The sequence below is a fragment of the Phyllobates terribilis genome, unplaced genomic scaffold, assembly GCF_046119375.1.
Source record: "Phyllobates terribilis strain yellow unplaced genomic scaffold, ASM4611937v1 Scaffold_13__5_contigs__length_258822181, whole genome shotgun sequence".
Lineage (NCBI taxonomy): Eukaryota > Metazoa > Chordata > Amphibia > Anura > Dendrobatidae > Phyllobates > Phyllobates terribilis.
In genome coordinates, this window is record NW_027362773.1 from 125925950 (window position 1) to 126070128 (window position 144179).

At 45.5% G+C, this 144179-nt stretch overlaps 2 protein-coding genes across 6 annotated transcripts; one reads left to right on the plus strand and one right to left on the minus strand.

Moving 5' to 3' along the window:
* Positions 1 to 7253: 7253 nt before the first annotated feature.
* Positions 7254 to 76106, minus strand: LOC141174026 (sulfotransferase 1 family member D1-like). Of its 4 annotated transcripts, none has more exons than XM_073658609.1 (9): positions 75952 to 76106; positions 71639 to 71800; positions 53071 to 53219; positions 51710 to 51835; positions 32854 to 32951; positions 15541 to 15667; positions 15361 to 15455; positions 13944 to 14124; positions 7254 to 9404 (listed from the first exon to the last, which is right to left on the minus strand). In XM_073658609.1, exons 3-9 carry the CDS (start codon positions 53207 to 53209, stop codon positions 9292 to 9294), a joined length of 879 nt encoding a protein of 292 aa, XP_073514710.1. In that variant the 5' UTR covers positions 53210 to 53219; positions 71639 to 71800; positions 75952 to 76106; the 3' UTR covers positions 7254 to 9291. The 4 variants fall into 4 exon arrangements, with proteins under 4 accessions (XP_073514710.1, XP_073514712.1, XP_073514711.1 ...); XM_073658611.1 differs by having other exon boundaries at positions 71639 to 71782; positions 75952 to 76097; XM_073658610.1 differs by having other exon boundaries at positions 71639 to 71797; positions 75952 to 76082.
* On the plus strand, positions 75602 to 120387 carry SLC25A45 (solute carrier family 25 member 45). 2 transcript variants are annotated; one of them, XM_073658612.1, is made up of 8 exons: positions 75602 to 75637; positions 78776 to 78847; positions 79841 to 79909; positions 98279 to 98322; positions 100212 to 100283; positions 100501 to 100683; positions 117730 to 117994; positions 119451 to 120387. In XM_073658612.1, exons 3-8 carry the CDS (start codon positions 79873 to 79875, stop codon positions 119717 to 119719), a joined length of 870 nt encoding a protein of 289 aa, XP_073514713.1. In that variant the 5' UTR covers positions 75602 to 75637; positions 78776 to 78847; positions 79841 to 79872; the 3' UTR covers positions 119720 to 120387. The 2 variants fall into 2 exon arrangements, with proteins under 2 accessions (XP_073514713.1, XP_073514714.1); XM_073658613.1 differs by lacking the exons at positions 75602 to 75637; positions 78776 to 78847 and having other exon boundaries at positions 79784 to 79861.
* The last annotated feature ends 23792 nt before the right edge of the window (positions 120388 to 144179 follow it).

A 144179-nucleotide genomic window follows, 5' to 3' on the forward strand; every position in this document is an offset into this window, starting at 1 on the left:
CAGAGGATAATAATGATAAAAATAATTGGGATGTTAGCCCAGTCTTTTACTTGCTTTGGATCTATATTATATTGAGGGTCAATATGGCCTCATTCAGATGTCTGTTTTTCATGTACGTGATCTTTCCATATTTTTCATGGATTGAACATGTACTCATTATAGTCTATGGGGCTATTCAGATTTCTTTGTTTTTTTGTGGCCCATGTGTCCGCAAAAAATCACTGAGATTTGTCCGATTTTGATCTGAATCACTGATCAAATTCACCCAAACAAGGCTACAGGTCTGTAAAAACCATAGACAGCGCACAAAATCCATTTGCTTGCTATCCATGTGCTGTCCTTTTTTTTAGCATTGCAATGAGGTGGGTGTTACTCACCTGTCTTGTGTTCAGCTCTGACTTCTGATCCATTCATCTGTGGCCACCTTTCTTGCTGGGGTTCACCTGCACCGAGTTTCACAAATTGCCCCCGAACTACAGTGACATCATCACCCAATACCTATTTAATGTCAATAAAAATAACACAGTGTCTGAACGGCAAAGTGAATTTCCCATTCACTTTGCTGGCAGACACAAAGCACATTGCGTATTTTGAAAAAGCGCACGCAAAAAAGCGTGCGAAAATACGGAATGTGTGAACTCAGCCTAAGGCTGACTTTCTCACCCGTTTGTATCTGAGTATTAAGTTAGTATTCAGTTACCCTGTGTGTAGGGGGTAGCCTTGTTGGCTCTCCCAGCTGGCTTTCTTCTCTGTAGATACCTGTGGTTTCTACAACCTGCATCTACTTACTGACTTCACTGTTGATTAACCCTTCACCTTCTATAAGCATAACAAACTGTCCTCTGCACTTGTTCAAACTTCAACTGTTCCTTCATCAGAGATTATCTTCTCTATAATTAAGTTTGCCTCTTCATCTATGCTGCCAGAAGCTATCCCTTTGATTGCTAATTAACCCTTTGTCTGCTGTAAGCATAATGAACTCTCCTGTGGCCTTAACAAGAAGGTGGGCACTGCTATGAAATAATAAATGTTATGGGGTGCTATAGTAACCTGATATAGTTACATAATATAAGAAAGAAGAGAAAAGACTCAGGATATACAACCATGCACACCCAATATTAGAAAAATGAAAAAATCTTTATTACATGATTACAGACTGACAACACAGAAAAATAAAAACAATTAAAAACAGACAAAGCATAGCAATATTCATAGGGGAGGAATAATGTAGTGTTCCAAAGTAATAAATCCCCCTAAAGCCACAGGTATCATTTAATATAATATATTTACCATCTCATAATACAATAAGGCTTATTGACCAAGCTATGTCACCCTAATGAAGGGTGGCACAGTACCACTAGACCAAATATGGATAATAAACCACGTACTCCCAAATAATCGGACCATACATAATAATAAATAGATCAAAGAATAGAGGAATGAGTGGAAGTAGTAGTCTGCTTAAACTAGGGGCCCTTGTAATATCAGCGTATGTCAAAACATATCATCCCACCTGGTATACGATATGGGATCATAAATGAAGGCCCTATATATAACCAAGCAGACACTCTAAAGTGGTCAAAGGAAAAGGTCAAAAATAATAAAGTGACATAGTTACCTGTTGGCACCAACTCTCCTGTGGCCTTCACATTACAAATACTGATCCAATTCCTAGACTTACTATACATCTTCAGCTCCAGTCTTTGTCTTATCTTCTTGTTCTGTGTCTTCTGTTGTGTCCTGCTTCGTTTGTCTACCTGTTCAAGGTGCCATCCGGCAAGTTCTGCCTACTGAGCCATCACCTTCGGTCCGTGTGTTCATCCTGATCTGCAGTTAAGTGAATCCAGCTCACAAGTTGAATCCAAATATTGAAGACGCCGTGCCAATTTTTTTTTTCAAATGAGAAAATCACTGATGAAACACTGATGATAAAAACTGAAACACTGACCGAACACTGATGAAAATTGGACCGTTTTCTTTTACGTCTGAATGATGCCTAAGACTGAGCTCTTTCTGAAGACTTGATGCTGTCTATTTCCTTATTTCTACCACATAGGAAAAAGTTTAGATTTGATGCAAGTATAGTATTGGCAAACTGTACAGCTAGAACACATGAGGTAATTGGTTAATTAGATGGACATTGCCTAATGAACTCAGGGAGAATCAGCAAGAGCCTTAATGTTGAATATCCTTTTATGAAGTCAGTATTTGAGTAATAAATTACAAGTTTTATACAGTACATTATAAAATTTCTCTGCTTGTCAGGAAATGATTGGATATCCTAGCATATGCCACTTCTTCTACGGTCACACAACTGTATTTTTAGTCCAAGTGCTGTCCGTGGAAAAAAAACGAACAGCACTCAGACCAATGTTATTCAATGGGGCGATTCAAATGAGCATTTTTTTTTCACTGACCGAATCTGTGTGTGAGAAAAATTGCAGCACACACTAGTTTCTTCCTTAAATCCAATGAGACTCACCGATTTACGGTAAGTCTATGGCTGTGCAAAAAAAATGGATTGCATAACACAAGTGAGAAAAAAAATGTCCCACTTTTCTGGATAAAACTCGGAACGATTTTTTTATACACTTGTGTGAAACTACCCTAATAATGGGAAAACCTCTTAAAGATAGATTTCTGTCCCTCTATCAACTCAGAATGTGCTATTTGGGTGCTTGAATCCAAGTATCTTATTTGAATAATACAATATGTTACAGAACAAAAATATCCATGTACCATAGCTTGTAGATAGAAAAAAATACATGCTAAGAGTCCTCAGTGGTTGATACCTTTTAATGGCTAACTGAGAGGTGATGACAAATAGTTAGCTTTCAAGCCTACTTAGGTCTGTTCATCAGGCATTATATAACAATATTTGAAAAGTCACATAATTATACACAAAGGACATAAGAGTAGTGCAATAAATAAGACTAGGGATTTGAAGTAAAAGTGTCATTCATTAAGACGCAATGAAGTTGGCGCATCTTTCAACTGCCTTGTGCCGTCGCCTGAAATGTTGCTCCATTCAGGGTCTGGAGTACATTGCTATCATAATTTATGCCATTTTTGCGACTTAAAGTGCACCTGTCAGCAGGATTGTGCTCAGTAAACCACATACACTGTCAGGTGGGTGCCGTAACACTGATTAAAATGATACCTTTGTTGATGTAATCCATGCTGTGGTTCTTGTTTAATCTGTACTTACAGCTTGGAGATAATGATAAGCTCACTGTGCCTTCACTGACGTGCCATCTATTTTACCTAGCCCCGCACTACTAGATGCATTAGGTAATAGGAGGCAGGTCAGTAAACAATCAGCAAGCTGTCATAAGAGCATACAGATGAATATGTAAGCAGGGCACCAGATAGAGTGCCCCCCACAGGCCCTCCCTGAAGCACGAGCATATCATTATCTCCAAACTGAAAAGATTACACAAGAACCACAGGATGGATTTCATCAACAAAGGTATCATTTTATTCAGTGTAATGTCGCCCACCTGACAGTGTATGTAATTTACTGAGCACAATCCTGCTGACAGGTGCGCTTTAAATTAGCTCTTAAATGTTACACTACTTTCCTGGGTTTCTCAGTCTCTACTCCCTTCACCTCAGTCCGCTGCCCTCTGTTGGGGTTTTTCAGGTTGTAAAGCATGTATCTTTAACACCACCTTCCTAGACTTATTTAAGACTCACTTTGGATTGTGTTTCAGAACTCTTGTTTTGTGTACTCCACCTTCTGTTAACACCATACTAACCTTCTTAACTAATTCTTTCTTTGCCAATTTCACTGTATCCGTTCAGCCGCTCCCTAGATTCCTGAGCGTACCACGTCTTGGTTCCCCACATGGCATCCTGCCAGCTGCACCGATGCCTGGAGACCATGTGCCCACCCGAATCTGGGCTTAGTGGGTCCACTTCAGAAAGTGAGCCTGACATTAAACCTTGAGCAGTCATCGCAACCATGGACCAGATTCAATCAGTGGGCAATAAAACTTCCCCACTCCTTATTTAACTGCTCCAATATTTAGTGCGCCATCTGTTAAATTTACTCCTCATATTAATAGTTCCCATCACTTATGTCTTATTTTCTGCACTGTTCCTTTGTCCTATTGAGTGTAAATATTTGACTTTTCAGATATAAAGTTAAACCATGCCGATGAAGAAACCCTAGTAGTCTTTAAACTTTATCAACCACCGAGGACTCTAAATTTTTAATACATTATGTTACAGATAAAAACAAATATTATGTATATTTGAAATGGAAAATAATTGCACAAGTCCTTAAATATGATGAATATCAACTTCCAAATATTCTGTTTTAATTGAAAATGAGAAATATGTAAAAAATGTCAGAACCAGTTTCAAAAAAACAAATAATTTTTCTGAAGAACTTGTCCTTAAATCCCTTGTTTTTCAGTTTCCTTTTTTTTTCATTTTGCCCTAGGTCAGTCTCAAAGTAGAAACATTTTTAGTCACAAATCAAGAGCAGAAAGAGAATGAAAACTTCAATGAGAACCTTGAGGCGCAAGCACTACTCCTACATAAACATATAACTTGTAGCATCAGCGTCTCTGCCTCCTGCCGGGCAGAGACGCCTTTCCCCTCACCGCCGTGGTCCTGGTCCGGCATCTTCCTGCTCCCCTGACTCTGTGGCCCGCATCTCTCGCAGCTTCCCGGGCACTGTGCTTAGGGCGCGCGCGCGCTCCCTCCCTGTTAAAGGGGCCGTGCGTGCTGTCCTTAAAAGTACCCGGCCAATGGCCGGAGGACTTCTCCTATATAAGGCACCTCCTCCAAAATGGAGGTGCCTGTGCAAGGTTGTTGTTCCGTGTGCTAACACTTGCTTCAGCCCTCAGGTCCCACTGCCTGTCAGTCCTGCCCGCCAATCTGTCTAACAGTCCAGCCCGCCAGTCTGTCTAATAGTTCTGCCCACCAGTCTGCCAGTTACCTGCCGTGCCCGTCAGCATGCCTACCTAAAGCACCTGTCAGTTACCTGCCAGCCACGTGTCGTGCCTGCCAGCCTGTCTACCTGGGGCACCTGCCAGTTACCTGCCGTGCCCGCCAGCCTGCCAACCCGGAGCACCTGCCAAGTAACCTGTCATGCCCGCCAGCTTGCCTACCCGGAGCACCTGCCAAGTAACGTGTCGTGCCCGCCTGCTTGTCTACTCGGAGCTCCTGTCTGGCTATCAGCCGTATCTGCCTGCTTATCTACCTGGACCATCCGCCAGCCTGCCTGCCGTGCTCATCCGCTGTACCGGTCAGCTCCTGTCATCTAACCCGTGGGAGTCGCCTGCTCTCACACAAGGTCGGTCCCAGAGTGGCACCTGGTTCACCTGCCCGGTCCCTCCCTGGTTCATGGAGTTGACTAAGCCGCCGTGTGACCTGGGTGAGGCCGAGTAGGCACTTAGTCACGCCCCTCTGGTCCCTCATTGCACCGAAACACAGAGGTTCCACCACCCGGACCCGTAACATAACTTCTGAATACAGAAACTTCAACAGAACAGAATCTGAAAGTTAATAGTTATAAAAGCAATAATGCAAACTGCTATACCATGTTCAGTTTTCTAGTTTAGTATATTGAAAAATGTGGTCTACCGGCCTGAATGGAAAACATTTTAGTGCATGTAGAGTAAACAAATAAGCCTAAATGACCAACCTATCTGGTACAGAAATGAAGAAACAAAAAAATAATCAAATTTTAAGGTCCATGTATTATGCACTTATAGGTCAAGAAAACTGAGAAATAATGCTAGAAGAAATAAAGGAAACTACAGGAAAAAGGGACCCATTTGCCAATGGTTTCTGTAATCTCATGAAACAGTCTTGTAGGAATTTGACAGAAGAAACTGAAATCCATTTTGGGCGAGACCACTCCCTATTTAAACCTCTCGCCTCTATCCTCTGGTTACCAGTTATAACTTACACTTACATTGATTCACATTCCTGTTACTCTGTTACAGTCTATTTGATTTCTGCAACTGATCTCGACATCCTTCTGACCATGTCCCTATCCTTTGATTTTGTCCCTGACTTTGACCTCCTGGATATGATCCAGCTTTACAACCCTTCTATCTTCCAGCTTGCTCCACTGGCCAGCAACTACTCGATAGACGTAACCCAGGGGCCCCTACGTAAGTCCAGATCCCTGCACAAGGGTTAAAGTGTGAAGGATAGGATTCCCTTTTAACCTGCTAAACTAAGTGACTTATGCAAATCCGGTCTGTTGTAGTCCTATTAAGAGCCAGCCTTTAAGTTAACTTAATTAACTTAATTTTATTATTACATTTTATTTTTGTAATTAAATTTGTTCCTCATTGTAGTAATTTTAGTAATAAATCAAGCTGAATGATTGGCGAACTGTTTAGAGTTTATAATGTTTATTAATTGTTAAATAAAATGACCCACTCCATCTGTTGCTTTCTTTGTATTATAAGAAATACAGAACAATTTACTAGGTGCTAACACTCATTTAACTTTTTTCTGCCAGTGAACAACAGTTAAAGGGACGTTATTGTCAGAAAATGACCTATTGTTTAAATCAAACTATTTTGTGAAATATTTTTTTTTTCATATCCCAATCTTTATGAAATATAAAAAATAGATATTTTTCAATTTTTTGGGGGGCTTTTTTTAGAATCTAATTTCCTGTTGTTTCAGATAACTAACATTTGCCGCAATGAACAGACTCTGACCCTATCTATTGTATTAAAGAACCTAATGAGAGGTGCAAAGTTCATTGTGAAGGGAAGGGAACAGGGGCAGCTGTGACACTGTCTATTGGGATTGGTGTCATTGTAATCCTGCCACTGATGATAAGGAGACTGCTGAAAACTCTTCCTGAAAGGACTAGAAGTATGAGTCTTAAAAAAGCCCCAGTGGCCAGTATGAAGATTGCATATTATTGGAAGCTATGCGAAGAACAGGGATGCTGTGAAGAAGACTGTACTAACAAGTGCAGGAAGAGAAATTGTAATACTTATATATTAATATGTGCCACTGGCGGACACAGACAGCCCCTGTGCAAGAACAGTATATGGCCCTTCGCAGTCCAATAGCTCATCATAATGCACAATTCCACCTGCTTTTGAGATGGAAATGAGCCCCTTTACCTTTTGGGCCCCTGTGGTTGCACCAATGATAAGTCCACCACTGGTAAGTACTATCAAATCATGTCACGAATATATATTTTTTTAAATAAAGATAAAATAACTAATTCCTTTAATATGACTGTGTATCATATCATTACTTCTACATCACAAGCAATATGACAAACTTTTATTATATTTTTTTGAGGCAACAATGAACAACAATAGAGGGCTCATATAACGCTGGAACAATTAAAAATGTATCCTAATACATGTAAAGATATTCAATAACACGTTTAGATTTTGTATATAAGGAATTACAACATTTTAATTTAAACAAAATGCATGTTAGATCTGAACATTGATTACTTGTGCATGAATTTAAGAAATAGAATTAAAATATTATGTAGGTTAATATACTGATTGGTGATGTATTGATACAAGGTAAAAGCTTTAGCAAAATCTCAGTGCAAGTTCAGTGTAAAATGCGCTTTGTTACAGAAGTGATTCGTGGTTTGGGGAGACCTCAGTTAATCAATATAATGCATAATATTAGGAGCTTGTGAGGAGTCAAAATTCTCCAAAGAAATAGCACCACGATAAAACAGCCTTGATTAGATGCCTTAAAGTGCCTCAAACTCTTGACCTATCTTTATGATAGACCATCCATTTAAGATTGGAGATGGTCTGACTTTCAGTAACTCCCAGTGATTAGCTGCTGGAAGGGTCTGCAGTGCTCCAGTGGGCGCCACATCCCCTCCATTGTGTACGCCGATCTATTGTTTAATTATTTGGTACATTTAGCAGCAGCTGTGCTTGGTATTACAGCTTAGTTCAAGTAATTTGAATTGTACAAATCTGTAGTATAAGGCACAGCCAAAACTTAAAAGTACATATCTATGCCTGGCAAACAGTTAAGGTGGTGGCCCCTTTAAACAACTTATTAAATGGGATTGGGTGCCAAAAGTTGAACTCCCACTTATCTAATATTAATGGCCTATCCTAAGGAGCTGTAATTTTTTTTCTCTCGTTAGCCAAGAAAGGTATCACTCCGAGAATACATTTGTCATTTTTGGGCATAAAAGAATTTCCCAGACAAAAGAATGTAGCCTGCTTACCAGCCCGAATCTAACTGCAATTTAGACACTCTTGTGGGATGTGCACAAGAAGTCTTTTCAAGGCAGATTCTGAGCGATAAGTGAATTGATTCTAAACTAACCAAAATAATTTAGAATTTTTCCAAAATTCCCATATTCTATCGTCAGAATTTTTACATTTTCTATTTGTGCAAATCCAGAAAATTGGCTGCTATTTTGCTGGATTCATATGGGTCAGGACACTGGCGGACACAGACAGAAGGGGGTCCCTGTTCAAGAACAATATATGGGCCCTTTTTCAGCGAACTAGCTCATCGTAATGCACAATTCTGCCTGGTTTGGAGATAAAAATGGTCTCTCTTACCTATTGGGCCTCTGGTTGCACCAATGATATGTCCGCTCCCGGGTCAGAAAGAGGTTAAAAAACAGCAAAATATCATGTTCATCCAGTCCTGTGTTTTGCTCGGTAGTACATTAGCACCAGCAGCGGTCTTTTCTTCACTCTTCAATAGCACCTCAGGTGCCGACTAGGCCTCGACTTATGTTATGACTTGCATTGCCCCATGTGGTCAAGACACCCCAAGTGACTGGTGTCATGAGGTCATAACGTGCATCGAGGTTAGTCGGTGCCAGAAGCACTGATGAGCAGGAGACCAAAGCTGGTGTTTTAGGGAGAGGAGCTGTCATTTTTTATTTACGGCAAGTAGGGCACATTCGATTCGTTATGAATAATTTTGATGCAAATTGATGTTTTTGGCTGAATTCTAGCGAATCTGAAAAATTAAAATTTTGGCAGATTCACTTATCCTTAGCCAGCAGTCAAGTGAGAAGCCCCACAACCGCTAAGCCCAGAATGAGCAAAGGAATTCAAAGAATAAAGTTTACGCTATATTGAATCTTTTCCCACAAACTATATATTAAATGTATTAAACTGTTCATCTTCCCCTGCTCTGTAACATGCTGCACATAGTGGCTGCTTATTTCAATGATATTTAGATTTCAGACCATTTACAACATTAATACCTATTATTAATAATGATTGTTTGCCCCAGTTTAAGTTATAACTGTTATATATACTAAACCATGAAAAAGGAATTGTAAGCTAATCTTTAAATCTCAGTCCTGAAGTGAAGCTCTGTGTCTGTCATCTTCCTCTTGTAGTCTTCATCAAATTTTTCATTCTGAGCAACAGTGAAATGGTTCTTCCAGTCCCCGGCAATACCTTATTTAGAACAAAATATATTTCACAATTTTATTTTCTTTATTTTAAAGAGAAACGGTGAACAGATTCATATAGTCCTAACCAAAGCAGTTCCAAATAGAGACATCCTACACCCTTACCATTACATTGAACTATGTAACTTTTTGTCATTATACTTGTGCTGCCGGGCTCTACACAAATGTATCAAAATAGGCATACGATGTTTGATGATACGATACTTATTTTATGGCTCTTTTGAATTTTTTGCTCATTTTTAGAGTTAAAAAGTCATATCCTTTCAATAAGGGTGCAAAAGTACAATTGCGCAAAAAGTTTATGACATTTTGAAAATTTGCAAATGATGAATTAGCCAAAAGCGTTTGGAAGATAGAAACTATGCCTATAATGCCGAACAAAAAAAAAAAGAAGACAAAACTAAGCAAAGTTAACTTTAAAAAAAAGGGTTGTAAATTTAATTCTGAATAAGGTGGAAATAAAAAAGTCACGATTAGAACCATTTGTACACCAGAAGCCATGGAATTAAACTGAAAGGGAGAAGACACGGATTAGATATTAGAAAAAACTTATTGACAGTGAGGGTGATCAATGAGCGGAACAGGCTGCCACGAGAGGTGGTGAGTTCTCCTTCTATGGAAGTCTTCAACCATAGGCTGGACAGACACCTGTCTGAGATGGTTTAGTAAGTCCTGCATTGAGCAGGGGGTTGGACACGATGACCCCAGAGGTCCCTTCCAACTCTAACATTCTATAATTCTATGATACTCCAGAAAAAAAGGTGCAAAAGCAATGGTGAATCAGCCCCATATGTTGGCCATACACATAAAACTTCTATTGGCCGAATCTGCCGATATTGACTGGTTTGATACTGGTCTAATGTGTATGGGGGTGCCGGATAAAGTATGGTTGGGAGTGTTGTCGATCAGGCATGTATAATTTCGGACTGCCGATCGTATTGTTCTCCCTGAGATAAGCTGCTGGCTGTGTTAGTCGGCGGCTTTCTCATAGAGAACACAGGAACGCTCTTCCAAACGAGCGCTCCTGTGTATGGGATATTTGGCTGAGATGGCCGTTACCCAAACAATCTTTCAGCCATCAGCCGTCTAATGTGTATGGCTGGCCTTAGTTTTAAAAAGTGTCAGGCTTGTTTCTGCTGGGTAGCTCCCCTCCGGCTTCACTCCACTCAGCTCAAATATTTGCATTTAGGGGAACACCTGTCACTGAAGCTTGGATGGCGGTGAGAAGTCGTAAGAGAGCCACCCAATGGAGACTTCCAGCATGCTGCAAGGTATAAGTGTAAAACATTGTTCACTGTAATGAGGGTCGGTCTATGATCTTGTACATTGATGCTGGCTTCTTCTACTTCTTGGATAAGAGTCCTCAGCTGTGCAGCCTTTGTGTGCTACTATACCATACTCCCCTGTATGCTTAATGTACAGAACTACTCTTCCCTAAAAGCAATGCTTTTAAGGGAGAAAACATGGGTACATAAATAATCTGATGGGGATGTTACATTTTTATTTCTGATTCATACAGATTCCGACAGAAAATACCCTCTATAAGAAATCGAAGGAATAGAGAGATACTTACAAGGCATTTTCGATTAACCCTTTTTTGGCTTTTTTTTTTTTTAAAGAATTGATCATGGTGAATCATTCATTTAATCCCATCCTTTTCATTTGGACTTAAACTGGTACCACAGGGCATTGATTTTCATGAGTCTTAAGGGTTCTCTCACAATGATTTTTCACAGGATCAGTGATGTTTTACTATTTAGCTCAGAGGGTCATAGTGATGCAAATGGTTATCGGTGTTTCAATCAGTTTAGACTAGATGTAAGACAAAGAAACTTTCTACTAAAATGTACTCGTAGCCGAGAAACCCTAAAAACCTGTTTGTTTTACCTGGGTTAAGTTAAACATGTCACCAGGTTTTTGCTACCCTATCTTATAGCAGTATGATGCAGGAGAGGAGACAACCCTGATTCTAGTGATGTGTCACTTACTTTGTTGGTTGCTGCGGTTTTGATTAAAAACTTTTATCTGCTGCAGATCTAGCAGTTCTCTGAATGCTGAGCTATGTATAACTCCGCCCACACGACTGATTGACAGCTGTCTGTGTACACTCTGCAAAGACAGGAAGCTGCCAATCAGTAGTGGGGGCAGGGTTGGACTACCTGGCAGAAGAACATGTAGTCCCATATTCATAATCTCCTGCTGATAAAACCGTGATTTTATGAAAACTACACTAAGCTGCCCTGTAAGGTACACATAGCTGGTATCAGGGTCTCTGTTTCTATATTATGTGCTCTCAGATTACAAAGCAAAACATGGGCAGAGATTCCATTTAAAGAGGTTTATGGGACTTTAGCATTGATGGCCTATCCTTAGGATAGGTCATTAATGTCTGATTGGTGGGGGTGCAGCACCCACCCGGCAAAAACTGATCAGTATTGCACAGGCGAGAGAACATGTAGCAATTTCTGATGCTTTGATAATAATTCCATCAGCTGCAAAATTCTAAGGAAATCCTGAAAACATGACCTGTTGATGGGCCTTGAAGGTTGGAGTTTGGAAAACACTGTGATAGGCCAAGGCTTTTCTGGCAGAGAACCATAATGATAGATAGATCTAAGCCATACATGTCAAACTCTGGCCTGTGGGCCAAATCTGGCCCGCAGGGTGGTTTTATTTGGCCCACAAAACCAGAACCACCACCCCTATGTGGGGCCATTATTCCGTATGGAGGACTATGTGGGGCCATTATTCTGTATGGGGGACTATGTGGGGCCCATTATTCTGTATGGGGGACTATGTGGGGCCCATTATTCTGTATGGAGGACCATGTGGCGCCCATTATTCTGTATGGAGGACTATGTGGGGCCCATTATTCTGTATGGAGGACTATGTGGGGCCCATTATTCTGTATAGAGGACTATGTGGGGCCCATTATTCTGTATGGAGGACTATGTGGGGCCCATTATTCTGTATGGAGGACTATGTGGGGCCCATTATTCTGTATGGAGGACTATGTGGGGCCCATTATTCTGTATGGAGGACTATGTGGGGACATTATTCTGTATGGAGGACTATGTGAGGCCCATTATTCTGTAGTATGGATGACTATGTGGGGCCCATTATTCTGTATGGAGGACCATGTGGGGCCCATTATTCTGTATGGAGGACTATGTAGGGCCCATTATTCTGTATGGAGGACTATGTGGGACCCATAGTTCTGTATGGAGGACTATGTGGGGCCCATTATTCTGTATCAAGGAGTATATGGGGAACATTATTATGTATGGAGGACTGTGGGGCCCATTATTCTGTATGGAGGACTTTGTATAGCCCATTATGCTGTATGGAGGACTATGTGGGGTCCATTATCCTGTATGAAGGACCATGTGGGGCCCATTATTCTGTATGGAGGACTATGTAGGGCCCATAATTCTGTATGGAGGACTATGTGGGGCCCATTATTCTGTATCAAGGAGTATATGGGGAACATTATTATGTACGGAGGACTATGGGGACCATTATTCTGTATAGAGGACTTTGTATGGCCCATTATACTGTATACTGGTTGACCCGTGACTTTTTTCAAGTCTTTCACTTTGACCCTCTGTGTATTTGAGTTTAACATCCCTGATCTAAGCCAAACGGATAGTCATAAAGCTTAAAGAGTATTACTATCTGAGACATTTATGGCATATGAAAAATTTATGTCATAAGTGTCTGATAGGAGGCAGTTTCACTTCCCCTTCTCCCCTGTTTACACTGTAGAAAAAATGAGGCCATGCATGTGTATCTTTATCTAATGTAATTTATATGAGCTGCTGAAACAGCCAAGAGTTTCACTACGTCCATATAATAGCAAAAACGATAGCTTCACCCCTGTATGGCCATTTAATCTACAGTACAGACCAAAAGTTTGGACACATCTTCTCATTTAAAGATTTTTCTGTATTTTCATGACTATGAAAATTGTGCATTCACACTGAAGGCATCAAAACTATGAATTAACACATGTGGAATTATATACTTAACAAAAAAGTGTGAAACAACTGAAAATATGTCTTATATTCTAGGTTCTTCAAAGTAGCCACCTTTTGCTTTGATGACTGCTTTGCACACTCTTGGCATTCTCTTGATGAGCTTCAAGAGGTAGTCACCAGAAATGGTTTTCATTTCACAGGTGTGCCCTGTCAGGTTTAATAAGTGGGATTTCTTGCCTTATAAATGGGGTTGGGACCATCAGTTGTGTTATGCAGAAGTCTGGTGGATACACAGCTGATAGTCCTACTGAATAGACTGTTAGAATTTGTATTATGGCAAGAAAAAAGCAGCTAAGTAAAGAAAAATGAGTGGCCATCATTACTTTAAGAAATGAAGGTTAGTCAGTCCGAAAAATCGCTGGGGGGCCACACAGAATGACATTGTGGGCCACAACTGGTAGTACACCCTTGCCTTGGCCAGCCACGTACAAAACTACTTTATAGTTATAATTATTGTATTGTGTTATATATTTGATGTCAGTTTTTACCTTTTCTCATGAAGGAAGTCGTAGACTGGTCTAGAAGATCATTAGGAATGGTTTTGTAATTCACCATGTCATTGGTTTTCATGACATCAAAGGATGTGTGGTAAACAATCTTATCCAGAGTTTCATCACTCATCTCTTTTTGCAAGAAATTCAGCATCTTCCTAATTTCTCTTTTTGGATCCTATAAAATACAGCACATTCAACTGACATTTTGTGTCCAGAATTAAAATATTGATTAATTGGTAAGCAGTCATTAATTGGGTTTCCTAAAAAATATTTAACACTTAGCATGCTTGCAAAATGATTCTTTTACGACATATCGACATCCTAGCCCTTCACTTGAATGTTGTCATGTAATGCTGGCCAGCGATAACAGCCCATTATTAGTAAAGCTAAATATCAGGCTCTATACTGCTTGCCAGGCAGGTTTCTGTATTAAATGAGATTGTCTTCATGAAACAACCCCTTTAATTTCTTCCTGACTTCTGCGGTGCATTTACTGCGAAAGTCAGGTGCAGGTGTATGGAGCAGGCTCAGAAGCTGAGCCTGCTCCACACTTTGCCGGTGTCAGCTGCGACCCGAAATAGCTCCAATTGTTGCTGTTTAACCCTTTGAACGCTACTGAGAAACTAAAAGGGAATCTGTAACCAGGTTTTTACTACCCTATCTGAGAGCAGCATGACCTAAGGGCAGAGACCCTGATTCCAACAATGTGTCACTTACTTTACTGGGTGCTGCAGTATTTGATAAAATTCCTGTTCTATCTTCTGAGTTCTCTGAATGCTGAGCTGTGTATAACCACATCCACACCACTGATTGACAGCTTTCTGTGTACACTATGCATAGGCAAGAAGCTCTCAATCAGTAGTGGGGGAGTGGTTGGACTACCTGGCAGCAGGTTTACTAGTCCTGCACTGATAATCTCCTTCTGATAAAACTGTGATTTTATAAAAACTGCAGCAAGTAGACCAGTAAGTGACAAATTGCTGGAATCAGGGTCTCTACCCTTACATTATGCTGTATTTAGATTAAGTAGCAAAAACCTGGTGATAGATTCCTTTTAACATGTTTTGCAATCTGTCATTATATTATGCTGCCCTGTCTAAGTGTTGTATATTAAAATGACAGATCCAAAAAGTGATTATTGCAAAAAAAACAAAATTAAATATTATGTGGCTCGGCTAATAACCCTGTTCAAAGAACATACTACAGCCCCAGTACGTTCGCCTTTATCTGACCTCACGAGGGGCTGCAGCTGGGCTCATATAGCAGTTGCAATTATTCACAGATATTAGAAATTCTGGGAAAGGCAGGCGCATTGTTCTCGCCTCATGAATGCATAAACTGTAATTTATAACAATTGCATCTACAATGGTAACAATCCCTTTGCATGTATTTTTTATGTTGCTTTAGTTACCTCTTTCATATCTTCATAGAATAAATAAAGGATATTGTAGTCATGTCTCTTTTCCCACCAGCCTTTTACATGGTCATGCCATGAACCATAGCTCACTAAGGTAAAATAACAGCTGTTAGGCTGGATATACTAATACATGTTATGATGTCTTGCTGTTTTCAATCAGTATCTTTATCTTACCATTTCCATTCATGTAGTTATCTAAGAACGTATTCCAGGGTCCTGGATCAGGCAACGCTTTCACTATTTTATGGAAGAAAAAATATGATACTGCCACATCTTTTGCATTTCTTGCAACGTAAATAACCTGTTTGGAAAAAAACAAAAAAATAGATCTGTTCTTCTAGTATGGAATCCCTTTCTCAATACTGACACTCTGCTTTAAAGCCTTTTTTAATTACGATTATCCATATAAACTGACAAGCAAAAGGGTAATAATGTTTTGAACTTTTGACTTTCAGGCTCTGTATCTCACCATCCACTAGTGCTTCGAACGTGAGACTACCATCATTTCATAGATAATCATCTTATCTATTTCATAGATAAATTTGACTTGCAACTATTTAGCATATGACAAGTTATTCAGATTCTTGTCATGTCACTGCATTGTTACTGTTTTGCTCCTAAAAGTCTAAATTTTAATTTTTATTTTGTCAGTATTTTGTAAATCCACCTTTTGGCTTTCTACATTGCCTGAATCCTGCTGGGCATGCTCCCGATCAGATTCTCAACCGAAATCTAATTCCAGGTTTCTTCTATATGTTTCCAAATTTGGTGCACATTGGTTGACTCACTTGGGTATATATACAGCTTTTTCTTCAACTCTATGTTACTCGCACGCCGCTTAAGTTTAGATAAAGGCGAGACAGGTTTCATAAATTCTTTGGAATCCTGGGGGAATCGTTACTCAGGGCGACCATAAGCTGCAGCTTCTCTCAGGCACACAATAGATTCAATTGCTGACCAGACACATCTGACAAGAGTCTTTTTCAACAGTTTAACAGTGGAATTTAATCTGAAGCACGGCCAGTGCAATTCAGAGATATTACAGCAACAATCTTCATAACAGTACAGTCTTGAGCAACTAGTCCCAGTAACAATACAGTAGTTTCTTCACAAGGCACAGTATTACAGTCTCTTCAGTAGCATAATTCAGCATAGATTAGATCTCTTAGCAGCACACTTCTATGCATACACAACCATAGACTTTTCCTTCACAAGGACACAATAGTACACAGCATTCTTTATCCTGCATGGAGATGGAGGAGTGGAGGGAGATGATCCCTGTGACACAATTCCTTCCTGTCCTTATCTTCCTGCACTGTTAGTTCAGGGAGTCTATCTGACCTGTGTTTAGTTTCTCTCCTGATCTGAATCCTGTTTAGTTGCCTTCCGTCAGATCCAGATAACACACCATCTTTCTCTTCAGCTTCAGCAGACTACAAAAACAAGTTCCCCACAACCCCCCTGGGGCTCTGCTAAAACACTCCCTGTCTCCTGTGACTGTGTTAACCCCTCTAGTTGCTGTATGCTTCTGAAGCACAACACTTCCTGTCTCCTGTGCTTGTGTTATTTGTAACAGTTGCTGGATGCTTTTCAAGCAACAGAGCTATTTCTGCATGTCACACTCTTCCCTCCTTGTTGAATGTCGTACTCGACATTCGTCTTAATTGGTCAATCTGACCAATTCTGAGACAGTGGTGAAAGTTGAGTAACTTTATATACAAATTGGCATAACATTTATAACAACCTATTCTACGACCTTTTTCTTGTTGTACTCCTGTAAGAAATAAACAATTAACACAAAACAATCAGCGTCTCTCAGCTGGAACTTTTCGTGCATCTTCAACCAATCCTCTCTCTCACTAGGCCTTAACAGTTCTTTGTTTCTACAAAGTCTTTTAAGGAAAATCAAAGCATGAAAACAAGTCTTTCCACCAGGCAACATCTTCCATAATGCCTCTTGGTGGTGAATACCACTCCAGTGGGCTTACCTGGTCCATAGGCAGAGATACCTGTTTCCAGTCGACAGTCCTTGGCGCTTGACTCGGTTCACCAAGTGTCTCATAGATCAGCATCACGGGCCTCCTCACTTCTCTAGTCGACATCCTCCTGGTGGGTTGTTCCTCAGATACCACGTGTTCTTCGGTCACAGGAGTTTCTTCCGCCGCACTCATTTCCCGTGCCTCCTCAGATGCTCCTGTAACTGCCTCTGTAAGTTCCTGTACTTCTCCGGAATTGCCTGGTTCCACATGGTCTGGTAATTCCGCTTTTCTTGAGCGTCAATCAGTCTCTCTAGTGACCGGTGTTCGATCATCAGATCTGAATTGGACTTCATCTGTACTCCTTGGTACAAACTCTGGAGCCTCGGGACTTAGTTCACTCTCCTGAGGATGGTACATCCCTCTCCTCGCCGGTCTGAGAAATACAACGGTGTGCTCTTCTTCATCGGAACTTTCAAGGTCACTATCCACCACTGGAGCTTCAATCTGTGGTGGTCTCTTAGTCGATCTCGGTCGATGTCGGTCTGCTTCTGGGAAGTCTTGTTGTGATGGGAGATAATCACAGGGTAGTAAAAAATTCCGATGGACAGTTCTGGTTTTCTTGTCCCCTCTTTCCAGTCGGATTTCATACACTGGATCTGTCATTGGCTTTAATCTTTACGACCACGTACACCTTGTCTTCCCAGTACGAACAAAGTTTTCCTGGATCTCCTTTCACACGTATGTTCTCGACTAGCACCCGACTTCCCAGTGCCAATTCTGCTCCATAACATTTTCGATCATAGTATTCCTTACTCTTGCTCTGTCCTTGCGTAACCACTTTGGATGCCATGTTGTATGCCTCTGCCATCCGTTCCTTCCATTTCCGAACGTACTCTGGATACGTTCTGTAAGTCTCTGACACCGGAGTATCGAACATGATGTCAATTGGCAGTCTTGGCGATCGTCCATACAATAGGAAGATAGGTGAGCAACCTGTTGCATCGCTCTTTGTACAGCTATAGGCATGTATCACTTTTGACAGAGAACTCTTCCAGTCTTTCTTTTCGTCAGCTGTTAAAGTGTGCAACATCGACAATGTCCGGTTAAATCGTTCCACTTGTCCATTACCCTCTGGGTGATAGGGCGTTGTGTGGGATCTCTGACTTCTACAGTACTTTCCTAGCTTGGCAAAGAGCTGGTTCTCAAATTCTCTTCCTTGGTCGTGATGTAACCTCGTAGGGAACCCAAACCTCAAAGCAAAATCATTGAAGATCTTCTCTGCCGCTGTTCGACCAGCTTTATTGGTGGTGGCATATGCTTGGGCAAATCAAATAAAATGGTCCATCACCACCAATATGTATTCGTAAGCACCCCTGCACGTCTCGAGATGTAGAAAGTCTATTGAGACCATCTCAAACAGATACGCAGTTTGGATGTTGCCTATACAGTACAGACCAAAAGTTTGGACACACCTTTTCATTTAAAGATTTTTCTGTATTTTCATGACTATGAAAATTGTACATTCACACTGAAGGCATCAAAACTATGAATTAACACATGTGGAATTATATACTTAACAAAAAAGTGTGAAACAACTGAAAATATGTCTTATATTCTAGGTTCTTCAAAGTAGCCACCTTTTGCTTTGATGACTACTTTGCACACTCTTGGCATTCTCTTGATGAGCTTCAAGAGGTAGTCACTGAAAATAGTTTTCACTTCACAGGTATGCCCTGTCAGATTTAATAAGTGGGATTTCTTGCCTTATAAATGGGGTTGGGACCATCAGTTGTGTTGTGCAGAAGTCTGGTGGATACACAGCTGATAGTCCTACTGAATAGACTGTTAGAATTTGTATTATGGCAAGAAAAAAGCAGCTAAGTAAAGAAAAACGAGTGGCCATCATTACTTTAAGAAATGAAGGTCAGTCTGTCCGAAAAATTGGGCAAACTTTGAAAGTGTCCCCAAGTGCAGTTGCAAAAACCATCAAGCGCTACAAAGAAACTGGCTCACATGAGGACAGCCCCAAGAAAGGAAGACCAAGAGTCACCTCTGCTTCTGAGGATAAGTTTATCCGAGTCACCAGCCTTAGAAATCGCAGGTTAACAGCAGCTCAGATTAGAGACCAGGTCAATGCCACACAGAGTTCTAACAGCAGACACATCTCTTCAACAACTGTTAAGAGGAGACTTTGTGCAGCAGGCCTTCATGGTAAAATAGCTGCTAGGAAACCACTGCTAAGGACAGGCAACAAGCAGAAGAGACTTGTTTGGGCTTAAGAACACAAGGAATGAACATTATACCAGTGGAAATCTGTGCTTTGGTCTGATGAGTCCAAATTTGAGATCTTTGGTTCCAACCACCGTGTCTTTGTGCGACGCAGAAAAGGTGAACGGATGGACTCTACATGCCTGGTCCCACCATGAAGCATGGAGGAGGAGGTGTGATGTGTGGGGGTGCTTTGCTGGTGACACTGTTGGGGATTTATTGAAAATTGAAGGCATACTGAACCAGCATGGCTAGCACAACATCTTGCAGTCTTGCAGCTGCATGCTATTCCATCCGGTTTGCGTTTAGTTGGACCATCATTTATTTTTCAACAGGACAATGACCCCAAACACGCCTCCAGGCTGTGTAAGGGCTATTTGACCAAGAAGGAGAGTGATGGGGTGCTACGCCAGATGACCTGGCCTCCACAGTCACCAGACCTGAACCCAATCGAGATGGTTTGGGGTGAGCTGGACTGCAGAGTGAAGGCAAAAGGGCCAACAAGTGCTAAGCATCTCTGGGAACTCCTTCAAGATTGTTGGAAGACCATTTCCGGTGACTACCTCTTGAAGCTCATCAAGAGAATCCCAAGAGTGTGCAAAGTAGTCATCAAAGCAAAAGGTGGCTACTTTGAAGAACGTAGAATATAAGACATATTTTCAGTTGTTTCACACTTTTTTGTTAAGTATATAATTCCACATGTGTTAATTCATAGTCTTGATGCCTTCAGTGTGAATGTACGATTTTCATAGTCAAGAAAATACAGAAAAATCTTTAAATGAGAAGGTGTGTCCAAACTTTTGGTCTGTACGATACCTCAAACTCTTTGCTGTAGTAGAGATAATCTCTAAATCGTTCACAGATAGCCCATTTCAATGCCAGGAACTCCAATTTTCCAGAATGTAGATGGCAATTCTTCTCGGCGTCTGTCAACCTTCTAGAACCATAACCGATGACTCTCAGTTTTCCAGTACCGGAGCGATTTCTGCTGGGTCCATGGTATATCCTTCTCCGGACACAATTTTCCCTAGAAATCGGACTTGCCTTTTGAACAGTTCACACTTCTTTGGGGTCAACTTAACTCTGTGTTGTTGATACCGCTGTAATACGGTCCTCACGTGTTCAATATGCTCCCGTAAGGTTTTGCTGTGTACCACATTGTCATCCAAGTACGGCTGGCAGATATCGCCCCTCAATCCTTCCAAAAAGGTCTCCATGCTCCTCTGAAATTCTGCTGGAGCTGAACTGAGCCCATCGGTATGCAGATCCACTCATATAACCCCCACGGTGTGATGAATGCTGTCAAGGGTTTACTTGACTCTTCAACAAACCCTTGATGGTATGCTTTACCCTGATCGAGGACAGAGAACCAGGTGCTTCCTGATAGGCTATCCAGCATATCTTGAATCTTTGGTATCGGATGCCGATCAGGTACTGACTTTCGGTTTAGTTCCCAGTAATCACAGCAGAGTCTCAACGTACCGTCCTTCTTCCTAACACAAACAATAGGAGAGGAATAAGACGACTTTGACTTTTGGACCCAACCCCTGTTGATTAGATTTTGTAAATACTCTTTCTTTCACTTCACGGTGTAATGGTTTCGGCACAGACATGTAACTTGTGGTTACTGGGGTCGTGTCTTTTAAATTGATTTTCAATTGCAACAACGGGATGCAGTCTATATCAGAGTCATCTTTAGAAAATGCATGACACTCTTCTCTCAGCATCTATCTTGCTATCGCTATATCTTCAGCACACAAGTGTTCCAGGGATACTGGGGGATCCCAGGACCCTGAGGTGGGTCGTGCAATTTCCGCCCATGGGCAACTCTTGTTCCTTGGTGGGGAGATGGAATTCACAGTAGACCCCTGGGCCTTGCACTGGCTGGATATACTGTTTTAATGGTTTCAATGTGACCTAACACAGTCTTTGGATCCAGTCTAATTTCGTGTTTCGTAGTATTCATCACCGGTACTGTCACTCGAGCAAAACCACCAGTAGGAATCGTAAGCACAGTCTCACCTTCAACTAGGCCTTCCGGAAGTTCTGAGGAGTCTTTTGGCACGAACAGTCTTTTCTGGACTTTTCTTCCTGGTTCTACCCGGACTCCACACCTCACCCCCACCATTTGGTTTGCAGGGATGATAGTTGGGTGCCAGCCTACCTTGACTTCTTTTAGGTTCATTGTATTCTGTGCTTTCTTTACTCTATGAATCAAATGTTCTGCCATGGCGTTGGGTATGGCAAGCGATGTGGCAATTGCATCCACCACCATCGTCCCTGACTTGTGTTTTGTGATGACCTCACTGATTACATTATGTAACGGGTCTGGGAGGTGGAACCTCTGAGCAACTATACAAGGGGGCAGTCCTTGTAAGGAAGCGGGTGGCTCCCAGGGAAGACGGGCAGGTAGTCATGGCAAGTGACAGGGACAGTCTCTGGGTAGAGGGGCAGGTAGTCACGGCAAGTGACAGGGACAGTCTCTGGGTAGAAGGGCAGGTAGTCAAGGCAAGTGACAGGGACAGTCTCTGGGTAGAAGGACAGCGGGCTGGTGGCTGGTGAGCGCTCCCAGGTGAGCAGGCGAGAGTCTCTGGACAGGCAGGTGGTCACGGCAAGTGACGGCAGAACCTCCAGGTAGACTAGCAGACAGGTAGTGGGTGGACGCTCCCAGGTGAGCGGGCAAGAGTCTCTGGACAGGCAAGTGGTCACGGCAAGTGACGGCAGAGCCTCCAGGTAGGCTAGCAGGCAGGTAGCAGGTGAGCGCTCCCAGGTGAGCGGGCAAGAGTCTCTGGACAGGCAGGTGGTCACGGCAAGTGACGGCAGAGCCTCCAGGTAGGCTAGCAGGCAGGTAACAGGTGAGCGCTCCCAGGTGAGCGGGCAGGCTGGTCCATAGACAGACTGACAGGTGTCGGAGAGCAGACCGTCGGACCGCAGGCTTGCAAGCTGGTAAGCGGATATCAGGCAGGTATCAAGCAGGAATCTGGCAGATGACTGGCAGGTAACAGGCAGGAATCAGGCAGGTGACTGGCAGGTAACAAGCAGGAATCTGGCAGGTGACTGGCAGGTAACTGGTAACGGGACCTGAGGGCTGAAGCAGAGTGAAGGCTTTGCAACAACATTGCTCGGGCACCTCCATTTTGGAGGAGGTGCCTTATAAATGGGACGTCCTCTGGCAATTGGCCGGGGACTCCTTAGGACGGCGCGCGCGGTCCCTTTAAGAGAGGGGGAGCGCGCGCGCCCTAAGCACACTGCCGGGGAAGGAGCGCGTGCCGGAAGCAGCGGGGAGAGAAGCGCTGGAGGACGCCGCGCCGGAAGCGGGGAGGTGAGAGGGACGGCGTCTCTGCCTAGTACGGGGCAGAGACGCCGATGCTACAGAACCCCCCCCTTTAGGCCCCCTCTTTTTTTGGCCAGAAAGAAATTTTTCAAGGAGAAGCGGGGCGTTGATGTTCTCCCTGGGTTCCCAAGTTCTCTCCTCAGGACCAAACCCCTTCCAATCTACCAGAAAAAAGGTCTTTCCTCTTACCCTCTTGGAGGCCAGAATACTCTCTACCTCAAAGACGTCATCAGCGGAAACCGGAGCAGGAGGGGCACCTGGATTATTGGAAAAAGAGTTAAAGACAACGGGTTTGAGGAGAGATACGTGGAAGGAGTTGGGAATCCGTAGGGTGGCCGGGAGTTTTAATTTGTAGGCCACAGGGTTAATTTGCCTGAGGACTTCGAAGGGACCGATGAATCGAGGGCCCAACTTGAAGGAGGGTACTTTGAGCCGCACATGTTTGGACGAGAGCCAAACCTTGTCTCCCGGACGGAATTGAGGCGGATCCAGACGTCTCTTATCAGCATATCTCTTCATCCGCTCAGAGGACAGAAGAAGAGCGGACCTGGTACTCTCCCAAATAGTAGAAAATTCGCTGACAAGAGACTCCGCAGCAGGGTTGTCCACAGAAACGGAGACAGGAAGTGGAATCCGGGGATATTGGCCACCGACTATAAAGAACGGGGATTTGGAAGAGGATTCGCTCTCATGGTTATTGTAAGAGAACTCGGCCCATGGTAGGAGATTCACCCAGTCCGAATGGTGTGCATTAACGAAGTGCCGGAGGTAACTGGTCAGGATCTGATTGATCCGCTCCACTTGACCATTGGACTGAGGGTGGTAAGCGGAGGAGAAGTCCAGGGTGATGTCTAGCAGCTTACATGTGGCTCTCCGGAAGCGTGAGGTGAACTGAACCCCACGATCCGACACGATGTGGAGGGGCAGGCCATGGAGACGGAAGATGTGGCGGATAAAGTCTTTAGCCAGCTCGGGTGCAGATGGGAGACCAGGCAGGGGAATGATGTGGGCCATCTTAGAAAAGCGGTCAGCGACAACCCAAATGACTGTACAACCGGCAGAAATAGGAAGATCGGTGATAAAGTCCATAGCAATGTGCTGCCAAGGAGCAGCAGGTACGGGAAGGGGCAGGAGATGGCCGGCTGGTAGATGTCTGGGAACTTTGTTACGGGCACAGGATGAGCAGGTCGCGACGAAGTCTACCACGTCCTTACGCAGGGTAGGCCACCAGTAATGCCGGGTAATGAGTTGGAAGGTCTTCTTTTGGCCAGCATGGCCAGCTAGCTTAGAAGAATGTCCCCAGCGAAGAACCCTTTCCCGATCTGGTACAGCTACAAACGTCTTACCGGGTGGGAGACGAGTCAGATCCAAGGGGGCCACATTCATCACCTTGGAGGAGTCGATGATGTGCGTAGGCTCCTCCTCTTGATCGGAGGACAGGAAGGACCGGGACAAGGCATCAGCTTTGACGTTCTTGTCCGCCGGACGGAAATGAAGAATGAAGTCGAAGCGGGCAAAAAACAACGACCACCGGGCCTGGCGAGGATTGAGTCTCTGGGCATTTTGGAGATATGCCAGGTTTTTGTGATCCGTGTAGATAATTACCGGGTAGAGAGCCCCTTCAAGCAGATAGCGCCACTCCCCCAGTGCCAATTTGATGGCTAACAATTCACGGTCTCCTATGGAGTAGTTGCGCTCAGACGAGGAGAAGATTTTGAAGAAGAAGCCGCAGGTTACCATTCTCCCGGTAGAAGATTTTTGGGTGAGTACCGCTCCGGCTCCGGAGGAGGAGGCATCAACCTCCAGGTAGAATTGTTTATTACAGTCCGGACAGTGCAGGACGGGAGCAGAGGCGAAGGCTTTCTTTAAGGAAAGGAAGGCCTCCTCGGCTTCAGGCGACCATGTCCTGGGATTAGCCCCCTTAGGGGTAAGTGCAGATATGGGAGCAGTCCGAGACGAGAAGTGTGGGATGAAAAGACGATAGTAATTAGCGAAGCCCAGGAATCGCTGTATCGCCTTCAAACCTTCAGGACGAGGCCATTTTAGAACGGAAGAGAGCTTCTCGGGATCCATTTGCAGACCTGTCTGGGAGATGACATAGCCCAAGAACGGTAGGGAGGTCTGGTTGAAGAGGCACTTCTCGTATTTGGCATAGAGGTGGTTCTGCCGAAGCCTAAGCAGGACCTGACGAACATCCCTTCGGTGTGTGGGGAGATCCGGAGAGAAGACCAAGATATCGTCCAGGTATACCACTACGCAGGAGTACAGGAGGTCGCGGAAGATGTCGTTGACTAGTTCTTTAAAGACAGCGGGAGCATTACAGAGACCGAAGGGCATCACAAGGTACTCATAGTGACCGTCCCGGTTATTGAATGCCGTCTTCCACTCGTCTCCTTGACGGATACGGACCAGGTTATATGCTCCTCGTAGATCCAGCTTGGAGAAGATCCTGGCGCCCTTGAGACGGTCAAACAATTCGGAGATGAGCGGCAGGGGGTATTTGTTTTTTACTGTGATGAGATTGAGTCCTCTGTAGTCAATACAGGGACGTAGCGAGCCGTCTTTCTTTTTGACAAAGAAGAATCCGGCTCCAGCTGGGGAGATAGATTTTCGGATAAATCCCCTAGCCAGATTCTCTTCAATGTACTCAGACATGGCCCGGGTCTCGGCTGCAGACAACGGGTAGATACGCCCAGTGGTGCCAGGTACCAGGTCGATCGGGCAGTCATATGGCCTATGGGGTGGCAACGTCTCTGCTTCCTTCTTACCGAAGACGTCCGCATAGGGCCAGTAAGGAGCCGGGAGACCTGGTAAATTAGCTGGAGTAGGCAGAGGGCGAGCTGGGCGGACCGGAACCAGGCAGGTCCTATGGCAGTCTGGACCCCATCGGAGTACTTCACCGGATCGCCAGTTCAATACGGGTTCGTGCGTCTGGAGCCAAGGTAGACCTAGCAACAGGGAGTGAGACAGTCCGGACAGCACATGGAATGAGATTTCCTCAGAGTGCAGCATTCCCACCTGCAGGGTTATGGGTTCAGTGACGAGCAGGATGGTCTCCGAGAGAAGTCTTCCATCCACGGAGGCGACTGATAATGGTTCAGCCAGGGACTTGGTGGGAATACGGTATCTCTCTACCAGAGACTGGGAGATGAGGTTTCCAGCAGCTCCAGAATCCAGGTGGGCGAGTTCAAAGTGACGGTTTTCTCCCCAAGCAATAGAGACCGGTAAAGTCAGAGACGGAGAGGGCTTACTTTTGTCTAGGACGACCTCTCCGAGCGGTCCTAGACACTGGCGTTTCCCGGCTTTTCCGGGCAGGAACGGATGAAGTGCTCCATACTGCCACAATAGAAACAGCTTCCCTCGGCTCGGCGAGACTCTTGGCGAGATCTGACCATCTTGGTCTGGTCGATCTGCATAGGTTCAGGCGAGAGCGCCCGCGGAGTGACTGGTTGAGAGGCAGGTCTCAGGGAAGTAGGAGCAGAGCAAGAAAAGTCTTTCTCCCAGGTAGTCTCTTTGGCACGTTCTTGGAACCGGATGCCAATCCGGGTAGCTAGTGACACCAGGTCATCCAGAGTGGTAGGAATGTCCCGACCAGCTAACTCGTCCTTAATCCGACCGGAAAGACCCTCCCAGAAGACGGACACCAGAGCCTCATTTTCCCAGGCAAGCTCAGAAGCGAGGGTGCGGAACCCTATGGCATATTGGCCCACGGTGAGACTCCCTTGGCGGAGACGTAGCAGAGAGGAGGCAGAAGAGGTTTTCCGTCCAGGTTCATCGAAGACTTTCCGGAAAGCAGCGAGGAAAGACGGCAGGTCGGACACCAAGGGATCCCCTCTCTCCCACAGGGGATTTAGCCATGCCAGTGCCTCCCCAGTGAGATGGGACATGATGAAGGCCACCTTGGCCCGGTCGGAGATGAACTGGTATGCCAATAGCTCAAAGTGCAGGGTGCACTGGTTTATGAAACCCCGAGCTAAAGTAGGTTTGCCGGCAAAGCGTGGAGGTGACAGAAGCCGAGGTCCATAGTCGGGTACCATGAAGGGACTGGATTGCGGTACCGCAGGAATGGGCACGGCTGGACCAGAGGTAGACATAGACGAGTCACACAATGCGCCTAGACGAGAGTTAACGGACCGTAGATAGGACAGTACCACCTCCTGCTGAGTTTTCTGACGTAAGACTTCCTGGTGCAGATCGGAGATCTGGGGGCCACCGGGTTCCATGGCCCGAGCAAATTGTAACGGGTCTGGGAGGTGGAACCTCTGAGCAACTATACAAGGGGGCAGTCCTTGTAAGGAAGCGGGTGGCTCCCAGGGAAGACGGGCAGGTAGTCACGGCAAGTGACAGGGACAGTCTCTGGGTAGAGGGGCAGGTAGTCACGGCAAGTGACAGGGACAGTCTCTGGGTAGAAGGGCAGGTAGTCAAGGCAAGTGACAGGGACAGTCTCTGGGTAGAAGGGCAGCGGGCTGGTGGCTGGTGAGCGCTCCCAGGTGAGCAGGCGAGAGTCTCTGGACAGGCAGGTGGTCACGGCAAGTGACGGCAGAACCTCCAGGTAGACTAGCAGACAGGTAGCGGGTGGACGCTCCCAGGTGAGCGGGCAAGAGTCTCTGGACAGGCAGGTGGTCACGGCAAGTGACGGCAGAGCCTCCAGGTAGGCTAGCAGGCAGGTAGCAGGTGAGCGCTCCCAGGTGAGCGGGCAAGAGTCTCTGGACAGGCAGGTGGTCACGGCAAGTGACGGCAGAGCCTCCAGGTAGGCTAGCAGGCAGGTAACAGGTGAGCGCTCCCAGGTGAGCGGGCAGGCTGGTCCATAGACAGACTGACAGGTGTCGGAGAGCAGACCGTCGGACCACAGGCTTGCAAGCTGGTAAGCGGATATCAGGCAGGTATCAAGCAGGAATCTGGCAGATGACTGGCAGGTAACAGGCAGGAATCAGGCAGGTGACTGGCAGGTAACAAGCAGGAATCTGGCAGGTGACTGGCAGGTAACTGGTAACGGGACCTGAGGGCTGAAGCAGAGTGAAGGCATTGCAACAACATTGCTCGGGCACCTCCATTTTGGAAGAGGTGCCTTATAAATGGGAGGTCTTCCGGCAATTGGCCGGGGACTCCTTAGGATGGCGTGCGCGGTCCCTTTAAGAGAGGGGGAGCGCGCGCCCTAAGCACACTGCCGGGGAAGGAGCGCGTGCCGGAAGCAGCGGGGAGAGAAGAGCTGGAGGACACTGCGCCGGGAGCGGGGAGGTGAGAGGGACGGCGTCTCTGCCTAGTACGGGGCAGAGACGCCGATGCTACACATTATAACCCAGGATAGGATCCTTTGCCACGTTCTGATCACTGGTCACGAGAAAAGGTACCAAAACCTCAATGGTGTTGCTGTTCTTCATGGCCCTCAGTTGGAAAGTCACTTCCAAGCCTATGAAAGGGATTTCGGTCTGGTTGACAGCTTTGATGTGGAGTTCCACTGGTCCTAAGAGTTCTTTTAGCGACCGAAGGCAGGTATGTGGCAGCTAGCGCCTTCTCCATTATTCATTTAAAAGGCTCACTTGGGCTTATGTGTCCTACAGTGCTTTTAGCAGGAGTCCATCTAGCTGGCACTGTATAAAGCACCTTTCACCAATTAGGCTGATGAGACTGAGCGAGGAATCCTCCTCCCAGGAGTACATCGTTTGACCTCCGCAATGAGCATTAAGTAACTGATGCACCTGTCTCTCTTGCAGCTGTTGTAGACAGGAACACACTTGGGGATAGTACTGACGCAGACGTTTTACCTCATGCGCCATTCTGGGGTTTGGAGAGATTTGGATTTGCTTCTGGGGCCTCCTCCGTGTCGTGGTTACCAGTCGCCCCGCATTGGCAACCTCCTGTCTTTTAACCCAAACGACCATTACCATTGGCATTCCTTGGCATAATGTCCTTCCTCACCACATCTTAGATAGTGGACACACACCGTACTCTGATTTGATGAACGGCACGCTTCACAAACCGGGTATTTTCTGTTTTGGAACCCACTCCTGGGTCTGAGGAATACAGGTTCTGGCCTGGAACAAATCAACTTTTTCACCTCAATCAACTCGGCTCTCAGTTCTCCTATTACTTCCTCCCAGTCAGCGCTGGCGATCCTCTCTTCTGTTGATGATTTAAGGTTCCCTCTTGGAGGTGGCACTGGAGGGTCTCCATGATGATCTTCGGACTGGCCACCGGGGGTCTCCAACTTCAGCTTACTCATTTTGGTGATTTTAGGAGCAGAGCCTTTCTTTAACTTCTGTTCGCTCTCTGACTCCAAACTAGCTGCCTCATTCATTTTTTTAATTAGGACTTCATCCAGAATGCCAGGTTCTTCTAGGTACTGTTTCAGCTGCAGCTTGATGTCTTTGCTGATTAACCCTGTTCCCAATGATCTCAAGAACTTATTCTGGACTAGTCCAGCATCAAACTTCTCCTCCGCTTCCACATCTCTGGATGCAAACAACAGTCTATCCTTCAGTTCAGTTGCTCGAAACAAGAAACTCTGGGGTGATTCATTATTTTTCTGTGAGAGGTTAATGAGTCGATGGAACAATTCTGAAGTACTCTCTTCTTTATAGTGCCCTTTTAAAATCATCTTCAGCTGTTGCAAGGTCAATTGACTCTTCATTTCTAGCATACTACGGAGGTTCAGTCCTGGGCTGATCGCTTTCACCACCCCCTCAACGATCTCATCTGGCTGGTAGCCTTTCTGTAAGCCTGTATTGATCTGGTGCAACAAGTTCATATAAGACAGTTTCTCTTTCTGTTCACACTCTCCAATCTGTCCCAGGATCTTGAATTCTTTCCTTATGGTGATTTCTGGTGTTAGAGAGGACTGTCTTCCTGACTTATCTAACCCGAGCAGAGTAAAGGTTCTGTCTGAGTCTGTCACCCGTTCAGAGGTTTTGGTCGATTCCTGCAGGGCTGTTGTTAGGGCTTTGAATTGTTCTTTCAATTCCTGTACTTCTGTCTGCGGACGGAGATTCCCGCTTTTGGTAATTGGTGCCGCCCCTCCATCCTCCAACTTCAACCTGGTTAGAAACTGGGTTAGCTCCTGGAGGAACATCCCCATGACGTCTTCAGCTTCTTTCTCCCCCAGCTCATACATTTTTGTATTAATGGCAGCTAACAGTTGCCTGCGGTTGTGTGCTTTAGAAATCTGTTCTTCTGACATCTTTATATGTTCTGCTACTGTTCTCAATTCTTCACAGGTTAACTGAAGAAGCAGCTTACTAATTCTGTCCATTTGTATTTCCGCATCCATTGCTGCTAGTGAGTTTTCTTTAGGGCTGGTCCCCTTTAATTGGTGTAGCAGGTTGAATTGAGGTGCTGTGCTGCTGTGTTTTTCCAGACACTTTTCCTCTTCTCCCTCTACATGCTAATTGCCTCACAGGATTCCACGTACGAGCCACCAATGTTATGCGCACGCCGCCTAAGTTTAGATAGGGGCGAGACAGGTTTCATGAATTCTTTGGAAATCTTTGGGAACCGTTACTCAGGGCGACCATAGGCTGCAGCTTCTCTCAGACACATGATAGATTCAATTGCTGACCAGACACATCTGACAAGAGTCTTTTTCAACACTTTAACAGTGGAATTTAATCTGAAACACGGGCAGTGCAATTCAGGGATATTACAGCAACAATCTTCATTACAGTGCAGTCTGAGTTTCTTGAGCAACCGGCTCCAGTAACAATAAAGTAGTTTCTTCACAAGGCACAGTATTACAGTCTCTTCAGTAGCATAATTCAGCATAGATTAGATCTCATAGCAGCACACTTCTATGCATACACAACCACAGACTTTTCCTTCACAAGGACACAATAGTACACAGCATTCTTTATCCTGTATGGAGTTGGAGGGGGGACGGTTTGATGAAGGAGATGATCCCTGTGACACAATTCCTTCCTGTCCTTATCTTCCTGCCCGATAATACTCTGCACTGTTCAGAAAGTTTATCTGACCTGTATTTAGTTTCTCTCCTGATCTGAATCCTGTTCAGTTGCATTCTGTCAGATCCAGATAACACACCATCTTTCTCTTCAGCTTCAGCCAGACTACAAAAACAAGTTCCCCACGATCCACCTGGGACTCTGCTAAAACACTTCCTGTCTCATGTGACTGTGTTAACCCCTATAATTGCTGTATGCTTCTGAAGCACAACACTTCCTGTCTCCTTTGCTTGTGTTATTTGTAACAGTTGCTGGATGCTTTTGAAGCAACATCACTCCTTCTGCATGTCACATCTACCCACAAGTCTTAGATTGGGTTGAGGTCTGGGGCTGTGGGGGCCAATCCAGCGCCTCTACTTCATTGTCATCGACCCATTTCTTTGTCAATCTCGACATGCTTTGGATCGTTGTCCTGCTGGAACACTATGTGTACTCAAGTGTACGAAGTAACTCGTCTTGTTGGATACTCACATATAGCTCAGCATTGAGACCACCATCAATCCTGGTCAAGTATCCATTGTCTTTGACTGTGAAACATCCCCATATCATCAGGTTTCCTCCACCGAACTTTCATGTCATTGCTCCAAATCACCCATTTCCAATCTTCTACTGTCAACTTTTCATACTCTTTTGCAAACTCGAGCCGACACGTCTTATGACAATACTGAAGTCGAGGCTTCTTCACCTTTTTTTGAACCACCATTCCAGACTTGTGTAACATGCATCGCACGGTGCTTGCATGGACATCTGTGATCTCACTATTATGAAGCATATGAGTCACCTCCATTGTCGTCTTTGTCGCGCCAGAACTGATAGATTTTGTGATGAGCCGACTTGTTGACTCCGATATTTTGCCTAGACGTTCACCTCTTGGTTTTTGAATGGATGGATGAACTTCATCTTTCAACTGTCATGACACTCACATAATGCAGTTTGACAATTTTCTTGGCCGAGAGATCGCTATTGATAAGCTGGATGATGCTGTTTCTCTTTTCTTGGGAAATCTTCGTCATGGCTGTTTCTCAATTCGAACCAGTGACCTTTCGCTTGGGAATCAACCTATAACACACTGAGCTATTAGGGAATGTGAGAAAAGGTTGTATTTTGTAGTATACAGGAAGAAAAACAATGCAGTGACATGACAAGAATCTGCAGAACTAATTATATGCTAAATAGTTGCAAGTCAAATGTATATATGAGATAGCCAAGGTAGTGCATGTTTTTCATAGTTGATATGTCAGATGGTTGTGCATGTGCACACAATGAGTAAAATTTGTCAAGCTAAATTTGGGAAAAAGAAAACTGTCTAGCTCTTGCACCTTGTTTATTAAATATTTTTTTTGTGCCTTAAACAAGGGGGTGTGGTTTTGCGGAAAGCAGGTGTGGTTTAAAGGTCATATACTATCTAACATGCGATACCATGCGCCCCCAAAAATGCACCAAAATTTTGCCGCAAATTTCATCCACATTGTAAGTCAGTTAATAGGTGGCGTAAAGTTATACTAGACAATGTAAAGACATACCAAATTTATCAAACAGCATGAGCCGCCATACTCTGTAACTAAATTAAACCACCTATAGCTTCCTTGGAAGCATCTTTCTGGAATTAAAGAGGTTGTCCACTATTTTTTTAATGATGATCTATCCTATTCAAATCAATAGGAGGCGGATGTGTAATACCCTGCAGCGGACACTATCAGAAGAATGCCAGCTCCGCAAGTGAGTACTTCCTGCTGGTGGTCGCCGCCACCATTAACAGCTTATCGACGGGGGTGCCGGGTGTTGGACCCCGGGCCGATCACACATTGACGGATAGGTCATCAATGAAAATGTAGGTGACAACCTCTTTAATCTTACATCCACGCAGTGTAGTCCTAAATTATTAGATGCAACATCAATTAATCATTATCAGATTTATAACACTATGACTAATCTTGAAAATTTTATCTACCTTCGAATTTTTTTTCCAAAAAGAATCTGGCATCAGTTGAATGGGAACATGTGTTTTCACTAGTCGTGGGGATGGTGTGCCATTAAGTTGTTCTACACCTATTAGAGTAAAAAAGATATACGGTAATACTGATTTGTGCATTCTGATGTATCTTAATGATACAGACATTGGGATATATTATTTTAAATCTAGCACAAAAGAAAGAAAATTGGAGGACAGTCAGGTATATTTTTCTGTTTTAAAAAATACAGCAGTAAAGTTAGACTGTTCACATAAGCGGTTGTAGGAATGCGTCAGAGGTTTAAGTATTTTTGATGGCAAGCATAGAATTGCTCTGTGTCGCCATTCTTTCCATTAACATTACTGATGCCCAACCCCAACAAATATATCATATGTGTCATGGGTATGTTAAGAATGGAAGCCATGACACTCATGAGAACTGAGCCTTCTTGGTCACTTTTCTTTGTACCAGTGGAATTCTCTGTACATTTTTTTTTAAATAAATAAATACATCTGTCAGTTATATTTTTTCTTTGGGAACCATGACTCGTGTGTGTTGTTAATACAACATGATGTACATATACAGTACTGTGCAAAAGTTTTAGGTAGGTACAGAAAAAATGCTTCAAAGTAAACATAATGCTGGTAGGTGTGGACCCACTGCGCCACAGGCCGGGCTTACCCTGGAGGGGCATGACTAAGTGTCTACCGAGTCTTCACTAGTTCCTCTGATGGTGAGAATAGGCTGGGCTGCAGATAGACACCAGGTACCACTCCAGGGAAGTCCCAGGGACTTCAGTAGCTGACAGGAGGGTCAGAGACACGTGTATGAGGTAAAGAAATAAGAAAAAAGAGGATAGCACTCACCGGTCCATAAAACGTACTCCTTTATTGTATCACTTTAAAAGCAACATACGGGCTAGATAGCGGAACACTATTCCTGGACGACAGCTGTTTCGCACGTGTCAGCGCTTCTACAGGTCGGACCTAGCCCACATGTTGCTTTTAAAGTGATACAATAAAGGAGTACGTTTTATGGACCGGTGAGTGCTATCCTCTTTTTTCTTATTTGTTTACATGATGTCATTGAGTACTTTTTCTGGATAAGCACCCGGTACCAAAGGGAGAGGTGTCGCATGTCTCTTTGCAATTTTCTGCCCCGTACAAAGGTGCCGGTTTTCTGTTTTCTCTTGGTGTTTGAGTATAGGGTAAAGGATGGCGAGACTTAAGCGTAGTCAGATGGTCTGAGGTCAAGGCAGGCAGCACAGGTTCACTATTCAAAGCCAGAGTCTGGAATGCAGATGTCTAGTAAAGCGGATAAAAAGGGCCGAGTCGATAACGAGAGACAGAATACGAACGTACACATAAACCAAGTACCACCCGGCTAAGAAACACCGTACGGGCGAGGAATGTGGGATGTAGTCGCCTGATAAATCACCTGCTAGCTGGTGTTAGGCTGGGGAAGAAAATCTCTGCAGGACAGAATGGATACAAATTCCTGCAGAGTTTGGCCATGTCTCCTATGACTCACAACCAGCACAAGGCAACACAGGGCAATTGTAGGGGATCAGCCCTTACCGGACATTGAATGCACTGTGGCTTTAAGAAACCATGTTCCCCTCTGGGTTTTCTGCTTTTGGACTAGTCACCTCCCCCCTCAGGTTGCGTGGTGTGTGCTGGGAAAGATGAAGAACCAGGAAGCAGGGAGACCTCGTGTGTGTCTGACTTAACAGAGAGACTCCTGCGGGTTCCCTGATAAGGATAGGTTATAAAAATAAACTGTTAATCTGTGAGAGATAAGAGTATGGACTTTAGAAAGATTTGTTGCCAGGACTGTCAAAGAGTAGAGAAATTCATCCCTTGTTGAAGAACAGTTTCCCTGAAGACTTGTGATCTGATGCAACAGACAACATAGAGTGTCATCCATTCCTCAATAGTGAAAGTGAAACAAGATTTGCCTGCCTGCAGAGGACAGAGATCCAATATACAGGAGAAAGATATTGAACTGTGCTAGGGTTTAGTGTGGTTTTCTTTAGTTAGGATGCTGTAGCAAAGTGGCCCGAATAGCGGGAAGCCAGATAGAGAATTAGCTTAGAGTAGTTTGTGAAACTTGATGTGTACTGTTTGTATTGGGCTTTCATTGCCATAGCTGGAGCATAGTTTTGTGACTTACTTCAGTTATTTCTTCCTATGTTCATGTTATTAATATTGTCATTGTAAATACTGTTATTCTCATTTCCCGGCATATAACCCCTTTGTACATAATAAAGCCGGAGTTTTGTTTCAGCCTTCTCGTCTACTGTGCCATACTTGAATCCTGCCTTGCGGTGTTCTTTGGACATCGCTACACAATGGTCAAGTACTAGATGAAGCAGAGCGAAACACACGGTGAGTAGGGTGGCTCTAAGAAGGCGTGTGAGTGGCCAGTGTAAGAGTAAGAATGCTTTAAAAAATAGAAGTGTTAATAGTTTAATTTTGTCAAACAACAAAATGCAAAGTAGGGTTGTTCCAAACATCTTGGAGAACTAACCACAGATCTTCTGTGAATTTAATTTGCACAAATCCTTCGGTCTCTTCATGTAATCCCAGACAGACTAGATGATATTGAGATCAGAGCTCTGTGGCAGCCATATGATTACTTCCAAGACTCCTTATTCTTTATGTTAAAGATAATTTTTAATGACATTGACTGTATTTTTGGGGTCGTCCTGCAGTAGATAGGTTTGGAGCCAATTAGGTGCCTCCCTCATGGTATTACAATGTGTATACAGTACAGACCAAAAGTTTGGACACACCTTCTCATTTAAAGATTTTTCTGTATTTTCATGACTTTGAAAATTGTACATTCACACTGTAGGCATCAAAACTATGAATTAACACATGTGGAATTATATACTTAATAAAAAAGTGTGAAACAACTGAAAATATGTCTTATATTCTAGGTTCTTCAAAGTAGCCACCTTTTGCTTTGATGACTGCTTTGCACACTCTTGGCATTCTCTTGATGAGCTTCAAGAGGTAGTCACCGGAAATGGTCTTCCAACAATCTTGAAGGAGTTCCCAGAGATGCTTAGCACTTGTTGGCCCTTTTGCCTTCACTCTGCGGTCCAGCTCACCCCAAACCATCTTGATTGGGTTCAGGTCTGGTGAATATGGAGGCCAGGTGATCTGGCGTAGCACCCCATCACTCTCCTTCTTGGTCAAATAGCCTTTACACAGCCTGGAGGTGTGTTTGGGGTCATTGTCCTGTTGAAAAATAAATGATGGTCCAACTAAACGCAAACCGGATGGAATAGCATGCCGCTGCAAGATGCTGTGCTAGCCATGCTGGTCCAGTATGCTTTCAATTTTGAATAAATCCCAACCAGTGTCACCAGCAAAGCACCCCCACACCATCACACCTCCTCCTCTATGCTTCACGGTGGGAACCAGTCATGTAGAGTCCATCCGTTCACCTTTTCTGCGTCGCACAAAGACACGGTGGTTGGAGCCAAAGATCTCAAATTTGGACTCATCAGACCAAAGCATAGATTTCCACTGGTCTAATGTCCATTCCTTGTGTTCTTTAGCCCAAACAAGTGTCTTCTGCTTGTTGCCTGTCCTTAGCAGTGGTTTCCTAGCAGCTATTTTACCATGAAGGCCTGTTGCACAAAGTCTCCTCTTAACAGTTGTTGTAGAGATGTGTCTGCTGGTAGAACTCTGTGTGGCATTGACCTGGTCTCTAATCTGAGCTGCTGTTAACCTGCGATTTCTGAGGCTGGTGACTTGGATAAACTTATCCTCAGAAGCAAAGGTGACTCTTGGTCTTCATTTCCTGGGGCGGTCCTCATGTGAGCCAGTTTCTTTGTAGCGCTTGATGGTTTTTGCAACTGCACTTGGGGACACTTTCAAAGTTTGCCCAATTTTTCGGACCGACTGACCTTCATTTCTTAAAGTAATGAGCGCGACTCGTTTTTCTTTACTTAGCTGCTTTTTTCTTGCCATAATACGAATTCTAACAGTCTATTCAGTAGGACTATCAGCTGTGTATCCACCTGAATTCTGCACAACACAACTGATGGTCCCAACCCCATTTATAAGGCAAGAAATCCCACTTATTAAACCTGACAGGGCACACCTGTGAAGTGAAAACCATTTCCGGTGACTACCTCTTGAAGCTCATCAAGAGAATGCCAAGAGTGTGCAAAGCAGTCATCAAAGCAAAAGGTGGCAACTTTGAAGAACGTAGAATATAAGACATATTTTAAGTTGTTTCACACTTTTTTGTTAAGTATATAATTCCACATGTGTTAATTCATAGTTTTGATGCCTTCAGTGTGAATGTACAATTTTCATAGTCATAAAAACGCAGAAAAATCTTTAAATGAGAAGGTGTGTCCAAACTTTTGGTCTGTACTGTACGTATTTGCCTGTATTTATTAGCATTAAAGGGAATCTGTCAGTAAGATCAACCCTCCTGAACCGTCTTTATGAGCATGTAGGTCATAGGAAGCTGAACAAAATGATACCTTGATATCTGCGAACCAATGTCTTATTTCAGAGAAATCCACATTTTTCTTAATAGGTAAATGAACAGTTAAGATCTGTGGGTCAGATCTCCCTGAGAATCTGCCTCCTGACTCTATTTTAAATGAAAGGAGGTGTTACCAGTGTGAGACATGTAATGACTGACAGTCTGCTCTTCTGTTCTACATGTCTCACACTAGTAACACCTTCTTTCATTTAAGATAAGCTCTGGAGGCAAATTGTCATGGAGATCTATGTCCATGTTACATATTAAGAAAAACGTGGATTTTTCTGGAATAAAACAGTGGATTGCATATATTAATATATAATTTTATTCAACTTTCTATTACCTGCATGCCCATATAGATAAATCTCTAAAGAGGGTCGATCCTACTGACAGATTCCCTTTAAGGACACCAAAGAATGATCAACAGCGACATTGAGGACCATAGACGCTGCACACAGAAAAGGCTTCTATAAGGTGCTAGTCACATAGTTACATGAAGTGCACAATATTGGCTAACAGCTTATTGGTCACTCCTATACTTTTAGATAAGGCAGGCTGTCCAACACATCTATAAGTACACCCCATTGTCACTTTATGTAAGCCTTATCTGTGTGCTTTTAACCCCTTCACGACCTTAGACGTATCCATATGTCCAGGTTGGGAAGTACTTCCAACCTTGGACATATGGATACGTCATGGTAATATTGTGCGCACAGTAGCTGTGTGTGCGCGATCGCCACCGGGTGTTTAGCTGACATGACAGCTGACACACAGAACTCACTGCCAGGAACGGTGCCCGCAACGATCCCGGCATTTTAACCCCTTAAATGTTGCGATTGATATCGATCGCAGCATTTGAAAGGCAGGGAGAGGGAAGAGGCTCCCTCTACCCTCCGATTGGCGCCCCCGCGATGTCATCGCGAGGGGCTGATCGTTGCCATGATGACCCGATGTCATCATAACGACATCCGGGTCACCAGTGCTAGCAAGCTAGTTAGATCATGTGCAGTGCCATCAGCGGAAAAATAAAAAAGTTATAGCTCTCAGAATAAATCAATGCAAAAATAAGTATTTTTTCTTTAAAATAGTTTTTATTGTGTAAAAGCGCCAAAACATAAAAAAACTAAATAAATGGGGTATTGCTGTAATCGTACTGACACAAAGAATAAAGCTGCCTTATAAATTTTACCACACCCGGAACGGCATGAAAACCGCCCACCAAAAAACTATTCCTGAATTGCTGTGTTTTTAGTCTATTCTGCCTCCCAAAAATCAGAATAGAAAGTGATTAAAAAATGTAATGTGCCAGAAATGGTACCAATAAAAGCGGCAGCTTGTCCCTCAAAAAGCAAGCTCTCACATGACTCTATTGGCAGAAATATGGAAAACTTATAGCTCTCAAATTATGACGATGCAAAAACTAGTTTGTGCAAAAAAAAAAACATCTTTTTTTAGGCCCCCTTCACCCGTCCGTTTTTTATGTCCATATGTGGACATACAACGACCATTGCCGGGGGCGACTGCACCGCTGTTTCACTCCAAGGTGTGTCAGAAACTTGGCAGTCCTGAACTCTGTTTTCCTTTCACACAGTCCTCTATAGCACAGAGCCTCCTGCTCTGCAGTTTGCAAAACCAAAGACTGATACACCCAAACCTTTGCTGCAGGTTTTAAACAGGAATCTGTGGCTATTAGCCACCTGTAAGACCCGGGCTGGAGGGAGTGGACCGCCCCACTTCCATTCCTGTAGTCCACTCCAAGAATAAAAGCCCATGCCGGGTTTTACCAAATCTGCCTTGGACAACTAGTTTGACCAAGTCCAAACTTACTTTTATTCTGCACTGCAATCACAGCTATCTCTGTGACTGCAATGCACTCCAGTAGGTTTAATATGCTTCTATGCACATTCTAGGAGAAATATACCGTTCCTCGCATATGATTCCCGCCACTGACTCACATATCCCCCTCCTCTGTTCAAACTTGTGGGGTTGAACACTTGTCACCATACAGGGTGCCCGTGGCAGGGCATCTGCATTTCCCTGCGACTTCCCAGCCCGATGTTCCACCGAAAAACTAAAATTTTGTAGGGACAGGAACCATCTGGTGACCCGAGCATTCCTCTCCTTTGCGTTTCTCATCTAGACGAGGGGCGAATGGTCTGTAACTAAGCAAAACTGTCGCCCAAGAAAATAATAGCGTAGGGACTCCAAGGCCCACTTAATTGCCACAGATGATACGACCGGAGTCGCCTCCGTAATCATACAACTCCCGGTCTTTCCAGGCCAAAAGAACCGCTGCAAGATACGCTCTTGTGTCTTTTTAACCTCTAGATGCCCCCCAGCAGCTGTGTGTGGGCCATCTCGACGGTGTGACTGTGGCACTACTAGTTGTTCCACGACCTCGTCCCGGATCTTGTCAACCCTAAAGAGTAAATCTTGGTTGACCACCATGCGTGGAAAGACAGTCTCTGCACCCGGTTGCTGACCCACCCCATTTACCTCTATTACCCTTTCCTGTGCCCGGGTCAGGGTAGGATCCTGCAGCTGAGCTGTCCCAAATGCTCCCGGGGACACTTCCAGCTCTGGGATCAATAGGGTCTCCTCAACCTCTCCTGCCAATACCTCTAGGGGAAACCTATCTGGTTCACACTCTGTCCCTAGGTTGGTGACCCCTATGGCAGGTATACCTGACTCGGGATCTTTGGGTTCCGCACCCGGACACACTTTTATTCTGGGAGGGTTAATCTTACTCTCCCACAAGGACCAAAACAGTGGCAAATCTCTTCCCAGCACAGTCCCGTAAGGAAGAGTCTTTACCACTCTGACCACGTTTAACCTCTCCGCACGGAGTGGAAAAGGTAACCTCCGCCGTCGGATACTCGCGAAGTTCACCATAAATGCTTATGACTCCCACTTTCCCCCCAGTGGGTTCCAACCTAGAGATCAATGACCCATGGATGAGTGTACCATATTTTTCGGACTATAAGACACACCGGACCATAAGACACACCCCAAATTTTAGGGTGGAAAATAGGAAAAAAATATTTTTTATAAGATAGGGGTCCGTCTTATAGTCTGAATAGGTATCTTACCTGGGGGGGCGGTGGAGCTGGGGTCACAGGAGGCAGGGTCCTTCAGGAAGCCGGCGGAAGTGGAGGCATGCTGGTACCTGGTGGCTGGGGGCCTGGTGCCCTGGTACCTGGGGTGCTGGGGGCCGGGGGTGCTGGGGGCCTGGGGTGCTGGTGCTGGGGGCCTGGGGTGCTGGTGTGGGGGCCTGACCTGGGGTGCTGGTGCCTGGCCTGGGGTGCTGGGGGCCTGGGGTACTGGTGCTGGGGTGCTGGTGCTGGGGGCCTGGGGTGCTGGTGCCTGGCCTGGGGTGCTGGGGTGCTGGTGCCTGGCCTGGGGTGCTGGTGCCTGGCCTGGGGTGCTGGTGCGGGGGCCTGGGGTGCTAGTGCCTGGTCTGGGGTGCTGGTGCCTGGCCTGGGGTGCTGGTGCTGGGGGCCTGGGGTGCTTGTGCGGGGGCCTGGCGTGCTGGTTCTGGCGCCTGGCCTGGGGTGCTGGTGGAGCGGGATCGCAGGGCGACGGCGGAACAAGAGGTGAGGCGGGCCGGTATCTGGCTGGGGGCCAGGCCTGGCCGGGTACCGGGGCCAGTGTATTGCTGTGAGCGGAGTTTGCAGAGCAGAGTGAGTGGCTTCCGATGGCCGCGGCCATGTTCCTGAAGCTGTGCTCTACAGGAAAATGGCCGCCGGAGCCGGCGCATGCGCTCTTCCGAGTCGGCGGCCATTTTCCTGTAGAGCACAGCTTCAGGAACATGGCCGCGGCCACCGGAAGCCACTCACTCTGCTCTGCAAACTGCGCTCACAGCAATACTACACCGGCCCCGGTACCCGGCCAGGCCCGGCCCCCAGCCAGATACCGGCCCACCTCACCTCTTCTTCCACCGCCGCCCTGTGATCCCGCTCCACCACCACTGGTAAGTTGCGTTCGGACCATAAGACGCACCCCCCATTTTCCTCCCAAATTTGGGGGAAAAAAAGTGCGTCTTATGGTCCGAAAAATACGGTAACTAGGCTCCCTGACTCCAAGAGAGCCTCTGCTCGAGCACTTGGCACAGATGGAGTTTCCCTGTTGGTCCGACAGGGTCCGCAGCGCAGACAGTCCGAGCATACATAGACAACCTGCGGTTAAACCCGCAGTCCATGGGTTCAACAATTAGGGGGCAGTTGGCAGCCATATATCCTGGCCCTTGGCGATGCCAGCACCTAATAGCAGTGGCACCGCCAGTTCTCGAGACCAATTTAGGGGAAACTGGTCTCCTGCCCCCTCAGTGTGGGCTTGGTTCTTACTGTCCCCATCAGAGGGACGTGACCCTTTCCCAGACTCCGGGGCTTGCAGGGGCCGGCATGCCATTCGCATTGGGGCAGAGTCCCGTACAAAGTCCTGGGTGGCTGTATACCACTCAATCAGGCTAACCACCTGGTCGAGATTACCTGGGTCCCCCTGCCCCACCCAATGCTGTATGGCTGCTGGCAGAGTTCGCATCAGCCGGTCCATCACCACCCTCTCTACCATTTGGGCAGGGCTCAAGGTCTCAGGCTGGAGCCACTTTTTGTCCAACTGTAACAAGTCATATGCTTGAGACCTAGCGGGTCGGGACTCCGCAAAGGACCACTGGTACACGCGTTGGGCTCGCACATAAGTATTAACCCCCAGTCGGGCAAGGATCTCACCTTTCAGCTTCTCATAGTCCTGGGCATCCTCCCGACTGAGGTCAAAGTAGGCCTTCTGAGCATCGCCCATCAGAAACGGAGCCACCACTTCAGCCCACTGATCCGATGGCAGGCACTCCCGCTCCGCTGAGCATTCAAAGACTGTGAGGAAGGCTTCCATGTCGTCCTCAGGACCCATATTCCTCAACGCTGCTCTTACTTTGTCCCGGGCCTCACGATGGATCGGGACCGGCGTTGGGGCCGTTTCTCGAAGGGCAGCAATCTGTTGCAGAATCAGTTCATTAGTCTTTTGCTGCTGCTGGTACAGTAGCTGCTGCTGCTGATTGTGCTGCTGATCCCGCTTCTGCTGTTGCCGCTGGAGATTGTGGTGCTGGTGTTGCTGCTCCTGCTGTTGCCACTGGAGACTCTAGTGCTGCTCCTGCTGTAGCCGCTGGAGACTCTGGTGCTGCTCCTGCTGTTGCCGCTGAAACTGCAGCTGCTGCTGCTGGGTGAGTACCAACTGCTTTAGTAGCTCCTCCACTTTGTCTGTGGGCCTGGGCTGCAAGGTGGCAGGCCTAATAACAGACATGCAGCTGGCGTCGGGGTATGCCTCAGTTCACACTGCCCGCATTCTCCACCATACTGTAGTGCGGCAGTGTTCACACTGTGCAGTAATGAGGCAGTGGCCCAAGAAAAGTCCAGCTTAAATGGCATTATTCAGCAAAAACTCACACAGTGAAGGCTGCTTTATCCTCCGGATCGCAGCCAGGTTGTCCACAATAGTCCATACAACAACCGTTGCCGGGGGCAACTGCACCGCTGTTTCAGTCCAAGGTGTGTCAGAAGCTTGGCCGTCCTGGGCTCTGTGTTCCTTTCACACAGGCCTCTATAGCACAGAGCCTCCTGCTCTGCAGTTTGCAAAACCAAAGACTGATACACCCAAACCTTTGCTGCAGGTTTTAAACAGGAATCTGTGGCCATGAGCCACCTGTAAGACCCGGGCTGGAGGGAGTGGACCGTCCCACTGCCATTCCTGTAGTCCATTCCAAGAATAAAAGCCCATGCCGGGTTTTACCAAATCTGCCTTGGTCAACTAGTTTGACCAAGTCCAAACTTACTTTTATTCTGCACTGCAATCACAGCTATCTCTGTGACTGCAATGCACTCCAGCGGGTTTAATATGCTTCTATGCACATTCTAGGAGAAACATACCTTCCCTCGCATATGATTCCCATCACTGCCTCACACTGCAGACATGCCCTTTCTTTCCGGCAGCACGTAGGAAATGCATGCAGCACACGTGCACACTGATGACACACAGATGACATCTGTGTCTCATTAGTGTGACAAGTACTGGAGTCTGGGAAATTTTTTTACAGTTATCGCTGTTCCCAGACGCCGGGTGCTGAATCCAACTCTCATCTTTGTCGCCTGGTCTCCCTGCGATCAGCAAGACCAGGCGACGCTGCTGAGACTTGTAGCCAGCACCCGTTGTGTATCGCGCATATTAAATAAATAGGTTCCTCCTATATTTGCTAACCCGCAAAGGCTAAACAGACAGCTGTGGGCTGATATTAATAGGCTGGGAAGGGGCCATGGATATTGGCCCCCTCCCAGACTAAGAACATCAGCCCTCAGCTGCCCCAGAAATGGTGCATCCATTAGAAGCACCAAATCTGGAGCTTAGCCTCGGCTCTTCCCACTTGCCCTGATACTGTGGCAAGTGGGGTAATAGTTTTGGGGTTGATGTCAGCTATTTTATGAACGCTGACATCAAGCCCAGGGGTTAGTAATGGAGAAGCATCTATCAGACTTCCCCATCACTAACCCCATAGTACCCCATAGTCAAAATGAATAAAGAGACCGCTCACCACACGAGCCGGAAAACACTGAGCTGAGCTACCTGTGACCGGCGGTAACCTTAATAACATCACCGCTCATCACTGCAGTCGCGTCCTAACGCTCAGCTCAGTGTGTTCCAGCTGGCATGGTGAGCAGTGGCATTACTGATGTGACCACTCAACCAAACCATCCGGATCGACGTACGACATCAACATTATCGTCAGACAGGTGAGAATTACTTTTATTTTTTATTTTTATTTTTTGGTTATTAAATGGGTAAAAGAGGGTTATTGTGGGGGGAGTGTTTTTTCAATTAAAGGAAACGTCATCAGGATTTTGCTAAGTATACTACAGGCATTGACAGGTTGGTGCTGTTACACTGTTTAAAATGATACCTGGGTTGAAGAAATACGTCTTGCCAGTAGATGCTACTGAGCATGCGCCATTTTGTTGGAGCCAAATTATTATTTTTTTTAAGACCACAATATTAAATGCGCAGGCGCAGTATTTAAAACAGGAGGCAAGTCACTGAACGTTTAATGACCTGTCATTTAAGCCCAGAATGATGACGATGAGGACAGAGCACTAAATAAAACCCGCCCACAGCACCACCCCCGAGCACGAGCATCTCATTAACTCAGAACTGCAAACACAGATTAAACAAGAACCACAAGACGGATTTCTTCAACCCAGGTATCATTTTAATCAGTGTAACAGCGCCAACCTGACAATGCCTGTAGTTTACTTAGCAAACTCCTGATGACAGCTTTCCTTTAAAGGACTTTTCTCTGTGTGTGTCTTTATTACTTTTGACTATGGGGTCAGTAATGGTGAACGGTCTCTTTATTAATTTAGACTATGGGGTACTATGGGGTTAATGATGGGGAAGTCTGATAGACGCCTCTCCATTACTAACCCCTGGGCTTGATATCAATGGATATAAAACAGCTGATATCAACCCCAAAACTATTACCCCACTTGCCACCATATCAGGGCAAGTGGGAAAAGCCGAGGCTAAGCGTCAGATTTGGCGCATCTTATGGATGCGCCATTTCTGGGGTAGCTGAGGGCAGATGTTCTTAGTCTGGGAGGAGACCAATATCCATGCCCCTTTCCCAGCCTATTAATATCAGCCCGCAGCTGTCCGCTAGCCTTTGTGAGTTAGCATGTATAGGGAGAACCCCATGTCATTTTTTGGGGGGACCTCCTTTTTACTAACCAGTAAAGACTAAGCAAACAGCTGTGAGCAGTTAATAATAGGCTGGGTACATTTATGGCTATTGGCCTCTTCCCAGAATATTAACACTAGCCCTCCGCTGTTGGCTTTTTCCTCAGGTGGTTAAGAAAATTAAGGGGGACCCCATGTCATTTTTTTTTTTTTTAAAACAATAAATACAAGTATGGAAAAATAAGCATCTATCTATCTAGTTCCTCCTCGCTATCTACCTCTATCTTTTGAACATCTTTAATACATAACTCTCTTTAATTTCTATGCTGCATTTCATTCCATACGTGTGACATGGACAGCACACAAATACACAGATGTTACATGGATGTCACATATGTACACACGGATGGCACATAGACACAGACCACTGATCTCACCGGTACTGTTTTTTCCAGTACCGGAACCAGCCTTAGTCCCTCCTGAGCCTTAGTGTGTGATGGCAGTCAAACATAGAAAAAAACATATCAATCTGGTATTGCTGTAATCGCACCGACCCAAAGAATAAAGTCATCTAATTACTTATACCGTATGAAGAATGGCGTAAAAAATAAATAAAACCAATTCTTGACCTGCTGTTGATTTGTTCATTCTGCATACCAAAGATCGCAGTAAAGCTTGGCTCACATTTATCCTGCACTCTGCGCTGAGCGCTTACACCGATGTGTATGTGTAAATCTCTGAAATACGTGATTCAGACTCCCGGCAGAAGATTCCCTGTAATCAGCATATGGAGCCACTGTGGATGAAGTCTGGCCTGTGATCCGGCGGTGTCCGTCTTTTTAGATGTGCATAAAAGTGCCGTCGGCAGTGGCGTACCGCCAATGGCGGCAGGCCACGCGACTGCTATGGGGCCCGTGAGTTGGGGGGGCACTGATGAAGGGAGGCCCCGAGGGGGGTCCTGATGAAGGCAGGCCCCGAAGGGGGCCCTGATGAAGGGAGGCCCCGAGGGGGGCCCTGATGAAGTGCCGTCAATTAAGCAGCGCCGGTGGAGCAGGACGGGGGCCCTGATGAAGTGCCGGCAATCAAACACCGCCGGAGGTCCTCCCTGCGGAGATGCTGGGGAAGCGGTGTGGGCCCCAATGGTGAGTGGGCCCCTCTGATGGTCCAGGGCTTGTGATGGCCATCAGACAAGCCGGCGGCCCTGCACAGCTGGACCGGACACAGGCCAAGGGGCAGGTGAGTGAGGCTTGTCGCCAGATTCCCCAATCCCCATATTAAATATATTTCTAATGTGTCTTGTGTGTATGTCAGTGTGTATGACTGTGTATATATATATTTATGTCTGTTTTATGTGTTTTTAAGAATGTGTTCAAATATGTACATATGTCTGTATGTGTACTTATCTGTGTATCTGTTTGTGTATGTGCATATCTGTGTACCATGTGCATGTCTGCTTACCATGTGCGTGCATGTCTGCTTACCGTATGCGTGCATGTCTGCATACCGTGTGCGTACATGTCTGTGACTCGCCCCCTGGGCCGTGGGGCACTCGGATCCGGGCAATAGGGGAACGATGGGGGTAGTAGTGGCAACCCGGTTCCGTGGCTCAGGGTGGTCAGGCCAGTGGTAGTCTGCTATGTGCTGTTGGTAACGTCCGACTACGCCACCCGTGGATTTGCGGTCATTAGGAACCGCCGCTGCAGGGCAGACCGCTGGGGCTGATGGTGTATGCAGCTGAGGTGGTGTGACTCCCCACGGGAAGAGTGCAGTCCCAGGGCAGTGTAGTGGATGGTGGGAGTGATGGTGGTGAGAGTCCCAGTGCTGATAGTGCTGGAGGAGCAAGGAGCACACAGACAACAGGTTGCAGTCCAGGGTCTTTACTAAAACGGATGAACTGACCCACAAACAGTCCCGGCTAGGAGGGGACCTGGATGTCTGAGAGCAATGGGGAAATTGGCCCTGGTCAGGGTGAGGGTGTAGGCCTACCGTGCTTTCAGTGCTCCTTCTGGCTATCTACTCCTTATAGGGTAACAGCCCACGTTTCCGAGCTTTCCGTATACTCTCGCCTGTATGGCCTGCGACGTGGGTTCCTTTCCGCTCCCGGCCTGGTACGGCTGTGCTGGTCCCTTCTGTTGTGGCAGAGCCTCCAGGCTTCTTAGGCCAAGGAATATACAGTCCCCTGCGGACTGGTTATCTGCTGCAGGATGTGGAATCCTCCCAGCCTCAGACACCAAAGTCTGGTAAATTAAGTCCTTTATCTGCCAAGACAGGCTCGCTTCGCCTCTTGTCTCTGGCTTGTGGCTCTCCTCCTGCCACACTTCCTCTTAGGTGCAATACAACTTTCTGTCCCTGCTCTGCTCCGGGACACGTCTCAGTACTGAGACAGGTCATCCAGTCCTCCCTAACCCTGCCCCCAGCACCAGCTTTTATAGGGGCAGCCTGCTCCCCCTACTGGCCTGAGACAGGAGGTCCTGCATGCTAATGTTCCCCTGACTAGAGAACCTCCCCCTTGCTCTCAGACACAGCTTTATTACATTTTGTGGCATCCAGGCCAGGGTGACACATCTGCTTACCGTGTGCGTGCATGTCTGCGTACAATATGCGTGCATGTCTGCGTACTGTGTGTGTGCGCATGTCTGCATACTGTGTGTGCATGTCTGCGTACTGTGTGTGCATGTCTGCATACTGTGTGTGTGTGCATGTCTGCGTACTGTGTGTGTGCATGTCTGCGTACTGCGTGTGTGCGTATGTCTGCGTACTGTGTGTGTGCGCATGTCTGTGTACTGTGTGTGTATGCCTACGTACTGTGTGTGTGTGCGTGTCTGCGTACTGTGTGTGTGCATGTCTGCGTATTGTGTGCGCATGTCTGCATACTGTGTGTGCGCGTGTCTGCGTACTGTGTGTGTGCGAGTCTGCATACTGTGTGTGTGCATGTCTGCGTACTGTGTCTGTGTGTGTCTGTGTACTGTGTGCGCATGTCTGCGTACTGTGTGTGTGCGCATGTCTGCGTACTGTGTGTGTGCGCATGTCTGCGTACTGTGTGTGTGTGCATGTCTGCGTACTGTATGTGTGCGCGTGTCTGTGTAATGTGTGTGTGTGCATGTCTGCGTACTGTGTGTGTGTGTGTGTGCATGTCTGCATATGTGAAGGATGAGGGGACAGCCTGGGCCCTGTGTACTATACCTATATTTCTCCGCCCAATCTGTGCATCATGAATGTTGGTATGTATTAAAGGCCCACTGAGACTCTTTCGCCCGGGGCCCACAAAAACCTGGAGTCGGCCCTGGTTGATAGCAATGATGGAAGAGGGAACGTCATGTGACACTCTCTCTCCCATTATTCCTACTCTGCGTCTGACGCAGCGGCGTGATGACGCTCCACGCTCTGTCAGACAGTGGAGCTGGCAGCTGCTGAGGTGATGACAGAGACGCGCTGCAGAGACTGAAGCAGCTGGAGGACTGGGGGCTGCATTTTACCCTATGGTGGGGGGAAGCTGCATTTTACCCTATGGGGGGCTGCATTATACTGCGTACAGGACCATGGAGAGAGCATTATACTGCGTAGATGACCATGGCGAGTGCATTATACTGCGTGGAGGACCATGGCGAGTGCATTATACTGCGTGGAGGACCATGGCGAGTGCATTATACTGTGTGGAGGACCATGGCGAGTGTCTTATACTGTGTTGAGGACCATGACGAGTGTCTTATACCATGTGGTGGACCATGACGTGTGTCTTATATCGTGTGGAGTACCATGGCGAGTGTCTTATACCGTGTGGAGGAACATGGCGAGTGCATTATACTGTGTGGAGGACCATGGCGAGTGCATTATACTGCATACAGGACCATGGGGAGTGCATTATACTGCGTGGAGGACCATGGGGAGTTCATTATACTGCGTGGAGGACCATGGCGAGTGCATTATACTGCGTGGAGGACCATGGCGAGTGCATTATACTGCGTCGAGGACCATGGCGAGTGCATTATAGTGTGTTGAGGACCATGGCGAGTGTCTTATAGTGTGTTGAGGACCATGGCGAGTGTCTTATACTGTGTGAAGGACCATGGCGAGTGTCTTATACTGTGTGGAGGACCATGGCGAGTGCATTATACTGTGTGGAGGACCATGGCGAGTGCATTATACTGTGTGGAGGACCATGGCAAGTGTCTTATACTGTGTGGAGGACCATGGCAAGTGCATTATACTGAGTGGAGGACCATGGTGAGCGCATTATACTGAGTGGAGGACCATGGTGAGTGCATTATACTGTATGGAGGATCATGGTGAGTGCATTATACTGTATGAAGGATCATGGCGAGTGCATTATACTGTGTGGAGGACCATGGCGAGTGCCTTATACTGTATGGAGGACCATGGCGAGTGCATTATACTCTGTGGAGTGTGGAGAGGTGTGGGGCCATTATATTGTATGTAGGCCCATTATACTGCATGGAGGGCTGTGTGGGGGTCACAGTTGGGGGATCATACTGTGTTGGGGTCACCATACTTTGCCTTGGGAGTTGAGGTGGGGTACAATAGGGTCATTATACTGTGAATGTGGAGAAATTCACCATGGGGTAATCATACTGTGTTTGGGGATACTTTTTTGGCATTGTTGGCATCACTCTTTATGGGGGCAATGAAAAAGGAATCTAGGACTTCAGCAGGAGGAAAATTACTATGTAAAGGCTGGAAAGTTGTGAGATCTGCTCTTCTGTGACCCCGACAATTATTTACTTTTGGGGGGGAGGGGGGCAATTAGAACTTCTGCTATGGGGCCCCATGATTCCTATGTACGCCCCTGGCCATCGGCCATAGTTTTGTGCACTTATGAAAAGAAGGACACCTCTGAACAGAGGCCAGACAGAGTCTAGAGTAGCCCTGCTGTCTCATTATAGTGCATGTAAAGTTCACATGTTTGTCATTTCTGTAGTGATGAGAGCCCATCTAATTTATGGGTGCATGTCTCCAGAAGCATGAGCTGGGCATAACGTACTGGGCACTGCAATGTACTGGGCACTACAGTATCAGATTTTCAATTTTCACTCAGCATCTTGTTTCTGCTGCTTGTTTCTGGAAAACACCCATGGAGTCAAAATCATCACTACACTTGTAGATAAATTCCCAAAGAGATATAATTTCCCAAAAGGGGTCACTTGAGGGGGGTATTCTGCTCTTCTAGCACTTAGGAGTTCAGTATATGGAGCCTGCAAACTAATCTAGGAAAATCTGCGCTCCAGGAGTTAAATAGCGCTCCGTCCCTCCAAAGTCTCGCCTTGTGGTTAAGGAATACTGTAGAGTCACGTATAGGGTATTTTCACTTTCAGCAGAAATTGTGTGGCAAACTTTGGTGCCATTTTTACCCATTTTCCCTCGTGAAAATGCAAAATCTGGGTCTAAAACAAAATTTTTGTGGTAAAAATTTAATTATTTTTTCTTCCCTGCCCAATGATTTAAAATTCTGTGACACACCCTTGGTGTCAATATGATCACTGCACCCTTAGCTGAATTAATTGAGAGGTGTAGTATGTAAAATGAGGTCACTTATGGGGGGTTCTGCTGTCCTGGCATCTCAGGCGCTCTCCCAGTGGGTCATGGCCCCGCAAGCCATAACAGTAAAATCTGTACTAAATTATAGCTCTGTTTTGCACTGTGTCTCAAAAGTATTTCCTGATTACATTTAGGTTATTGGCGCACTCAGAAGAAATAGCACAACAAACTGAGAGGTTTATTTTCACCTGTTAGCTGTTATAAAAATAAAAAATTTGGGGCTAAAAATTTTTTAGTGGTAAAAATGTAATTATTCTTTTTTCACCCGCCAATGGTATTAAATTTTAGGGGATGGCACATGTCGTGTCAACATGCTCACTGCACCCCTAGATGAATTCATTGAGAGGTGTAGTTTGTTAAATGATGTCACTTATGGGGGGTTTCTGCTGTTCTGTCACCTCAGGGGCTCTGTCAATGGTGACATGGCACCCTCAATGCATTCCCGCAAAATCTGAACTCCAATATGGCGCTTCTTCCCTTCTGAGCTTTGCACTGTGCCTCAAAACTAGTTTTCAACCACATATGGGGAGTCGGTGTTCTCAAGAGGAATTGTACAACAAATTGTATGTTGCAATTTCTCCTGTTAACCTTGTGAAAATAAAAAAATGAGACTAAAAGAACATTTTTGTGGGAAAATTGTGATTTTTTATTTTCACAGCTCAACGTTATAAACTTCTGTGAAGCCCTGGGGGATTAAGGTACTCACCACACATCTAGATACATTCCTTGAGGAAAAAATAAAAGTGTTAAAGTTTCTAGTAATCTCTGCAACTGAACTTCAGATAATTCATTTATAGTTGTGTTATGTAATTTGTGATATTATTGCCTGCCTAATGTGTTTCCTCTCCGTATACCCTCTAATTTGTACCTCTTTTTTTCTTTAAATATTGTTACTACCTGTATTTTTCTTTCGTTAAACTGTAATAAAATGTTTTATATGGCTATGTCAATAGAAAAAAAAGTTATGGCTCTTGGAATAAGACAATAAAAAAGCAAAAAAAAAAAAAACTTAATTCTAAAGACCCAAAATAGGTCAATTCTATAGGGGTTATAGATTAGGATGTTCTTCATTACCTGAAGGCATTCCTGGAATTATAAATTCTAGATACGGTACACGATTATATATAACATCTCGACGACACTTTTCATGGTCTCCTTCAGCATAAATCATGTCAACAATTTCACATGCCCATGTAGTTCCTAGAAAAAAAAGACTCACATCATAATCTATGTAAATAAATTCTAGATAATTTCCATGACATATAATGATAGTCATATATTCCTAAATCAGGAATTTACGAATATTTAATACTAGAAAGTAGAGCAGCAATATAAAAAATAGAGTGGTACAGGAAAATATAACCAAATGGCATCACACTTACTTCTGAACAGTTTGCATGTATGTTATGTGTATTTACTAAATATATGTACTATATATATATATATATATACATATATATATATATATATATACACATACATACACATATATAAAAAAAAAGCAGTATACGTCCAAAGTATCAGTTATTGCATGCTTATTAGTTGTTACCCCAACTTGTTGTAAATACTTTTATGCCCAAAAATTACAAAAGTATTCTCAGAGTGATACCTTCATTGGCTAACCAGAAAAAAAAATATATTTGCAAGTAAGTTTTCAGAGCACTGAGGCTCCTTCTTCAGACAGGATTACAAATGAATTGATAAAACAAAGGCACAACATTTAAGAGATATTACAGCAGGACATTTGTTCATGAGGTGTATGCGGTGTAAAGTTCCAACGCTTATGGGAAAACATTTCTCTCGACCTGGACGCTGTATGACAGATTTAAAAGTCTTAATACAGAGAGAAAAATTTGGGAATTCAAACTGATAAGAGTGTTCAATTCCTTGATAATAGGACTCAATTTAACACCTGGATTTATGACTCACTATATGGATACAATTCGGCCCTCTACCAGACTGACTAAAGATAACTAAACATTCCCACAGCCTCTCCATTTGTAATGAAAAATGCTAATTTGATTTCCTTGGCTTATCATTAGGAGGCATCACCCCTTACACCTCATGAACAAACGTCCTGCTGTAATATCTCTTAAATGTTGTGCCTTTGTCTTATCAATTCATTTGTAAACCTGCCTGAAGAAGGAGCGTCGGTGCTCTGAAAGCTTGCAAATATATATTTTTCTGGTTAGCCAATAAAAGTATCACTCTGAGAATACTTTTGTCATTTCTGGGCATAAAAGTATTTACATCGATTTTTCTGGCTAACACGGTATGACAATATAACTTTGTATTGTACATCCCAATAATTTGTGAAATTCAGATTCAAGAAAGATAAACAGCAATAAAATAGTTCAAAAGCAAAAAAAACAGTGGTTTATTTGTGAATATGCCTTAATAAATAATGTCAGCTATGGTTTAGTCAATTGTATTACCAGCTTTTGGATAAGTTGCAATAAGCAAATCATCAGATCGGGCTTGAAATTGTTCGACACTTTCCCAGTTTTCAGCAATTTCTATACCCATTGGAACTCCATGTATAGGAACCAGTTTCTGAAGTGCAGAGAAGTCCATTGTTTTTACTCTAAGGAAACAAAAGTGGCTCTTTTACATTGTTTTCTCATGTAGCAGTCAAGTCAATTATGCATCAGGAGAACCAGATATAGTCAATTAAAAGTCTCAACCAACCCCATCTTTACCAACCACTGACTAGATATACTGTAAAGGCCCCGTCACACTTAGCGACGCTGCAACGATCCCGACAACGATACGACCTGTCAGGGATCATTGCTGCGTCGCTATGTGGTCGCTGGTGAGCTGTCAAACAGGCAGGCTCACCAACGATCAGGGGAGCAGCAACATCGTGGAAAGAATCTTTCCACGATGTCCTGCTCCTGGTTACCAGCCTGCTGAAAAATGGTCCAGGACATTCTGCAGCGATCAGCGACCTCACAGCAGGGGCCTGATCGCTGCAAAGTGTCACACATAGCGACATCGCTGGTGAGGTCGCTGTTGCGTCACTAAAACCGTGACACAGCAGCGATCTCGCTAGCGATCTCGCTATGTGAGACGGGGGCTTTAGAGGAGAAGTCCTAATATTCTGAACAGTCATGTTAAACCTAGCAGCCATCTTGTTCAGAAGTTTGAGCTAACTAAGTTTTGCAGCTAATGAGATGCATGTTCTGCGCGCTCTCCCCACAATGCAGACATAAAGTGATGTCAGTGTCATTAGCAGGTATGGTTAGTATCCATAAAGGTTAATGGGAGCAGCTGCAGGTCATTGTGAAAGTAAATAAGTGGTGTTAGATAGTAGTAAATAGTGTCATTGTAATTGTGGTATGGAAATTAGGACAATACAGTTGTCAATATGGAGAGAATTATGAAGAAACTATCACTTAAGAGAGACATGGGGATTTATGGATTGTATTTGAGTTTGGTAAAAAAAACTCATAAATATTGTAATGTTGCATTATCACTTTGTTGTTCTAAAATGCACATCTTCCTCGCAGTATGATGTTATCATGTATACGCCTTTTGCCGCAATATTGTAGCTCCTTTGTTTAAGCCATGTATAAAAAGACCCTGATACTGTTGTTCGAGGCAGACCACCACCAAGGAAGTCCACCGCCAGGGCCACACTATCGCCAGACCAAAGCCACACCAGTGCCAGACCATCGCCAGATATCCTAATGCTGTGTTTGGTCACCTGCGAGTGCCAGTGTATTTTCCCTGCCTGCATTCTGAACTGTTCTGCCGCATATCTCTGAATAAACTTCATTCTCTGCTTTAAAGAAGAAATCGTCCCCACTGTTTTCCCGGCTCTTCCAGCTCTCAGTAAGGACTTTCTTACATATACCATATGTTAGGTCAAAACATGTTAGAAATAGTAAAATAAACCTCAGGAGAAATAGTAAAATATTGTCAGCAGCACGAATCAATGCAGCAATTGGGTCTGTTCACACCTAGTTTGCAAAGCAACTAGGAAAATCTGCATATTATCAAGGTTCTTTTATTCAGAGTTGAAAACATAGTATAATGCACTACTGAAAAGTTATTTAAGCTCTTTTTTTGCAACAAACGAACCATTTAACTGCAAATACCCATTGTAGGAGTAGATAAAACCCACTCAGATGTTGGGAGAAACTACAGCATTGCATTGTAGTGAAGGAACTGCTCCCCCATATTTGGATAATAGCAAAGTCACTTTCTGGAATATGGAAAACTTACCTGGTGTATTTGGTGAATATGGTGAAAAATGCTGAATTGCCATTAGAGATGACCGAATATTTTGAAATTCAAATTCGCCTGTAGTGTCTTCCCTTTTTCTGTTACCGTGAGTGAGTGTGTGTTACGATCATAACACATGCACAAAAATTAAATTGTGGCAGCAGGCCACAGTATATGTTCGGGTGTGTACCCTTTTCAAATCGGGACAATGTGTCATATGCCTGTCATGCCAATGCGAGGAGTCTTATAGGCCATACAATCTTCTAGGAAATTAAATATGAAATTGGGCAAGGTTTAAAAGGAGGGGCCACGGCCTCCCACAGACCAACAAATATATTATAATCTATGCTAGCTAATAGCTGGCGTAAATTTATATATCCGATGCGTGAACAGCTTGCTCCGCTTAGTGAATTTGGCTCCTTGAACACTAGCAGAATTTGGATAAAAATGCCAGTCTTGATAAATTCACTCCATTGTGTGTAAAAATAAAGCACAATAAGTCACAAAATAATTTTTCTTTATTTTGTTTTTACATTCCGTACCATCATTGCAGTTTTCTGTAGAAGATGTTCTGACAAATATGTACGCGTATTACTTGTTCATGAAAAGCAAGTTATTTTATACATTTGCATTATTGATTTTCCTTAGAGTGAGTTTGTACAAATTCTGGTAGTCTTTGTACAGTAGTATGTAAATGTTTGTTTTTTTTAGATGTAATATTTATTTAGTGTGTTGTATCTTAAAAATCATGATAACTGTACAGTGACAGATGCAATGACACCCGCTCTGTACAAACACTGACCAGCACAGAATGCTGCCAAAGTTTAACTTTTAAGTAAAGCTTGCAGAATGTAGCTGTGATTATAGTACATGTTGTAATTCAGAATAAATACAAGTAATTTAATGTATTTGTAAAGACTCATTTTTGGATGTGGATTTATTACGAGCATTCACTTTAAAGAGGACCTGTCACCTGTCCAAAAAGAAAATGAGTTTGTTACCTTGCCAAAATCCCTGTGCTTTTTCATCCTGCCACTGTTTTCCGTTTGTCATTTCGTCCCTGTGTTATGCAGATATGCCCTTTTTCTTTTTTGGCACCAAGCAGGCTGTTAGGCCGGTACGCAGGAGAAGGGCTTTCTCGCGGCGTCCTGTCAGGCCCTTTCCTGCTGGTCAGTAATTGTCAGCATTTAGGTTCCGTTCAAGGGATTCTAAGTGTGGTTTCTGCGCATGTGCAGCTAAGCCACGCCCCCTTGCTGTCATGTGCCGCTAAGCCACGCCCCCAGCTGTCTGGTACAGCGTGGTTGGTTGTCCTGGGGGGCCTAGGCTGTCTCTAGTGTATTCAAGGGCTCCGTGGGCTCCGCCCCAATGCCTAGTCTATCTCTTTCTAACCTGGGGTGAGGTCTCTGGCAGTAAATGCAGTGTGTGAGAGTCGTTGTCAAGGGTTCCTGCTGTGTGCTCCCTAGTCATCCTAGCCATCAATTAGGGCTAGGGAATGCTGTGAGCAGCACGCTCTACGGTGTCGGTTCACCGGTTGGCGTCCACGCCACGGAGGCGTCCTCGCTACCGATCCAGCATTCCAGGGTCCGCCATTGTATGTGTGGTCACACTGCCGCTTTTACACCCATGTGTTGGGTGCTACAGAGATCCTCCTCCTCTTTAGGAACTTAGGTTCCAGGCCTTTCCTGGCCTGTAGCTATATGCAGCTCTATATGCCGCCATCTAGTGCTCAGGCATTTCATGCTGCCAAATCCTTCCTGCTCTGCACAGCAGTGTCTTGCAGTGCAGAAGTTTATTAGTTTTGTTTCTGGAGTGTTGTTAACTCCCAGCATTGTACCTTGTTTAGTTATTACTTGTGTGTGCACTTAACACACTAGTTCATTTCTTTCTCTGTGCTTAGCTGAATATTCCTCTGGGACTCAGCTGCTGCAGCTCCTCTGCAGTCCGGTGGACCCCGACGTGTCCTTTAAGTTTTATTTTATTTTATTAAGTGACACGCCAGCGTAACACAGGCTTGTGGTCCAAGAGGGTGTTTCACAAAATTTTTCACTTGAGGCATGTATTCCTCCCCCTCTATGATGCTGCCTAATCACTGCTCAGCAGCTTCCAGTTTGAACAGCATGATATTGTAAGTTCATGCTGTTCAAACAGGTTCAGAGGCTGCTGAGCAGAAATTGGGCAGCGTCATAGAGGAGAAGAACTACGGCACGAGATCACGCTTTAGATACTGCTGAGAGATGATTGGACAGCATCATAGAGGGGAAGAAGTACAGCGCGAGATCACGCTTTAGATACTGTCGAGTGATGATTGGGCAGCATCATAGAGGGGAAGAAGTACGGCGCGAGATCACGCTTCAGATACTGCCGAGTGATGATTGGACGGCATCATAGAGGGGAAGAAGTACGGCGCAAGATCACGCTTTAGATACTGCCGAGTGATGATTGGGCAGCATCATAGAGGGGAAGAAGTACGGCGTGAGATCTTGCTTTAGATAATGCCGAGTGATGATTGGGCAGCATCATAGAGGGGAAGAAGTACGGCGCAAGATCACGCTTTAGATACTGCCGAGTGATGATTGGGCATCATCATAGAAGGGAAGAAGTACGGCGCGAGATCTTGCTTTAGATACTGCCGAGTGATGATTGGGCAGCATCATAGAGGAGAAGAAGTACGGCACGAGATCTTGCTTTAGATACTGCCGAGTGATGATTGGGCAGCGTCATAGAGGGGAAGATCTACAGCGCGAGATCACGTTTTAGATACTGCCGAGTGATGATTGGGCAGCATTATAGTGAGGGAGGACTTCACACCCGAGAAAACACTTTTGTGAAATGCCCTCTTGGACCACAAGCATATTTGGTGCCAAAAAAGAAAAAGGGCATATCACTGCAAATAAGTGAGAAAATTGACAAATGGAAAACAGCAACAGGTTCAGGGGAACACAGGGATTCTAGCAAGATAACAAACTAATTTTTTGGACATGTGGCAGGTCCTCTTTAAGGCTGGGCTGACACCTTACTGTCACAGTTTAATTATTTGCTGGAACCATGGTAAAAATTGCACTATTTAGTAATTTCAAAAACTGCGGCACAACGTTTCAATTTTGCCACAATTGCGTAAAAAAAAGCAGCACAACCACAACATGGGAATGTAACCAAAGTAGTTGTCAGATCTCAGAAAAAGTTATGTATTGTTTTTGAGATGTAAATTCAGGGAAGTTACTAATATACAGTACTTTATTTTTCAAGACTATGTGGGTCATCCTATTTCAGACCTTTATGGTCTAGTGGAGCTCCTGTTGTCATTCTGATACAGGCAGAAAGTTTCTCACCCTTCTATGTGTGTTGGTGACATGTTTGAAGAGGGTTTTCTGGTTCAGTATCATTAGCTAAGACAGCCCTTCTCTATCTGTACGTCAGCCGTGATTAGCCCTTACTACCTTATTCACTCTCAGTGAGGAGGAGGAAGCTCTCTGCCCATGTCGAAACGTAGGAGCCTCAGAACTTTTGGGACCACAAAATGGACAATGACCTAATACGATCCATGCAGTATTGAAAAATACAGTATATTAGTAAATTTATTTATTTTAGATTAAAAAATACTTTTCTGCTGACAGACAATCCCTTTAATGCATCAGAGTGGTCGTGAGCCTGACGCTAATGTATTTATTGACAAATCTAAACAAGAAATCTTTGTGGAATACATTAATGTAGTAAGAGGGTATACTCACCGAAATGATGTGTTCACTTCCTCGTCTGATCTGGATGTAAGCAACAAATACTTTTGCCTTCTCTATTTGCATGGATGAAATGTAATCTTAGGCTTTCTTGGTTGTGTTTTTTTTAGTGAAGTCTTTTATTCTATGCAGTTGTGTGCTTCAGATTTATAACAGAAAGAAAACTGGTTTTTCTGTGTAGAAATATGTAGGAATGGTATTCGCATGGTAACCAAATATGAGTTTCATGCTAGCAAACAAAAGGTGTTCTATATATGTAAAGTAGTGTTGTGGGAGGATTACATCTTACCTTTTTACACCCATTGCGAAGTGACATATTCATAGTTTATTCTGGTATTGCAGACCCAAACTAGAGTGCAGTGTAGCTACATGATAGTATATGACTGGACTAAAAAATATGCTCATTTAAAGAAGCACTCCCATCAATGTTTTTATCCTCTTAATATATTGCAGTCATCATATTCTATAGCATTGTGTACTTACAATTGCTCATTTTGCCTTTCTACCAAGCTAATTCTTCTCTTTTCTCTGCTCTATGTAGAAACAGGAAGTCTCTTTTCCCTGCATGAATCATTCCCCTCTTCAACTCCTGTCCCAGCTGCTCCCTCCTCCCTCCTGCCAGGGACTTTTGCAGTGACACATGACTCATAAAGGGAAAAGAGACTACCTCTTTCTACCTAGAGCTTAGAGAAATTCAGCTAGTCTGTCTTTAATCATGTGATGTCATAGACCTAATGGAAAAGAGAAGAATTAACTGGGTAGAAGTAACTGGATAAGGCTCTATTCACACTTTTCTTCACATGAAATGAACTTTGGATACCAGCAATAGAATACTTTGATTCCGTACCCTATCAAGAGGATACTGATTAAAGGGAATTTGACAGTAGGATCAACCCTCCTAAGCCATCTATATGGGCATGTAGGTCATAGAAAGATGAATAAAATTATAGTTTGATATCTGCGATCAGATGTCATATTCCAGAGAAATCCATGTTTTTCTTATATGTAAATGAGCTGTTAAGATCTAAGGGCCGGACGTAGATCTCCCAGAGAATCTGCCTTCAAATCATTTTTTAAATAAAAGAGGATGTTACCAGTGTGAGACATGCAGTGACTGACAGTCTGCTCTCCTGATCTCACTGCAGAGCTGTGTGTGATTATAACCGACACATCTGCAGGTCTCCTCTCAGTGCTTCAGCTTCCACCTCACAGGAAGCCATTGCTGCAGTACAGTAGAGCTGTAGAGCTGCAGCAAATGTGTTCGTAAGTAGGCAAAGTTCAGTTCAACTATTCTGTGTTGGTTACATGTCTCACACTGGTAACCCCCCCTTTCATTTATAATAAGCTCTGGAGGGAGATTATCAGAGAGATCTATGTCCCGCCCATAGATCTTGACAGCTCATTTACATATAAGAAAAAAGTGAATTTCTCTGGAATAAGACATCGGATTGCAGATATCAAGGTATCATTTTATTCGGCTTCCCATGACTTACATGCTCATATAGATGTCTCTACTTCTCATTCTGGCGTGTGGCAAATATTAAACATAATGGTAATCCTAATTGGTCTAAAACAGGAAAGGCTTATTCTAATTTCATGTCAGATATTGTGAAAAACATGCACATGTGTCTTTTTATATAGTGTATGTAAACTTCTGGTTTCAACTGTATATGTATATATATATGTGGCACCCCAGGGGTCTGGTTACCACAGTAATAGAAATATTACATCTGAGAGCAAGTGGGAGGTTTCTCTGGTCAGGAGCCCTTAAGCATGCAACATCTCCTGCCCAGACCTGGGAGGGGAGGAATCTGCCCTATATAAACTGGGTCTGGGGCGGGGTTAGTCGGAGAGTCAGAGCCTGGAGACAGTTCCAGACACAGGGAGAGTTACAGCAGGAGCTCTGTAGGAGCAGTAGCTGAAGACCAGGGGCTGGAGCGGAGCAGAGCTCGCCCTGGCAGAAGAATCTGATAACCGGACACCGGAGTCTGAGGGTGTGGGGACTGATATCCACCCAGCAGCAGAAACCAGCCGGCAGGGGATTACAGGTCCTCTGGCCATAGAAGCCCGGAGGCTCAGTCACAAGGAAGGGACCAGCACCGCCATCCAGGAGCGGAGGCTAACAGAAGGCCCCAAGTCACCAGCCATACGGGTGAGCATCACACGGTATACTCAGGGACGTGGGCTACTTCTACCCGCTTACAGCAAGGTAGCCAGAAAGAGTGCAGATAGACGGGGAGGCCTACAACTCCACCTGGCCAGGGGAACTCCTGTTTGCTCGCAGACTGACCAGGCCCCTTATGCTAGCCAGTACTCCCGGGAAGTTCTGCCTTAATATCACCAGTAAAGACCCTGAACTGCACTGCAAAGACTCTGAGTCGTTCCTGCTTCATTGCCGCACCAGCACTACTAGTGCTGGGACGCCCGCGCACCATCACTCCCATCATCCACATTCCCTGCCAGGAGGCCATACTCCTCCCGTGGGGAGTTATCCCATCTTTTGCTGCGCACACCACACCAGCCTCAGCGGACTGCCTTGCAGCGGCGGTACACCCTGACCGCAATCCACGGGTGGCGTAGTCGGACAATTAACCTAAAACCCCTAAAAGACTGCCATCGGCCTGACCAACCTGAGTCACAGGACCGGGTCGCCGCCACGGAGACTACAACCCCCAGAGACCCGGCTCCGGGTAACCCACACACGTACACACTAGGCCCAGGGGGCGCGTCATATATATATATATATATATATATATAATATATATATATATATATATTATTCAGACTAAAACATTTTATAAGGATAAAAGGAGGTTATAATTTTTCATCCAGTAAACTGTATTGAACTTTTTGCAATCCTCTGATTGCTTTCATAGTACATTGCAATAATCCTGTATTGCAGTGTATTACACCTGTCAGTGCTACACTAAAAAGGCATGGCCTAATGTAATGTGGCTTAATCTGCCAATTATCTCAATGCCTGATTACTTTTGTTGTCATGTAAGTTATATGGTAAGGCTCGTTAAAGGGTCGATATTGACTTTTAGGATTGCTAAATCCAATAGGTGGCACTAACGTTCTAGTCCTCTTCATCTCTATAGAGCATATTTAATTCCCAGGGGAGCATGCATGGCATATATAAGTCTCCTCACTCTGACATGCCAGGCCTGGCTTGTCACTCTCCACAAGGAGAAATGTTATCCCTTAGATCCCAGTCCAGAGCCTCTCACCTAGCCATGAGGGGCAATACTCTGAAACACAATGTCTGCAAATTGAATTCTGATTTGGCTTTTATCCTAAGTCATATTGCAAGGCTTGATATTGACTTTTAAGATTGCTACTTCCAATAGGTGGCACTAGAGTTCTAGTCCTCTTCCTCTCTGAAGAGACAATTTGCATATTTAGGTTCTCATGGAAGATAACACCACCAAAGTTGTCCGACATTGTCCTCTCCACATTAAAAAACCCCATAAATGCTGAAAAAAACAGAGCTTGCATTACATGTGTCGGGAAAAGTCTAAATGAATATCAGTTGGTAGACAATTATTGGAGGTGTATAGGCACGAAGTTTAGTGACATGATATAACAGATTGCTAACCAGTTGAGCTCCTGTCAGCTTTCCATTCTGTCTCCCAATTTTTTTATGGTGCTATTAACCACAGTCAAAGATAATCTTAGTCAAAAATAATTGGGTTGAATGATTTAAAATCCAACCTATCCAACCTCCCCAATTTCTCTTTTCTTGTGCATGTTGGGATACTCAAATGAAGCGGCATCAGAGGCTGGGCTAGTCCCTGCATTACTGAGCATGCGTCGGATGTCAATCCCGATGGATGCTCAGTAGATTCTTATCACTGTGCAATGTGTATAATGACAGTGCGCTCTCTCACTGGCTCTGATCAGAAGTAACAAGCCGGCAACAGAGCGCACTGTCAGTGTGTGTTGTAAGACGAATACCTGGCTTGCAGAGATCAGCAACGCCACCTCAGATTAGATTATGGCATTAACTAGATTTTAGATTGACGTTGAATTTGTGTTTCGACCATCCCTTCAACATTTCACCTTGTTCTTGTTTAGAAAGCAAAAGTCCAGTCATGCATTTTCTTTCTATATTATGAGTGTGTAATAAAACGACTCTATTGCTTGTGTCCAAAGTACATTTCATGGGCAGAATGTAAAGGAAAGTGTTAATGGAGCCTTATATTGTAAGAGCTCATTCAGATGTCATTTTTTTTCACATACAAGAAAAACGGTCCAAGTTTCATTTTTATATTTGATCAGAGTTTCATCAGCGTATCATCAGAATTTGGACAGAGTTTCATCAGTTTTTTCTGATGGGGAAAAAAAAGTTTCTCCTGATGGGGAAAAAAAAGTTTCTCCAGATTCTCCTATCAAACAGTCCAAGAAAGGACCCATAGACTTTCATTGGTGAGTTTGAACAGTGACTCCGATCATTTTCAGACAGGTCTCTGTGCTTTTGTGTAGATCATTCAGTCCGAGGAAAAAAATGGACATGTAAATAGCCCCATAAACTATGAAAGGTATGAGTGCTAAACATGGATAGCACTGGTACGAAAAAGACTGACGTCTGAATGAGACCTAAGACTGGAAAAGATCATACATCCATGTAGTAAAACTTGACCTACAATGGAATGCAAAACTACTGTCATGAGGTAGTTGGCAATTGACCTCGGGTTAGGTGGAAAAACAATTTTGTGATGTTAGCTGTACTTGAATCCTCTTCAGCTGTCTCCATCTATTTCGTAGACAATGAATGGAATGACAATGTGCATATGCAATTGCCACTCCATCTAAAGAGACATAGGACCCCTGATTTATTGATGAGCTCCTCTCAATTGATTTATGACCACAAAGTTCAGTTCAACTTTCATATGGTGAATTCAGGAGGAATTCAGAAGAAGGAAGGAAGACGAAGCTTACTGATCAATTCTCAGTTAACTTATTCTGCAGCCAGCAACAGACAGTGCAATATATAGGCTATAGAAGTTAAACGGTGCAACATTTTTAATGAGACCCAATAGAAAAAATGATTTTGAGAAACAAAGTCATGTACAGGTGCATCTCACTAAATTAGAATATCATCAAAAAGTTAATTTATTTCAGTTCTTCAATACAAAAAGTGAAATTCATATTATATAGCGTCATTACAAACAAAGTGATCTATTTCATGTGTTTATTTCTGTTAATGTTGATGATTATGGCTTACAGCCAATGAAAATACAAAAGTCATTGTCTCAGTAAATTAGAATACTTTATAACAACAGCGTGAAAAAAGTTTTTAAAATCCGAAATGTTGGCCTACTGAAATGTATGTTCAGTGCCTGCACTCAATACTTGTTCAGGGATCCTTTTGCATCAATTAGTGCATCAATGCGGCGTAGCATGGAGGCGATCAGCCTGTGGCACTGCTGAGGTGTTATGGAAGCCCAGGTTGCTTTGATAGCCGCCTTCAGCTCATCTGCATTGTTGGGTCTGGTGGCTCTCATCTTCCTCTTGACAATACCCCATAGATTCTCTATGGGGTTAAGGTCAGGAGAGTTTGCTGGCCAATCAAGCACAGTGATACTGTTGTGTGTAAACCAGGTATTGGTACTTTTGGTAGTGTGGACAGGGGCCAAGTCCTGCTGGAGAATGACTTTTCCATCTCCAAAAAGCTTGTTGGCAGAGGGAAGAATGTAGTGCTCTAACGTTTCCTGGTAGACGTCTGCGCTGACTTTGGTCTTGATAAAACACAGTGGACCTACACCAGCAGATGACATGGCTCCCCAAACCATCACTGATAGTGGAAACTTCACACTAGACCTCAAGCAGATTGGATTGTGGCCTCTCCACTCTTCCTCCAGTCTCTTTGACCTTGATTTCCAAATGAAAATTGGAACTCTGGGACCTAGTGGAGTGCGTCAATGACTGCCTTCTGGACATCTGTCAAGTCAGCAGTCTTCCCCATGATTGTGGAGCCTACTGAAACAGACTAAGGCACCTATTTAAGCGCTTAGGAAGCCTTTGCAGGTGTTTGTTAATTATTTTGATTTACTGAGATAATGACTTTTGTGTTTTCATTGTCTGTAATCCATAATCATCAACATTAACAGAAATAAACACTTGAAATAGTTTGTAATGTGTTTGTAATGACTCTATATAATATATGAGTTTCACTTTTTGTATTGAAGAACTGAAATAAATAAATTTTTTGTTGATATTCTAATTTAGTGGGGTGCACCTGTATATAAGTAAAGAAAAATTGCCCTGAAGAAGTCCACATGCCTTAAGAGACAAAACATTTAATAACCACTATTAAACAATCACTGGCTTCCAAAATCTTTACAACTATTACTTGGGTATTTAAGTATTTACAATTAAGGAACATACTAGGACACATTTAAAATGCAAATTTGATTGTACTAGTGATGCAGTTCAATAGGAAAAGTACAGCCAACTATTTCTTATCTGTTTTGTACATGAAAAATAGACTTTGTGTCTCCAGATTTCATATTGCCCCTCCCTGCTCTTTGTTGAGTGTGGCGGACAAGCAAGTGTGCAGGTTTTCAGTAGAGGTTTGAAGACTTTTTTAAACCTCTTAAACCTTATTCTTTGGTTTTCTTTCAACTTTATATGTATGTGATGAACTCCTCTCTTTGTCTTTTTCTTCTTCTTTATTTTCTTTTATCTTGTTGGTATACAGGGACACTATTTGGCAAGCAGAGGTAGCTGTTACATCTTGTTACTGATGCTCAATGCCTCCTTGCCACATTAGAAGATACCAGTGTTTTATTTGGCATATGATTGGTGGGCTCCCTTGTTCCTAAATTTGCACAGTCAAGTCTGCTGTATAATTAGTCAAAACGGCACAAAAAAAAATATTGTGCCATTTGATTAATAACACCTAAAAAAATACAATGATCATATGTATGAGTCCATTGTATTAATGAGGGGAGCGCTAACCTTGTCTCTTTCTGTCCCACCATTGACTAATGGCTTCTGTCTATCTGTATGCATGGTGGCCATTAGTCAATGGCTATGAGTTTGTTGTGGAGCTCCTTTTATGAATACAATGTATTTAATATCTGTAACATCTGTGCTGATTCGCGCCACCTCTATTTCCGCTTTGACCACTGGGTAGCATGCGCCTTTATTGCATGTAACGTATGACAGTGCTGATCCTGTTTTTTCCTGAGAGTCTTGTAGTTGCTTTATAAGGGAGTTATGGGGTGAATTTTGGTCTAGATTTTGATCACTCCACCCTGAGAGCCCTGGGTGGGGCAGTCAGCTATTTAAACACCTGAAACTCTGACTCCACTGCCAGTCACTAGCATTAATGTCCTGGTGTATACTGCTGTGCTACTGTTTGTTGTTCTGATTATTCCTAATCTTTGACCTCGGCTTAACTTTTGACTACTTGCTTGCTTTACGATTTTGTCCCTGACATGACCTCTTGGCTTTGACCTGCTTGGCTACCCTTCCTGCCTCTGGTTATCTCCTCCAGAAAGCAGCCCTTCTGTAGAAGAAATTCACTGTGTCCCCCTGTAAGACCAGATCCCTGTAAAGGGGTTAAAGGGTGGTCGGGGTTCCTCTAGAATCTGCCAGATGGAGTGGCTTCTGCCAAGTCTGTCTGAGGTAGCCTTTTTGAACCAGTGGCCTGAGAGAGTCATGACAAGGTCTATGAATCCATTGTATTCTTTGATGGCTGCTATTACACAAGGGGCACAATATTATTTGAGGGGCTTCTTGTGAAGCACATCTGTCTTTATATTATGCAGATCCTAAATAAGGCTGCATATTATCATTGTTCTGCGTTAAAATGATTGGCAGCACAGAGAATTTTAAGTGTGGTTCAGGCTTAAGCTTTGAGTTTTAATGTGGCTGTCCAGGATTGAACAACTGATGACTTATCCCTCAGATGGAAAAGACAGTGTCCAATTGAGGTGAAAAAAACGTCAAAGCTCCATTTATTCTGTCATACATGCAACGTTTCAACTAACAATAGGTCTTCTTCAAGCAGGTTTGAAAAAGACCTATTGTTGGTCGAAACGTCGCATCTGTTGCAGAAAAAATGGAGCATTGATGTTTTTTTCACCTGAATTGGCCGCTGTCTTTTTCTTTTATTGAATTTTTCCAAGTTGACTCCTTGGGAATTCTTAGTATAATCTCTTTTTATTGAAATGAGAAAAGGCATAAACATACAAAATGAACATCAGTAGAAGCCAGTGCTCAGTCTCGACGGTCAGTACATTGTATATTCACATATTTACTATTTTTCTTATAAGACTGAAGCACCTTTATCCAGCAGTATAAGCTTACTTTTATCTGTTCCAACAATGGAACCAGGAACATATATCAAATATCAACAATACAAAAACAGAAGAAAAAGAAAGAAGAAAGAAGAAAAAAAAAAAAGGGAGGGAGAGCAGGAGAAGAAGTAATAAGAAAGTGAAAATAGGAAAGGAGAGAAGGGTTAAAGGAATGGTAACGGGGCAGGGGGGTCTGAGCTAAGGTTCCATTTTAATTTCACTGATCATCTCCAGCACCAATCCGGATCCAATTCGCCTATTCATCAGTCCCTACCCAAATAGCCCGTGGAACTCCGACGAGTCTTGGAACAATATCCAAACGCTCCAAATCTTCATGAATTTATCCGCACAATCATTGAAATCAGCAGAAAGCTCCTCCATTCTGCAGATATTAGCCATTTCATTGTACCACTCTGAGATTGGGGGGATTTGAGGTGACTTCCAATAACTTGGAATCACCGCACGAGCTGCTGTTAAACAAAATCTCAAAATATCTTTTTTTTGGGATCTAATCGATGAAGGCAGAATGGAAAGTAGGGCTATCTCAGGGCAATTCTCAACCCTATTTCCAGTGATTAGGTTATAATTGGAGAATATTTTTTCCCACAGAGGTTTGATCCGACTACATTCCCACCAAATGTGGAGCATAGATCCCTTTTCCACTCCACATCGCCAACACATGTCTGAAGTTGCCGGAAATATGGAGTGGAGTTTCACAGGATACCGATACCATCTTGCCATAATTTTGAAATTTTTCTCCTGCGCATAATTCGCACCCGACATTTTGTGCGTAAACAAGAAACCTTTTTCCCAGTCTGACGTGGGTATGACATGTCCTAATTCCTGTTCCCACTTATGTTGAAAATTAAGCTTTTCTGAGATATTTATGTAGCACCCTGAGGATTCGGCTGCTACAGGGGTATTGCACCTCAAGCCAGAGGTGTGATATTCCACTCCCGGGTAAGGATGGAGTGTGGAACTGAGCTCAGTAAGCTGCATGCACTACACACATCCCATTTCCGAGGAACAGACCAACGGTACTCCCACTTAGAAATGTGCAGGTACGACAGTGTCTGTTCCTGGCTGGAGTGGGAGGGGGGTGGAACATCCCAGTAGTGTAGGGGCAGATAGAGGGAGCAGTCTGGGTAGTGCTAGGAGCTCATTGGGTGCTGGTCACCTGAGCTCACACATAGAGGGAGTATATAAGGTGGGAACCATCTTAGATCAGGGTCAGTCAGAGAGACGTCAGTCTTTGTAGAGGAAGAGAGCAGAGGAGAAGAGCAGCTCCAAGGCCAAGAGAGAGAGAGGAGAAAGAAAGACCCAGAGGGGGAGAAAGAAGGAACTCCAAGAACCCAAATTAGACCAGAGGGTGAAGAGTTGGCAACAGGGTACCGGATCCCAAGCTGGTGGAGGCTACAGCACACCTTAGCCAGGAACCGGAGGTCGTGGGCAGGACCGATCTGCCACGATCACCCACTAAATCCACCCGGAAGGCAGACCAGGAATAGGGTCAGGGAACCCAGAGACAAGGGTTTACCACCAAGAGGCCCGAGGGAGCCGGACATAGGTGGATCCCTGGTGGGGAAGGCCAGAGAAGAGGACAGGACAGAAAGGGAGCTCAGGACCACGCTCCAGAATCACCTGGGGGTTGGCCGAGTCCAGGACCTGGTGGACGCAGCACGGCTCGGGTGGTCACTTAAGGCCGGAGTGACCAGAACAACTGCAGTAAGTAAACAAACCCTGAACTGCACAGCCCGACTCTGCGTCTCATTTCCATCCTCGCTGCACCACCACAACCCCCATCCTCTGCAACTGACCCCCTGAGGCTATACCCCTCCCGTTGGGGGTTATACTACCTGAGCTGCACATACATCACCAGCCTCAGCGGACCCTGCTGCAGCGGCGGCCGTACTGACCGCAATTCAACGGGTGGCGTAGTCGACACAAAAGAACATCTAGTAATATCATAAGGACTGCCACACACTGAGCTTGACACCCTGGGCACGGACCGGGTCACAGCCACTCGGAGACTACAACCCCCATCTGATCCGGCTCTGGGTATCCCCAACAACACTGGCCCAGGGGGCGCGTCATTTACCCCTATCAGACAATTATAAAGCATGGATATTACATGGTTGGGAGGAGATCCCTGCAAAAACAGTCTCTCAAAGGAAGATGGTGTACACTGGAATAGGGGCGCTGCCCCCCTAGACGATAGAAACGATTGTAACTGTAGATATTCCAACCACTGGAGTTTTCTAGACGGATACCTATCTTGTATTGTATTGAATGACGCGGAAATCTACCATTTTCGAATATCTGCAGAAGGCGAACATCCTCCCTAGCTCTCCATCCCATGAAAGAATCCCTCAAATATCCAGGAGGGAAGGAGGGATTAGAGAATAATGGCATAAGAGGGCTGATTGTACTAGAGGAAAAGTGTTTTTTCATAATTGCATGCCAAACTTTAATTGTACTCCTAGTCAATTCAGATAAACCTCCAATTGAGAAAACATCTGAGGCGAAGAGCCAAGGAAGGTGCTTCAAAGGAACAACTACTCCCTCCTGCTCAACAGTGACCCATTGCTTTGTCAAAGAATTATAGTGCCAGTCTAGAAGGCGACCCAAAGCAGAGGCTTGAAAGTATGTTTTAAAATTCGGAAATCCAGCTCCACCAGCGGCTTTAGGGAGATTTAAAGTCTGCATACTTATCCTAGGTCTACCCCTACCCCACACAAACCTAGTTAATACTGTACGTAATCTGCTGAAAAAGCTGCATGGGGGAGAGATAGGGACAGTTTGAAAAATGTATAAAAAACGGGGAAGTATATCCATTTTTACAGCATTCATTTTGCCAAACCAGGACATTCTCAGTTTACTGTAATTTAGTAAATCTTTACATGTACGGTCCAAGAGAGACTGGTAGTTTAGCGCATACATTTTTGACAAATCAGAAGAAACGAGCACTCCCAAGTATTTTATCGCCTCCGATTTCCACTTAAAAGGGAAGTTGTCCATTACCTGTTTAACCTCTCCCTGTGGCAATGACACGTTTAATGCCTCCGATTTTGAGTAATTAACTTTGAAATTACTCAGGAACCCAAATCTGTCAAACTCCTTCATTAAGGAAGGAAGAGATGTCTGAGGTTGAGATACATAGAGGAGGAGATCATCTGCATATAATGCTGTCTTATAAGTCCTTGAACCTATTTTAACCCCTTGAATACTACTATTTTTCCTTATAGCATTGGCCAGGTGTTCCATCACTATCACGTACAGAAGGGGGGACAGAGGGCACCCCTGTCTAGTCCCATTTTGTATCTTAAAGGGTGAGGACAGGGTTCCATTAACCCTAACTCTGGCAGTAGGACCTGTATACAAGGAGAAAATCAACTGTAAAAATCGTGGTCCAATGCCTATTTGGCTTAGTGCTTCCTTCATAAATTGCCAATGAACCCTATCAAAGGCCTTCTCTGCATCAACAGATAAAAGGCCCATAGGTACAGAGTTGCTTTTAGCTTTAGAGATTAGCAACATGGTCTTAATGGTGTTATCTCTTGCCTCTCGGCCCTGAATAAATCCTACTTGATCCGTGTTTATAAGGGAGGGTAACAATGGGGCCAGTCTTTCAGCTAGAATTTTGGAGAGTATTTTAATGTCTACGTTTATTAATGATATGGGTCTATAATTAGCCGTATTTGTAAGATCTTTACCCTGTTTAGGAAGGATACTAATATGAGCTTCCAATGACTGGGGGACAAAACATGTCTTATCATTTAGTGAATTAAAGGTTTTATGCATAAAAGGGGATAGTTGAGTTTTAAAGGACTTATAGAATGCTGGGGTAAATCCGTCTGGGCCAGGACTTTTACCAGATGGAGTAGATTGAATAGCAAGATTGACCTCCTCCTCCGTGATGTCTTTTTCCAATTCCCCAAAGACCTGTCTATCTAAAGATGGTAAAGAAGTATCCTGTATATACTCTTTGATTCGGGCAGTTAGTTCGCAGGGAGAGAGATCAGAATATTGCCCTTTAATATTTTATAACTTCTCATAGTATGAGCGAAATATCTCGATAATTTCTGTAGGGTTGTGGGCATCCTCCCCATTCTGTTTCTTGATATATGGAACGTATGTTGCCACAGAACGAGGATGAAGCAATCTTGAGAGTGCCCGTCCACATTTATCCGACGATTCATAGAAAAAACTTTTAGTTTGCTCCCTGTGTCTCAGATATTTTTGCTCAAGCAAGATCTTAAGATCATTCCTTTTTTTTGATAGTTCTGCAAGTATATTAGGCGACAATGTATGTTTGTGCGATATCTCCAATATGTGTATCTGTCTCAACAGGTCATCCACCCTCTGTGTTCTTTCTTTTTTGAGTCTTGAACCATGCTTAATCAACACGCCTCTCATGACACATTTTAGAGTTTCCCATTGCAGAGGAGTTGAGGTCTGATCTGTTTTGTGAATTTGCATAAAAGAATCAATAGAATCTTTTAATTCTGTCATGCAGATACTATCCTTGAGAAGGTGATCATTCATTTTCCATGTCCACGAACGTCGGACAGAGGAAGGAATAGATAGGGATAGAAAAATTGGAGCATGATCAGACCACAACATGTCGCCTATTGTGGCAGATGGGTTTAAAGAAAGAGCGTGATGACTCAACAGGAAGAAATCAATGCGACTATATGAACCATGCGCAGGAGAAAAATATGTGCAGTCCTTACCCTGAGGATTTAAGATTCGCCAAACGTCTGTCAATCTGAGGGCGTGGATGGCCCGCTTCAGTGATCGGAGCCTTCTCGAGGGGACAACACCCCTTCCTGAGGATGAATCTAGCGCTGGATTCCACGTGAAGTTAAAGTCTCCACCTGCAATCAGAATACCTTCTGCAAATTCAGAGAGGGATGTTAAAAAGGACCTACACGTGGGGATCTGATCTTTGTTAGGGAGGTACCAATTTGCTATTGTATATATTGATTCCGCTATTTTAAGTTTTAAAAACACATATCTGCCTTGATCATCAATGAGAGAATCCATGAAAGTGTAAGCCAACGATTTGTGTATGGCTATGGATACACCCTTAGAGCGTGAATCCGGATTAGTGCTGTGAAACCATCGAGAATAATACCTATCACCAAGAACAGGCACATGCCCCATTTTAAAATGCGTCTCTTGTAACATAAGAACCTGAACTTTTTGTTTGTGCATAGAGTATAAAATTTGAGAACGTTTCTGTGGAACATTAAAGCCTCTTACATTCAATGAACCTACTTTAATAGATGACATGATTACCAAGGGTGAGGAAGGGGATGAGGTGAGATGGGAAACGGAAATATAAAGAAAATTAAGAAGAAAGGTACAAAATAAAGGGACGAGAAAGCAAAAGGGAGACAGAAAAAAAATAAAATTAGAGTAAAGAGAACAATCTGATGAGGGGAGATGAGTCTATTTTACACCTGCCAGCAGTGTGTAAACCCCTTGGGAGAATGGGCTTTCTACCGAGGAGCCGTCCCCCCCAAGCCCAAACAACAGGCCAAATCTTTTGTACTAAACTTTGATATAAAGGCAGCCAAAAACTGTCATAGATTAACATCTGCTTATCACTATATTAAATCACGAGTCAATATATCACATAACCTTATGAAATAATATCTTTACCTCCCAAGAACTGAATGCTATTGACATAGTACAATCAGTTTTGTCACTGATAACCGATCACATACGTGAGGTATTCAAAATATCAACTATATTCTACGTAGGAACATAACATTCTAATGTCTTTCACCAGCTTGACTAGCACTGAGGGCTAGAGAATTGACCACGGGTCCTTTTTGTGAGAGACGTTTCAATCTGGGGGATGCGAAACGTGTTTCCTATTGATCTCTCTTCTAGATTCTTCTCTGGCTTTGTTTCTTGTCACTTTTTGTGATTGTGGGTTGAGATCCGACTTGGGGCCTCCTGGGAGACTTGGCCAATCCTCTGATGATATAGATACGTGGGGGATCCCCAAGCCCTTAACAAAAGCCGGGATGTCTCCAGGGCAGCGTACCACATGTAAAACCCCAGAATGGCGGACTTGTAGGCGGAAAGGGAAACCCCAAGAATATAATATGTTCTGCTGTCTCAAAACCTCTAATAGAGGTCTTAAAGTCCTCCTCTTCTGAAGTGTGTGACGTGATAGATCAGACATGAGTTGTACAGGATGATCTTGATATAGAATAGGATCCATTTTTCTGGCCTTTATTAAGATGCTTTCTTTGATTTTGTATTTATGAACCCGGCAAATCACATCTCGATGTTTGGACATGTCAGAGGGTCTGGGACCCAGGGATCTATGGGCCCTGTCTAACTCCAACTCACTCTCTAAGGGCCGACCCAGAATAGAATTGAACAAATGGCGTAGTGTCTCATCCAATTTATAGTGTTCAATTGTCTCTGGAAGTCCTCTAATCCTAATATTATTGCGCCTTTCTCTGTTCTCAATATCGTCTAACAAATCTGTTAGGTATTCCAGTTGGTATGAGTGGGAGGACAGAGTTTGTTCATGAGATTTAACTTGTTGGGCGATGGATGCTGTGTGTGACTCAGCAGCAGACACTTTTTCTGTTAACTCTTGCATGTCCCCTCTAATGGCAGCAGTTTCAGCTCTGTAGGAGGACTCCAGTCTGGACATATAGGATTCCATATCCTCCCTGGTTGGGATAGCTCGTATTCGAGCTTTGAGATCTCTCCACACTGCCTCATGCTGAGATAAATCATCCTGTTGGCTCTCCTCTGAGCAGTCAGGAGAGGGAGAGCATAATAATGTGGGGAAGGAGCCTCTCTCAGGGGATCTATGGTCATCAGTGGACCATTGGGGTCTCTGTAGGTCCAGACCCGCAGCAGAGGTAAGCTCTGCCGAGTCTGAAATGTCCGGGGGTTGGAGCACTGAGCTATCCCCCACCACGCACCTGAATCCCGGAGGCGCGAAACCAGGGTCCGCCATCTTGGACTCCGTAGCTGCGACAATGAAGCCTCCCGTGGTCTCCCACGCCTGAGAATCCTCCGCCGACGAAGGCATCGCCCGGTCTGTTGATCTCGATGTGGGGGAGCGTTTACCACGTGGGCTCAGAGCCTCTGATGCAGGAGCCGAGGAGCGCTGTGCAGGGCCCGCCGACGCCATCTTAGATCCCGCTCGTGCAGGAGAAGCAGGTGCAGTACTTCTCAGATAGCGTGTAATGTTCGTTGGAGAGGCCCGCTGGATACTCCCACTGGTCTGTGTTATGTTCCGTTTCTTTTTTGCTGGCATTGGCAGTATTTTGGCTCGATTTGATGTGGTAGGCATGCCCCGAAGCTGGGCCAGGGACGGGAGCAAACAATCTTGCGACTTCACTCCTCCATAGCCAGGCCACGCCCCCCTCCTTGGGACTTCTTAGATGGTTCATCTCTTATGGGGGCCTGTGTGCCCTGTATAATTGTCCGATATTGGAGTGCCGCGAGCCACCTTTATTTTCATTATCCCTCAGATGGGTCATCAATATGAGATTGGAGAGGAGAGGAATTCCAGCGTCAGGATCTTCAATGAAACCATGAGTTTATTCAAAATGTTAAAAAGTCACAATATTAAACCATGAGGATAATCAGCAAACGCGTTTCAGACAAACGTCTTTAGTCATTGCATGCTTGGTATTGCAGTTTGGTATTGCGGCTTTTTTGAATCCCTCTCCTTTCGTGTTTCTCCCTTGTGGCACTACAAGTTTCGGGTGAGCTGATTTCCTTTCACTATTTTTTCTTTTCTATCAATTTGGGATTGGTTTGGGTCCAAAACTTGGCAACAATCAGCTGAAATTTTCCCCGGCAGAGGCAGAATTCAGCAGCCCTATAGGTTGCTTAGTGGCCGCTGTTGAGTGCTGCACTTTATTTCCCATGGAAATTAATGGGATATAAAGTGCAGTACCACTAAGCAATGTATGGGCTGCTGCGCTACGTTCCGTCCATTGTTTATATCCGGCTGCTACTGAGCAGATTTCAGCTGATTAATGGGTGTGCTGGTGTTGGACATACCAATTTCCTACTCAAGTGAATGGGAGATAAACATCAGTGCCTGGCATCGTCCACTAAGCAATGTAAGGAGCCGGAACGTTCTGCCAGTACAATGCTTATATATTGATTTCAGTTAGTCGGTGGGGGTGTCTGGTGTTGGACCCCCACCAGCAACCCTGGACAACCCCTTCAATAACATTTCTTTTCTATTGTATTTTTAATTTATTTCTCCTGTATCGACTTTATTGAATAGAATAGCCTAAAACAAGAACAAAAGACATGCAAATTACCGCAGTCCAATTTCCTCAAGAGCCAGCTCTGGAAATGTTTCCCTAAACTGTCTCTTTTACCACAAATACAACTGTGATTGCAATTTTCATTAACTGATGATTTGCTGCATCCTTTTGTTTTTGCTTCACATTTGGGAAATGCAAATAAAAAATGCAAGAAACAAATAAATAAATACAAAATAAAAAGTGCAAATAAATTATGCAATGATGTATTTTTATGCCTTTTTGCTGCTCTAGAATTGATTTTACTGAATTAAAATTCTGCTTACATATTACAAGGAAACACAATTTTGTACGGAGAAAGAAATTACGTATAACTTTTCTAATCTTTGCTAAATGAATTGGAAACAATTATTTTGTTATCAAAGGTCCGAGAGCTCTCTAGTGAATAAATGATCTGCACATTAAAAGGTGAGCATTGTTTTTAAATTTGTACAACATACTTAATTATACGGAAAAAGTTAAAAGCAGTTTCATTATTTTTTTTTTTTACAAATTAACTTTTTAGAAAAACAAAGAAACAAACAAGCAAAACAAATGTACCATGTTTAATAGTTTTGCCAGCATAACTCTAATCCTTCCTTAAATGTGCCTTATTATACATGAATATGGAGCTTGTTTTAAAACTTGTAAATCAAGGTTATTCATACTATGTATTCGTCAGTATAATAGTTAATAATTAGTTGTTTTAGTTCAGAGCCACAACAAATGTTGAGCTTACTTACTTGTCGTCCTCAAATATCATCCTATTATGTTTCTGTTCCTTTAAACGATCTTTGCACGAGATCTTTGCAAAGTGTAGGAGTAAAGTATTCCACCGCTGTCACTTACTGTGAACGTTAGAAAATATACTTGGTTATTCATTATACATTTTAGGTACACATTAACTAATAAAACATAGGAGTGTCTATAAAGTTCATAGTAGGTGCTCAAACTCAGATACAGTATGACATTGGTGGTGCCAGCCAAATATAGGTCAAAAGTAATAAAAGTACGAAGTTAGAAACTAGACAAGCCATATGAGTGATTATCAGATGTGTACCTCATCACCTCCATGTTCATGACATGTTTTCAGCTTTAAGGAGAATACATGTTTTAGAATCTGTAGATATGCAAATTGCCTCTTCAGAGAGGAAGGGGACTAGAACTCTGGCGCCACCTATTGGAAGCAGTGATCCTAAAAGTCAATATCGACCCTCTAACGAGCCTTGCCACATGACTTAGCATAAAAGCCAAACCAGAATCTCAGTTTGCTGACAGTGTTTCGGGGTGTTGCCCCTCATCAGTGAAAAATATGAGATCTGATTTGGCTGGGTGAGAGGCTCTTGACTGGGCTCTAAGGGACAACGTTTCTCTTTGTGGAGAATGACAAGTCAAGCCTGGCATATGCCAATAATCTCTTCAAAGAGGAAGAGGACTAGAACTGTAGCGCCACCTATTTTATCCTCTTCCTCTCTGAGGAGACAATTTGCATATTTAATTTCAAAGCGGAGCATGTATCATGGCTTATAGGTCTCCTCACTCTGATATGTCAGGCTTGGCTTGTCACTCAGAGAAATGTTACCCCTTAGACCCTAGTCCAGAGCCTCTCGCCTAACCAAATCAGATGTCATACTTTGCACTGATAAGGGGAAACACCCCGAAACACAGAGTCTGTAAATTGAGATTCTGGTTTGGTTTTTATCCTAAGTCATATGGCAAGGCTTGTTAAACAGTCAATATTGACTTTTAGGATTTCTGCTTCCAATAGGTGGCACTAGAGTTCTAATCCTCTTCTTCTCTGAAGAGACAATTTGCATATTTAATTTCCCAGAGGAGCATGCATGGCTTATAACTCTCCTCACTCTGACATGCCGGGGTTGGCTTGTCATGATAACATAAAATATATTGATATGTTTTTTACACACTTTTTGGCCTTTGATTGGTCACTTTTAAGAGTTATAAACAGCAATAATTTACTTTTATCTACATTAAAGGTGCTGATTACTGATTTTCACTAGATTATCAAATGTACATTCTGTTGTTAGGATTAAATATGTTGTTTCAGCCTGACAACTTTTGTGATTAGGGAGGAACAGAGTGAGAGTGTGATGAGGAGACAGAGGTCGCTGCTGCTTTCTAGTATATGTCGTTTCTCACCCCAGTGCTGGATTAACATCTACAATGCTCAGTAATGCCCTCCATGCTGCTGCTACTACTGAGCATGTGTTACGTAGAAACAGGAGAGACAGAAACCCTAGCAGCTGATGAGATGAGGTAGGCAGAGCTTCAACATCCAGACTTTTTAGTAGGGTGTTTGGCATCTCATATGTCACTCCAAAATCCTTCTAAGGCTGCGTTCACTTGTTGCGGGTTTTTTTTGCAGCTTTTTTTTAATGCATATTAAAAGCTACTTTTTACAGTACCAGCAAAAGCTATGTGATCTCAGAAATCTCATGCACGCAATCATTTTTTTCCCCTGACTGAATTGGAAACCTGCTGCGTTTTTGAAAACTGCAGCATGTCAATTCTATCAGCGTTTTTGCAGCGTTTTTTCACCATAGAAAGCAATCAGACAGTGTAAAAACCATGCATTTTTGCTGCTTTTTTGTTGAATACAACTAACCTTATTAAACGTGTACTGTAGATAAGTGACACACATAACCCGCACCAAAAAATGCAGCAAAAAAAACAACAAAGCAGCAAAAAATGCAGCAAAAAAAAAAGTAGCGAAGACACAGCAAAACCTGCTTTTTGTAGGCATCTTCTTTGTTGGCTTACCTGCAGAAAAAAACACAGCAAAAATGCAACGTGTGAACATAGCCTAATACCGCCTTCAATTAGTGATAAGAATATAAAAAAGACCGAAAAGGAGCCCTACTAAGGATTAAACCTAATGGTAATCGGGTCACAATCCATAATACTGTAGCAGTCCTTATTGGTGAATATGGCTAAGCAGAAATCAACATATTGTGATCTATCAAGAATAATCATATCCCCCCTAGTCACAGGACTTGACCAATATCTTTTAGAACACAAAAGAGATCTCAACTCATCCTTTAAAAAATTCCCACCTCCTCTTTGATTACACATAATCTTGCAAGACCACATAGTACTGTCCATGTCCATCACTGGAGGTGGTTTTGTGTTTTTGAGTATAAAATCCATAAAAAAACCTGACCCCACATCTTCTTGCCTTTTTTTCCCCTACAACTTTGTCAAAAGGCACAGATTAGGAATACTCTTCTATAATTACCAGTTCCGTATATTGCAGCCTGTCATGTGTTTTTATGAATTTTATCTATTTCAGTTTCTGGGAAAAGAGGGTAATACAAGTACTAGAAGAACTTGTTATAAAAATATCATTTTTATCAAATTCTGACACTTTTTCAGCTACTTTTAAACCATAAGCCCTTCAATATAATGTTAGAAAAAGCTAGTACAAAATCATATTATTTTAAAATTGCCACTGAAACGCAAGTTAAAAAACAGCAGGCATTTTTTTAAAACATGCATGTTATCCTTAACTGTACCTTAAATCTGAAAAGAAATGTCTTATCTTTTTGGCAGGTCTTCAAAGCAGCTGAAGCGCCTGCTACCGTGGAAGTCACATTGACATGCCCAACATTACTAGGTGTCAATGTAAGTAATATTTATGTTAAAATGCAACCCTAACTGGTATGTAGATTTTCTGCTGGTTTTCTAATATTTTTTTGGTCCTACTTCCAGGAGGGCTGGTTTTCTTTCCTTAAGTTTAGTGTTTTCTTTCCTATTTCAAATTTGCACCAGATTGTGAAAATCAAACTATTCTACAATGCATATTAACGATCTGATGTATTAAAATGTTACAAAAACAGTCAAATAAAATATGTTTAATGTCATTAATAAATATTCATGTTTAAAGGGGTTGTCCACTACTTGGGCAACCCCTTCTCAATCAGCATGTTTGCCCCTAGTAAAATAGTAACACTTATACTCACTTCCGGTTCTGTCGCTGTTCCAGTAGTTTTGCCACTCGCTCTCCCGGGGATCGCATCACATTGTTATGTCACACGAATAAGACTGGCTGTTCACATCCTCTTGATGTTTGATTCGTTCGAAGTCGAGGAGAGTAAAGCCAGTGCTAATTGTGTGCAGGGATTGCATGACATAACAATGTAACGCGATCCCCGGGAGAGCCAGGGCCAACACTCCTGGAACAGCGCCAGCCCCGGAGGTGAGCATAAGTGTTGTTATTTTACTGGGGGCAAGCAGGCTGATTTAGAAGGGGTTGTACAAGTAGTGGGCAACCCCTTTAAAGTCAATAAAGCCACAGCTACTCTGCGGCTTGAATTACTAGTCCAAAAGGCTCAGGAAGCATCACCCCGCTCCACTTACCTTGAATAGCAGGTCTCTTCCTACACACACTTAGGAAGAGACCTGTCAGTCTAGAGTAGTGAGGTGGGGAGAAGTCTCTGGTGACGTGCCTCTTTGACTAGTTGCATGGTGCCTTTTTTTTAGTATGATTACTCTGAAACACCACAGCGTCTCTTATTCATGTTGACAGGTTCCCTTTAAGTGGACACCTACTAGTTAAACTTTACATATATTGCTGACAACTCAAAGTTCGAGCTGGTCCTTTTTCCTGTCTCCTAGGGTAAAATCCACGTGTGTCTGGTGAGTCTGCAATGCCTTCTGCTGAATTTATTGCGGGGTGGATTTCAGGTAATGTAGAAATACATAACAGCACATTCTATTTGTGCATAGTCTATGTGCTATAAGCTTCATTTGAACTATATAAATCCCAACTGTGTGCTCATTATTAAAAAAAAATAACCTTTGTACCTGTTTTAGAGGCTATTCTGTCTATTCAGATAAGATATTTCCTGCAATGTTCCATGAAAACTATGTTTGGAGATATGGAAACTATGTAGAAAATGAGAGTAAACAGAAAGAGTGGTGCTAAGGGATAGCGACATGCTGCAAATGGGGAAAATTATGTATATGTATATACAGTATATATATATTGCACAAGGGATTATTGACATGTTTCGAAAAACAACCAAAACTTTAAAATTTAAAGGCCTATTTCCATCAAAGATATTTATGGCACATCCATTGGATATTTATCCTCACTTATCCATGGAAATGTCTGAGGTAGAGACTGAATGGAAAAGTGGACGCAAACGTGCTCAGCTGCTTCTGTGACTCCCATAGAAGTGAATGGAGATTGTGTAGTAGACATGTACAGACACTTCTCCATTCTAAGTTTATAATACAGGTCTGTACATGCAGGACAGAATGGTTAGGCAGCGTGTGTGAATTTAAATATGGGAGAGAAGTATGGATCTGGTCTGGAAGCTTAAACTCTCCATACACATTAGAGAGCTATCTTCCCTGACATTCCTGTTAAACAAGAACTCTTGGTTTAGAGCTCCTGTGCTATGGGAGAGCCGCTGCCAAATGTTTCTTATCTCCTAGATTGAAATCCAATGGAGCTGATACTTCTGGATTCAGGCGACTATGGTCTAATTTTTATGTACCTGTCTCAGCTACTAGGCTGGGCTTTGCTCCATTCCCTTATGGACGCTGCTCTTTACTGTGCTCCACATCCGGCATTACATGTTGCCCGGCATGGCTCAATGACATCGTCATTCAAGGCATTTTAAAGTCAGACACACCTCAGATGTCTAAGTATTCAGTCAGTATAGTGTTGTGTTCAGTTGCCGTCCATTTTTGACTAGCCACCATTCAGTTAAAGGGGTTGTCCAGTACTTTAGATTACCCCCCCAATGTATCCCCCCGGGGCGCCTAAGGATTTTTGTAATTAGCTTACGTTGCAGATACTGCCTGTGAGCTGCGCTATCACTGGCTGCTCACAGGCATCACGTGACCCCCAGCTGCAGCCAGCTCTGACATCCGCTGACGTCACGACAAGTGCTGGCAGCAGCTGGGGGTCTCTGTCTTCCGCGTTCCACGGTGGATGCCAGGCTGGGGGCGGGGTTACCCCCACCGCGGCACACCCGGCATCCACCGCGCACTCTTCCACTTCCCTTTCATTGGGAAAGCGTGCGGTGGATGCTGGGCATGACGCAGGGGGTAACCCCGCCCACAACCCAACAGCCACCTCGGGGACCCCAGCGCTGAGTCACGTCTCACTTGTTGTGACATCAGCGCGGGGTCACATGATGCCTGTGAGCGGCCAAGGATAGCGCCGCTCACAGGCAGTATCTGCAACGTAAGCTAATTACAAAAATCCTTAGGGTCCCCGGGGGGATACATTGGGAGGGTAATAGTGATGAGCGAGTATGTTCGGTTAACCCTTTCGCCGAGTATACTCAGCCGAGCACCGAGTATTTATAGAATGCTCGGGCTTTAAGTTTTCGTTGCTCTGGGAACATGATTTGCGACTGTTTGACAGATTTAATACATGTGAGGAATGCCTGTTTTTCCAGCATTCCTCACATGTATTAAATCTGTCAGACAGTTGCAAATCATGTTCACGGAGCGACGAAAACTTAAAGCCTGAGCATTCTATAAATACTCAGTGCTCGGCCGAGTATACTCGGCGAAAGGGTTAACCGAACATACTCCCTCATCACTAGAGGGTAATCTAAAGTACTGGACAACTTCTTTAATTTAGCTGCATCTTTGCTGCAAACTGCTTCTGAGACCTGCTGGTTAACACATCATTTACTATAAGCATTGCGAACTGTTATAAGAGGCTGATCTCATTACGCTGCATATTGCTATGCAGGGGATTCTACAAATTGACAAATTGCACACTAATTCTGAAACCTGCTGGTTAACCCATAGATTGCTATAAACATTGTGGACTGTTACTAGAGACTTTTTACATTACAATGCAGTCTGCTGTGGATGCCACAAGCTGCATCTACTGCTTCTCAGATGTCCTGATTTAATCAATGTTTGCTGTAGCATTACAAACTGCTGTTTGGAAAGTGTTCACATCACGCTGCAACAACAACTGCAGACTCCTGTGGTTTCTATCACTTTCATCTAAGTTCTGCTTCAGACCTGCAATTTTCCTCTTTATTTGCTCTTCTCTGTTCATCTGGCTTACTGTTTCCATATGAAAAGCTGGCACTAGAAGTAGCACAGCTCATTTATGCTCCGCCAGCATTCATCTCAGCAGTAGTGTTGAGCCACCCCCGTAGTGTTCGAGTTCGGTTCGGTTCGTCGAACACCCGTGTGTTCGCCGAACTGTTCGTCGAACACCTTCGAACACCGTTAAAACCAATGGCAGGCAAACAAAAACACATAGAAACACATAGAAAACACCTTCAAAGGTGTCCAAAAGCTGACAAACTGCTCAGAAGACACAACTAACACATGGAAAAGTGACAAGTACATATAGTCATGCGAAAAGAAAAGAGGTGGAGGAGTAAAAGGAGGGGGAGACACAGATATAGGCATGTCATGCCCTTCTAAAATCCAAAAAGTGAGAAGCCGACACGTTCAGTCCGCTCCTGCCCGTGCCACCTCCGTGTCGCCGGGTTTGTGCCAGAGCCGCGGTGAACCCTGACGGCCAGCCCCCCTCTCCCAATACTGGTGCCTGTCCGCTGGTGGGTCGAGCGAGCCCCCCTGTGGTGGAGGCAGCTCTAAGCTTTTTAATTTAAATTGTCTCTCTAATTTGAATGAATACACTTTAAATCCATTTACAAGGATCTATTGGAGGGCAAGTCTCATGCCAGCAGCCACGTAATTCCAGCTCCAGTAGCGTCCACTAAAGCTGCTGCAGTTAAAAAGCTTTTATAAGGATCGAGCTCGGCTGTCCACCGCAAGGTATCCTACTGCCAGTCCCAGCCCCTATGCCTTGGGGTGCCTCCTGATGCTCTTCACTGAGTATCCCGTGGTCCCGAAGCATTTCCTTTGAAATAATTAAGTGTCCAAACTACAGGTGGTGTAGCTTGCTTAACAGCCGGGATAATCCGCTGACTAGCAGACACTGCTACTAGGCACAAAGTATTTCCTGGGCTAGATGCAGTTAAAAATTTGTAATTAGATACTCTCGTTGGATGCTGAGAAAGCATTCCATAGAGTCTCCTGGCACGCCATATATGATTCTCTTAAAAAGCTTGGGGTAGGGGTCTAGGGGACCCTTTTATAGCCAATATCACGGCCCTGTATCACAATACGTCACCTAGGCTGAAGATAAATGGAACTGTAGCACCCTGAGGGCTCGGTTGCTACAGAGGTATTGCACCTCACCCAGAGGTGTGATATCTCACTCTCAGGTAAGGATGGAGTGTGGATCAGGACCCGACACCTGCATGCATTACACCACATTGCCGTGGGGCAGGACGACCAATATGCCTCTGAGAGGGGCACGACAGTCCCTGTCCCTGGCTGGAGTGGGGGGAAGGAACACTGAGGAAGGGGAACCCTGTAGTGCAGGAGCAGGGAGGAAGCAGTTCCTGGGTGCATTGAGAAGGGAGTATAAAAGGTGGGCACCATCTTAGTTCAGTGCAGAGAAGTCTGAGCAGAAGTGGCAGGGAGCAGGGGCTCTGCATGAGCTCTGCTCCGGAGGCGGGCCTAGTAACAGAGGCCCAGGCCTGGAAGAGGGAGAAGGAAGGAAGAGGAGCGGAGAAGGCTCCAGGAACGAGGAATGAAGGGATCCCAGGGGTGCGGACGGGCGAGTCGCCACCGCACGCCCGAATCCACCTGCGTGGAGGGGTCAGGCCAAAGGGGGAGACCGGTCCCCGAAACTAGTGGAGGCAGGAAACGACCCTCAGCTAGAAACCGGAGGCTGTGACATTTTATGTGGCGCAGCCCCTCGCTACACCCGCTAGGAAGGCACCACATAGGGTCAGGGAAACTGGCGCCAAGTTTACCAAGAGGAGGCCCGAGGCAGCCGGACAGAAGGGTTGGTAAGAAAGGCCAGACAAAGGACACACAAAGGGGGTCCTGTGAAGCGCTCCAAAGTTATCTGGGAGTTGTCTGAACTCCTCACCTGGTGAGCACAGTACGACGTGGGCAGCCGTTACCTGCAGACGTGGTCTGGATAATAAGAACTGTGAGTAAAGGCCCTGGACTGCATCACTGACTCCGTGTCGTTACTGCTGCTGCCCTGCACCATCACCCCCATCCTCTGCATACACTGCCCTGAGGCTATACTCCTCCCGTGGGGAGTTATGCTACGCTCTGCTGCACCCACAACACCAGCCTCAGCGGTCTGCCCTGCAGCGGCGGTTCACTCTGACCGCAATCCACGGGTGGCGTAGTCGGACATTTAAACATCAAAACCACATAAATAGTTCCGCCACTGGTTTGACCACCCTGAGCCACGGAACCGGGTCGCCGCCACGAAGACTACAACCACCAGCATCCACCAAAAAGGGTCCGGCTCCGGGTGTCCCAAGGCCCAGGGGGTGTATCAGAACATTTTCATCACCTTTCACAATCACCAATGGGACAAGGCAGGGATGTCCTCTGTCCCCTCTCTTATACATCCTAGTGACGGAGCACCTGCTCTCATCAATTCGCAATAACCCCAATATTAGGTGGATTGAGGTGGGAGGCACCGAGTAAAAGTGCTCTCTATTTGCTGATGATGTCCTAGTATATATCACTCAATCACATATATCCATCCATGCTGTTATGGCTGAAATAGATCACTTTGTTACATGGTCAAATTTTAAAATCAATGCAGCGAAGTCTGAGGCCCTCGATGTCTCCCTCCCCAAATCCATATAGGATTCCATCCAGTCCAACTTTCCCTTTGCCTGGCCCTCACAGGGTATCAAATACTTAGGAATTCCTATTCATAGAGGCAAAGTACTACATCTGGGCAATAAAAATGAAAAAAGCATATACAGAATGGGAGGAATAGAGCTAAGCAACAGTACATGTGAAAAAGACTTAGGTATACTAATAGATCATAGACTGAACATGAGTCAACAGTGTGATGCAGCAGCAAAAAAGGCAAATACAATTCTGGGATGTATTAACAGAAGCATACAGTCTAGATCACGTGAAGTCATTATCGGTCTTTACTCCTCTTTGGTCAGACCTCATCTGGAATACTGTGTACAGTTTTGGGCACCACATTTTAAAAAAGACATAGACAAACTGGAACAAGTTCAGAGAAGAGCGACCAGAATGGTGACTGGTCTGCAAACCATGTCCTATGAGGAACGGTTGCAGGATTTGGGAATGTTTAGCTTGCAAAAAAGAAGACTGAGAGGAGACTTAATAGCTGTCTACAAATATGTCAAGGGCTGTCACATTGTAGAAGGATCATCTTTATTCTCATTTGCACAGGGAAAGACTAGAAGCAATGGGATGAAACTAAATGGGAGGAGACACAGATTAGATATTAGAAAAAACTTTTTGACAGTTAGGGTGATTAATGAGTGGAACAGGCTGCCACGAGAGGTGGTGAGTTCCCCTTCAATGGACGTCTTCAAACAGAGGCTGGACAGACATCTGTCTGAGATGATCTAGTGAATCCTGCTTTGAGCAGGGGGTTGGACCAGATGACCCAGGAGGTCCCTTCCAACTCTTCCATTCTATGATTCTATGATTCTCTCCCATCTATGTTATCTTAATTTTGGGCCCTTTATTGAACAACTCCATACAGACCACGGTTGGCAAGTTAGAACTGTAAGATTCACTACGTGAACCACTGGTGTTTTGTGGAAAAGCACATGTACACTGTGTTCCAAATTATTATGCAAAAAGTGTTTAGGAGTGATAAGGGAAGAATTTGTTTGTTTGTCAGTTAAACTCATTGATGGTGATGTGTGTCAGGGCTCTTTATATCACTGTAAGCAATTGCAGACACCTGTGCTAATTAGTTTGGCAGGTGTGTCCAATGAAAGGCAAGACTACTTAAGAAGGCTGTCTCACATTATTAAGCAGCCTACATTTTCTGCCAAAATGGGAAAGAAAAAGGATGTGTCGGCTGCTGAGAAGCAACAAATTGTGGAGTGTTTAGGTCAAGGCATGACTACAATCAACATTGTGCGATGATCAGGATGAAGTGTCTTGGCAATCAAGAAGTATGTAGCTGATTCACAGTACACAGGTGTGCGTGCTGATAAGGGCAAATTGAGGACTCTTTCCTACAGGCAATTACGTCAGGTTAAAAGAGCAGCGGCAAAAAAGCCTTGTCATAGCAGCAGACAAGTTTTTGAAGCTGCTGGTGCCTCCAATGTCCCCCGAACAACAAGATGCAGGGTCCTTCAGAGGTTTGCAGCTGTGCATACGCCATCCTGTCGACCTCCTCTATCCACTTCACACAAGCAGAAACGGCTCCAGTGGGCCAAACATTACATGAAGACTGATTTCAAAACTGTTTTGTTCACGGATGAGTGCCATGCAGCGCTCGATGGTCCAGATGGATGGAGTGGCGGATGGCTGGTTGATGGACACCCCACGCAAACACGGCTACAGCGCCAACAAGGAGGAGGTGGAGTAATGTTTTGGGCTGGAATCATGGGGAGAGAGATTGTCGGCCCCTTTAGGATCCCTGAAGGCGCTAAAGATGAACTCCATAATGTATGTGGATTTTCTCAAACAGCACTTCCTGCCATGGTTCAAGAAGAAGAACCGTGTATTTCACAGCAAGATCATTTTTTTGCATGATAATGCACCATCTCATGCTGCACATAAAACATCTGCATCTCTGGCTGATATGGGCATAAAAGGGGACAAACTTATGGTGTGACCCCCATGCTCCCCTGACCTCTACCCCATTCAGAACCTCTGGAGCATCATCAAAAGGAGTGTCTATGATGGCGGGAGGCAGTTCACATCTAAGCAACAGCTCTGGGAGGGTATTCTGTCCTCATGCAAAACAATTGAAGCAGAAACCATCCAAAACCTGACAAATTCAATGGACGAGAGAGTTCAGAAGCTCCTTTCGAACAAGGGGTCCTATGTGAAAATGTAACATCACCTAGAATAAAGTTTTGAGTTGAAAACTGTTTGATTTCAGTTTCTAATAACCTGCTAATGCTTATAATTTCAAAAATGACCATTTTTTTGGTCTTTATTAAAATGAAAAGGTTGATCGAAAAGTTTGGGGGATCTAAGAGTGTGGAAACCCAGTAGTCATGATTACTTCGAATTCTGACAATATGAGGGTCATGTTGCAGGTAGTGCAGCAAGAAGGCACTTATGTGTCTTGCGCATCTCGGAGCCCCAAAATTATTTTCCGGGCTAGATGCAGCTAAAAATTATTATTAATTTTAAATCTGGTGGAGCTTAGTATAGATGGCCTAATAGGATCAGTGCTGCACACTGCTACAAAGCCCAAATTATTTTCCAGCCAAGATACAGATAAACATGATTAATAATTTTAAATCTGGTGGAGCTTATTATAGATGGCCTAATAGAATCAGTGCTGCACACTGCTACAAAGCCCAAATTATTTTCCAGCCAAGATACAGATAAACATGATTAGTAATTTGAAAGCTTAAAACGGTTGGTAGGGTGATTTTAACCAATCATCAAGCTTTTACTCTCCCCAGGATGACACAGGGGTAGAAAAGTCGTTTCGGATCCATGATTTGTTCATCTTTATGAACGTGAGTCTGTCTACATTATCAGTGGAGAGCCGCATGCGCTTATCTGTCAGCACACCACCAGCAGCGCTGAACACACGTTCAGACAGAACGCTGGCTGCGGGGCATGACAAGATCTCCAAGGCGTAAGTGGCTAGCTCCGGCCATTTATCCAGATTGGAAGCCCAAAAAGAGCAAGGGTCCAGTGACACAGTCATGGCTTCAATGTTTACTTGGAGATACTCCTGTACCATCGTCTCTAGGCGTTGACTATGTGTCAGACTTCTTGTCTCCTGTGGCCTTGCAAAGGATGGGCTAAAAAAGTGGTGAAATGATTCCGCAAAATTGATGTTACCAGCAGATACTGTGGTTCTGTTACGGTTTGAGTGCTGAACACTTGACGGTCCCACGGTTGGCAGGTTGGAACTGTGAGATTCACTACGTGCACCACTGGTGTTTTGTGGAAAAGCACATGTAAGATTCTGCAACAGTCTCTGCTGATACTCCTGCATGCGTGCATCCCTTTCTATGGCAGGAATAATTTCTGCAAATTTACTTTTGTACCGGGGATCTAACAGTGTGGCAACCCAGTAGTCAGGATTATTTCTAATTCTCACAATTCGAGGGTCATGTTGCAGGTAGTGCAGCAAGAAGGCACTCATGTGTGTTGCGCATCCAGGAGCACCAAGTCCCTGTTGTGTTGGTGGCGAGGTAACAATCATGCTTCCTTCCTCTGTCCTCTCCCCCCAACCTCGCACAACAGAAATGTGATCAAGGTCTCCCTCATCTGATGAGTCTTCCATCAGTTCGTCCTCCACTTCTTCCTGGGCTCCTGCACCTTCCTCACTAGTTTGGCTGCTACCATGCGCCCTAGTAAAACCATCTCCCCCACCCTCACATGCCTGCCGCCTTGGTGCTGCCGACCGTCTGGACCTTGCAGATGTTAGCCCTTCCGCATACAACTCCTCCTCCTCTACTTCCTCCACCTCCTCTTGTGCCACCACCTGACTCCGAATTCTGTTTAACATGTGCTCCAGCATGTAAATCACCGGAATAGTCATGCTGATAATGGCATCGTCAGCACTAAACATCTTCGTCGCCATTTCAAAACTGTGCAGAAGGGTGCATAGGTCCCTGATCTGAGACCACTCCTCCAGCGTGATTTGCCCCACCTCTGGATCTCGTTGGCCCAGGCTATACGTCAGAACGTATTGCACCAGGGCTTGTCGGTGCTGCCACAGTCGCTGCAACATGTGCAGAGTTGAATTCCACCGGGTAGGCACATCGCATTTTAGCCGGTGAAGTGGCAGGCCCAACGACTTCTGTAGAGATGTAAGTCGCTGAGCTGCGGGATGCGAACGGCGGAAGTGAGCACACAGCGACCGTGCCCTCTGCAGAAGGCCATCTAGTCCGGGATAGTGGGCTAAAAATTGCTGGACAACCAGGTTCAACACGTGAGCCATGCAAGGCACGTGTGTGACATTGCCCCGGCGAAGGGCCGCACCCAGGTTTGCAGCATTTTCGCACACGGCCTTCCCTGGTTTCAGGTCCAGTGGAGACTACCATTCATGAAATTGGTTCTCCAGAGCTGACCACAACTCCTCAGCTGTGTGACTCACATTTCCCAGACATTTCAAAGTAAAAACCGCCTGATGACGCTGAGCCCTACTGCCAGCATAGTAAGGAGGTGTGCAGGATCCCTTCTGCGCAGTTAGAAAGCTTGTGGCATGACCAGACAGGCTTTGGGTGCAGGTGGAAGACCGAGAGGAGGTTGAGGAGGCAGAAGCAGTGGAGGAACTTTGACATAAAGAGGATTGACACACAACTCGTGGGGACGGCAAGACTTGGACAGCAGCCCCTTGTCCTGCTGTCACCATAGTTACTCAGTGCCCAGTCAGCGATATGTAATGCCCCTGTCCATGCCTACTCGTCCAAGTGTCTGTGGTGAAATGCACCCTGTCACACACAGAGTTTCTCAAAGAAGCGGTGATGTTGTGTGCGACATGCTGGTGGAGCGCAGGCACACCTTTCTTTGAGAAGTAGTGCCGACTGGGCATCTGGTACTGGGGCACTGCGACGGACATAAGGTCTCGAAAATCCTCTGTGTCCACCAGGCGGAAAGGCAGCATTTCTGTAGCCAAGAGCTTGCAGATGGTGAAATTCAACCTCTTAGCTTTCTCATGGCTAGGAGGAAATGGTCTTTTACTTGTCCACATCTGAGGGACCGAGGGCTGGCTATTGTGCTTAGACGGGGTTGATAAGGGTGTCCCCGGCAAACTGCCGGTCTGTGAGGAAGATGCAGGCGGACATGTTAGGTTGCCTTGATCCAAAGGTGGTGCTATCGATGTCGGACAGCGCTCAACACCAGCTGGTGTTACCACCTCCAAAGAAAATGATGACCTGCCAATCACGCTGGCTGTTGCGGGTAAAGAGGTGGCAGGTCTGCGCCCCAAAACAAGTGTGACTGCTGTCCCCCCAGTCACAGAGGATGAAGAGGCCGCAGATGCACAAGATATGGCAGACGGTGGTTGGCCCGGCCGGCTAGGCCGCATTGTAGCACACTGAGCTTCCCACTGCAACTTATGCTTCATGTCCATGTGCCGGTTCATGCATGAAGTACTCAAACTATGTATTTTTTGGCCTCTACTTAGCTTTTGCTGACAAATGTTACAGTCGTCACTAGCATCTTCCTCCACCTCCTCTGCTGACCTCATCTCTTGGCTGACTGTGGGTTGACAGTAAGTGGGATCTCCAACCTCATCATCATCACCCTGTGCGTTATCACACCCGTCGTCCTCAGAGCCAACCTGTTCCTGCCCTGACAAAAAACTAAAGTTGTTGCTCCAATCAGGTATTTGAGTCTCATCATCGTCTTCCTCATTGTCTCCACCAACAGGAGTTACAGTTTGGGAATGAGGGTCTACATTATGGTCAGAACCTTCTGCGTCTGGTCCTGGATCCGACTCATAAAGATTCTGGGCATCAGTGCAGATCATTTCCTCGTCTGGATTCACAGAAGCGCTGGAGTCGACCTCTGATTCCCAGGCTATAGTATGAGTAAACAGCTCTGCAGACTCAACCATCTGTTCTACCTCATACTCAGACGGGCAGCTGGAGATTTGGGAGCTGTGAGGAAGCAAGTGCGATTGGGGTGACACCTTTGAGGACTGGAGTATTTGTGATGTTGAAGTTGATGTGGAGGAGAGCCCACTTAAAGGAGCACTTGATATCCGTTGAAGCACCTGCTGTTTTTGTGCCTCATCTGGAATTTGTAGCGATTGGCGTGGCCGTAAGAAAAGGATCTTATCACATTGTCCGCTAAAAGAAGTAGACATTTTAGTTTGGCTGGAAGATGGTCTTTCTTCTGCAGATGTTACTGTTGCTTTAACACCTACCCCACGGACACAACCTTTTTTCCCCTTCCCAACACGCCTATTCCCCTTTCCACCAGCAGCAGGCCTTTTTCCACTCATTTTGGTGGTTAACTAATTCACAACTCTGGAGTTGTTTGCAGAAAAAAACAATGGATGGGAACCGAGCAGAGCTGAGTGGCCAAACTGTGGTATTAGGCCAAAACTATTGGCTGGGTTAGATGCAGAAAAAAATTATATTCAATTTGCAACCTGATGGAGGTCAGTATAGATGGACTAATAGAACAAGTCCCACACACAGCTAGAAGCCCAAATATTTTTTCAGAGGTAGATGCAGAAAAAAATTGTATTCAGTTTGCAACCTGATGGAGGTCAGTATAGATGGACTAATAGAACAAGTCCTACACACAGCTAGAAGCCCAAATATTTTTTCAGAGGTAGATGCAGAAAAAAAATATATTCAGTTTGCAACCTGAAGGAGGTCAGTATAGATGGACTAATAGAGAAAGTCCCACACACTGCTAGAAGGCCAAATATTTTTTCAGAGCTAGATGCAGATATAAATTATTTTTAATTTGCAACCTGATGGAGGTCAGTATAGATGGACTAATAGAGAAAGTCCCACACACTGCTAGAAGGCCAAATATTTTTTCAGAGCTAGATGCAGAAAAAAATTATATTCAGTTTGCAACCTGATGGAGGTCAGTATAGATGGACTAATAGAACAAGTCCCACAGACAGCTAGAAGGCCAAATATTTTTTCAGAGGTAGATGCAGATAAAAATTATTTTTAATTTACAGCCTGATGGAGGTCAGTATAGATGGACTAATAGAGAAAGTCCCACACACTGCTAGAAGGCCAAATATTTTTTCAGAGCTAGATGCAGACAAAAAAATATTTTGAATTTGCAACCTGATGGAGGTCAGTATAGATGGACTAATAGAGAAAGTCCCACACACTGCTAGAAGGCCAAATATTTTTTCAGAGCTAGATGCAGAAAAAAATTATATTCAGTTTGCAACCTGATGGAGGTCAGTATAGATGGACTAATAGAACAAGTCCCACACACAGCTAGAAGCCCAAATATTTTTTCAGAGGTAGATGCAGAAAAAATTATATTCAGTTTGCAACCTGATGGAGGTCTGTATAGATGGATTAATAGAACAAGTCCCACACACAGCTAGAAGCCCAAATATTTTTTCAGAAGTAGATGCAGAAAAAAATTATATTCAGTTTGCAACCTGATGGAGGTCTGTATAGATGGATTAATAGAACAAGTCCCACACACAGCTAGAAGCCCAATATTTTTTCAGAGGTAGATGCAGAAAAAAAATATATTCAGTTTGCAACCTGATGGAGGTCAGTATAGATGGACTAATAGAGAAAGTCCCACACACTGCTAGAAGGCCAAATATTTTTTCAGAGCTAGATGCAGACAAAAATTATTTTTAATTTGCAACCTGATGGAGGTCAGTATAGATGGACTAATAGAGAAAGTCCCACACACTGCTAGAAGGCCAAATATTTTTTCAGAGCTAGATGCAGAAAAAAATTATATTCAGTTTGCAACCTGATGGAGGTCAGTATAGATGGACTAATAGAACAAGTCCCACACACAGCTAGAAGCCCAAATATTTTTTCAGAGGTAGATGCAGAAAAAATTATATTCAGTTTGCAACCTGATGGAGGTCTGTATAGATGGATTAATAGAACAAGTCCCACACACAGCTAGAAGCCCAAATATTTTTTCAGAAGTAGATGGAGAAAAAAATTATATTCAGTTTGCAACCTGATGGAGGTCTGTATAGATGGATTAATAGAACAAGTCCCACACACAGCTAGAAGCCCAATATTTTTTCAGAGGTAGATGCAGAAAAAAAATATATTCAGTTTGCAACCTGATGGAGGTCAGTATAGATGGACTAATAGAGAAAGTCCCACACACTGCTAGAAGGCCAAATATTTTTTCAGAGCTAGATGCAGACAAAAAATTATTTTTAATTTGCAACCTGATGGAGGTCAGTATAGATGGACTAATAGAGAAAGTCCCACACACTGCTAGAAGGCCAAATATTTTTTCAGAGCTAGATGCAGATATAAATTATTTTTAATTTGCAACCTGATGGAGGTCAGTATAGATGGACTAATAGAGAAAGTCCCACACACTGCTAGAAGGCCAAATATTTTTTCAGAGCTAGATGCAGAAAAAAATTATATTCAGTTTGCAACCTGATGGAGATCAGTATAGATGGACTAATAGAACAAGTCCCACACACAGCTAGAAGGCCAAATATTTTTTCAGAGGTAGATGCAGATAAAAATTATTTTTAATTTGCAGCCTGATGGAGGTCAGTATAGATGGACTAATAGAGAAAGTCCCACACACTGCTAGAAGGCCAAATATTTTTTCAGCGCTAGATGCAGACAAAAAATTATTTTGAATTTGCAACCTGATGGAGGTCAGTATAGATGGCTAATAGAGAAAGTCCCACACACTGCTAGAAGGCCAAATATTTTTTCAGAGCTAGATGCAGACAAAAAATTATTTTTAATTTGCAACCTGATGGAGGTCAGTATAGATGGACTAATAGAGAAAGTCCCACACACTGCTAGAAGGCCAAATATTTTTTCAGAGCTAGATGCAGATAAAAATTATTTTTAATTTGCAACCTGATGGAGGTCAGTATAGATGGACTAATAGAGAAAGTCCCACACACTGCTAGAAGGCCAAATATTTTTTCAGAGCTAGATGCAGAAAAAAATTATATTCAGTTTGCAACCTGATGGAGGTCAGTATAGATGGACTAATAGAACAAGTCCCACACACAGCTAGAAGCCCAAATATTTTTTCAGAGGTAGATGCAGAAAAAAATTATATTCAGTTTGCAACCTGATGGAGGTCTGTATAGATGGATTAATAGAACAAGTCCCACACAGCTAGAAGCCCAAATATTTTTTCAGAGGTAGATGCAGAAAAAAATTATATTCAGTTTGCAACCTGATGGAGGTCTGTATAGATGGATTAATAGAACAAGTCCCACACACAGCTAGAAGCCCAATATTTTTTCAGAGGTAGATGCAGAAAAAAAATATATTCAGTTTACAACCTGATGGAGGTCAGTATAGATGGGCTAATAGAACAAGTCCCACACACAGCTAGAAGCCCAAATATTTTTTCTGAGGTAGATGCAGAAAAAAATTATTTTTAATTTGCAACCTGATGGAGGTCAGTATAGATGGACTAATAGAGAAAGTCCCACAGACTGCTAGAAGGCCAAATATTTTTTCAGAGCTAGATGCAGATATAAATTATTTTTAATTTGCAACCTAATGGAGGTCAGTATAGATGGACTAATAGAGAAAGTCCCACACACTGCTAGAAGGCCAAATATTTTTTCAGAGCTAGATGCAGAAAAAAATTATATTCAGTTTGCAACCTGATGGAAGTCAGTATAGATGGACTAATAGAACAAGTCCCACACACAGCTAGAAGCCCAAATATTTTTTCAGAGGTAGATGCAGAAAAAAATTATATTCAGTTTGCAACCTGATGGAGGTCTGTATAGATGGATTAATAGAACAAGTCCCACACACAGCTAGAAGCCCAATATTTTTTCAGAGCTAGATGCAGACAAAAAATTATTTTTAATTTGCAACCTGATGGAGGTCAGTATAGATGGACTAATAGAGAAAGTCCCACACACTGCTAGAAGGCCAAATATTTTTTCAGAGCTAGATGCAGATATAAATTATTTTTAATTTGCAACCTGATGGAGATCAGTATAGATGGACTAATAGAGAAAGTCCCACACACTGCTAGAAGACCAAATATTTTTTCAGAGCTAGATGCAGAAAAAAATTATATTCAGTTTGCAACCTGATGGAGGTCAGTATAGATGGACTAATAGAACAAGTCCCACACACAGCTAGAAGCCCAAATATTTTTTCAGAGGTAGATGCAGAAAAAAATTATATTCAGTTTGCAACCTGATGGAGGTCTGTATAGATGGATTAATAGAACAAGTCCCACACAGCTAGAAGCCCAAATATTTTTTCAGAGGTAGATGCAGAAAAAAATTATATTCAGTTTGCAACCTGATGGAGGTCTGTATAGATGGATTAATAGAACAAGTCCCACACACAGCTAGAAGCCCAATATTTTTTCAGAGGTAGATGCAGAAAAAAAATATATTCAGTTTACAACCTGATGGAGGTCAGTATAGATGGGCTAATAGAACAAGTCCCACACACAGCTAGAAGCCCAAATATTTTTTCTGAGGTAGATGCAGAAAAAAATTATTTTTAATTTGCAACCTGATGGAGGTCAGTATAGATGGACTAATAGAGAAAGTCCCACAGACTGCTAGAAGGCCAAATATTTTTTCAGAGCTAGATGCAGATATAAATTATTTTTAATTTGCAACCTAATGGAGGTCAGTATAGATGGACTAATAGAGAAAGTCCCACACACTGCTAGAAGGCCAAATATTTTTTCAGAGCTAGATGCAGAAAAAAAATATATTCAGTTTGCAACCTGATGGAAGTCAGTATAGATGGACTAATAGAACAAGTCCCACACACAGCTAGAAGCCCAAATATTTTTTCAGAGGTAGATGCAGAAAAAAATTATATTCAGTTTGCAACCTGATGGAGGTCTGTATAGATGGATTAATAGAACAAGTCCCACACACAGCTAGAAGCCCAATATTTTTTCAGAGCTAGATGCAGACAAAAAATTATTTTTAATTTGCAACCTGATGGAGGTCAGTATAGATGGACTAATAGAGAAAGTCCCACACACTGCTAGAAGGCCAAATATTTTTTCAGAGCTAGATGCAGATATAAATTATTTTTAATTTGCAACCTGATGGAGGTCAGTATAGATGGACTAATAGAGAAAGTCCCACACACTGCTAGAAGGCCAAATATTTTTTCAGAGCTAGATGCAGAAAAAAATTATATTCAGTTTGCAACCTGATGGAGGTCAGTATAGATGGACTAATAGAACAAGTCCCACACACAGCTAGAAGGCCAAATATTTTTTCAGAGGTAGATGCAGATAAAAATTATTTTTAATTTGCAGCCTGATGGAGGTCAGTATAGATGGACTAATAGAGAAAGTCCCACACACTGCTAGAAGGCCAAATATTTTTCAGAGCTAGATGCAGACAAAAAATTATTTTGAATTTGCAACCTGATGGAGGTCAGTATAGATGGACTAATAGAGAAAGTCCCACACACTACTTGAAGGCCAAATATTTTTTCAGAGCTAGATGCAGAGAAAAAATTATTTTTAATTTGCAACCTGATGGAGGTCAGTATAGATGGACTAATAGAGAAAGTCCCACACACTGCTAGAAGGCCAAATATTTTTTCAGAGCTAGATGCAGATAAAAATTATTTTTAATTTGCAACCTGATGGAGGTCAGTATAGATGGACTAATAGAGAAAGTCCCACACACTGCTAGAAGGCCAAATATTTTTTCAGAGCTAGATGCAGAAAAAGATTATATTCAGTTTGCAACCTGATGGAGGTCAGTATAGATGGACTAATAGAACAAGTCCCACACACAGCTAGAAGCCCAAATATTTTTTCAGAGGTAGATGCAGATAAAAATTATTTTTAATTTGCAACCTGATGGAGGTCAGTATAGATGGACTAATAGAGAAAGTCCCACACACTGCTAGAAGGCCAAATATTTTTTCAGAGCTAGATGCAGACAAAAAATTATTTTGAATTTGCAGCGTGATGGAGGTCAGTATAGATGGACTAATAGAACAAGTCCCACACACTGCTAGAAGGCCACATATTTTTTCAGAGCTAGATGCAGAAAAAAATTATATTCAGTTTGCAACCTGATGGAGGTCAGTATAGATGGACTAATAGAACAAGTCCCACACACTGCTAGAAGCCCAAATATTTTTTCAGAGCTAGATGCAGAAAAAAATTATATTCAATTTGGAACCTGATGGAGGTCAGTATAGATGGACTAATAGAATGATGCTATGCCCAAAAGATTTTACTTCACTAGGTGCAGTAAAAAAATTGGTATTCTATACACAGGTGGTATATCTTGCAACACAGATAGGCTACTCCACTGACTAACACACTCTGCAATAGGCCAAAAAGGATTAGCTTTGCTAGATTCAGCCAAATGCTGTGAAAAAAACTTGCACAGCACTGGCACAGACCTGCCTGGCAAAAACTGATAGGAACTGATGTAACCTAGTCCTGAAAAGGACTCCAATTACAATTAGTCTTTACTCCCACAATCTATCTATTTAAGAGCACAGACCTGCCTGATAAAAGTCGTAGGAAATGCTGTAACCTAGTCCTTAAAAGGACTGCAATCACAACTATTCCCTACTCCCAAGCTATCTGTAGATTTGTGCGAAAATTGGCTTGAAATTAACAAGGTATTGCGCACACAGCAACAGCGGTGCCGTCTAACACGCAGCTGCAGCAGTGAGAAAATGGTGGCGACGGGGAAAATGGCTTGGTCTTATAGGGCAAGGACATGTGACATACACTGCCAATGACACATGCCCTTGCTTGTGTGAAAAAAAGCACTTCGCTCCGTGTGTGCGCTGCTGATAGGCTGACAGATTGCACCTCCCCACTGTAAATGCGGGAAAGAGAAAAAAAATGGAGATCTTCATTATTCCTGCAGAGATCCATCCCCTGCCCCTCCCCCCTCCCCGCTGTACACTCAAACTGCGTATTAACATTAATTTTCATCATTACTGAGAAAAAATCCAGTTATGATTTTGGTGCACGAACAGTTATCGAACATAACCTCGAACAGCCGAATTTTTCTCAAATCGTTCGTGTTCGCCGAACAGCTCGAACACCGCCCAAAACAGCTCGAATTTGAGATTGGCGAACAGTTCGAGTCGAACAACGCTCATCTCTACTCAGCAGGTATCTGAGAACCAATGTTGGCCGGATAGCTAGTGCTGATCAAATTTATAAAAGTTGAATGACTCTCATTTACTGGCCCATTAACACTGGCTGACAAAAATTGTACAGGGAAGAACGTTAATATTATTCTTCAGTCCCCCCCATACAGCATCATGTTCTATGCAGCTCATCCCTGTTTACAAATGCTGATGTGAGGCTGACAACATGTATGCCCCAAAATAGGAGAACTTTGATAATTGTGACCCCCTGTATCAACTTTCTATTTTTCAGGAGCTCTCGGGCTTGTTGTTGGGCATCCTATAGACACAGTTAAGGTGAATAACATATCTTACTAATAAAGCATAATTAAAATACAGTTAAATCTTTGAAACAACTATCCATAAATTGCATTTAAAAGTGTTTTTTTTTTTCGGGTGAGGGTGTGGGGGTCTTCTTCAAGAAGATGGCTATTATGCATCATATATGGTGGTACGGAAAGTCTGGCACAAGAAATCTGGTCCAGTTAAAGTGAAGCTATCTTCAGAAAATTACTTATTTTTTAGTCACACTTGTGTATTACATTTTTTTTTACATGTTGGCCCTTTTTTCCACATCCTAAGCTGTATTAAAATTAAAAAATAGAAATCTTGCATTTTCACATTGGCCACTAGTTTTTTTATTATTATTATTATTATTATTTATTTATATAGCACCATTGATTCCATGGTGCTGTACATAAGAAGGGGTTACATACAAGATACAGATATCACAGTAAACAAACTAACAATGATAGACTGGTACAGAGGGAAGAGGATCTTGCCCTTGCAGGCTTACATTCTACAGGATTGGGAAGGAGACAGTAGGTTGGGGGGTTGCAGCAGCTCTGGTGGTGGTGATGCAGCAGCGTGGTCATTGCAGGTTGTAAGCTTTCTTGAAGAGATGGGTTTTTAGGTTCCGTCTGAAGGATCCGAATGTGGTGGATAGTCGGACGTGTTGAGGCACAGAATTCCAGAGGATGGGGGATATTCGGGAGAAGAAGGCAATTGGGTGAGGAACGAATAAGTGTAAGAGGACAGAAGGAGGTCTTGGGAGGACCGGAGGTTACGTGAGGGAATATATCGGGAGATTAGTTCAGAGATGTACGGAGGAGAGAGGTTATGGATGGCTTTGTAGGTCAGTGTTAGTAGCTTGAACTGGATACACTGGGCAATTGGGAGCCAGTGAAGAGATTTGAAAAAGGGGGTAGCAGAGGAGTAGCGAGATGAACTAGTCGGGCAGCAGAGTTAAGGACAGACTGGAGAGGTGCAAGAGTGTTAGCAGGTAGGCCACAGAGGAGGATGTTGCAGTAGTCGAGGCAGGAGATGATGAGGGCATGCGCAAGCAGTTTAGTAGATTGAGGGTTGAGGAAAGGACGGATTCTGGACATATTTTTGAGCTGGAGGCGACAGGAGGTGGTGAGGGCTTGGATGTGTGGTTTGAAGGACAGAGCAGAGTTGAGGGTTACACCAAGGCAGCGGATTTCTGGTACAGGGGAGAGAGTGATGTCATTTATTGTGATAGATAGATCAGATGGGGAAGATACGCGAGATGGAGGAAAGATGATGAGTTCAGATTTATCCACATTGAGTTTGAGGAAGCGAGAGAAGAAGGAGGAAATGGCTGAAAGACACGCTGGGATTCTGGACAGCAGAGAGGTGACATCTGGGCCAGAGAGGTAGATCTGGGTGTCATCAGCGTACAGGTGGTACTGGAAACCGTGAGACTTTATGAGCTGTCCCAGGCCAAGAGTATAGATTGAGAAGACTAGGAGTCCTAGGACAGAGCCTTGAGGGACTCCAACAGAGGAAGGGGTGGGGTGAGGAGTAGTGTGGGAGTGGGAGATGCTAAATGTGCGGTTAGAAAGATATGAGGAGATCCAGGATAGGGCAAGGTCTTTGACACCAAAGGAAGAGAGAATCTGTAGTAGGAGGCAGTGGTGTGAAAATTGTAAGGTTACTAATTTTGTTTATTTAAAAAAATTGTGAAAAAAATGAAACGCATAATAAAAAAATATTATATGTATCACAAAAACCTGATTTCAACAATGGGAGATTTTCTGATGATGGCTTTCCTTTAAGGGTGGTCTGTTGAAAGAGGTGGTCTTTTAAAGAAATTTCACTGCACTTTTTATCTGTTATCTTGCTGTGATTGACTTGAGGTTGTGATCTCCATTACTGTGCTGCAGGTGCGTCTGCAGACACAGTCAAGGTACCGTGGAATTCTAGACTGTATACTGAAGACTTACAAGAAAGAAACAGTAAGTGCTTTTTTTTCTTACAATATGTCCTGCTTATCTTTAGGATTGAAAAAAAAATCAAGGGTTAAACTGATAACTTGAAGATTCCTTGATAGACCCAGGTTTTGATAATGCATTTGTACCCAAGAACTTACAGTATAAAAAGGCAAGAAATTTATTTTATGAAAACAACAATATTTTTTATGTTTTTATTTGCTTCTTGTTTTGACTTTGATAGATTTTGGGATTCTTTAAAGGAATGAGTTTTCCTGTTGGCAGTGTGGCTGTCAGTAATTCTTTAATGTTTGGATCATATAGTAATGCATTACTCTATATAACCGGCACAGAGTGTAAAGACTGGAAAAATCCACCGGAAAACCATCATGTTTTTCTAGCTGGTTCTTTTGCAGGACTGGTACAGGTAAGTTTTTCATGTCTATTTTAAAGGAATTTGTCAAATGCTGCTATAGTGGTATAGATGTGGATTCGTGGATTCTAGAGAGGTGTTTTGATGTAGCATAGTAACATTTCTGTCTTTTAAAGATGAACTTTAATTTTACCTAAGCAAATGAGCCAGGACTAGTCCGGCAATGCATTTTTTCCCCTGGGCAAGTCCTGCCTCGGATCCTCTATTCATGCTCGCTCTGGCCATGATTGGTAGAATACCTTCAATCCCTGTTAGGGAAGGACTGCTGTAAATATTGCAAGTGCTCACTAGTGCTGGTGGTCCTACTATAATGGGGATTGTATGAAGGTTATCGATAAACCAGGGAGGCATGATTAGAAGATCCATGGCAGGACTAGCCTGGGTGAAGAGACGCCTCCCCGGACTAGTCATGCTACATTTGTATACATGAATCTGGAGAATAAAAGTTAATTTTAAAAAGACAGGAATGTTACTGTGCAACGTAAAACACCTTATCAGAACATCAGAACACACATACAGATCCATATGGCTATTGGGCCAGTTAGGGGACGGAACAGATTTCCTAATAATTCTATAATTTAAAGAGAGTCTTTGAGCTCCAAAATCTATAAATCAGCACTTTTTTTTAGAGAACCTTGTGCTAAGAAGAGCGATACATTTAGTTTAAAAATCTACTGAATAGTTTTGAATAAAATATTGCTTATGTTCATATGCAAATGCTGTGACTAAGGCACTGTGGGTGGGGCCATGAGGTTCAGAACACCCTTCCAGTGACAATTTTACCATGGAGGAAGTGTGCTTCTTACCCTGCGGCCCTGCCCACAGTGCTTCTGACGCGCCCCTGGGCCTGAGTCGCGCAGCGTTGCGCACGCAGGAGCCTACCCGGAGCCGGATCTGATAGGGGTAGTAGTCTCGTGGCGGTGACCCGGTCCGTGCCCAGGGAGTCAAGCTGAGTGGCAGTTATTTAGCAGTAGATGTAGGACGACTACGCCACCCGTTGAATGCAGCTATGGAGCTGCCGCTGCAGGGCAGACCGCTGAGGCCGGTGGAAGGATGGTGCAGCGTGGATGGTGTAACCCCCAACGGGAGGGGTATGGCCTCAGGGCAGCCGACGTGGATGATGGGGGTAGCAGGAACCACTCAGAGACGATGCGGTGTAGTTCAGGGTCTTTACTGGTGACAAAGATAGACCCTCCCGGAGTACTGGCTAGCGGTCGGGGCCTGGTCAGTCCTTGAGCAGATGGGATCCCCCTTGGCCAGGCGGAGTTGTAGGCCTCCCCAACTAATTGTACTCTTCTGGCTTCCTTGCTAGAGGCGGGTAAAGGTAGCCCACGTCCCTGAGTGTACCGTGTGGTGCTCACCCGTATGGCCGGTGACTCGGGGCCTTCTAGTGGCTTCCGCTCCACGACGGCGGTGCTGGTCCCACGCGTGTGACCGTGCCTTCGGGTTTCTTGGCCAGAGGACCTGAAATCCCCTGCCGGGCGGTTTCTGCTGCTGGGTAAGGATTAGTCCCCACAGCCTCGGACTCCGGGTCCGGTGGTAACTCTTCAATCAGGGCGAGCTCTTCAGCTGCCAGCCCCTGATTCCTTTTAGCACTGCTCCCACTGAGCTCCTGATCTTTCTTTCCTAAGCTGCTCCTCTTCTTCTCTCTACTCTTCTCTTCTTCTCTCACCCTGCCTCAGCCCCAGCTTTATATAGGGGAAGTTCTTCCCCTCCCAGGACTGGGCAGGAGGTGTGGCATGCATAGGATTCCTGACCAAGAGACCTCCCACCTGCTCTCAGACATAACATTGCTATTATTGTGGAGACCAGACCCCTGGGGTGCCACATTCCCCCCTAGTGAAATTTAGTACTCCGGGACTAAACATATTTTACAAAAACATAACAGGGTATAACAACAACAATAAAATACAATAAGGAAACACATAAAGATGGTCACGGTGTGTCCGCAACCGGGTGCAGTCTTTGAAGAAAACAAAGGTGTCCATTTCACCAAAACAGGGAGACGTAACCAGGTAGGGGTCTGTCCTGCCCCGAGTCCTTAACAGTGTTTAGTCCGTCCTGGGTTACGCTCCAACTATACACAAAGGATTCCCGGTAAATCCACCAAAGACTCCTGTAAATAACTAGAAACACAAAATTATACACAAGCAACAATAACAGATAAACATTAATAAAATAACTTAAACACTTAGATCCTCCACCGTACGGGCAGCTGGCCTCTAGTGACCCTAGTGGACCTACGAAGCTGGTTGACTGGTCCTGAGCTACAGGGTATAGGAGCTGTCAAGGGTAAACTGGGCAGCCGTCTACGGACCCTTTGGCTCACTAGGGGTATGGCAGGCTCACTATAAGCAGAGGGTTGATCCTCCTGGTCTGCTTGTGTGGAGTCTTCTGCCTCCTGGACCGGCTGTTCTTCCAGCTCTACCGGTTGCTCTGTAAGTACTTGGGATTCTGGTTGGAGGAACGTGAGGACGGGTACCACAACTGCACCATTGACTTGAGTCCAGGACCGAGGGAAGTCTCCGAGCACAGTACTAACCATATCTTTCCCTTCCTCTACGGGTCGAGGGTCTTCTTGTTCCTCTTCAGGGTTCCGTAGCTGTTCGGGACACTTCTTTAGGTGATCCCGGGATACAATGGCTGTGGTTTCCCCTCCGTCTTTACTGATTGTACAGACCTTCGGGTTGTCGTGGCTTGAGGGCAGTACGGTGTACGGGTCCTTCTCCCATTGGTCGTCCAACTTGTGGAGCCGTCTTTTCCTCTTCAAGACCTGCTCTCCGGGCACCAGGGGAACAGTGGGAGCATACTGGTTGTAAGTTTTCTCTTGTCTTTCCCTAGCTTGACAGAGACTACGCTCCACGCTCTCCTGTACTTTCCGGTACTGCTGCTGCCTCTCTGTGTCCCAGTCTGCTTCTGGTGAAGTGTCCTCGGGTGTCAGGACTCCCATCTCCAGATCAACAGGAAGCTTACCAGGTCTTGCCCTCATTAGGTAAGCCGGGGTACAGTTGGTGGAACCTACAGAGATGTGGTTGTATAGGTCCACCAGGTCGGGCAGCTTTTCAGGCCACAGACTGCGTTCCCCCAGGGGCAATGTTTTCAGGAGATCTATCACCACCTGGTTCATTTTCTCACAAAGTCCATTAGTTTGCGGGTGATAGGGTGTTGTTCTAATCTTCCGGCATCCATACAGGGTGCAGAACTCCTGGAAGACTTCCGCTTCAAAGGCAGGCCCCTGGTCCGTCAGCACCTGCTCCGGGTATCCATGCGGACGGCAGAAGTGCTGTTGGAAGGCTCTAGCTGCTGTGTGAGCCGCTAAGTCCTTGACGGGGACGACAACCAAGAACCGGGAGTAGTGATCCACGATGGTTAACGCGTAGACGTAGCCACTTCTGCTTGGGGTCAGCTTTACATGATCCAAGGCTACCAGTTCCAACGGCTGTCTGGTGATGATGGACCGCAGGGGAGTCTTCTGGCTGGCACGGTCCCTCCTTCTTAAGTTGCATGGGCCACAGTCTCTGCACCACCTCTCGATGGTTCCTCTCATGCCTACCCAATGGAACCGCCCGCGCAGCAGGAACTCCAGCTTCTTCCATCCGAAGTGCCCAGCCCCGTCGTGGTATGCCTCCATCACCATAGCTGCGTCCCTTCTTGGCACCACTACTTGCCAGATCAGTTCATGCGTCCGGGAGTTAACCATTCTGCGGCACAACTTCCCCTTGTAAAGGAACAGTCGACTCTTCTCTGCCCACAGTTGCTTGGCCTCCTCCGGAGCGTCTGGGTCAAGGCGAGCTTCTGGCTGAGTCAGCATCTCCTTCACCAGCCGGACGGCAGGGTCACTGTCTTGAGTCTCCGCCCAGTTGTAATGAGGTAACGGGTTGAACGTAGCGGATTGCTTACTCCTTACACGGTGGGAATACTGGATAGTCCCATGACGGTGGAACGCGGGGAGTTCAACTTCTTCCAGTTCCTCTGAATCTTCCCCTACGTCCGGTAGGTTCGGCATCCTGGACAGGGCGTCCGCGTTGGTATTGGAGCGTCCTGCCCGGTATTTGATTGTAAACTCATAGTTGGACAAGCGGGCCATCCATCTCTGCTCTAGGGCACCGAGTCTTGCAGTGTCCAGGTGTGTCAACGGGTTGTTATCCGTGTACACGGTGAACCGGGAAGCAGCAAGGTAGTGCTTAAAGCGTTCGGTGACTGCCCACACCACTGCCAGGAACTCTAGCTTAAATGAGCTGTAATTCTCAGGGTTTCTTTCGGTGGGTCGCAGTTTTCGGCTGGCGTAAGCAATTACCCGTTCTTTCCCCTGCTGGATCTGGGACAGTACGGCTCCTAGCCCGATGTTACTAGCGTCGGTGTAGAGGATAAAGGGCTGGCTGTAATCCGGGTACGCCAGGATTTCATCCCCCGTGAGGGCCATCTTCAGCTGGCGGAAGGACTCTTCTTCCAGCTTCTCCCATCTGAAGGGTGGCTTCTGGTTCTTGGCCTTCCTGGACTGGCCTATCAGGAGGTCCTGCATAGGAGCTGCCTTCTTGGTGAAACCGGGTATGAACCTTCGGTAGTAGCCTACCAACCCGAGGAACTGCCTCACTTCCTTTACGCTGGAGGGGCTTGGCCATTCCTTAATTGCGGTGATCTTATCAGGGTCGGGAGCCACTCCGTCAGCACTCACCACGTGTCCCAGGTACTGCACCTTTGGCTTCAGGAGGTGACACTTGGAGGGTTTCACCTTTAGGCCGTAACTTGCCAGAGCTTCGAACACTTCCGCCAGGTGTTTCAGGTGGTCCTCGTAGGTCTTGGAGTAGACGATGACATCGTCCAGGTATAACAGGACCGTCTCAAAGTTCCGGTGTCCCAGACAGCACTCCATCAATCGCTGGAAGGTTCCTGGTGCGTTGCAGAGTCCAAACGGCATGCAGGTAAACTCGCTAAGTCCCATCGGGGTGGTGAATGCGGTCTTCTCCCGATCCGCCTCTGCTACAGGAACCTGCCAGTACCCGCTAGTGAGATCCAAGGTGGAGAAGAAGTTAGCAGATTTTAAAGCAGCCAAAGACTCCTCTATTCTTGGTAAGGGGTACGCATCTTTGTGTGTGATACGGTTAATTTTCCGGTAATCTACACACATTCTCATGGTGTTGTCTTTCTTTTTGACTAAGACTAGTGGAGCTGCCCAGGGGCTACAGCTATCCCTGATTACCCCAGCCTCCTTCATGTCTCTAAGCATCCCCTTGGCGTGTTGGTAGTGTGCAGGGGGTACGGGTCGATACCTCTCTTTTATGGGAGGATGGTCTCCCGTGGGGATGTGGTGTTCTACCCCCTTGACTCGCCCGAAGTCTAACGGGTGTTTACTAAACACTCTCTCGTACTCTTGAACCACCCGGTAGACTCCCTGTTTCTGGTGGGAGGGAGTGGAGTCAGTACCCAAATGTAGTTGCTGACACCAATCCTCCATTATTTTCGTAGAGCCGTTACCTTCCTCCGGGTGAGATGGAGGCAAGGGTTCCACAGACTGTATAGAATTTTGGTTGATAGTATATAATTTGGCTAGCGTAGCATACCGGGGCAGGTATACTTCCCTTTTCCCGATATTTATTATGCGAACGGGTACCCTCCCATGGCGTACATCAACTACCCCCCGGGCTGTCAAAATGGTGGGCCTACTGTCTGAGTAGACTGGCTCTACCATGGCCTGGTAATCTCTACCTCTCAGACCAATAGCTGCCCGGCACCAAATCATCATTTCACTTTTCGGGGGTATGGCAATAGGGAAAGGGTCACACATTCTTACGCTACCAATCTCACCGCCGGAGAGTTCCACTTGTTGCCGTCGCATCAGTGCCCGGATCTCTTTCTGGAGCACTCGCTGCTGGCCGGAGCTGGCGTTCTTGGCAACCTGCTGTAAAATGAAAATCACCTCTGCAAGACAATTTTCAATCACATTAGTTCCTAGAGTTATCTTTGGGTGACTCTCACGCTTGTCAATGTCCACAATGATCAGTCCCTGTGCCGCCAGTTCGACTCTACCGATTTTAATGGTCATTTCTTTAAATCCGATCTGCGGCACGGGTTGACCATTGCTGGCAATGATACTCAAGTCGTCGTCAGGGTAGCGGGTTATATCCGAGTCATTCCAGTACTGCTTGAAGAGCACGTACGGGATGGTGGTGACCTGTGACCCGGTGTCCAGTAGGGCACTCATAGGAATGCCATCCAGTACCACAGGCAAGACTGGACGTCCTCCCACATATTTGTCGCGCCAGTTCGATGGGCCTGGTGATCTTTTTCCTGGGGGTTGGCCCTCTACCCCAGGTTGTGCCAGTTTAAAGGACAGTACCTTGCCATATGTCCAGTTTGATTGCAGCGGCGGCAGATGGGTTGTCCGTCCTCGTTGTATCGGTCGCTGGGTCTTCCTCTGGCCGGTGGGGTCCTCCTTGGTCGGCGCCACGGGATGTCCTCCGGTCCGGATGCCAGCTGGATCTTCCCTGGAGTGGAAACCTGTAAAGACTGCACAGTTCGGGTTAGCGCAGCAACGCTTTTAGCTAGCTCTTGGACCTGATGGTGCAGGTCTGGAGCCGGGTCATTGTTCAAAGCCTGCGCATCAGCCCCCACAGGCCCTGCCGACAAGGGCGCCGCCTCCTGGTGGTAAGTGATAGCTGGGCGCCTGTGGGTCACAACGCCACCCGGTGCCGGTTCTCGGAGCACCCGGATGGCTCTGTCCTTGAACTGTGCAAAGTCCAGATGAGGATCCTGTAAGGCTATGGCCCGCAACTGGGTTCGGTGGACATTGCAATATAGTCCCTCTATAAATTGTTCGGTCAACAGCCTGTCCTCGTTTCCCACGCTGTCGGGGTCGGTCTGCTTAATGGCTCTCAGGGCCTCTTGTAGGTTTAGTGCATAGTCCCTTATACTCTCATGTGCTCGCTGCTTGCACCCATAGAATTTAAGCTTAATCTCGGCTGAGGTGCGGGTATCAAAGGTGTCCCTCAGCCGGGTTAGTATCCCCGCGACAGTCCTCCTCCCAGGTGGCCAGGACTTTACCTCCCTTTGGGCTGCCCCGGTTAGTTGGGCCACCAGGATGCTCACTTTTTGCTCTTCTGTGAGGGGGTACACCTGGAAGAGGCTATCCAGCTTTTCTCTAAAGTCATTCAGGGTATGTGACTCCCCTGAGTATTGGGGTAGCCAGGCTGCTCCCGGGATATAGGGCATGGTAAAAGGCATGACTGCAGCAGCGCTGGCGCTGGCGGGGGTTGAGGCAGTGAAGCTCTCCTCCGTATCCGACATCTTCCTCCCCCCTAGTGGACCGTGGCCTACCTTGCGATGATCCTCTTCCGTAGGCCGCGGCTCCGCAGTGGATCGTCAGGGTTAAGGACCTTCCGTCGCGCTCCTGTGACGTCAGCGTCTGCTGGGCTCCTTCCAGGACCTTACGCGACGTCTGGACGTGAGGCGGGGCTTCAGTTCTCGCGCGCTTTTGGAGTCCACGCCCCTCTTCTTCCCGCGCGGCGTCTTCAAGATGGCGTCCAACGGCGGGAAAACTCCACGGAAGGCGGGAAGAAGGCTGAAAATGGCGCCGGATGGCGGGAAAACTTCACGGATGGCGGGAAGAAGGCTGAAGATGGCGCCGGATGGCGGGAATCTTCGCGGATGGCGGGAATCTTCACCACAGGTTAGTTTAAAAGTTTCTTTTTCAGGCACGCAGTACCCGGTGGTTGCGGGCACAGGATCCTGCCGACTATGCCAAAAGCTGACGCGCCCCTGGGCCTGAGTCGCGCAGCGTTGCGCACGCGGGAGCCTACCCGGAGCCGGATCTGATAGGGGTAGTAGTCTCGTGGCGGTGACCCGGTCCGTGCCCAGGGAGTCAAGCTGAGTGGCAGTTATTTAGCAGTAGATGTAGGACGACTACGCCACCCGTTGAATGCAGCTATGGAGCTGCCGCTGCAGGGCAGACCGCTGAGGCCGGTGGAAGGATGGTGCAGCGTGGATGGTGTAACCCCCAACGGGAGGGGTATGGCCTCAGGGCAGCCGACGTGGATGATGGGGGTAGCAGGAACCACTCAGAGACGATGCGGTGTAGTTCAGGGTCTTTACTGGTGACAAAGATAGACCCTCCCGGAGTACTGGCTAGCGGTCGGGGCCTGGTCAGTCCTTGAGCAGATGGGATCCCCCTTGGCCAGGCGGAGTTGTAGGCCTCCCCAACTAATTGTACTCTTCTGGCTTCCTTGCTAGAGGCGGGTAAAGGTAGCCCACGTCCCTGAGTGTACCGTGTGGTGCTCACCCGTATGGCCGGTGACTCGGGGCCTTCTAGTGGCTTCCGCTCCACGACGGCGGTGCTGGTCCCACGCGTGTGACCGTGCCTTCGGGTTTCTTGGCCAGAGGACCTGAAATCCCCTGCCGGGCGGTTTCTGCTGCTGGGTAAGGATTAGTCCCCACAGCCTCGGACTCCGGGTCCGGTGGTAACTCTTCAATCAGGGCGAGCTCTTCAGCTGCCAGCCCCTGATTCCTTTTAGCACTGCTCCCACTGAGCTCCTGATCTTTCTTTCCTAAGCTGCTCCTCTTCTTCTCTCTACTCTTCTCTTCTTCTCTCACCCTGCCTCAGCCCCAGCTTTATATAGGGGAAGTTCTTCCCCTCCCAGGACTGGGCAGGAGGTGTGGCATGCATAGGATTCCTGACCAAGAGACCTCCCACCTGCTCTCAGACATAACATTGCTATTATTGTGGAGACCAGACCCCTGGGGTGCCACACTTCCACCACCTTATTTGCATAAGAACATAATGAGTGCTTTCTGCAAAACTATCCAAAGAATTTTTTAAGTAAAGTTATGACTCTTCCTAGCACAATGTCCACTACAAAGGCTTGTGTTTGCTCGGATACAGATTTGGGACCTGGCAAACTACTTTTAAAATTCTTAAGCGGTTACACACCTTAACCATTTTTTGAAGGCTTAGAATGGGATAAAAAAAAATAAAAGAAGCAATACTTACGATGCCAAGATGAGCGAATAAATTCTAAACAAATTAATTTCACTATCAATTTCCCAAAAATTCAGATTCAAATTTTTGGGGATTCAATTTGAATCCAGGAAAATGCTGTCCAGCGATCTGACATTTCATGTAATTCTGAGGGCTGGCAAGTTAAAAAAATACAAGAAAATATTATACTCAGTTCTCCTAGGCTTTCCTCAAGAATGCAATCTATTTTGCTGATGGAAGCAGAATTATTACAGATGGTGCTGGACACGGAGTCCTTATGTGTCACAGTAAAAATGTACAGAATTTAGCCATACCAGTAAAATATGTGTTGTATGTTACCAGTATAAGAAGATGGGAGTTGTGTCCACATTCCCCCTTTGTTGATATGTGCTGTGATGTGATGCATTATAATGTTTTACATTGTTATGTGATAGCGTTGTGTTCTGCACTCAACAGGTAGTGAGTAAGTATGGATAGAGTTAAGAGTTGGGACTAGCCCAGAGAGGAGAAGCTATGTAGCAAGATCAGAGAGGACTTCCTTGTAGTGAGTCAAACAGGGCCTAGCTTGCAGCTAGAGCAGACCTTTGTTCTGGGTACTCGGCAGAGCCGCATGAATTGAGTGTCCCCAAAGTGAGTGGGGACTGAGGCAGTGTATAGCGTAATTCTGAGTAGAGAAATAAAAAGCGGTAGAACAGAGTGAGTTAGCGGAGACTGGTCCTGGGACAGGACACCTAGCAATATAACCCCGAGTTTGCCAAACAGAGAGGTAATGGGCCAGGACGGAACAGGGAATGTGAGACAAAGATTGCCCTGGGCGTTGGTTCCAAGGCGTCAGCTAGTAAAGAAGTTAAGTAACGGCCATAGTGGCAAAATAGTTCCCCTAAGGTAGAGAAAGACTCGGAACCACGGGTTGATAATAGGACTTTCACTAACTAGACTGTAGTAGTGTACTGGGTGGTGGTGCAGACAAGGAAACGTGAGGCAGGAAAAAGTAAACTTGAAGAGGTAGAGAGACTGTATGTGAAGATACTCCGAATTGTGAAAGAAAAAAGCCAAAGTCATTGGTATTATGCGGCCTGCAAGGGCATAGTGACTCGCCCACAGGGGCCTTACTATTCGGGGTAGTATATCACGGTGGCTGGCCCAGGGCGGTCAGTGCACAAAGGGGTATCAAATACTAATAACAGTTCAGAGAATTCGTGATGCCACCTGTGGTGTCTGGTGAAGGTCACCAGCGCTGCAACAGTCCTCTGACGCAGGTGTCAAGGCAGGTAAAGATGGTACAGCTCCCCACAGGTGGAGCGGGCCTCAGGGCAGTGTAGATAGATAGATGGTGGAAGGTGCGCTGGGCGTTGTAGTGCAGATGAAGAACGATGGCGCAGCCGGAGTAACGGACAGATACAGGGGGTTTTGCTTCGTTACCTTTACTGGTACAGCTGTTAGACACGGTCCAGGGTACTCCAGGTGAAGGGCGCACTTTTGGACTTCTCCCCAGGGAGCGGGTATAAGGCCTCCTGATCCGTGTCTGCCTCTGTCTTAGCTCCTGGCCAGCCTGCAACTGGGCCTAGCTTATGTGTCCTGCTTTTACTCCACCTGTTGCTCTGAAGTAGGACCTTTGGTTGGTAACCACTTTCCCTGGACGTCGGGGCCTTCGTGGTTCCTGGTCCTGTATGTGTCTAGCTTCAGGTTTGCCAGGGACTTGTAGTCCTCCTGGGATTCCAGTTATCCCTACTGGGTGTAAAGGGTCCCTGTAGGCTCGGACCCGGTGTCCGGTATATATACTGGGGTGAGCCTGGTATGCTCCTCTGCCCCCTTTTTATCACTCTTTCCTTCCTCTCACCTTCGGCCACTCTCGGGGCACTCACTAGGCTTCAGTGCTGCTGGAGGCCTAGCTTGCCTCACACAGCAGCCTGCGTGCTGCTCTCACTCTCACTGACCACACTGTAACTAAACTCTAGACTGAACTCCAACTAATCACTAACTGAGCTGCCTGGCTCCACCTTCCCTTTATATATCCCTATCAGGGCTCCCTCTGCTGGTATGAGGTGGAAGGTGGAGGTGTTTGCATGTAGTGAGGGCCTCTTGTGGAGAAATCCGTCCATGCACCCTTCTGGGTTCTGTGGCACCATACGCAGCAGGGCGCCACAATAGCACCCCTATAGACGAAGCCCACACATCCAGCCAGGACCCCCCCACCTTCATGTAACGTGTTGGGGCATAAGAGACGAATATCTCGTTCACGGCTACCGTGTTACAACAGTCTGGAGGGAGGACTGTTATCAGTAAAGTGCATGATAGGTAAAGGAGTCACTCTACAATTCTAAACTGAGGGTATGTGCACACGTTCAGGAATTGAAGCAGAAATTTCATGAGCGTTTTTGCTTCTGGCTGAGTTCACACGATGCGTTTTTCATGCGTTTCCGCGGCGTTTTTGCAGTTGCGTAAACGCAGCGGAAATGCATGAAAAATGCATGGTAGAAGGGCAGCAATATTCCCCAATTGAAATCCGCATGTGCTGTGCCCATGATGCGGATTTTTCCGCAGCGTAAACGCTGCGCTCAAAAATCCGCAGCATGTCAATTAATTTTGCGGAAACGCAGCTTTTTTGGCGCCATTGACTTGCATTAGACCGCATGGAATCCGCATCACTGTATATGTTGATGCGCTTTTCATGCGGTCTAATGTGCGGATGGTACCCGGGTGTGGATGTGAGAACTCTCATCCAGACCCAGGTACCATTAAAAAAAAAAGAATAAAAAAAAATATATATATATACTCACCTTCTGACGGCAGGCGCAGCGCTCCTGCTTGGTTCCCCGCACTTCGCGGTTGAATGAAGAAGGACCTTTGCTGACGTCAGAGTCATGTGACGGGTCACGTGACGCTGACGTCGGCAGGTCCTTCAGTCTTCACTGCCGGTAGCCGGGACCGAGCGAAGCAAGACACCGGGGGCCATTATAGAGGGTAAAGTATATATTTATTTTTTATTTTTTGACATTCACACACTATATAAATCCATGCCGGCTGCATGGATTTATATAGTGTGAAGTTGACAAGCACTTTCCAAGTGATGCTAAAATTAGCTTGGGAAGCGCTTGTCAACCCGCATGCGGAAATGAAAGTGAAGACCGCTTCATTTCCGCATGTCCCTGGCAGGAAACCGCATGTACAATCCGCATGTACAATCCGCATGCGTATTTTCCTGCCAGGGAGATGCAGAAATGCTCAGGAAAAAATCCTGAGCATTTCTGCATCGTGTGCACATACCCTCTCCCTGGCAGAAAAAAACGCATGCGGATTTACATGCGTTTTTGATGCGTTTTTGAAGCATTTCTGAGCATCAGGCTGTGTGCCCACGTAGCGTTTTACAAGCGTTTTTGATGCGGAATTTCCGCAGCGGAAACGCTTGTAAAATGCTTGGTAACCCGCACCCCATGATCCCCAATGGGTTTCCGCAACTTCTATGCACATGCTGCGGATTTTTCCGCAGCGTTTATGCCGCGTTCAAAAATCCGCAGCATGTCATTTAATTTTGCGTTTCCGCAAGCAGAATTGCCTTTGTCCAATGCATAAAAAACGCAAGGCAATTCCGCATGTGGAAAACGCGTGATAAACGCGCGAAAAAAGCGCGATAAACGCGTGCGGAATTCCGCATGCGTTTTTCCGGGAGAGGACTTGCATTTATGCAGCAGAAATTTTCTGCTTCATAAATGCAACGTGGGCACATAGCCTCAATGAATGATTTTTGGAGCTAAATAAAGTTGGTGGTACATTGCTTAAGCCTTTGGATTACCATAAAAACTGGGGTGAATATATTGGTTCATTTAAATTATTAAAGAATGGGTCTATTGTATTTCAAATAAAATGTTTACACTGTGTCTGTGTGTTTCTTTACTTTGTTTGGTCATGAAAAGGTATTATTGACACCTTGACATCACCAAACAAAAGAGCTGGGTGTCAGCTAGTCCCATTCGCCCAGTCATTAGCATTTCTATTCACGTAATTTATGCGACTCTGTGAGCTGTTTTTTTTTAGCCTGGGAATGTGCCACAAGGCTAACATTTTCCCTGGCCATAATTAACATCTCACAGCTGGTTCATTAGCCCCTACGTCTCCCCTCCCCGATCAGCACTCAGCAGCGCTTTGGGCACAACGTATTTATGTTGCGTCCAACACGCGGTGTTCTAATGCCGCCCTTTTGTTGTCAGTACATGTGAATCCACCGCATATAATGACACTTCAATCGGTCAAAATATGCAGCAGAGACTAGCGTGTCCACTACTGAAATTGACATGCTGCGGGTGAGTTTGGGTACATGGCCACGGTCAGGAGCTGCTGCAGGTTTGACGCTGCGTGTTTATACTGTGTCAAACCCGCAGCATCCAGATGTTACAGCATAGTGGATGGGATCTCTAGAAATCCCATGTCCACTATGCATGCATCAGAGGCTGCAAATCACCCACGGACACTGACATGCGGCGCGTCTTTCAGGACCGTAGCATGTCAAATACTCTTGTGGAGTCGCTAGTCTCCGCAACAGAAATTTGACCACTAGAATGTATAGAATGCGGTAAATCCGCATGCTTCCATGAACACATGTGATTTACCTACGTTCAATAGAATGCAACATTTTGGACGCAGCAAAAATTTGCGTCCAAAATGGTGCTACGTCTGAATTATGGGCACAAAGCCTAAAATGTAAAAAAAAAATGGCGTGGGCTCCCGCGTCAGTTTTATAACCAGCAGAGGGAAAGCCGACCGCAGTGGATGATATTAGTAGCTGTGGAAGGGGCCATTAGCCAACAATGTTCCATGGCTATTAATATAAGCCCACAGCTGTTTGTTTAGCCTTTACTGGCTAGATTACAGGGGGACACCAGAAAAAATTGATGTGGGGTTCCCCTATAATATCGAGCCAGCAAAGGCTAAACTAGACAGCTGCGGGCTGATATTAATAGCCAGGGAAGGGGCCATGAATACTAGCCCCCTCCGCGGCTATTAATATCACCCCTCAGCAGTCCCAGAAATGGTGCATCCATAAGATGCGCCAAATCTGTCGCTTAGCCTCGCTCTTCCCACTGCCCTGTAGCGGTGGCGATGGAGTTAGTGGGGTTGGGGTTCACGTCAGCCTTGTATTGGCGGCTGACGTGAAGCCCAGGTTAGTAATGGACGGTGTCTATAAGACGCCCCCATTACTAACCGCGTGGTTAAATGGTCACTGCTTTTTTCAATAAAAGACACGGCCAGAATAAAGTATTTTAATGAAATAAAAAACACATGGTTCTACAATTTTTTTTATTACATGCCTCCGCGAAACCCTCTATCGCCTGAAAAAAAACAAACAACAATATCCCTCACCTGTCCGCCGTCAACGACGTAGTCCACGATCACAACTGTCCCACGACGATCTGGATCATTTCTACATCTGTGACATAAGCCATCACTGATTTCACAGCTGTAGAATACAGTACTGTATACTGACAGGGGTGTAAAATCACCCATGTCAGTATACAGTGCTGCAGGGGGTCACTGGGGTTCATCAGCTGAAGATAAGCTGATGAGCCCCGGTGAGCTAGAGACCATGGGAAAGTTCTTGTGAAGGTTCCCACCGTAAGCATCAGCTGATCGGTCATGAGACCAATCAGCTGATTACCGGCTTCAGCAATCAGCTGATGGTCACGTGACCATGAGCTGATTGCTGCCGGCACTGATCACCTGATGGTTGCGTGACCATCAGGTGATCAAGTGACGTCACCGCAGGTCCTGGAAGTACACTGCGGGGTGCGAGCTGCCGAAGAGGAAGCATCGCCGAGGAGAACACCAGGACACCGGGGGCCGCTGGACAGGCAAGTATGAAGTTTTTTTTTTTAATTTTCACTTTTTTATTCCTTTTTTTTTACTGGGAGGAGCAGGCTGCTGCTTCTCCCATCCATGCTGCTCTCGCTGTTATCAGCCAGAGCAGCGGTCGGATGAAAGTAGTACCAGCCTCCTCTCCCGACCTGGATACCAGCCGCGGCGCGATTCCAGCGCGATTTTCCGCCTATTGATTTACATTGAAACGCAGCAAATCCGCATGAATAGATATTATACATGCTGGTTTGCTGCGATTCAATGCAAGTCAATGGGTGCGATTTCTCTGCGAAATCGCGCCTGAACTGGTTGTGCTGCGGTTTGTGCCGCAATGATAATCCGGTGTGGAAATTTCCGCATAATGTGCACAGCACATGCGGATTATCATTGCTCTACATGGCAGACCTATTACCAAGCAGTTTTAATGCGTTTGCGCGGCGGAAAAAACGCCAGAGAAACGCATTAAAACCACATTGTGTGAACTCAGCCTGACAATTGAGCCATCCTGGATGGAAAGTGTTTGATATCCATTGTAGATAAGCAGTATCCAAGTAGATAAGTAGATAGCCAAGTTGATATCCAAATAGATATCCAAGTAGATAAGCTTGTATGTCAATGAAGAAAGAGGTAAGACTCTGGGTCTCAGACATCAGAAAGCACTTAAGAACTTGAAAAATGCAATCTTGTAGTGTCCACTTGTCCTGATATTGTAAGATATGAATGCTGCATTAAATCCAAGGTTACAAGGCCACCCGTTCCAAAAGAGTCAGACCAGGACTTCACGACGCTTGACAAATAAACAATGACAACTTCAAAGGGTACAGAATGCTAACCCCAAAACAAAATCGTTACTCGTAGCATTACTTTTGCTGAGGTCCAGAAAAATAAGCTGCGAGATTTCATTTGGCTATGTGGATGATGCAGGACGCATCATCCACATCAATCAGAGCAGGAGGACGGCCATTAGGAGTAGAGAGGAGGTACAGACTCTGCAGCAATGACGCCCATCGGACTGGGCCATCCGATTTACATACAGCGCTGGAGCAATTCAAAAGGTATTTTTGGGGGTATACAGGGAGAGTTAGGAGACAATAGACAGCTTTGTGGAATGCAGTACTGAAGTGGATAAAGGTGGTGGCATTTGCTCAGACACTAAAAAAACTAGTGATAGGTTCCCTTTAATTATTTTTACAAGGCCATTGACTGCAGTGAGAGACGTTTTAGGCTGATGAAAAGGCAGGGACTAATAGACTGAACTTAAGCTGTTGAAAAGAGATGTTGTAGTATACAACAGCTGCAGGCTTATGTTGCTGGGGGGACTATGTTGAGCAGACACTGTAACTGTTAAAACTGTACTGTTTTTTTTTTGTGTGTGTTTCAGTTTCTTCCTGTAATGTTGTGATAATAAATGCAATGGCTGCTGTATATCTTTAATAACCTAGTTAATTTTCCCTCGGATTCTGACTTCTGATTATTCTTCTTCTATTATTTATAGGAAAGAAGGATCAGGCATATTGAATTTTATCATGCCCAATCCATTTGATCTAAGGGAAGTTAAGCTAAAGCACAGGTGTCTGGCATCAACTTATTACCCTCTCCCCATTGAGAACATATGTATGCTTGGCCAAACGTTTGTAGGGTGGATGGGTTGTGAGGAATAGCTGTTGGCTGAATGAAAAATTCAGGATCTGTTTGCTGCATTGGTCATTGCTGAGAGGAGAGCAAAGTACTATAGTGCGCCGGCTTTACTTCCAGGTCATCGGTGCTCTTGGCCTTTTCTGGCACATGCCCATTACAGTACTTTGCTCTGCCCTCGGCAGGACAGATATAAGTCCATCTGCACAGGAGTGCAATGGAGGACACTGTGTGGATGACATAGGATGCGTCATCCACACGAAACAGGGAAGGAGAAGGGTGATCGTTAGAAGGAGGTGCCGAATCAAGACAAGAAAGGTCCGTCAGACTGGACTGCGCTGTGTGAGTGTATAATAAAAGGTCTTTTTTGGGATCTGGATTGGAGATTTTTTTTACAGAAGTCCAGTATGCTGTAAAAGATGCCCTAATGGTACTGGCCGTACTTTATATGGGAAAAACCTGGTGACAGGTTCCCTTTAAGAGTAAATCTCCACTTCAGCAGTAAATCCTTGAATTCCTATGGAGCTATGAAAAAGTAGATGTTGAAATCTGAAACAAAGCCATATACACTCTTATGTCTGCAGGTATATTTTACAGCTCCGGTTGACCTGATAAAAGTGAGGTTACAAAACCAAACGGAGTCGTTCAAGCAAGTGAAGCCGGACAATCTAAAGGCTCGGTATCGTGGTCCTGTTCACTGTGCTGTGAGCATATTCAAAGAAGAAGGCATTAGAGGTCTCTATAGGGGGTCCAATGCACTGATTGTACGTGACGTGCCCACTCTTGGATTATATTTCTTAACTTATGAAGTCCTTTGCAAATGGATGACTAGTGATGGTGAAATACCAGGTAAGACTGTTAGAGTTTACACTGGTGAGTGAATATCGGATTGATGTAGTAAAGAAAGTAAAGTAGAACTTGCCGACAAAAGTCTATATCGGGGCAATGTATGGGCATCTGATAATGCTAAACGGTAAACGTCCAAAGCGAACTACTTTGCCATTGGCGGAGTTATCAGTCAATCTCCTGTGCCTAATGCTATATCGTAATTCGTGTCATTAAAAAAGCAGGTCTACACTCAGCAGTGAAAACCCTAAATTAAAGAAACAAACTGTGCTTAGGTCCAGCACCGAGTCTCCAACACTGCTCCCGATGTCTGTTATTGGATACAAATCTGATGCTACGTCAACAGTGCTGCAACCAGTTAGTGAGCTCAGTGCTTCTGAGCAGCCCCATCTACCTGGGGAGAACCAGTGAGGTCACTGATTGGCTGCAGTGCTGTCAAAATGATATCAGCGCTGCAGACAATAGCAGACACTGGGAGCAGCGGAGACTTAGCTGTGGACCGGGTGGGGGGGAGTAAAGCTCGGTTTGTATTTTTATAATACACTTAAGTGGGGGAAAACAGAAATGTCCTTTAACTTTGAAAAAATGTGGACATTTGTCAATCAACGTGTTCTTTTAATAAATTAGTGACCCCAAAACAACCATATGGACTTTGTTGAACTGTATAATATATGTCCTATTCCAGCTGTGCATCCATGTGGCTCTTGGGAAAAAGAGTCAGCAGGAGAGCTGTAGATGGGTGCTTTTGTAAACTTATGCCTTAAGACTCTTCATAGAAGGAGAGAACAGGGTCTCTAGTGCTTCCTTAACCCTGTTAAAGAGCCTTTCCACAAGACTTAGAATTTAGAGGCAAGCCAGAATCGTTTCCAAAAGTAGAAGACCCTATTGGAAAAGATTCTGGTTTGTCATTATAGTCTACGTCATGTGGTGAGGATCTTTAAAGGGTTAAGATTGACTTATAGTACAGTATATTTACAGGATAGGGTATAATTTGTTAATCAGTGGAGGACCCACTTCTGGGACCCACCCAGATCGGCAGAATAGGGAACCATTATCCTCTTTAGAATGAAGGAATAATATGTTTTCCCATCGCTCCATTTATTTAATATGGGAATGCCAAGCACTGCGTTTGGCTTTTTCTGGCACCCCATAAAAAAATAGAGTGGCGGTCAAACATCCAAACTGCTGTGCCATTTTGTAATGGGGTTAAAAGTTCCTCGATCTCCTGATCAGTGCTGGTCCCAACAGTTGGACATTCAGTGATCAGCAAATTAGGTGATAACTAGTTTTCACTGGACAAGCCCTTTAATATACTGTCATAACACTGTGTAAAACTCTGGGTGTTTTACAACACTGTCATAACTAGAAGAACATTCTATATTATTATTCGAAATATACTCACAATGTTTAGTTACATTTAATAAAACATTTGTATGAAATCCTTATTTTTTTCCATTAGACTCCTGGACTATGCTGTTTGCTGGTGGTTGTGCCGGGACAGCAGGATGGGCAGCTGCAAACCCAATGGATGTAATAAAGAGCCGCTTGCAGATGGATGGGATGAAAGGTGTCCAATATCGGGGTATACTTGACTGTACTTACAAGAGCATTAAACAAGAAGGGCTCCGCGTTCTGTGTAAAGGACTCACCGTAAACAGTCTTCGTGCCTTTCCTGTTAATGCAGTCACTTTTCTAAGTTATGAAAAGCTACTAGAGAACTTTCGATAAATTTGTCGCCAACTATAGTTAGTTTCAGGAAATTGTTTTTGTCATCAGTTGCTACACAATCAAAATGACCTGAAAACCTCCAGGACTCAACCAACCAGAGATATCTAAAAAAAACAACCTGCCAAACAAACAAAAAAGAACAGAAATAAATATGTATATGAGGGCAATATCATAGAGTTTCAGAGTCCAATATACTTGTATATTATTAGGAAGCCTTGAAAGATGCAACACCCCCACTAAAAAATGGCAATTGGGACAAGCAAAACTTCCAATCATTTTGGGATTAATATACTGGAACAACAACTGGAAATATCAGGATTCACCTTTTTGCAATGATATGCATTCTAAAATAAATCCGACTTCTACAGATAAATCCAAAAAATACAGCAATGCGCAGTCAAACATAGATGTGTTATCACTGAATTACAAAACATGCCTAGAATTATATCCAAGCAATCCAACAAAGCAGATAACTTATAGCAGAAAGATCATATATAGTCTTAAATGTTTATTTTATATGGTTGTCTTCGCTAGTATTTGAGTCTGTATCACTCAAGGCTGTTTACATGCAGAAATCTTGTCACAATTTCAAAAATTCCGACCGTTCAGAAGCATGATCACAATGCAAATGCAATTCATCAATAAATTATACCACTTTTTTTCATTCATTGCTGGTTATCTGAGTATTAAAATTATCATTTTTTGAACTGTAAAATATAAATGATTGTCTTCTGACTCATCCTAAATATACAGAATTACTAGTTTAATTCAATATGTGCGATATCAGAGCTTTTCCTTACAGAGACCCCATGTGCTGCTGTACTATGCACAGATAAGATGCCTTATGCATGGAGTTCTCACCTAGAAACAATGGTACAGAAAAAATTCTCTGTTTATGAAAGTAAAAACATATACGGGTGTGGAGAAGACCTATACAGCTCTATGGCAGCCTTATTATGAATGGAGAAGACAATGGCATGATATGGACATGAGTTCTCACCCTCCTTACAGGATAAATATATATTTGTAATGTGTTAACCAATAAATAGAAAAATAGGCATATTTGAGTGTTCTCAGTGCGTTATAACTTTTAAAATGAACCTGTTTAGGAATACATGTTGCCCAAACTGCGAGCAGCATGAATCGCAGCCTGTCTTTATACTTTGACAATCCATAGGCAGAGACTGGCTTCTCCCAGTGCTAATCCTGGTGATTGACAGGTCTCTCAATATGTACACTCAAGGGAGAGACCTGTCAATCACTTGCAGTGGTGGTGCTTGGAAGAGCCGGCCAAAACCACAGGCAGCATGAATCGCAGCCTGGCTGTATACTTTGACGATTCATAGGCAGAGACTAGTCCGATACCTTCCCCGGGCGGCTTATCCCAGTGCCGCTCCTGGTGACTGACAGATCTCTCCCTATGTTCACTCAAGGGAGAGACCTATAAATCACCTGTAGTGGTGCTGGGAAGAGCTGGCCCAAACCGCGAGCAGAATGAATTGCAGCTTGCATCCATAGGCAGAGACTAGTCTGGCACCGCCAACAGCCGGCTTCTCCCAGTGCTAATGTGGCGCCCCTGAGGGTTCAGTCGCCACAGAGGTACTGCACCTCACCCAGAGGTGTGGCATCTCCTTCTCTCAGGTAAGGATGGAGTACTGCCCGGGACCCCAACACCTGCACTCAACACTACACTACTCCAGGCCAGCTGGAAGGGCATTATGCACTTTTTCTGCCCTGTCCGTGGCTGGAGTGGGGGGAACCAAAAGTGAGGGGGAACCAGTAGTGGGTGTGGATGGAGGACGCAGAACAGGGGAGCACTTGAATAGGAGGTATATATATGGGGGAGCCATCTTAGTTAGTCAGTGCAGTAAGTAAGTGAACAGCAGGAGAGGAGGAGAGGAGGGGAGCAGAGTCTCTTCAGGAGCTCTGCTCCATAAGTGGGGCCTAGTAAGAGAGGCCCAGGAGAGGAGTGGGAGCAAGGGAGGAATGCTCCAGGAACAGAAGGGATCCCGGGGGGTACGGTGAGTGCAGGACGGCACCTGTACGCCCGAATCTGCCAAGCGTCAGAGGGATCAGGCCGCAGGAAGGGAACCGTTCCCTGGACCAGCCGTGTTACTCCAGGTCTCGGCTGGAAAACCGGAGGCTTCTGCACTGCCATGGTGCAGTTGCCACTACCTCACCCTAGCCACCGTGAAGGGCACCAAGTAGGTCCGGGAACTCCAGGTTGCCCAGAGGGATCTCAGAGTACCCGATTAGGACTTTGTGTGGGGAGCGCAGGGCAGGAGGGAGAAGACCCAGCGCGGGAAGTCCGTCAAGGAAGGAACATAAAGAAAGGGGGTCCCGTTAAGTGCTTCTAATATACCTGAAGGAGTGCTGAACCCCTGCCTGGCAAACGCAGTGCGACGCGGGAGGCTGACACCTGGACAGTGTACCCGAGGAACCTAAAAAGAACTGTGAGTAACTGTGACTGCACTCCACTGTCTCTGTCAGTTATTTCCACCACGCTACCGGCCCTGCACTACAACGCCCAGCATCACCATCTGCACCTACACTGCCCCGGGGACCCGCTCCGCCTGTGGGGAGCAGAAACATCCCAGCTGCCATCCCATCACCCCCGGAGGTCTGCAGCAGCGCCAGTATCCATTACCGGGAACCACAGGTGGCGTCACAAGACAAACCGTTAACAAAACCCCTTATTAAAGAGTGACCCCAGAGTACGGGCCCGGGAGCCGACTCCTGTGACATCCCAAGGAGGTAAAGGCCCGGGTACCGTGTCTCCCCCATATCCCCCTGGGCGAGTCACTAATCCTGGGGATTGACAGGTTTTTCCCTATGTACACTCAAGGGAGATACCTGTCAACCACCTGCAGTGGCGCTGGGAAATGCCGGCAGAGGGCAAAACCAGACTAGTCTGGTCTCCAGCTAATGACCACGGCTGGATCTTCAAATATCTTCAAAGATTAACATACCTGGCTCCAATCGTGCAGCCAGGCTGCGATACATGCTGCCCGCGGTTTAGGCAGCATGAATCACCTAACAGGTTCACTTTAATTGCTAATTAAAAAGTCATTAAAAAGGTATCAACCACTAAGAACTCTCAAATTTCAGTATCTTCCACCCTCTTTCATGAGAATCCCATGAAAATAATCAGATCATCTAAAGTTAAGGAAAATTGAATTATAGAAATTAGGGGTGCACTTAAAAGTCACAGTAGTTACACAGAAGTGCTCTTTCTGTTATTTCTGACTGTACACATGGACGTCTCAAAATCTTTCCAAGAGACATGCTTTTTTTTTGGCACCTCGTCATTATTGTTATGCTTCTACCGTATAATAGTAGACAGCTGAGAATTTCTCCCCTTGAGACTGAGTTTCCAAGTTCCGTATCATGTTGTCTACAGATGGAACTATTTATGTAGGAAAATATTTTTAATCATGCCAAAATAATGAGTGCCTTTGTTCTGAGACCGATGCAACACCGGAAGTACTGTCAGATTATGGATAAATCTGTGAAGTTGGTTCCTGTTGTAATCACAGGCAGAGACTAATTGATTTCAGCAAAATGTGAGATCAAATAATGTTTTTTTTCTTTTTTTTTGCTACAATGATTGAATATTATGAAAAACAAGCAATAACCACTTAGGGTGAATACATTCCAAAAATAAAAAATGAAGAAAGGTTGACAAATATTCCCTGGATTAATTTTATGTAATATGAAGGTAAATTTCTGATGTGTTAATTGGTATTACAAAAGTCACCAAATGGACAAATATGTGTGGTACTTCCTGGTTTGAACATAATACAAGAGATTTATTAATACCTACGCAAAATTCTATGGTCTCTCCTCCAGCACTTGGCAGCTTCGTCATCAATCTGATCTCTAAACCTCCCCATACACATTTGATTCAGCTGACAGCTATCTCTCCGGAGACCCCTATCCACAGGAGCGCTTGATCGGCCGAGCACTCGTGTTTTCTGTGTTAGCGCTGTTGACAGACTCCTCGGGCTGCGGTTTACCTCCCAGAGCAAAAAGGATCGGAAGTTGAAATCCGACTTACCGGATCTTTCCCTCCCTTGACATCTGCTGGGGGAGAGTTGAGAGGCCCCAAATACATTAGACTTTCAGTTCAGCCCTCTAGTATCAACGGGTTGGACCACTTTAGTATAATGTGTTTGAGATGCTTAAAGGGATAGTCTATTGAATATAAAGGTTATCACCTAGCTCATGAATACAGTGGGGAAAAAAAGTATTTAGTCAGCCACCAATTGTGCAAGTTCTCCCACTTAAAAAGATATCAATTACAGACCTCTCATCTTTTTAAGTGGGAGAACTTGCACAATTGGTGGATGACTAGAGGAGACCGCATCTCCTCTAGCATGGTAGTGCTTTTTTTCTCATACAGCGCTATTCAATTATCCTAACTTCTCTCCTGATCCTGTCATTGGTTGGTTGTTTCTACACATCCACTGGACAGAACCCTGTTCTGATGAAGGCCATATGAGGCCGAAATGTCATTTTGAATACTCATATAATAAAAATGCTTGAAAATTCTTTTCTCATCATATTTTTGGAGTGCCAGGTTTCTGCTATTATTTACATTGGAGTTGGATCCTATCTGAGCACCTAAAACAATAGGAGTGCCACGTAGCCTCTTTTTTATTTGAAAATTGTACATTCACACTGAAGGCATCAAAACTATGAATTAACACATGTGGAATTATATACTTAACAAAAAAATGTGAAACAACTGAAAATATGTCTTATATTCTAGGTTCTTCAAAGTAGCCACCTTTTGCTTTGATGACTGCTTTGCACACTCTTGGCATTCTCTTGATGAGCTTCAAGAGGTAGTCACCGGAAATGGTCTTCCAACAATCTTGAAGGAGTTCCCAGAGATGCTTAGCACTTGTTGGCCCTTTTGCCTTCACTCTGCCGTCCAGCTCACCCCAAACCATCTCGATTGGGTTCAGGTCTGGTGACTGTGGAGGCCAGGTCATCTGGCGTAGCACCCCATCACACTCCTTCTAGGTCAATTAGCCCTTACACAGCCTGGAGGTGTGTTTGGGGTCATTGTCCTGGTGAAAAATAAATGATGGTCCAACTAAATGCAAACTGGATGGAATAGCATGCCGCTGCAAAATGCTGTGGTAGCCATGCTGGTTCAGTATGCCTTCAATTTTGAATAAATCCCCAACAGTGTCACCAGCAAAGCACCCCCACACCATCACACCTCCTCGTCCATGCTTCACGGTGGGAACTAGGCATGTAGAGTCCATCCGTTCACCTTTTCTGCGTCGCACAAAGACACGGTGGTTGGAACCAAAGATCTCAAATTTGGACTCATCAGACCAAAGCACAGATTTCCACTGGTCTAATGTCCATTTCTTGTGTTCTTTAGCCCAAACAAGTCTCTTCTGCTTGTTGCCTGTCCTTAGCAGTGGTTTCCTAGCAGCTATTTTGCCATGAAGGCCTGCTGCACAAAGTCTCCTCTTAACAGTTGTTGTAGAGATGTGTCTGCTGCTAGAACTCTGTGTGGCATTGACCTGGTCTCTAATCTGAGCTGCTGTTAACCTGCGATTTCTGAGGCTGGTGATTAGGATAAACTTATCCTCAGAAGCAGAGGTGACTCTGGGTCTTCCTTTCCTGGGGCGGTCCTCATGTGAGCCAGTTTCTTTGTAGCGCTTGATGGTTTTTGCAACTGCACTTGGGGACACATTCAAAGTTTGCCCAATTTTTCGGACTGACTGACCTTCATTTCTTAAAGTAATGATGGCCACTCGTTTTTCTTTACATAGCTGCTTTTTTCTTGCAATAATACAAATTCTAACAGTCTATTCAGTAGGACTATCAGCTGTGTATCCACCAGACTTCTGCACAACACAACTGATGGTCCCAACCCCATTTATAAGGCAAGAAATCCCACTTATTAAACCTGACAGGGCACACCTGTGAAGTGAAAACCATTTCCGGTGACTACCTCTTGAAGCTCATCAAGAGAATGCCAAGAGTGTGCAAAGCAGTCGTCAAAGCAAAAGGTGGCTACTTTGAAGAACCTAGAATATAAGACATATTTTCAGTTGTTTCACACTTTTTTGTTAAGTATATAATTCCACATGTGTTAATTCATAGTTTTGATGTCTTCATTGTAAATGTACAATTTTCAGTCATGAAACTACAGAAAAATCTTTAAATGAGAAGGTGTGTCTAAACCTTTGGTCTGTACTGTATATAACAAGAGGATGCTATACAATAGGGGATGGCACTATACGTAACAAAAAGGAATGTTGTGTAATAAGGGATAGCGCTGTTATATAGAACAACAGGTGATGCCATATAACATAGGACGGATCGCTCGTTTTAAAGGGTGGACTGAAACTAAATTTTATTTTCATCCTAAACTCTATTTGATGTCATTATTATAGTTTAGGATCAAAATAATATACTCTAATATACTTTAATGTGACTGTAGCCTCTGCCCCCTGATGACGCTTCGTTTGAGTATCCCAGCATGCACTGGGATTTTCAAAGGAAGCGTCATTCAAAAGGAAGTAGTAGAAAAAAAAATAAAGCAGTTAGATACTGTAGATGTGTAGATAGGGAAGGATAGGGAATTTTTAATCAAAGTATATTAGGAAAAAAAATAGATTATGACATTAACCCCTTTACCCCTGAAGGCTGTTTACACGTTAATGACAAGGCCAATTTGTACAATCCTGACCACTGCACCTTAATGAGGTAATAACTCTGAAATGCTTGAATGGATCCCACTGATTCTGAGATTGTTTTTCCATGACATATTGTACTTCATGATAGTGGTAAAATTTATTTCATATGACTGGCGTTCATTTGTGAAAAAATCAGAAATTTGGCGAAAATGTAGAAAATTTTGCAATTTTCAAACTTTGAATTTTCATGCCCTTAAATCAGAGAGATATGTTACACAAAATAATTAATAAATAACATTTCACAACTGTCTACTTTACATCAGCACAATTTTGGAACCAACATTTTTTTTTGTTAGGAAGTTATAAGGGTTAAAAGTTGACCAGCGATTTCTCATTTTTCCAACAAAATTTACAAAACCAAATTTTTTTAGGGACCACATCACATTTTTAGTGACTTTGAGGGGCCTTTATGACAGAAAATACCCAAAAGTGACACCATTCTAAAAACTGCACCCCTCAAAGTTCTCAAAACCACATTCAGGAAGTTTATTAACCCTTCAGGTGCTTTTCAGGAATTTTTGGAATGTGAAAGAAAACAATGAACATTTAACTTTTTTTCATAAAAATTTTACTTTAGATCCAAATTTTTTTTACTTTCGCAAAGGGTAACAGGAAAAATGGACATGAAAAAATTTGTTGTGAAATTTCTCCTGAGCATGCTGATACCCCATATGTAGGGTAAAACCACTGTTTGGGCACACGGCAGGGCTCGGAAGGGAAGGAGCGCCATTTGACTTTTTGAATGTAAAATTTGCTTGAATAATTAGCAGACACCATGTCGCGTTTGGAGAGCCCCTGATGTACCTAAACAGTGGAAACCCCCCACAAGTGACATCATTTTGGAAACTAGACCCCTCGGGGAACTTATCTAGATGTGTGGTGAGAACCTTGAACCCCCAAGTGCTTCACAGAAGTTTAAAACGTGGAGCCGTGAAAATAAGAAAACACCATTTTTCCCACAAAAAAAATATTTTCAAAGGGGTAACAGGAGAAAGTGTACCCCAAAATTTGTTGTGCAATTTCTCCTGAGCACGCAGATACCCCATATTTGGGGGAAAACTATTGTTTGGGCACACGGCAGGGCTCAAAAGGAAGAAGTGATATTTTGGAACGTAGACTTTGATGGAATGGTCTGTGGGTGTCATATCACGTTTGGAGAGTCCCTGATGTGCCTAAACAGTGGAAAGCCCCAACGAGTGACCCCATTTTTGAAATTAGACCCCTCAAGGAATTTATTTAGATGTGTGGTGAGTACCTTGAACCCACATGTGCTTTACAGAATTTTACAACATAGATCTGTAAAAATGAAAAAAATATATTTTTCCCACAAATTTTTTTTTTTTAGCTCCCTATATTTCATTTTACAAAGATAGCAGGAGAATATAGACCCCAAAATTTGTTGTGTAATTTCTCCTGAGTATGCAGATGCCCCATATGTGGTCAAAAAACTACTTTTGAGGAACAGAGCGAAGCTCAGAAGGGAAGAAGCGCCATATTGGAGTTCATATTTTGCTGGGCTGGTTTGACAGTGCCATGTCCCATTGGCAGAGCCCCTAAAATGCCAGAACAGCAGAACCTCCCATAAGAGACCCCATTTTACAAACTACACCTCTCAATGAATTCATCTAGGGGTGCAGTGAGCATGTTGATGACTCGCCCCCTGGGCCGTGGGGCACTCGGAAACTGGCAATAGGGAGACGATGGGGGTAGCAGTGGCAACCCGGTCCGTGGGTCAGGGTGGTCAGACCAGTGGCAGTCCTTTATAAGTTTTAAGTAGCGTCCGACTACGCCACCCGTGGATTGTGGTCAATGCTAACCGCCGCTGCAGTGCAGACCTCTGGGGCAGATGTAAATGTGCAGCTCCGAATAGTACAACTCCCCACGGGAAGAGTAGGGCCCCAGGGCAGTGTATGATGGAGGATGGAGGGGATGATTCCAACTGCGTTAGCCAGGAAACGGAGGCCTCTTAAACAGTTTAGAGTCTTTATTAGAACAGGTAAAACGACCCAGAAAGAGGCCCAGCTAGGAGGGGGCCTGGATGTCTGAGAGCAAGTGGGAAGCTGGCCCTGGTCAAGGTGAGGGTGTCGGCCTACCGTGCTCTCTGTGCTCCTTCTGGCTATTTCCCTTCTGGTAATGTAACAGCCCACGTTCCTGAGCTCACCATGTCCTCTCGCCCGTATGGCTTGCAACTCGGGTCCCTTGCTACTCCCGGCCTGGTACGGCTCTGCTGGTCCCTTCTGCTGTGGCGGAGCCTCCGGGCTTCTTAGGCCAAGGAACATACAGTCCCCTGCGGACTGGTTATCTGCTGTAGGATGTGGAATCCTCACAGCCTCAGACACCAAAGTCTGGTAGATTAGTTTATTTATCTGCCAGGACAGACTTGCTGCGCCTTTTGTCCCTGGCTCGTGGCTCTCCTACTGCCACACGTTCTCTTAGGCTGCAACACAACTGTCTGTCCCTGCTCTGGGACACCTCTCAATCCAGAGACAGGTTGTCCAGTTCTCTCTAACCCTGCCCCCAGCTCCAGCTTTTATCGGGGCAGCCTGCTCCCCCTACTGGTCTGGGACAGGAGGTGCTGCATGCTAATGGTCCTTGACTAGAGGACCTCCCCCTTGCTCTCAGACACAGCTTTATTATATTTGTGGCATCCAGACCAGGGTGACACATTCCCCCCTAGTAAAATTTAGTACTCCGGGACTAAACAAGAAACAAGTAATGTGCATGACCATAAAAACATTATTAGACAAACAGTGCACAGGTTGAGTTCTTAAGGTCACAGTGTGGTCTGTGACCGGGTGTCCATATCACCAACACAACGAGGAGCCTTAACCAGGTGGGGGTCTGTCCTAGCCCCAAAGTCCTTTACAGTCTTAGTTCATTCCTTGGTCAGACTCCGAACGCAGTCCATGCAAAGTCCCGGTTATTAAAAGTCCATAACCTTTGAGTCCGTACGGTAACTGTAAGAAACTGAAATACACAATTACTAATCATGCATGTAACTTTGCAAACATTTCAACACTTGGCAACAGGGTTATTTACAGTTTTAGTGCACCCTATATTCTCCAGCGAGCGGGTATCTGACCCTTTGTGCTCCTGGTTGACCAGCGTAACCCACTGTCTGATGGTGGACCGACCTGGTTTTCTTCACTAGCTTTAGGGGTAGAGCTACCAGCTTGGTGTACAGGTAGGGCAGGCAGCTGTCTGCGGGTCCTTTGGCTTACCGCAGGCATGGCAGGCTCACTGTCAGCAGAGGGTTGACTCTCCTGGGCTGCTGGTACAGGCTCTTCCACCTCTGGAACCGCTTGCTCTTCTTCACCTTCCGGCTCTGGTGCAGGTTGTTGCTGAGCCGGTTGCAGGAAATGCAGGACCGGTACCACTATGACATAGTTTATTCGAGTCCAGGACTGAGGGAACTCTCCAAGAACGGTGCTGATCATTTCTTCCTTGTCCTCTGCGGGTTCAAGGTCACTTTGATCCTCTTCTGCACTACGGAGTTGTTCGGGGCACCTTTTTAGGTGGTCTCTGGAGACGGTACTAGTGGTTTCTCCTCCATCCTTGGTGATCACACACACCTTCGAGTTGTCGTGATCAGACTGCAGTACTGTGTAGGGTTCCCTTTCCCACTGGTCGTCCAACTTATGTAGCCTTCTCTTTCACTTCAGGACCTGCTCACCAGGTTCTAGGGGACCAGCAGGGGCGTGTTGGTTGAAGAGTCTTTCTTGCCTTTCTCTCACCTGGGCCAGGCTCTTCTCCACACTCTCCTATACCTTCTTGTACTGCAGTCGCCTCTCCGTATCCCAGTCCGCATCCGGGGAGGTGTACTCAGGTGTTAGGACTCCCATCTCCAGATCTAGGGGCAGCTTACCTGGTCTGGCTCGCATCAGGTAAGCCGGGGTGCAGTTTGTAGCATTCACCGGGATATGGTTGTATAAGTCTATCAGGTCCGGCAGTTTTTCTGGCCACAGGCTGCGTTCCTCCAGGGGCAACGTCTTCAGGAGATCAATGACTATATTGTTCATTTTCTCACACATCCCGTTGGTTTGTGGGTGGTAAGGCTTTGTCCGAATCTTCTTACAGCCATAGAGGTTGCAGAACTCTTGGAAGATTTCGGCCTCGAACGCTGGACCCTGGTCTGTCAGGACTTGTTCCGGATACCCGTTTGGACGGCAGAAGTATTGCTGGAGGGCTCTGGCCGCCGTTTGGGCTGTCAAGTCTTTTACCGGGACCACCACTAGAAAACGGGAATAGTGGTCCACGATTGTCAGGGCGTAGATGTATCCTGACCGGCTTGGAGCCAATTTGACGTGGTCCAGAGCTACCAGCTCAAGAGGCTGCTGGGTGACGATGGGCTTCAAGGGTGTCTTCTGGCTGGTGCGGTCTTTTCTCCTTAAGTTACAAGGGCCACAGTCCCTGCACCACTTCTCTACAGCCTCTCTCATGCCGACCCAAAAGAACCGTCCTCTTAGCAGGAACTCCAGTTTCTTCCAACCGAAGTGCCCCGCTCTGTCATGGTAAGCCCCCAGGACCATAGCTGCATCCCGCCTTGGGACCACGACTTGCCAGGTCAGCTCGTGTGTCTGGTGGTTGACAAGTCTTCTGCACAGCTTGCCTTCATAGAGGAACAGCTTGCTCTTCTCTTTCCATAGCTGCTTGGCTTCCTCTGGAGCATCCGCATCTAAGCGGGCGTCTTCCTGGGTCAGCAGATCTTTCACCAGGCGGATTGCAGGGTCACTATCTTGGGTCTCGGCCCAGCTGTGGTGAGGTAGGGGATTGATCATAACGGTTGTTAAATCTTCCTCCTTCACGCGGTGGGAGTAATGAGCGGCCCCATACCGGTGAAACGCGGGGAGTTCTACCTACTCCAGCTCTTCTGGGTCTTCGTCACCTTCAGGTAAGTGAGGCATTCTCGATAGGGCGTCAGCGTTGGCATTGGTTTTGCCTGCTCGGTACTTGATCACGAAGTCATAATTGGAGAGACGGGCCATCCACCGCTGTTCCAGGGCACCAAGTTTTGCACTGTCTAGGTGTGTTAACGTGTTGTTGTCCGTGTACACAGTGAACTTTGCGGAGGCCAGGTAATGCTTGAAGCGTTCCGTTACGGCCCACACCACCGCCAAGAATTCTAGCTTGAAGGAGCTGTAATTCTCCGGGTTCCTCTCGGTGGGGCTCAGCTTCCGGCTGGCGTACGCGATCACTCTTTCTCTGCCCTGTTGGTTTTGTGACAGTACGGCTCCCAGTCCCACATTACTGGCGTCTGTGTGGAGAATAAAAGGCTGGCCATAATCAGGGTAGGCCAGGATCTCATCCCCTGTGAGGGCCATCTTCAACTGGCGGAAGGACTCCTCTTCCGGTTTATCCCACTTGAAGGGTGGCTTTTGGCTTCTGGACTTAGACTGTCCTATCAGGAGGTCCTGCATAGGAGCTGCCATCTTAGTGAACCCGGGGATGAACCTTCGGTAGTAGCCTACCAACCCGAGGAATTGCCTCACTTCCATGATGTTCGAAGGGCTTGGCCAGCTCTTGATTGCCGTGACCTTGTCAGGGTCGGGGGCTACTCCTTCCGCACTTACCACGTGCCCTAGGTACTGGACCTTCGGTTTCAACAGGTGACACTTTGATGGTTTCACCTTCAGGCCATAGCCTGCCAGGGCTTCGAACACCTCGGCCAGGTGCTTTAGATGGTCCTCGTAAGTCTTCGAATAGACGATCACGTCGTCCAGGTAAAGGAGGACCGTCTCGAAGTTTCGGTGCTCTAGACATCATTCCATCAGCCTCTGGAAGGTCCCTGGTGCGTTGCAGAGCCCGAAGGGCATACAGTTGAATTCGCTCAGTCCCATCGGGGTGGTGAAGGCGGTCTTCTCCTTGTCAGTCTCTGCCACAGGAACCTGCCAGTACCCTCTAGTAAGGTCCAAAGTAGAAAAGAAGTTAGCTGATTTTAGTGCGGCTAAAGACTCTTCTATTCTAGGCAGCGGATATGCGTCTTTGTGGGTGATGCGGTTGATTTGTCTATAGTCCACGAACATTCTCATGGTGCCGTTTTTCTTTTTTACCAGAACTAGGGGGGCTGCCCAGGGGCTACAGCTATCTCTAATGACCCCAGCTTCTTTCATTTCTCTTAGCATGCCCTTGGTGTTCTGATAATGTGCAGGGGGTACAGGCCTGTGTCTCTCTTTTATTGGTGGGTGGCTCCCTGTGGGGATATGGTGTTCTATCCCTTTTACTCTGCCGAAGTCTAGCGGGTGCTTACTAAAAATTCTCTCGTACTCCTGTACCACCCGGTAGACTCCTTGTTTTTGGTGCAGGGGAGTGAAGTCAGCACCCACATGGAGTTTCTGGCACCAGTCCTCCTTTTGTTTCTGGGAGCCATTACCCTCCGCCTGTGGAGATAGAGGCAATGGCTCCATGGCCCTGATAGCTTTGTGTTCGACAGCAAACAGTTTGGCAAGTGTAGCGTACCTGGGTAAGTGTACCTCCCTCTCCCCAATGTTGAGAATGCGAACGGGCACCCTCCCATGACGGACATCAACCACCCCCCGGGCTGTCAAAATGGTGGGCCTGCTGTCCGAGTACACGGGTTCTACCATGGCTTGATAGTCTCTACCTCTCAACCCGATTGCAGTCCGACACCAGATCATCATTTCACTTTTGGGAGGCATGGAAATGGGGAATGGGTCACTCAGTCTTACGCTACCGATCTCACCACCAGACAGTTCTACCTGCTGCCGTCTCATCAGGGCTTTTATCTCCTTGTTGAGGACTCTCTGTTGGCTGGAACTAGCATTCACCGCCACCTGTTGTAGAATTACAATTACCTCTGAAAGACAATTTTCAATCACGTTAGTACCCACAGTTATTTTAGGGTAACTTTCACGACGGTCAATGTCCGCAATAATCACTCCCTGTGCTGGTAGTTCAACTTTACCAATCTTAATGGTCATCTCTTTGAACCCCATCTGTGGCACGGGCAAGCCATTACTGGCGATAATGCTCAAGTCACTGTCTGGATACCGTGTTATATCAGCATCAGTCCAATGCTGCTTAAAAAGTACATAAGGGATAGTGGTTATGTAGCACCCCGAGGGCTCGGCTGCTACAGGGGTATTGCACCTCAGTCCAGAGGTGTGATATTCCACTCCCGGGTAAGGATGGAGTGTGGACCAGGGCTCAGTTAGCTGCATGCACCACACACACCCCATTTCCGAGGAACAGACCAACGGTGCTCCCACTAGACAGAGTGCAGGCACGACAGCTTCTGTTCCTGGCTGGAGTGGGGAGGGGGAGGAAAACCCAGTGGTGTAGGAGCAGATAGGGGTGGGTTTCTGGGCATAGGAAGGAGCCCATTGGTTGCTAGTCACCTGGGCTCGGGTGTCAGAAGGAGGTATATAAGGTGGGCACCATCTTAGGTCAGTGTTCAGTTCAGGCAGGAGGAGAAGAGGAGAGGAGCTCAGCCAGAGAGGGCTGACAGGGAGCTGTGGCTCAGTCTGGGCCCAGCTCCAGAGGCAGGCCTGGAGTGGAGGCCAGAAGCAGCAGAGAGAGAAAGGAGAAGGAACAGGAAGGAAAGTAAGAAAGGAACTGAAACGGAGGAGAAAGGAGGCAAGGAACACAAAGAAAGGCCCAGAGACACGAAGGCAGAAGGAACCCCATATTCCCAGAGGAGATACTGGGTGAAGGGTTGGCAGAGCAGGGTACCGGAACTCGAATTGGTGGAGGCGACTAATCCTCAGCCAAAACCGGAGGTTGTCACCACATCTTGGTGCGACCCCTCACTACATCCACCAGAAAGGCATACCGCATAGGGTCAGGGAAACCGGAGAGAGGTTTCACCAACAGAAGGCCCGAGGAAGCTGGACAAAGGTGGGTCACTGGTGAGGATGGCCAGTAGAAAGGAAGAGAGGGGAGCTCTGAGCCACACTCTGGAATTGCTTGGGAGTTGACCGAGTCCCTCACCTGGTGGACGCAGCACGGCTCGGGCGGTCACTGCTGGCCGAAGTGACCGGAGCAACAACTGTGAGTAAAGCTTTGGAAACTGCACCACACGTCTCTGTGATTCCTTGCCGCTCCAGCACCACTAGCACTGGGACCCTCACACCATCACTACCACCATCATCCACATTAGCTGCCCTGAGGCAATACTCCTCCCGTGGGGAGTCATCCCATACTCAGCTGCACAAACAACATCAGCCTCAGCGGTCTGCAGCGCAGCGGCGGTCCCCACTGACCGCAATCCACGGGTGGCGTAGTCGGACAATTATAACACCAATAGACTGCCACTGGTTTGACCGCCCTGGGCACGGACCGGGTCACCGCCACGGAGAACTACAACCCCCAGCGATCCGGCTCCGGGTATTCCCCTGCATAGCACACGGCCCAGGGGGCGCATCAACTTTGGCGTAGTCGGCAGGATCATTACCAACCCGCCACAAACGGGTATTGCGTGCCTGAAGAAAATTGCACATGTACCTTAAAAAGAAGTTTCCCGCCGTCCGGAGTCGTTTCCCGCCATCCGGAGCCGATTCCCGCCATCGGACGCCATCTTGGACTGTTTCCCTCCATCTTCGTCCGTTTTTCCCGCCCTGGCAGAGCGGACGCCATTATGTGCGCACCAAAGGACAACAAGAAGCCACCTCCCATCGTGGGCCAGGTCCCAGAGTGGCGCCAAAGAAGGAGCCCGCCCCCACCAGCCATGAATGCAGCAATGGAGATGTCCATCAACGTGGGGGGGCTGCCCCTGAAGGTGATTGTCAGCAGATGCCCCCAAGACCAAACCCCATGGGGGCGGATAGGAAAGAAAACTGTGGGGCAGGGCACGCTCTGGATCAGTTTGGACCTGCTGCACCCGGAGATGGAGGGAGCAGCGAACTCCACCAGCACCCTGGCCCGCAGCCTGCTGCAAGCGGAGCCACCCTGCAGCCTGACAGAACTGCTGGCCCAACTGCCTAGAGACCCGGATCGTGCGCGCGCAGCACTGGAAGATCTGAATAGAAGAATGGTCCGGGCGCAGCGGGATGTGTTTGCCGGGTGGAGAGGGGAGATGGCCCGGCAGCACGGAGGTGACCAGCAGAGGACCCCGCCGGAACCGGGCAGCGCGCTTACCACTGGGCGCGGAGAAGAGAGACCGGCAGCTGCAGATGACGCCGCGGAGGAGGCCACGGAGACCGAGGCAGGTAATGGGGACGCCACCACCCCAAGCCCTGAGAACACCAGCCTGCCCTCACCCTCCGTTGCGGGACCCGAAGCCCCGGGGACCGTACCTGACACCACGCCTCCACCGCCACCAGCTAGGCCTCAGGCAGCAAGCACCGTCGTCACGCCCTGCCCCGCGCTGTGCCCTCTGAACCCTGGCGCCGTACAGCGTGAGACGTCACGGGCCAGGACGCAAGACCTAGCACACCCGGGCGCCGCTGCCTCACCAGCGCCCCCTACCTTGGCGGTGCCACCCCCGGGCGCGACCAACAAGCGACCACCGGCCTGGTCGCAAGGCCGAGTGCCAAGAGGGCCCGGACGGGTCTGAAGACTATGAGGAAGGAGCATCAGGAGGACACCGTTACCAGTGAACGGTAAAGTGGAACTGTATATAGTTACCCGTCAGGGTACAAGAACTCTTGCTGATTGAAGTGTGGTCCCCGTTGGGACTAGTATGGAACTGTTAAAGGACTGTTACCTGTGTGCCCCTAATCCCTAACCAGGCTGAGGACTGTGAGCAGCCATTCCCCTATCCCCACTGGCCGAGGACTGAGAGCGGCCATACCCTTGTACATAGTTGCGCTTCTTAAAGCGCCCCCTACTGGTTTTATACAAGAACCGCAACGTCTACCTCAAAATTAAAATGGACTGTTGCACCTTTACCTGGTCGCAAGTTGCACAGCGGCCAGGGCTCAAGAATATGTTTTGAAAATGTTTATTTGAAAATGTCTTATAATGGAAAGTTTAATATGCTGCTAAAATAGTAATGCCAAAAGTTTTATATAGTGTTTTACAAAAGAGTTCCGGTGGCATTAGTAGAATGTTTTATAAAAATGTTTTATACCAGTAACGTTAAAGAGAGAAGAGTACCTCCCATAAAGGGATGAGTGAAAAGTTAATGTCTTATATATGAGTACACTTTTAAAAAATTTGTATGTTTTAAATTGTCTTTGCTCTTTTCCAGCCCGAGGACGTGCTGTGATTTACCAGGGGGGAATGTAGCACCCCGAGGGCTCGGCTGCTACAGGGGTATTGCACCTCAGTCCAGAGGTGTGATATTCCACTCCCGGGTAAGGATGGAGTGTGGACCAGGGCTCAGTTAGCTGCATGCACCACACACACCCCATTTCCGAGGAACAGACCAACGGTGCTCCCACTAGACAGAGTGCAGGCACGACAGCTTCTGTTCCTGGCTGGAGTGGGGAGGGGGAGGAAAACCCAGTGGTGTAGGAGCAGATAGGGGTGGGTTTCTGGGCATAGGAAGGAGCCCATTGGTTGCTAGTCACCTGGGCTCGGGTGTCAGAAGGAGGTATATAAGGTGGGCACCATCTTAGGTCAGTGTTCAGTTCAGGCAGGAGGAGAAGAGGAGAGGAGCTCAGCCAGAGAGGGCTGACAGGGAGCTGTGGCTCAGTCTGGGCCCAGCTCCAGAGGCAGGCCTGGAGTGGAGGCCAGAAGCAGCAGAGAGAGAAAGGAGAAGGAACAGGAAGGAAAGTAAGAAAGGAACTGAAACGGAGGAGAAAGGAGGCAAGGAACACAAAGAAAGGCCCAGAGACACGAAGGCAGAAGGAACCCCATATTCCCAGAGGAGATACTGGGTGAAGGGTTGGCAGAGCAGGGTACCGGAACCCGAATTGGTGGAGGCGACTAATCCTCAGCCAAAACCGGAGGTTGTCACCACATCTTGGTGCGACCCCTCACTACATCCACCAGAAAGGCATACCGCATAGGGTCAGGGAAACCGGAGAGAGGTTTCACCAACAGAAGGCCCGAGGAAGCTGGACAAAGGTGGGTCACTGGTGAGGATGGCCAGTAGAAAGGAAGAGAGGGGAGCTCTGAGCCACACTCTGGAATTGCTTGGGAGTTGACCGAGTCCCTCACCTGGTGGACGCAGCACGGCTCGGGCGGTCACTGCTGGCCGAAGTGACCGGAGCAACAACTGTGAGTAAAGCTTTGGAAACTGCACCACACGTCTCTGTGATTCCTTGCCGCTCCAGCACCACTAGCACTGGGACCCTCACACCATCACTACCACCATCATCCACATTAGCTGCCCTGAGGCAATACTCCTCCCGTGGGAAGTCATCCCATACTCAGCTGCACAAACAACATCAGCCTCAGCGGTCTGCAGCGCAGCGGCGGTCCCCACTGACCGCAATCCACGGGTGGCGTAGTCGGACAATTATAACACCAATAGACTGCCACTGGTTTGACCGCCCTGGGCACGGACCGGGTCACCGCCACGGAGAACTACAACCCCCAGTGATCCGGCTCCGGGTATTCCCCTGCACAGCACACGGCCCAGGGGGCGCGTCAGTTACATGCGACCAGGTATCCAGCAAGGCGCTCATGGGGATACCGTCCAGCACCACGGGTAAAACCGGGCGCCCCCCAACGTACTTATCACGCCAATTATAAGGGCCTGGTGATCTTATGCCTGGGGGTTGGCCCTCTGCCCCAGGTTGGACCCGTTTAAATTACAGTACCTGGAAATGTGTCCGGCTGGTTGCATCGACGGCAAATGGGCTGTCCATCCTCTGCGTAGCGGTCTGTGGGCCTCCCTTGGAACGACGGGGTCCTCCTCTGTCGACGCCACGGGACATCCTCCGGACTTGAAGCCAACTCGATGGGTCTTGACGGGTCCACTTGTAACGCCTGGACGGTCCTGGTCAACGCCGCAACGCTCCTGGTCAGCTCCTGGACTTGGTGATGCAGATCTTTCGACAGGGCTTGGTTCAGAGCCTGTGCATCGGCCCCCACAGAGTCCATAGAGGAGGGCGCCGCCTCCTGGTGGTAGGTGAGAGCAGGGCGCCAGGGGTTTATAGCGCCACTTGTTGCGGGTTCACGGAGCACCCTTATGGCCCTGTCCTTGAATTGGGCAAAGGTCAGATCAGGGTTCTGAAAGAACATGAGACGCAGCTGGGTCCTGTGGGCGCTAGACAGCAGACCTTCTATGAACTGTTCTGTTAGTAGCTTATCCGTATCCTGCACGCTGCCAGGGTCAGCTTGTTTGATGGCTCTCAAGGCTTCCTGCAAATTTAGGGCATAGTCTCTAATGCTGTCCTGTGCCCTCTGCTTACATCCATAGAACCGCATTTTAATTTCAGCGGAGGTACGGGTATCAAAGGTACCCCGCAGCCGGGCCAGAATGTCCTTTACAGTTCTTTTCTCCTCAGCGGGCCATGACTTTACCTCCCGCTGGGCTGCACCAGTTAACTGTCCTGTCAGTATGCTAATCTTCTGTTCCTCTGTCAGGGGGTAAACTTGGAACAAACTGTACAGCCTTTCTTTAAAGTCAGTTAGGGCATGGGGCTCCCCTGAAGACTTGGGCAGCCAGGCCGCACCAGGGATGTAAGGCAGGGAGAATGGCATCACCGCTGCTGCAGCTGCGCTGGTGGAAGTGGGCGCCTCCGCGTCCGACATCTTTCTCCCCCCTAGTTAAGCGTGGCCTACCTTCCGACGATCCTCTTCTGTAGGCCGCGGCTCCGCTGGTGCTGCTCCGGACAAGGACCTCGCGTCGCGTCCTGGTGACGTCAGCGTTGCTCTTTCTCCCTTCCAGGACCTTGCGCAGCGTCGGTGCGTGGGGCGGAGCTTCAGGTCTCACGCGGTTTGGACGTCCACGCCCCTCTTCTTCCCGCGCGGCGTCCTGAAGATGGCGTCCGATGGCGGGAAAACGGCTTAAGATGGCGGGAACAGACGGAAGATGGCTGAAAATGGCGGGAAACGGCTCCGGATGGCGGGAAACCTCTTCTTCAGGTACGTGTACAGTCTTTTTTCAGGCACGCAATACCCGTTTGTGGCGGGTTGGTTACAATCCTGCCGACTACGCCATAGCTGACTCGCCCCCTGGGCCGTGGGGCACTCGGAGCCGGGCAATAGGGAGACGATGGGGGTAGTAGTGGCAACCCGGTCCGTGGCTCAGGGTGGCTTGCAACGAGTGACCCCATTTTTGAAATTAGACCCCTCAAGGAATTTATTTAGATGTGTGGTGAGTACCTTGAACCCACATGTGCTTTACAGAATTTTACAACATAGATCTGTAAAAATGAAAAAAATATATTTTTCCCACAAATTTTTTTTTTTTAGCTCCCTATATTTCATTTTACAAAGATAGCAGGAGAATATAGACCCCAAAATTTGTTGTGTAATTTCTCCTGAGTATGCAGATGCCCCATATGTGGTCAAAAAACTACTTTTGAGGAACAGAGCGAAGCTCAGAAGGGAAGAAGCGCCATATTGGAGTTCATATTTTGCTGGGCTGGTTTGACAGTGCCATGTCCCATTGGCAGAGCCCCTAAAATGCCAGAACAGCAGAACCTCCCATAAGAGACCCCATTTTACAAACTACACCTCTCAATGAATTCATCTAGGGTTGCAGTGAGCATGTTGATGACTCGCCCCTTGGGCCGTGGGGCACTCGGAGCCGGGCAATAGGGAGATGATGGGGGTAGTAGTGGCAACCCGGTCCGTGGCTCAGGGTGGTCAGACCAGTGGCAGTCCTTTATAAGTTTTAAGTAGCGTCCGACTACGCCACCCGTGGATTGTGGTCAATGCTAACCGCCGCTGCAGTGCAGACCTCTGGGGCAGATGTAAATGTGCAGCTCCGAATAGTACAACTCCCCACGGGAAGAGTAGGGCCCCAGGGCAGTGTATGATGGAGGATGGAGGGGATGATTCCAACCGCGTTAGCCAGGAAACGGAGGCCTCTTAAACAGTTCAGGGTCTTTATTAGAACAGGTAAAACGACTCAGAAACAGGCCCGGCTAGGAGGGGGCCTGGATGTCTGAGAGCAAGTGGGAAGCTGGCCCTGGTCAAGGTGAGGGTGTCGGCCTACCGTGCTCTCTGTGCTCCTTCTGGCTATTTCCCTTCTGGTAATGTAACAGCACACGTTCCTGAGCTCACCGTGTCCTCTCGCCCGTATGGCTTGCAACTCGGGTCCCTTGCTACTCCCGGCCTGGTACGGCTCTGCTGGTCCCTTCTGCTGTGGCAGAGCCTCCGAGCTTCTTAGGCCAAGGAACATACAGTCCCCTGCGGACTGGTTATCTGCTGTAGGATGTGGAATCCTCACAGCCTCAGACACCAAAGTCTGGTAGATTAGTTTATTTATCTGCCAGGACAGACTTGCTGCGCCTTTTGTCCCTGGCTCGTGGCTCTCCTACTGCCACACGTCCTCTTAGGCTGCAACACAACTGTCTGTCCCTGCTCTGGGACACCTCTCAATCCAGAGACAGGTTGTCCAGTTCTCTCTAACCCTGCCCCCAGCTCCAGCTTTTATCGGGGCAGCCTGCTCCCCCTACTGGTCTGGGACAGGAGGTGCTGCATGCTAATGGTCCTTGACTAGAGGACCTCCCCCTTGCTCTCAGACACAGCTTTATTATATTTGTGGCATCCAGACCAGGGTGACACATTGACACCACATGTGCTTCACAGAATTTTACACCATTGGGCGGTGAAGAAAGAATAATTACATTTTTACCACAAAAGTTTTGTTTTAGCCCTAGATTTTACATTTTCACACTGGGAAATGGGTAAAAATGGCACCAACATTTGTCACACAATTTTTGCTGAATGTAGAAATACCCCATATGTGGCTGTACAATACTACTTAGCCACATGGCAATACTCGGGAGGAACGGAGCGCTATTTGCCTCCTGGAGTGCAGATTTTCCTAGAATAGTATGCAGACTCCATATACAGAGACCCTAAGTGCTAGAAAAGCAGAATCCCCCCTCAAGTGACCCCATTTTGGAAATTATAACCCTTTGGGAATTTATCTACAGGTGTGGTGAGGATTTTAACTATACACTGTGTTCCAAATTATTATGCAAAAAGTGTTTAGGAGTGATAAGGTAAGAATTTTTTTGTTTGTCAGTTAAACTCATTGATGGTGATGTGTGTCAGGGCTCTTTATATCACTGTAAGCAATTGCAGACACCTGTGCTAGATAGTTTGGCAGGTGTGTCCAATGAAAGGCAAAACTACTTAAGAAGGCTGTCCCACATTATTAAGCAGCCTACATTTTCTGCCAAAATGGGAAAGAAAAAGGATGTGTCGGCTGCTGAGAAGCAACAAATTGTGGAGTGTTTAGGTCAAGTCATGACTACAATCAACATTGCCAAGACACTTCATCGTGATCATCGCACAATCAAGAAGTATGTAGCTGATTCACAGTACACACGTGTGCGTGCTGATAAGGGAAAATTGAGGACTCTTTCCTACAGGCAATTACGTCAGGTTAAAAGAGCAGCGGCAAAAAAGCCTTGTCATAGCAGCAGACAAGTTTTTGAAGCTGCTGGTGCCTCCAACGTCCCCCGAACAACAAGATGCAGGGTACTTCAGAGGTTTGCAGCTGTGCGTAAGCCATCCTGTCGACCTCCTCTATCCACTGCACACAAGCAGAAACTGCTCCAGTGGGCCAAACAATACATGAAGACTGACTTCAAAACTGTTTTGTTCACCAATGAGTGCTGTGCAACGCTCGATGGTCCAGATGGATGGCGTGGAGGATGGCTCGTTGATGGACACCCCATGCAAACACGGCTACGGGGTCAACAAGGAGGAGGTGAAGCAATGTTTTGGGCTGGAATCATGGGGAGAGAGATTGTGGGCCCCTTTAGGATCCCTGAAGGGGTAAAGATGAACTCCATAATGTATGTTGAGTTTCTCAAACAGCACTTCCTGCCATGGTTCAAGAAGAAGAACCGTGCATTCCGCAGCAAGATCATTTTCATGCATGATAATGCACCGTCTCATGCTGCACATAACACATCTGCATCTCTGGCTGCTATGGGCATAAAAGGGGACAAACTTATGGTGTGGCCCCCATGCTCCCCTGACCTCAACCCCATTGAGAACCTCTGGAGCATCATCAAAAGGAGGGTCTATGATGGCGGGAGTCTATGATGGCGTTCACATCTAAGCAACAGCTCTGGGAGGGTATTCTGTCCTCATGCAAAACAATTGAAGCAGAAACCATCCAAAACCTGACAAATTCAATGGACAAGAGAGTTCAGAAGCTCCTTTCCAACAAGGGGTCCTATGTGCAAATGTAACATCACCTAGAATAAAGTTTTGAGTTGAAAACTGTTTGATTTCAGTTTGTAATAACCTACTAATGCTTATAATTTCAAAAATGACCATTTTTTTGTTCTTTATTAAAATGAAAAGGTTGAAAACTCTGCTGTGCATAATAATTTGGAACATGCATTTTGAGTGCAGTTTGAGTGTTTTATTTTTTTAAAAATATACTGTTATCATAGGCAGTTTGTACAAAAACCTTTCAATTGTACTCTAATAGTTATTTGACTGGAAAATTACAATGACTGCAATTCATATAGGTAATTTGGGAAAATCTGAGAAAATATTATTTGCATAATAAGTTGGTACACAGTGTATAGGTGTTTTTCATAAACAAGCAGCAATGGATGTTGCTGAGTGAAAATTGCAAACTGTCTTTGTAGTGACCAGTATGCTGTAGTGACCAGTACATTATGCCCAGCTCATACTTCTGGAGACATGCACTCGTAAATTAGGAGGGTTTTCATCTCTACAGAAATGCCAAACATGTGGATGCTAACTGCGGTTTAGGCACACTGTGGGGCTCACAAGGGAGGTGGTCATTTGTATTTGGGAGCACAGAATTTGCTGAATTTCTTTTGGGGGGCAGGGGCCATTTCGCTGTTCCAGAGCCTTTGTGCTACCAGTAAGGTGGAAGCCTCCTATATTTCCGTTAACAGATGACAGACCTGAGTGGGGACCAGCTTTTTTTGTGGATTGAGTCGAAGCTTTTATTGTGATCCAAAATGTTATGTAAAATGTTCCCATTTATCTGGCGATCTATACTGAGCACTGATATCGAGGTTTCCATTTAAATCGCCAAGTGACGTAATTCAGATGAAGCCCCCTAGGGATCCATTCATTATATTGAGGCAGCAGAGTTACACCGTCTGGCCTCTGCTTAGCGGTGTCCTTTTTTTTTAGAGGTTCAAAAAACGACACATTTATGCACTCCTAAAAAAAGACGGACACCGTGGGATCACAGGCCAGACGGCGTCCATGGTTCCTCTATCTGCCTCATTACAGGGAATCTTCCGCCGGGGGTTCCATCTGAATCACGTATTTCAGAGATTTACACGGAAACCCCGTTGTAAGCGCTCAGCGCAGAGTGCAGGATAAATGTGAGCCGAGTCATACTGCAATCTTTGGGAGGCAGAATGACCAAATCAGCAGCAGGTGAAGAATTGGTTTTATTTATTTTTAAGCCGTTCCTCATGCGGTATAAGTGATTAGACGACTTTATTCTTCGGGCCGGTGCGATTACAGCGATAACAGATTTATTCCTGTAGAATGTAAGCCCGCGAGGGCAGGGTCCTCTTCCCCCTGTACCAGTCTATCATTGTTTATTTGTTACTGTAAGTGATATCTGTATTTTGTATGTAACACCTTCTTATGTACAGCACCATGGAATTAATGGTGTTATATAAATAAATAATTATAATATCGGGTTTTTATGTTTAGCAGCTGTTACACTAAAAAAGTTTTTTTTTTTGCAAACA

What these genes read in the sequence shown, in the direction of transcription:
- LOC141174026 (XM_073658608.1), bottom strand. Translation starts at nt 75,971, where the DNA reads ATGATATTTGAGGACGACAA. An exon ending in ATGATATTTGAGGACGACAA is followed by an intron (nt 53,220 to 75,951) that starts GTAAGTAAGCTC and finishes TTGTTTCCTTAG; the next exon opens with AGTAAAAACAATGGACTTCT. An exon ending in TGCAACTTATCCAAAAGCTG is followed by an intron (nt 51,836 to 53,070) that starts GTAATACAATTG and finishes TTTTTTTTCTAG; the next exon opens with GAACTACATGGGCATGTGAA.
- SLC25A45 (XM_073658612.1), top strand. Translation starts at nt 79,873, where the DNA reads ATGCCTTCTGCTGAATTTATTGCGGGGTGGATTTCAG. An exon ending in TATTGCGGGGTGGATTTCAG is followed by an intron (nt 79,910 to 98,278) that starts GTAATGTAGAAA and finishes TCTATTTTTCAG; the next exon opens with GAGCTCTCGGGCTTGTTGTT. An exon ending in CTTTTGCAGGACTGGTACAG is followed by an intron (nt 100,684 to 117,729) that starts GTAAGTTTTTCA and finishes TTATGTCTGCAG; the next exon opens with GTATATTTTACAGCTCCGGT.